Here is a 112,843-nt window from a genome sequence, read left to right as displayed (position 1 = left end):
ACCTGCCCTCCTTGAAGCCCCAAGTCTGAGCTGATGGCCATGCTTTCTATATCCATCGAGAAAACAAAGCAACCATAAGAGAGCTTCTACACTCTGGAGAACAAAGCCAACAAACTCAGCAGGTCAGGTGATGGTAGAGCTGTGAAGAGAATGTTCTGGATGCTTACATCAGGAGTGAGAGACGCTGTCAGTCTGGGTGTAGTTCAGAGGGCGGGTAGAAGACACGTATCTGAGGAGGTGGCCTGAGGAAAGTGGGGTCTGCAGGCAAAGGGTAACAGTGCAAAGGCCCTGTGGGGTCGGGGTCTCCGCAGCCTCTGGGCACTGGTCCTCCCAGGGCCCTCCCCGCCTCAGCCCCTCAGAGTCTCTAGCTACAGCCAAAAAAGCTGCAGAGCCCCATCCTATGTCATCCAGAGTGCGAGTAGCTTTCCAACGCCCTGACTCCCAGCCCTTCTCCAGAGTCCTAGCTGCCATTCCTTTCTGGCTCTGGAGCTGGGCAGACAAGCAATTGGCCCTTGCTTGGGGCAAGTTGTGTTTAGGAATACCTGTCTGCTCACTGGTCCTGGTCCCCGCTGTGTGGTTTCTGTGCACCGAGTCCTTTGCATCCTTGAACTGACAGCTGTGAGCATCTGACCCCAGAGGCCACGAAGCAATCTCAATATTGTGACAGGAAGACCTCGTGTGAGATGCATTTGGCTGGTTCTTTACAAAACATGCTTGGCACACATGCAGATGGCGCCCCAGGGGTCCAGACCGGGTGCACAGGGCTTCTTTCTCTGGAATTCAGCTGCCGACTCCATCAGCAGCCTTTTTGCCCAGCAGGGAGCTAACTAATGTGTGTGCAGCCATGTGAGCTCAGATGAGACCCCAGGCCGCAGGACTACCAGCCACGGTGATCTCTTGGCCAGGCGACGGCAGGTTTGCAGCAGCAGGTTCTCGGCTCCCCCTCGCCTCAGGCAGACATAGGCTGGGGCGTCTGAAAGGCTGTCGCTGGCCTGGGCCCGGCCTCTCAAGTTTTTCCTTCATCTTGGCCAATCCATTCACCAGGGGTTCTCTGAGTGTGAACGCTCCCGCTCGGCAAAGGGGACGAGAGGCCCACACCTCAGCACCGGTGTTTTCAGCCCTGTGGGGCCCATTCTTCCACACAAGTCACCCCACAGCCAGCACCAAGGGCAGGAACTCCCTCCCCACCCTACAGCTGAGGTGGGTCCGGGCACAGCACAGGTATAAACCTGACTGTGGAAGGCGGTTGGTGCAGAGGCAGAGGGGCCTGAGGACGCTGGCCATGGGTGGACTGAGAGCCTGTGTCCACCAGCAGAGGACTGTAGGTCTGTCTGTGGACACCCTCACTGAGGCACACTGCTTGGCTCTCTTGCAGCCCATTGAAGCCAGTAGGTTCTCTGTCTGTGGAAGTACCTGGTGCGCTTTTCCTTTAAGTAGGAGGCTCTTGGAGGTTTCTTTAGTGAATTGGAGCCTGGAAATAGAACTTGGGCGTTTACCTGGGTCAAGTTCCAGCTTTGTGTCAGTCTCCCACTCCCAACTGTGCCTCAATTGCTCTTGGCCTTGTTGCCCTGAAGACAGCCCTCCCCTACGTTTCACTGGTGTCCGGGACAACTGCTGTGCTCTGTGGCTAGCAGAGGGGTCTCTGTGCCCATCAGCTCTGCCCACTGTCTTTGGAGCAATGCAAGAAGGAGCAGCAGATAAACTGGTGACTGACCCCCACACGGAAACTTAGGTCCTTGTTTTCCTCCTACTGACCCTGCATGGGCCTCCTTCCTCACTGCCTCCTCTCTCCATGGGTTTTGTGGGGGAAGTGAAATTCGTAGCCTCCAACCCAGCATCCCCACCTCATGTTGTGCCTGGCAGGGGCTGGGACAGGGACAGGGACAGGGAGCCATGGCTGAAGGGCTTTGGCCCCACACACCTCTAGAACGAATTTGCACCCCTGTCTGGTGGGTCCAGAGGGGCTTCCTTAGCTCCCCTGCTTCTGGGTGCCCCTTAGGTGGTGGAGCCTGGGTTCATCTGGCTGGTCCTGTTGAAGATTTATATTCCTTCCCTGAGATGAGCAGAGCTAGTGAACTCTGCCTCCTTCTACCCCAAGGCTGACACTCAGGCATTGGCCAGTGGCTGCTGAGAGGAGAAGAGGGGGTCCAGGCTCTGGGATCCCTGGGCCGGGACCCCAGCAGATCTGGGACCTGGGATCCCGGGCCGGGACCCCATCTCTGCACACGGGCTCCTGTGTAGAGTTTATGAGAAAACCTGCAGGTGGCTGGGGGGCCTCCCAAGAGAGAGGGACAAGGCTAGTCTCCAAACAATGGAAACTGAGGGCCAGGGAGCCTGCTGGTGCTGTCCCTACAGGTCAGCCTCCAGGTAGGAGAGGACAGGTGGAAAGCACATTGCTGGTCATCCGAGGCCATGCCAGAGGACCTCGGCAGCCCTGCCAGCCCTGGAGCAAGGGTCAGCCCTCAGGGAGGGGCCAGGTCCTGGGTCAGAGCCACCAGTGGGCGTCAGCCATGCTGTGCCCTGAGCAGGGCCTGCATGCACCACTTGCCTTGGGTGAACAGCAAGCTATCTGCGTGGGAAGAGAGGAGGCTTTGGGGGTATCCCCTCCCCAGGAGCAAGAAAGGGCAGATGTGAGGACAGTTGTAGGGTAGGAAGGTCAGAGGGTGACTTCGTGGCTCTGCCCTGGCAAGGGCCAGGACAGGCCAGGGCGGGCATTGGGTTAGATGCTGCCCTTTGCCTGTCTGCACATTTCTCCTGGGAGCTTAAAGATCATGACATCATCTTTGTGATGACCCAACATGTTGAAAGAAGCCCATCTGGGATTGATGCTGTGTCCCAGCATCCATCTTGTCACCAGGGCCACTCTACTTTCACAAGAAATTAGGAAAGTACAAAGTAGAGTCCATACAAAGGCCTGATGGTCCTGGACCAGACCTGAGGAAGTAGGTGGGAGGGCCTCCTGCTGTGCAGCTCATCTTGGGAACTTCCCCCACCCCACCCCCACCCCCTCACTGTGGCTTGTGGCAGCCTGGAGGCCTCGGGCACAAGGGTTTATTGGTATTCAATTTATGCATTTGTTTTGGGTTTATATTAGCATATATTTAAGTTATATGATAAAGATAATTTAGGTTGACATTAGTGAAAAAAATTTTTTTTTTTTTTGGAAATTGTCCATACATTACTCATGCAAGAAATACCTAACACAAGACATATGTCCTCAACTTCGCAGTGTGGTGAGAAGTAGGCAGGATATGCTGCAAGTCACTGTGGAAACCAGCCAGGTTTCCAGGGTCTTGGGATGGTGGCCTTGTTTTCAAGCGGACTTCACCTTCCTTGCCCTTATCACAAGGATGTAGTGAGGATCAGGTATATGGAAATGTGTTGGAATCTGCAAGGCGAGAGATACACTCCATCCAGCCGTCTGTCTGTCCCTCTGTCCATCCAGCCGTCTGTTTGTCTATTTATCTGTCCATTTGCCTTTATTGAGCTTTCTTTGGTGTAGTCAGCTCCGTTCACACTCATGAATGCAGATGCTCACAGAGCCCTGAAAGTCACATTATCCCTCTTTTACAGATTAATAAATGGAACTTGGAGAGGTTAAGAGGTTTCCCCAAGGTCGCCAAGCTGCCAGGCAGGCACCCGACTGACCACATGTTGTGACAGGCACTGGCGTGACAGATGGTAATTTCGGGTGTGTTAAGAGAAGGCCCCTTGTGGGTCAGGAAGGAGTGGGGACGGGCAGGCGTGGGCAGGTTTCTTCATTGCCCTGCAGCCCTTGCTTTCTCCCTAATGCACGAACCTCATTTGAGCTGTTCTGCTCCACTGCACACAGCCCAGAGGGCCGTGAGTAATGCGGGAGGAGCTGGGACCTCTGGGGAGAGCAAAAGGTTGGCTTTGGGGGAAGATTGGCCACATCAGCTGGGAGTCCTGTTAAGTGTGGCCTGGGAAAGAGTCCCATTTTTAAAAAACTAAAATGCCATTTCATACACTCACACCAGAGTGAACGCATTCTCTGCTATGTGAGGAGCTCAGCATGGATTCAGAGCAGAATTGCAGTGACGCTGATGAGAATGATGATCATTGGCAATGATCATTGATGATCTGTTTGGGGCCAGACTCTGTATGTAGCATCCTAAGGCCGATATTATTATCGCCAACTTTACAAAAAGGAAATTGGCTACACATTAAAAAATACATAAAAGTAGAGGTTGCTTGAAGCCCTAGCAGGAATAAATGTGTTTGTTTTTAGTGTGCTAGAACATAATTAATATTAAATGAGTTCTAAAATAAATAAGTAAATAGGAAAACACGGCTGTAGCCCTCAACAGTTCACTCTTTTCCAACCAAGTGTAGCAGTGGACCTCCAAAATTCATCAAAGTTCAATCTGAACAGAAGAGACAAAAAGGGGGCAAGCATAACTTCAATATTGTCAGCATTATTTTTTATTAATTTGATGTCTCATTTTGCCCTTTTCATATTTTGGGGAGCTATTTTTGTTGAAATATTCTCCCTTAAAATTCCCTTACAAAGTACTGTATTTGTCAGGGTTCTCCTGAGAAACAGAACCAATAGGGTTTATGTGTGTGCATCTGTATCATCTCTCTCTATTTACATATCCATCTACATCATTTACACCTTTATCCTCGTCATCAGTATCTGTGCATATTGGTGTCCTCTCCTCTCTCCCCATGGGCTGGAGACCAGAACAGGTCAGTTCAGGTCTGCAGGTGGTCTGCTGTCAGAAGCCTCTCTTTCTCAGGGGAGATCAGTCTTCTCTTTATTAAGACCTTCAACTGATTGGATGAGGCTCCTCAGACTAGAGAGGGTTAACTGCTTTACTCAAAGTCTAATGATTTAAGGGTTAATCACATCTAAAATATAACTTCATAGGAAAATCTAGAACAATGTTTGACTAAATAGGCTTAACCAAGTTGGCACAAAATTAACCATCACAAGTACCATTCATTTTTTAAAGAACATATTTAGTTACTTAAATATTCTTTTAAAAAAAGGGTCTTGCATCTAGTCAAACATTTAGAGCTAACTTCTACTCTACAGGAAACACAGATGGCAGAAGGACTAGTGAAATAGCATCTGCAGAAGCCAGGTCTGGATTTAGGAATTCTGGGGGATGCATGACTCAGCCACCTGACATGGCAGTGACAGGACAGATCCTGTCCGCACTCACACTAGGGGGTGGGGGTGGGGTGGGCTGGGAGGGAGCCGTGGCAGGAAGAGGGTTAGGAGACACAGGAACAAAATACAGTGTGTGTGCCACTGTCCTGATCGTAATAAAGCCAATGAATAAAACCGAAAGAACGTTTTCTTTCTTGGACAATATGGGAAGTTTAAATTTGAAATAGGCACAAACTGACATTAAGAAATTATGGTGAGTTTTCATAGGTGTGAAAATGCCATTGTGGTCAGGTAAGAAAATGTCTTTTTTATTTGAGATGCAACTGATGGTTTTGCAGGTGAAACGACATGATGTTTGGGGTTTACTCTGAAATTACTCCAGCAAAAAGAAAGGTGAGGATTGGTGAAACAAGTATGGCAAAATGCTGGTGATTGTCTAAGCCGCTGATGTGTATGAGGCCCATTGCACTATTTTTGTGTATGTTTAGATATTTTCATCAACAAAAGTATAAAATAAGTAAACCTATTAAATATTAAAAACTTGCATGTTTACATATACGTATAAGTAGATATAAATAATTCTATTAACATATTGTACTGACTTTCCATATCAAAAATCTTACAGGGCGCCTGGGTGGCTCAGTCAATTAAGCATCTGACTTCGGCTCAGGTCATGATCTCGTGGTTCCCCAGTTTGAGCCCCACATTGGGCTCTGTGCTGACAGCTCAGAGCCGGGAGCCTGCTTCAGATACTGTGTTTCCCTCTCTCTGTGCCCTTCCCTGCTTGTGCTCTGTCTCTCTCTCAAAAAGAAATACAAGTTTAAAAATGGTTAAAAAAAATCTTTTAGCAGTTTGAATTTGTGTTGGTAAAATTGTATTTGTTGAAATTCTTTTAGGCATCTTTCAAGTGCACCTCATACTCCCTTTGTATACAAGACAAAAGTCACACGCTTCCAAGTTTGTTCCTTAATAAACCCAACTATTCTTTCTACATTCCCATCTCTGCACTAGGACATAAATTTCATTAGGGCAAAATGTTTGTTCACTGATGTATCCTAGCTCTTGTAATACTTATATGTGTTGAATGAATAACTGGTTTTTTTCCAGAAAATACTTGGAATTGTGAATAAACATTTCACAAATTTGAACAGTGTTTCCATTCAATGCAAACTGATGAGCTAATCCAACTTTTCAGGAATTAGTGAATGCATATAGCACCAGTTCTGCATTTTCCTTTCAGAGTTTCTTTTTAAAAATAATTTATACTCTTTATTTTTTTTAAATTACTTATTTATTTTTGAAAAAATTTTTAATGTTAATTTTTGAGAGAGAGAGAGACAAAGTGCAATCAGGGCAGGGGAAGAGAGAGAGGGAGACGCAGAATCAAAACCATGTTCCAGGCTCTGACCCGTCAGCACAGAGCCTGACACTTGACTTGAACCCACGAACTGCCAGATCCTGGCCTGAGCTGAAGCCGGACACTCAACTGACTGAGCCACCCAGGCACCCCAAATGTTTATTTATTTTTGAGAGAGAGAGAGAAAATGTGCAAGGAAGAGGGCAGAAAGAGAGGGAGTCAGAGGATCCAAATCCAGCTCCTCGCTGACAGCAGATGGGCTTGAACCCATGAACCGCGAGACCACGACCTGAGCCGAAGCTGGATGTCCAACCAACTGGACCACCAATAAAATAAAAATTTTATTTTTTTAAAAATAGCCCAATATGAAGCTCTAACTCACAACCCCAAATCAAGAGTCACATGCTCCACCAACAGAGCCAGCCAGGTGACCTTGTAATCTAAACATTTTACAAACCTCATAATATAGTATGATCACATATTGAGATCAATGGTAGATTACATAAGATTCACATTAAATTGTTCCAAAAGCATATTTATGAAACTCAGCAGAAAACATTTAAAAACATCTTACACTTTTCTCAGATGCAACCTGACAGACAACACATCTCAATAAAGGGAAGCCAATTTGGTGACCAGGTGGGTTTCCTCCTGGGTTGTTCTTATAACATATTTCACGCTTCCTGGGTTTCATGTCTTGTCTGGAAACCCAGGAAGTGGGTTATATAGCACTGCCAAGCCCAAAGCAACATCAAACAAAAATAGGCTTAGGAGCAAATAAGAAACGTTTTTTGAAGGGCAAAATTCCTTATTGGTTGCTTCTTAAGGCCATGTAGCCAGCAAAAACAAACAAAACAACGGATCTTAGTGACTTATGACACTGTTAACACTGTTAACTGCTGATTCAGCGTACGCCACCAAATAAACAGATGAGAGACAAAACGGAAGACCTCAAGCTGGCTTCTCTACTTTTCATGCAGGGCTGGATGATTCACAGCCTGGAAAGTGTTGGCCTTAAAAGATAATACAGTCGGTTATTTCACCAGCAAAATGGGTTTACCCGGGAGCAACAGGTGAACCGCAAACCAGGGAAAGGAGGCGGTGGAGAAGCGCATGCAAATCTGGACAACGGCCGGGGAGGCTCTTTTATAGAGAAGGGGGTGGGCGGGACTGCTTTGGAACGAAAGCCCATTGGAGGGCGGTGGCTGCTTCTCATTGGCTGCAGGCGAGGGCGGCTTGCTTTGGCCCCTGAGAGGGGATCTTCCCGCTTCTGCTGAGCTGCGCAGTGGTGAGGCTGTCTTTCCCCTTCAGGGGTTCCTGACTTTGTTTGAAGTGAGGTTTGTTTATTTTAGGAAAAGTAGTAGGGGGAGGGGAGGAGGAAGCCTGTCTACAGTCCCGGTCTCAAGGACCGCCACCCCATCCCGTCCCCCAGCAGCTCATGGGATTCACCGGCAGGGGCAGGCAGGCAGGCAGGAGCTGGGATGGATGGGTGCAGGCTCCGGGTCCGCCTGGTCCTCTGAGCTTTGTGGAGGAAGGTGGGCGGCTGCTGGGGAAACAGCCTGGGGGCTTCTCTGCACAGTGGCCAGGCCTGCCGTGGTCCCAGGGCACGTGGCCTGGTCAGTCAGGTGGCACCAGCTCCCTCCCACCTGTCCTCCTCACCGTGACCTTGTCGGGCCTGAACGTGGGCGGGGCCTGCGACTGCTGCAGAAGTGAGGGGTCGCCTGACCCAGCCGCCAGCGGGCTGACTGGCTCTCCCTCTCCCAGCAACCTCTGCTCCCGCCTCCCGAAACCCCCCTGGGTGGGAGAGAGAGGCTGTGTGTCTCCACTCACCCCCGGTGAGCCCCCAGGTGATGTAGCCCTAGTGACACTGACTCAGCGGCAGAGTGAGCCCACCAAACAGCCAAGACCCAGCTGAGAACCACACAGGGCTGTTTTTAAAGGGACAGACCCATCCAGGCCACCCCAGCCTCTGCTTCCAAGTACACAGCGTGACAGAGCCCTTGGGGAGGCCTGCGAAGAAGGTGCGGCTGGCTCACAGTTCCAGGACGCGGGGCGGGGGTTGGGGGGGGGGTGGGGAATGTCCAGGCACAATACTGCTTCTCACATACTCTTACTGGATTTGGTAGTGTAGAGAAGGTCCAGGAAGAATTTATAGCCCCCCGCCCCAAGTAAGAAAAAACCACTCAAAATGCTCAATGGCACACAGCCCTGTCACTCCTCGGTGACCAAGGACTTTCCCTGGGTTGATCCCTTAACTGCTGCAGTTTATTTATTTGATGAATGTTGAGTTGCTTTGCCCTCGGTGCTGGGGACATAGCTGTGAAGAAGATGGGAACCATGCCTCCTCCTGGAGCCTGCAGTCTGGCAAGGGAGGCACTCAGATGCAGCGCAGCAAAGCTCGGATGAGACCAGCCCAGCCAGTGGGGGGTTGTGGGTGCACAGGCACAGCCCCTGGATGGCCAGGGCTGCTTTTCCACAGGCACCATCTGAACACATGCAGGAATGACAGAGGCCGAGCACTGGGAAGATCCAGGGGATGCTGAGATCAGAGGCATGGTATGAGCAAAGGTCCTGAGGTGGGAATGACTGTGGAATGTAGGGGCAGGGATAAGACCTCCATGGGGAGCAGGGGCATAGTTCCCAGAAGTGGGAGGAATAAGTTTTTGTTGTTTATAAACCATCCAGTCCATGCTATTTTGTTCCAGCAGCAAATGGATGAAGATAGAAATCGGTACAGAGGAGTGAGGGGCTGCTGTAACCAACACCTGAAAGATGAGGAAGTGGCTTTGGAATGGGGTGATGGGCAGAGGCTGCAAGTGTTCTGAGGAGCTAGAAAAAGCCACTGCTGTGCATGGACTTTTAGTGGTGATTCTGTTGAGGGCTCAGAAGGGAAAGAGGAGGGCTGTAGAGAGAGCTTTAATCCAGAGGAATTGCTGAGTAATCCTGACCAGGATGTTGGTGGCAATGTGGGGGGTGAGGGTTATTCTGACGAGGCCTGCAACAGAAACCAGGAGGAGCATGTAATGGGAAGCTTGGGGGAAAGGCCATCCTTGTTACAAAGTGGCAAGAACTAGGTTCAGTTGGGTTCATATCCTAGGGTTTTGTTGAAGGTGGGACTTGCAAGTGATGAAATTGGGTACTTGGCTCTTTCTAAGCAAAGTGTCGAAGGTGTGGGTTGGCTGCTCCTGACTGCTTATAACAAAATGTGAGAAGACAGAAATGACTCAAAGATGAAATTATTAAGCAAAAATGAAGCAGAACTTAAAGATTTGGAAAAGTCTTAGCTTATCCACATTACAAAAAGTGAGAACACTAGAGTGTGGCCAAGTGACTGATGAGGTCAGTAAAGTCATCTGTCTCCGCAGAAGCCAGGAGCTACTCTCTGTGACAGTAGCAGAAACGGTTCAGAGATGGTCAGAGCTGCCATTCCCATCAAAGGAGGGGCCACTGTGCCTGTGGGACCTCGGTGTGTGCTGTCCGGCACCACCTCGCATCACCGGCCCCGCTCCTCTGCCACCCCAGGTGTGGCTCTGTTGGGCCCTGGTGTGGTACAGGCTGTGGTGGCCACCACTCCAAAGATGCGGGCAGCAAACTTGGGTGATGTCTGCGTGGTGCCATCTCCACTGGGTGCAGAGCGAATGGGCTCAGGGAGCTGCCCGGAGCCCTGGGCACAGGACCCCAGCCCCAGAGAGCTGCCGTGGGCCATCCCGTGGAGTCGTAAGGGTGATGTTACCACCCCAGTGTGCTCATGAGCCAGAGCACTGCGATCTGGAAAATTGTTCCAAGAAGGAGAAAGAGTCCCTGAGGGCACTGGAGGCACTGGAAGGTGGGACTGTAGTGTTGGAAGTCTGTTTGACTTGCTTTTGGAGACGAAGGAGCTGATATGTGGCAGATTTCAGAGCAGTTACCAATTCCCACCCCCCCCCCCGCCCCCGCCCCTGTAAGTGTGCCCCTTTGCCATGTGACTTTGCCTCTGTAAAATCTGTTCCTCTCCAGCCATGGATTCTGGGCTGGTCCACATGACTTCTCTGGCCAAGAAGACAGTGGCTTGAAAAGTGCTTTTACACTGGGCCTGCCATCCTCTGCTGCCCACCTCTGTGTGAATAAGCCCAGGCCATTTGCTGGAGACACCAGGCCCAGTGATAGCTAGCATGAACTGTGAGTCAGAAGTGAGGTCCCTATGGCTGCTGTAACTAATTGCCACAAACTTGTTTGTTGAAAACCAGAAATGTATCCTCTTACACTTCTAGAGGTCAGAAGTCCAAAATCAGTCACATTGGACTAACCCATCGTGTCGACAGGGCTATGCATCCTCTGTGGAGGCTCAGCTGGGGTACAGGTGGGGAGGGTGTGGAGTGGGGCTCAGCCTCCTGGCCTTTCCCGGCTTCTAGAGCAACATAACATGGCTCTATTCCTCCTCCATCTTCAACTCCTCCTCTGCTCTGTCTGGAGCCTCTCTCCAGGACCCTCCCTACGAGGACCCTCATTTAGGGCCCACCTGGAAAATGCTTTCCGGGACAGTCCCCATCTGAAGACTCTCAATTTAATCATCCACAAAGATCACTTTTCCATATAGGACAACATTTATAGGGATTAGGACTTGATATTTCGGGGGGTCATTCTTCAGCCTGCCAACCCTGTTGTGGAGTGCCAGCTGACTGTTGATGTGGGAGTGAGGCTGATACTACTAGCCAGAGAATTTCAGCTGACTCAGAGGGATCGCTGACCACAGTCCTGAACTCATAAGTGATCCTTGTTTCAAACCATTAATTTTTGGTGGCACGTGGGTGGCTCAGTTGGCTGAGTGTCTGACTCTTGATTTCAACTCAGGTCATGATCCCAGGGTTGTGAGATCGTGCCCCACGTTGGGCTCCATGCTCTCAGCTCAGCTTAAGATTCTCTGTCTCCCTCTGCTGCTCTCCCTGGCTCTCTCTCTCAAATAAAAAACCCCACAAACCATTAATTTTTGGAGAAGTTTGTTGTGCAACAAGAACTGATGGAGACATGATGATTTTGGTTGACTGAGTACCCCACCCTACCCGTCTGGATTTGGCTTATTTTCTCAACATGCCTTGTGAAAATACTAGTATAGTAATTTCCTTAGTGGTTAGAAGGATCCCTTTCCACATTTGCCTTTGTTGCTCATCACTAAAACCATGAACCAAACTTTGTAAAATAAAATCAGTCTCATACAGGTAAGATAAGAAAGCAGCAAACACCTTCAGACGTTATTTCTATAATTTATGTATTTACATGTGTAGGTATGTACGTACCTTTTTCTAGTCATTATTGTATAAATATGACTGTTTTGAGACACAAGGTATACTATGACAGTAGGTAGCAACTTGGTTTTACAAAAGGTTACTTTCTAGATCTGTTCATACTAATACCATTGAGTGCACTGTCCAATCTGCATACATGCGTGTGAGTGTGTGCAGTCTGTGGTGTGAGTGTGTCTGCTCCTGAGATCCACACTGATCATTCTGTCAGGTGCCCCAGCTCCCACCTTGTACCAGACACACCTGCTGACTCGAACCTGGGCCACTTCACCTTTTGTTCCATTCTGTGTGCTCTCGGGCTATGGTTTTCCCTCCTTCAATGCAAGTTCCACTTACTTTTCGTGTTTTGGGTCTTTGGTTTGTGGAGGTGCTATGGACAACCTATTTAGTGAAAGCATGTCTTTTCTGCCACCTGCAGGGTTTGGGCAGGTGGGCAGCTCCATGCTGGCTCAGGAGGGCTTATGTTGAGCAGAGCATCATTTTAGTTACTAGGTTGCAAAATGCAGCACAGACAAGCCACTTTTTTGTAGTTTGGGAGCCTGGGTCCACCCTTGGGGTGCAGTTGGGGGCACAATAGTGGCAGCTTCTGGATCCCACTGCTCCAGCGGCTGAGCGCCCCCCCCCCCCGCCTCCCCTCCCCCCTTAGCGCTTCATCATTCTGAGGGTCCCACATGTTTCATGGACACTGAACAGTCTGCTCGTCTGTCTTCCTGCTGAGACCCCTGCTGAAGCCTCTGCCTGGGAGTCCTGTGCTCTGGTGAGCAGCAGTGTCTAATGTCCATTCTGACCCCTCACCCTGTAAGATGCTGTGAGTCCCCCAAACATCTTCTGAAGCATAGACATGATATTGCATTGTTGGATGGGATAATTTTTAGGATATGAACAAAATGTAGCTTATGCAAAGTGGGCATAAGTAATTTTTCTGTTGGAATACAGATGGGAGCTGAGGCCACCCTATTCTTTGATATTTACATGGCTTTTACTCGGTGTGTGCGGTGGGCATCTCCGAGGTCGGCAGGGGGTGCTGTGAGAGCACCTGAGAGCAGTGTTTACAATACTTACAGTTGTGCCTCTGGCTACCATGTTTCTAGAAGCCCAAACCTCCACTGAACTCTTAGTGCTTTTCTCTTGGTCCTACCTGGTTCTGCCATGTGTCCTCTCCCACCTCAGGACTGTGTGTCTTTCTTAGACAAAGCCACTTGCATCTTTGTTTCTTTGATTCCCTCCAAGCCTTGGGAGCCATGCTTTTCACACCCAGAGCAGACTACCAAGGTTTGTTCATTTGTTCGTTTTCAACAGATAAGACCGTTTATTGCAGAGACATCAAGCCACCCTTCCAAGGGAGTCACACATCACATTTTCTTCCTTCCTCGTACACACACACAGGGTTTCAGACAACATCCAGACCCCAGTAGTTAAAGTTAACATTTGAGGCTGCACCTGCACAAACGTGCAGTAGTAATATGTATAAAGCTTTTCACTGAGGTAGTACTTGGTAATAGCAAAGGGCTGGAATATCCTTCACCCATACGAGACTGGCTGAATTAATTCTCATATATCCGTAGAATGGAATACCATGTAGCTGTCAAGAAACGAAAGTTTCTATGGACTGATTTGGTTTGATTCCCAGGATATATTGTTAAGTGGAAGTAACAAGGTACAAAAGAGTGTATTAGTATGCTACTTTTTGTATGAGAAAATATAAGCACACACATACATATATTTATTTTTCCAAAAGAAACCCATTAAAAGTAAACCAGAAATCAAGGAAAATGATTATCTCCAGGAGATGGTGGGGACAGGGTGCCCTTGGAGCTATGCCAACATAGCAGCTGGTGCAGCAGTGGGATCTGGTGGCCTGTGGAACATGCAGCGTGGAGAAAAGGTGGCAGCTATATATCCTATTTATGCAAGAATGTACATGTGACCCTAATTAATAAATTTGCATCTTTGAAGACATTATCCTAAGCAGGCAAGCAAATCTGTTACCTGTAAGGATCAGGAAAATTGGAAGAGCTCCTTTAAATTTTGAAGTCTGCCACTGTTTTCTTCTCAACAGCTCCCCGGATCACCTGCTGAGTAACAAGAGTGTCACTTTATGTACAAGCAGAGGGAGGTAGATTGCACAGAATATACAACAACAACAACCATAAAAATGGACAGGGTTATCGGACCTCTTTCAGATTTCATTTTCTTCACTAGACTTCCCCTGAATGCAGCAACAAAATTTGAGTCATGGAGCTTAACGGGGAGCAGCAGGGGTGTGGAGCAATTCTCTGAGGGTTCCTATCGTGTGAAAACTCTTTGCCAAAAGCACATACGCTGCTGGAGCCGGAAGCTGGGCCGAGTGAGCCGGTGAAGGCGGGGACGGGAAGGTGGCCAGAGCTCTGCGGAGCACTACTTTATTATTTTGGCTTGTTTTGATTAAAAAAAAATTTTTTTTTCCATTGCACAATCAAGACATTCCTTGTACAGACCACTTGCAGTGATGTCCGAGAAGAAAGAAAATCCCCACTCTTGCCTCCTAGAGACAGTTGCTTTCCACCCAACCTTTCTCTAGAGGAATGGCCACCTCATTTTGGGACCCGTGGCCTTTCAGACATCTGCGTGCAGGTCTGCACCTTCACAGTGGGCTGGGTCCCCTCCCAACAAACCAGATGCTGTCAGGCTGCCCCCCTCCTTCCTCCTTCCCTGTAGAGAATCTTGAGGTTTCTCCAAGGTCTGCCTGCCCACCAGCTCTCACAGACTAACCCCACACTGACTGATGACCCCAAGGGCCTCAGGCCTCTCTCCTAAGCTCCAGACCAGTGAATCTGATGGTCCCAGGACTCACAACCCAAGTCCCTCCCTTGATCACCCCAGACTTCATGGCTTCAAGACCTAACTCTGCCTCCACCTCACCATGCCTCAGATTCCCCATGTGTAAGGATAATAATGTATGTTCTTCAGAGGGTTATTAGGCAGATACAGTAAAATACCTAGAATATCCGCAATAATTGTCACCTCCATTGCTCCTGAGACAGATGCAAGCCTTCACTCACTGCCTGTCACTGTGAGCTCCCCTGGCCCTCATCCCCATGTCTGGCCAGCAGCACCTCTGGGGTCCCCACTCCATCCTTGCCCACTCTACCTTTCTCAGTGATGCTGGAACCCAAAGAGGAGGTGGCCACAGCACAGCACCCTGTGGTAATGGAAATGTTTTGTACCTTGACTGGATGGGGCTGCAGGGAGGTGCGTAGGGCCAGATCCCGGAGGGCTGCCAAGGCTGGCTCAGAAATGCCACCTCCATCCTGAGGCCTGGGCGAGAAGCCTTGATGGCTCCAGGAAGTAGCTGTGGTTGCTGCTGGGTGGCGGTCAGGTTCAGGATCTGGAGCACTGGGGGTGAGTCCTGAGCTCAGAGGCTGGCCGTATACCCGGTGCTGCTCTCACATGCCGGTGCTTGGCCAAGCCAGCTCCGTCTGCTCTTGCCCGCCCTCTCCTGTGTGGTGCAGGAAGGGTGACCCACTTGCACCTCTAGGCAAATCCTGACTGCTGAGGCCAACTTGGTGCCACATCTGTTCCCAGTGATGGCTCAGGTTGGGCATGTGGCTCTGGCCTGTTGGGGGAGGTCCGGGGGGGAGGCCCACCCTTTTCTGCTGTTGTGAGGTGCACCCGGGTGGCTGTGCTTACCTTGCTAAGGGCACAGGTTGAAGTTTATATGAAAGAGAGAGGCTGAGGGAGCAGCAGGAGACAGAGCCTACAGCCATAAGCCCTCCTCCCCTTGGCCTTGAGCCTGACCCTGATAGCGCAGGAAGCCCTGTCATTTCCTCTTGTACTCTTCCGGGACCTGGCAAGAGCTGGGTTTATGGAATGGTGGGCAGATCTGTCTTCACAGGAGATGCAGCAACCCCCCTGGATGAACAGGATCATGGTCTATGCTCACTTGGGCCCATCAAGGCCAGTGGATGCCCAGCTGCCCATCACAATCCCCCTCCCTGGGTGCAGCTCTCTGGGCTAGGTGACTCATTTTCCTACATCCTGAGCCCAGAGTTGTTGCGGCAGCATCTCAGGGCGTCTCCGAGAGCGGGGTGCACCAGTAGCCTGGCTGTGCTTTTGTTTCAGCAGATCAAGTGGGACTCAGATATTCCCTGCCCGTTTCAAAGCATTGTCTGGGAAATAACGTGGCACGTCAGTGTTTTGTCAGGGGTCAGATGAAGGACACACGTGGTAGCCCACAGGCTTGGGCTGTGTTCCTGCTAGATAGACAAGGCTATGGAGACAAGTGCCAGCCCCACAGGAAAACAAGGGGCCTCTAGTTCCCAGGAAACCACTGGTGGGAGAGGTCGTGGGTTTGGGAGAAGGCATAGCCCCGGGTGGGGACGGGGCAGGTCACAGGCTGATTAGCACAGGTGCCCAGAAGCCTGCATCCTATCCCTGCTCTGAAGACAAGCCAGTGGGATCAGGGGTCCGTGGTGCCCTCTTCCCAGTGTAGGACGGGCTCCAGCCCCACTCCTCATCTCCTGCTGAGGAGACTTTAAAGAGGCAGCCTGGGACAGACCCCTTCCATGGGGGCATGCTGCACCCACTGATCGTGGGGACCATGATTTTCTTTGCTGCGAAGTCTACTTTATCTGATACTAATATGGCCACTCTTATTTTCTTATGTTGATATTTTCATGATGCATTTTTGTATCCTTTTACTTTCAACCTGCCTATATTACTATATTTGAAGTGAGTTTCCTGTAGACAGCATACAGTTGAATCATGTTTTCTAATCCAGTCTACCAGTCTGTCTTTTCATTCATTTATTCGGACCATTTATATTTCGTGTAGTTATTTATGTATTAGTGCTTATGTCTACTATTTTATTTTTGTTTTGTTTCCTCTGTTTTCATGCCTTCATGTGGATTACTTGAACAACTTTTAAAATTCCAGTTTGATTTACCTACAGTGTTCTTCATATAAACTTGACTGTGGGGTACTCAGATATTTAGTTCAACATTATTCTAGGTGTGTCTGTGAGGGTGATTCTGAATGATATTAACATTTGATTTGGTAGACAGAGTAAAGCAGATTGCTCTCCCCAATATGAGTAAGCCTCATCCAATTAATTGAAGACCAGAATAGAAGAAAAAGGCTGAGAAAGGGAAGGGAGAATCTGTTCTCTGCCTGCTTATGAGGCAGGGCATTGGTCCTCTCCTGCCTGCAGACTCAAATTCAGAATCAAGCTACACCATTGGTTCTCTTGGTTCTCAGGCCTTCAGGAAAGAACCATTTGTTCTTCTGGGTCTCTGGTTTTTCTCTCTGTCTCGTATATAGTATTTATATTTATATATCTTCTGTTTATAGGTATCCATATTTTACCAGGCTAGTAAAATGTGGAAAGCATACATTTTTTAAGTGTTTATTTATCTTTGAGAGAGAGAGAGAGAGAGAGAGAGAGAGAGAGAGAGAACAAGTCGGGGAGGGGCAGAGAGAGAGGGAGACACAGAATCCAAAGCAGACTCCAGGCTCCAAGCTGTCAGCACAGAGCCCAATGTGTGGCTCGAACCCATGAACTGCGAGATCATGACCTGAGCTGAAGTTGGACACTAAACTGACTGAGCCACTCAGTCTCCCTGAAAACTTACATTTCTTTATGTTCTTTTATACTCCCTTATTTATAATATAGTTATCTTGAATATTTCCTCCACATTAATTAAGGTAGAAAGCATTTCAGATAGTGTTATACTTTTGCTTCAACTGCCAGACCTAATTTAGATGATTCATGATGAGAATATCTATTTAATTTACCCTTACTCTTTGCCATGTTCTTTCTTCCTTCTGGTGTTACGGTTTCCTTTGTTATTGTGTCCTTTCTCTTTAGAGCATGATTTTCAGCCAGTTAAATTTTTTTTTTCAGTTTAAAATTTTGTTATTATTTTAGAGAGAGAGAGAGTGAGAGCATGAGCAGGGGAGAGGGGTAGAGGGAAAGAGAATTTTTTTTTAATTTGTTTTTTTTAACAAATTTATTGTTAAGTTAGCTAACATACAGTGTATACAATGTGCTCTTGGTCTTGGGGGTAGATACCTGTGATTTATCGCTTGCATACAACACCCAGTGCTCATCCCAAGAAGTGCCCTCCTCAGTGCCTGTCACCATCCTCCCCCCCAAACTGCCCCCATCAACCCTAAGTTTGTTCTGTGTATTTAAGGGTCTCCTATGGTTTGCTTCCTTCTCTGTTTGAAACTATTTTTACCCCTTCCCTTCCCCCATGGTCTTCTGTTAAGTTTCTCAATTCCACTTATGAGTGAAAACATGATATCCGTCTTTGACTGACTTATTTCACTTAGCATGATACCTTCCAGTTCCATCCATGTTGTTGCACATGGCAGGATTTCATTGGAAAGAAAGAGAATCTTAAGCAGGCTCCATGCTCAGCGTGGGGCTTGATCCCATGACCCTGGGATCATGACCTGAGCCAAAATCAAGAATCTGATGCTCAACTGACTGAACCACCCAGGTGCCCCTCAGCCAATTTTATAAAGGGTAGTTCTGTTGGTGTCAAATTCTCTTAATTTCCCTTCATTTGAAAATGTCTTGATTTCTTCTTTATTTCTGAATGATATTTTTTGCTGGACAGGGATTTGGATTGACAATTCTTTTCTTTCAACCATTGGAAAGGCACTGCTACCTTGTTCTTACCTCCATGATTTCTGACAAGAAACCACTGTCATTCATAGTGATCCCTCCCACAGGTAGGTGCCATCTCTCAGCTGATGCTTCGAGACTTCTTCTTTTTTTTTAATTTTCAGAAATTTTGCCATGATGTATCTTGGTGGGGATTTCTTTGAGTTTATCACTTTTGGTTTTTCTCTGCTCTTGAATCTACAGGTTTATGTGTTTTGCCAAATTTGGGCAGTTTTCAGCCATTATTTCTTTGAGTACTTTTTCAGCCCTCCCCTCCTCCTTTGTTGAACTCTGATGGCACACGTGCTAGAGCTTTTATTATAGTTCCCTAAGTCCCTGAGGTTCTGCTCCCCCCCTCCCCCCTTTTTTTCCCCAATCTATTTTCTCTCTGCTGTTTAGATTGGGTAATTTCTCTTGTTCTATCTTCCAGTTCATTGATGCTTGGTTTTTTCACTCCCTTGTTGTTGAGTCCATCCATGGAATTTATTGCAGTAATGTATTATATTTTCTTGTTCTAAAATTTTTTTATTTTTCTTTATTTTTTGTTTCTTTGCTGAGACTTTCTATTTTTTTATTTGTTTCATGTGTTTTGGTAATTGTTCACTGAAGCATTTTTTTTTTTTTTTTTTTGCTGGTTCCTTTAAAATCTTTGCAGGCAATTCATTTCCCCCCCTACAAACTTAAAAAATACTTAGATTCAAGTTAGCTAACATATGGTGTAGTATTGGTTTCAGGAGTAGAATATAGTGATTCATCACTTACATATAACACCCTGTGCTCATCCCAACAAGTGCCTTCCTTAATGTCTTCACCCATCTAGCCCACCCCCTCACCAACCTCCCCTCCAGCAACCCTCAGTTTGTTCTCTATGTTTAAGAGTCTCTTACAGGGGTGCCGCATGGCTCAGTTGGTTAAGCATCCAACTCTTGATTTTGGTGCAGGTCCCATTCTCACGGTTCATGAGTTCAAGTCCTGCATGCAGCTCTGTGCTGGCAGCATGGAGCCTCCTTGGGATTCTCTCTCTCCCTCTCTCTGCCCCTTCACAGATAGCACACTCTCTCAAAATAAATAAACATTTTTTAAAAAGAGTCTCTTACGGTTTGCCTCTTTTTATCTTATTTTATTTTTCCTTCCATTCCCCTATGTTCATCTGTTTTGTTTTAAATTCCTCATAGGAGTGAAATCATATTACATTTGTCTTTCTCTGATTGACTTATTTGCTTAGCATAATATATTCTAGTTCCATCCATGTTGTTGCAGTGGCAAGATTTCATTCTTTTTGATTGCTGAATAATATTTCACTATATATATATATATATATATATATATATATATATATATATGCATGCCACATCCTCTTTATCCATTCAGCAGTTTATGGACATTTGGACAATGTATTCAGCATTTTTGTATCCTTTGGATAAATACCCAGTAGTTCTTTGCAGGTGACTCTAACATGTCTGTCACCTTGTGTTGGCATCTATTGATTATCTTTTTTCATTCATGTTGGGCTCTCCTTGGTTCTTGGTATGACAATTTATTTTCAACTGAAACTTGGATATTTGGGGTATTATGTTATGAGACTCTGGATCTTAATTTAGATCTTCTATTTTAGCTGGCTTCTCCTGACACTGCTCTAGCAGGGGAAGTGGGAACACTGCCTTGTTACAGCCAGGTGGGTGTAGAGGTCTAGGTTCCACACTTGGCCACCATTGACACTGAGGAAGAGGTTCTTGCTGTCAGGGCAAGGATGAGAGTTCTGGCTCCCCTCAAAGCCTCTACTAATACCTCTGGCTGAGTGGGGTTGGAGTGGCTTGTCACTGCTCCCCATCTGGTCTCCACTGACACTGCTGGGTCTTGGGTCTTGTTAGTGCCCACTGGAGCAAAAGTCCTGGCTCCCTACTTGGTATTCTGTGACTGCACCCTGGCGGAGGGTTTGTACTGCCTGGAGACGGTGAAAGTCTTGTTCTTTGCTCATATGATTGACTATGGGTCACAGTATTTTCTGTGGTGTTTGGGTGGAGTACAGAAATCATATCTAAAGGTTTTCTGTTTTGCTAGGTGGTCCGCCTTCTGGTTACTTGATTAGAGAGAGCCAGTTTTTTTTTTTTTTTTTTTAAATTTTTTTTTTCAATGTTTTTTATTTATTTTTGGGACAGAGAGAGACAGAGCATGAAAGGGGGAGGGGCAGAGAGAGAGGGAGACACAGAATCGGAAACAGGCTCCAGGCTCTGAGCCATCAGCCCAGAGCCCGACGCGGGGCTCAAACTCACGGACCGCGAGATCGTGACCTGGCTGAAGTCGGAGGCTTAACCGACTGCGCCACCCAGGCGCCCCTGAGAGAGCCAGTTTTTATTGGACCTCTCTTAGTCGTGCTCATTGGTGTTTTCAGTTGGCTTCTTCAGCTCCAAGTCTGGGATACATTAAACAAACAAACAAACAAACAAACAAAAACAATAAAACCCAACCCAACCAACAACCAAACAAAACAGGTAACTCAGTGCTGTGTTATCCCTTGGGGTCTAATGTTTCTAGTTGTTCTGTCTTATTCTCTCCACTTCAGCCTTTTTAAAAATGTGTGTCTTATACATAATGTTTAGGGCTTTCAGTTGTACTTAGTAAAAGAATAAGGGGAAAAGTCAACGTTTTCCTGGGGGTAGAATTCTTTTTTTAAAATGGAAAAAATATATGCCTTGCCATGAATAGATAAGCAAGACCTCCTAAATAATGTAAAAATAAAATAATGCTGTTCCATCTAGGTACTATTACTGGGAAAGTACCCAGCTGAGCCCTAGTTTCTGCTTACAAGAATAGATGTTTATGGCATTACGGACTTCACAGAACCACACTGGGGGATTATCCTGGATATTAACAAGACCCCCTACATCACATCCTGAGGATCCCACACTTTGGGAAGTGCCATTTTATGTAACTGGTCCCTTTCACAATAGAAGCATAGGGAGAATTTTAAAAAGTATTTTTAATGTTATGGAGCATCATACATACCCACGAATAATAAAAGGACACCCATGAGCCCACCACTGGTGAGAGAAACAGAACATTACCAATATTGGGAACACCGTGCTCGCCCCTCCCAATCACATCCTATTTTTTGCTTTTTGTTTTCACCCCCTGCCCCCACAGTTTTGATATTTAGGCTTTATCATTCTTTAATACATGTGTGTGTATTGTTAATAAAATAGTTTCATTTTAATTATTTTAAACTTTATATAAATGGTATCATACTATGTGTATTCTTCTACAATTTACATGTTTTATCTGACATTATGTCTTGAAATTCACCCATGTTAATGCATGCATTAGTTTCCATTGATGAATGCAGTATCCCATCATATGGCTATTACAGAATTTGCTTGCCTTGTTGGTGTCTCAAGGATTTTGCAGCCACCACAATATCTGTAAATATCTCACAATATATCTGTGCAATCATTTATCTTCTTTTGTGTATCTAGGAAGAGTAGTGTGCACTTGTTCAACTTCACCGATAATTATTTTGCAAATTTGAATTCTTTTCCAAATTTATAACAATGTAAACTCTCACCAGTAGAGTCTAATATATTCCACCCCTTTGGGTTCATCCTCTTTTCAGCTCTCTGTACTTCCTTGACCTGGGCAGTGGAATTACTGGATCATAGGGTAGATCTATTTTTAATTTTTTTGAGGAATCTCCACACTGTTTTCCACAGTGGCTGCACCGGTTTGCATTCCCAGCTGCTGTTGGAAATCATAAACAGAAAACCCAACTCTGTTTACCAACAAGGGTTTCCTTTTCTCCATATCCTGGCCAACATCCTTATTTCTTGTCTTTTTGATTCTAGCCATTCTGACTGGCGTGAGGTGATATCTGGTTGTGGTTTTGATTTGCATTTCCCTGATGACGAGTGACGTTGATCATCTTTTCATGTGTCTGTTAGTCATCTGTATGTCTTCTTTGGAGAAAAGTCTGTCCAGGTCCTCTGCCCATTTCTAAATTGGATTTTTTTTGGTGGTGAATTGTATGGAGTTCTTTATATATTTTGGATATTAACCTCTTATTGGCGATATCATTTGCAACTATCTTCTTCCATTCAGTAGGTTGCCTTTTGTTGATAGTTTTTTCTTCTGTGCAAAAGCTTTTAATTTTGGTGTAGTCCCAATAGTTTGTTTTTATTTGTCTTTCCATTTCAAGTGGCATATTTTATGAATAAAGGTTACTAATTTTTAATGTATTTAAAAAGTATTTACCAATTCTTTCCTTTTTTTTTTGTTTTTGCTTTTGCTCTTTATGTCTTGTTTAAGAAATTCTTTCCTATCCTGAGGTCATAAATATAATCTCTTATAGTTTTTTCTAAAATGCTGAAACTTTTGGGTTGCCTGGGTGGCTCAAGTGGTTACGTGTCCAACTTCAGCTCAGGTCATGATCTCGTGGTTCGTGAGTTCAAGCCCTGCTTCCGGCTCTGTGCTGACAGCTCTGAGCCTGGAGCCTGCTTTGGATTCAGTGTCTCCCTCTTTCTCTGTCCCTCCCCCCATATGTTAGTGCTCTCTTTCTCTCTCTCAAAAGTAAATGCCTAAAAAAATAAATAAAATGCTGAAACTTTTGCTTTTCCTAATGATCTGCTCCATTTAGACTTTATTAATTATCTGCTCCATAAGACTAAGACCCGATTTTATTATCTTTCATATGGATAACCAATCATTTTAGCTCCATTGCTGAATGACCTATCTGTCCACTATAGCTTTTTTTTTTTTTTCCCCCTGCAAAAAGCTTTATTGTTTTATTGCTTCCATTTGGTCTGTGACTTGGTAGAGCATTCCAGGGTGGTTAAAAAAATTGCCTAGTAGTTGCATAGAGAAGCTCAAGCAGAAGCCCTGGCACCAGAGGATTACCAGAGGGGCCCCTCAAAGGCGGTGGGGCTCCAGAGGCTGCTAGTCATGCTTGATGGTGAGGCTTTTGAAGGGATCCTTGCCCAACCCAGCCTGGGGCCAGCCAGCCTGCTAGAAGTGAGTCAGGTGGTCTCCATCCTCTTGATAAGTTTTACCTCCTCATTCAGGAAGTGGCTTTCCAGGAAGTCACAGAGATAGGGGTCTGCGTGGGCAGAATCCAGGGGATGCAGACCCAAAAGGGCCTGGTTCAGGTTCTTCTCCAGAGCCAGGGCAGCTTCCATGGTATCCAGGGTTTTACTCCACTCATCTTGGGACAGCTCATATGTCCTAGAAGAGGATGCAGCTGCCATGCTGGTTTTGCATCTTCCAGAGATGCTCAGTGTCTTTGGGCTTCTCCTCAGCCAACTTGCAGAAGTGGCCCATGCCCTCCAGAGCCATGTCTTCATAGTAGAAATAGAAGCCTAGAGAGAGATAGGTACTGGAGGGCCACAGATGCATGTTGGTGAGGTGGTTGACACCCCACCATGGGGGAATAATTCTGACAAACCTAGGAGCTCATGGTTTATTGGTAATAAGGAGCTAGCTCAAAGTAGGGTGCTGACTGGTCCTGAAGGCAGAGAGTGCTGAGAAGATGGCTCTGAAGGTTGCCACTGGAAAAAAGTTTGGAGGATGAGTGGAGACTGGAAGAAGGGGAGTTCCTGGGTCTGCTCCATCCAAATACTGTTGAAGCAGGAGTCAGATCTGTGAGACTTCCAGGTACACTAGAATAAACCAGTTCTATTCAGAACTGTAGTTCTGATCCCTTCTGGCATAGGAGTTCCTGGATGTGTGGTCTATTTCTGGGCCCCTAATCTGTTCCTCTGCTCTGTGTGACTGCGCACCAATACCATAGTCTCTTCATTGTTGTGCTTTATGAAAGCCTTGACAGGCAATATGGCAACTATAGCCTTTTGTTCTTCTTTATGACTAGATATCTTGATTAATCTTGGTCCTTCATCTGCCTTATACATTTTAAAGATTTTTAAAGTTTATTTTTATTTATTTTGAGAGAGAGCTAAAGAGCAAGCAGGGGAGGGGCAGAGACAGAGAGAGACAGAGAAAGAGAGAATCCCAAGCAGGCTCGGTGGTGTCAATGCAGAGCCCAATGTGGGCCTTGAAGTCACAGACCATGAGATCATGACCTGAGCCGAAGTCAAGAGTCAGATGCTTAACCAACTGAGCCACCCAGGCACCCCTGCCTTATATATTTTTGAATCAATTTTTCAAGTTTTATGAGAAACCTGGCAAGTTTGACTGGAATTGCCCTGAGTCCTTAGGCCAACTATAAATACCAATACTTTGTGATATTGGGTTTTCCAGTCAGAGCTGGGTGAGAGCTGCCCTGGACTTTCGTAGGCCTTCATGCTTAGAGTTGGGTCTGTCTAGACTCCAGCCCCTGTGTTACTGTGTTTCCTGTGGCCACCTGTGGGCCTAGCTCAGCTGCAGGAATCAGAGATCATTAGATGGCAAAGACAGAGAGCCCACCAAGCCTTCAGAAGATTCATGAATTGCCTATGTACCGAAAGCCTCTCCACCCATGGTACAGTCACCTCTCCTCTGCTGAGTAGCAACTCGGGAATGAGAGATGATCCCAGGTCCAGTGCTGTGCTCTGGGCCTCCCAAATCTACCTGGGAAATCCCAGAAACCCCAGGCATCCCCATCCTCCCTGTGTTCTTCTTCCATGATTAGTTCACACAAAGGCACATGATTCATCTTAGGTTAGTAAAAGTTATTGCTGGGAACTTCTGGGGAAATTTTACCTGTTCTTGAAAGAGAGGCACAGAAAGGAAGGACAGACTCCTGTGTGGCACATTGTGGCTGTGGTTTGGGCTCTGGAACTGCCACATGTCCAGAGTGAAGCAAACACACTACACAGGGAAACACCAAGAACCAGAGAGAAACATCGGCAACACTGGAGTATCCCAAAGACTCTCTTCTGCACTGGGCTTCTATCTGGGGAGCAACCCCTGATCTGTTTAAATCAGACAGAATTGGACTTTCTGTTTATGCCTTCAATAGCATCTTCTCTGATAATCCCTGAAGAGAACCCTAAATTCCCTCTAGGAAACTCCCTACCCCACTGTCAACCCATGTGCTTGGCGGGACCCCTCCCCCAGCTCCAAGAGTGGTTTCCATGACCTTGGCTAATGAGGGGGCATATTCCTGATCCGTGAAGGTCCTGGACGGGAACCTAGTGCAGCCCCTCCCTGTCTGAACTTACAAACTCTGCAGCAGTGGAGGCCCCTCTGGTCATTTTTATGCCAGAGTCTCTGGGCCTTCCCTTGAGTTGTAATGGAAGAAGCTCCCTTGGTTCCTTGAGCTGGTTGGAGCCCTGTACCCTAGAGGGTAGTGTGTGCCACACCCCACAAAAGAGTGAACCAGTATAGCCAGCCCCTCTGGCCACTCCTGACTACTTGTTTATTACCATTCATTAAGCACCCACTGTGTGCCTGGTTCTGGGTGACAGTGGTGAACAAGTCCAATGGCGGTTGTACTTGATGATGTTTCGTCCATTCAGCTCCTGAACAATGAGTTCTGTGGTTGAAGCCTCACAAGTCAGTGGAAGTGCTACTGTGAGTCTTGACCGTTCTGAGTCCTTTATGGCAGGAGAAGTAGTGGCCGCCAGTGTTTCTGTTTGCTCTGCTGGGAGACTGAGGTCCATGCACTCTGTGCCTCAAAGGTGCACCACTGTCTGGATCTTCCATCTACAGCGTCCCCATGCCTTCCTCTCAGGCAGGACACGATTCTTTCTGCACATGGGCTCCACAGAGGACCCTCTTCTCCCGTGTCCTAGATACTGGGTGAAGGCCAAACCCTTTTCAGGGGTCTAGGCCAAAGGGCTCACATCCCTTCTCCACGTGTGGCTCTCAGCATGTCATTGTGCTGTAAGAACCATGTGTTTGGGTGGCCCTGATTGTAAATAGGTTGTCTGAGGCTGAGCCTCAGCTCTGAGCTTGGAAATGTCATTGTGAAGGCAAATGTTGGAATGTGTCTAGGGGGTTGGATGCCCATTATGTCTCTTTCCTATGAACATTTTTGTGGATCAAAAGTTACTTTTCTAACAAGGATGAGAATTCTGTGTGTGTCTTGAGTATAAAGTGCATAGAATGAAATGAGGAAAAAAAACCCCACATATCTTTGGGATACAGAGAATAAGGTTTCAGATATGTGTAATTACACATAGAAAACAGTTAACTATTGACCCAGAAATATGAAAATTTAAGATACTTCAATTCAAGGGAAAATGTTAATAGTTAAGGCTCCAAATCACGTTCACAGACAGGGGCGAAGAGCACGATATGGCCTAAGTCAGAATTTGGAGGAAAACGTGCTTCCTTTGAGGCTTGCAATCCCAGGTGCTCTGGTGCTGTGCACTTTGTTTTGATAACACTGCCATGGGAAAATGAGAAACATTTAGAACAGTTAGAACAAAATTATAGAACACGAGGGTTAATCCAAGGACCCTAAAATTGATACTTGATTACAAAAGATGTAAATTTGAGGCTTTAATTAGGAATTATTTTGGTTTCAGATATAAGTCTAACAAATTTGGTCTTTTGATTTTCTAACTTATGGCAGATGGAAAATAAAAAATTGAAAAGGGGTGTGAGCTGAAGGAGCACGAAGACCCCAGAAATGAGAGGTGGCAGAGTGACACGAGACTGGGCAGAATATCCAGAGAAGTGAGGGGAGCTCCTACTGAAGTCCTATGAGGCTACCTGGGGTTCAGGGACACCACATTCCTTCTTAGCCCTAAGGGCATCCCTGTATCACCAGAAAGGCACATCTGCTCCTCTGTGTGAGGCAGAGGGGCCACAACACCGCTGGTGTGACTTCCATCCAAAGCTGCTTTGGGGGGTGTATGCTACAGTTATTTGAAGAATCTGTGTGTGGAGGTCCTGCTTCCCTGGTAGCACCAGACGATGAATAGCACTCCTGTGGTAACCTGCTTTTGGGTATTGGAAATGGTGCCAGGAGGGGAGCACAGCAGAAAAGGGCATCAAATTCAAAATTCTTACAACCAACCCAACTCTGGGTGTCCAAAACTGGGCTAAATTACATGCAGGTGTCCAGGTGGCTCATTGATGGCCCAAGAGACACCAGAGTGGGAGCAGACTACAGCTGGAGGGCCTACCAGGTCATAACCAGGCTACTCCCAGGGGTAAAGCTGCTCCGGCCACCATCACTGGCCTCAGTTGACCAACACTGACAGTGACCTGCTATGTTTGCAGAATCCCTCCATGTGTGCCTGCTCTGCAGCCTCACAGCAATGCTGTGCCTAGGCCCAGGTGGGCTGGGGGATCTTCCAACAATACTGGCTAGCTGGGCTGATGCCTCCTCATATTCAGATCTGCCAGCAGCTCTGCACTTGGAGCACCCCTTCCTGCTACCCCCAAATTCCCATGGTCCTGCTTGCCAACACCTACCTGGAGCTGGAGGTCATGGCTGCCCTGCGTAGACGTAGATGGGCAGGCAGGGTCAGGATGGCAGGGAGGCAGAACAGGGCTGGACTGCACCTGGGATTTCACCACAGCACCTGGGGCTAGGATGACCGGTCTGTCCTTGCTCCGCCTTGTGGGTTCAGCTGGGCTCTTGCATTGGCTGCTGCCTATATCTGGGGAGCTGCTTTTGGAGGACAGGAAGGGGCTCAGCTGCAGGGTTGGGGGAATGGCATCTCTTGAGCAGACACCCAGGTGCTGGACACTTGGAAATCTTTCTCTCACTGGCCCGTATGCCTCCTGGGTCTGCAGCCACTGCTGCTGCTTGGCAGCTGGGCAGGGGCAGTCCATGCTGTAAGAGTCCTGCATAGCCAAGGGTCTGTTCAGGAGCTCCTGGGAAGGACAGGCAGGGCTCCCCGAGAGCTGGCTCACCACCAAGGAGTGGGGTGGGTGCTCTTGACTCCCAAGTGTGTCCTTTGGGGTACCTAGTGCCCCCTGCACAGATGGGGGCAAACCACAGCACAATTCAGGAGGAATGTCACTGGCTGGCCCTGCCCATGGAGGGCATGAGTTGGCCATGGTTGACCTCAGGTGGTGGAAGGGGTCAGGCTGGGCCTGCCTTGCCTCCACTTCCACAGGGACCATTACTGGCTGGCCTTGGATGGGGGAATCCCAAATGCTCTCCGAGGGATGGGTGCCCCAGGAGGTAGGGTCTGAGGAGATGAAGGGCCCTTGACACTGACCACTGTGTGAGGCTGTCCAGAGCATAGGTTCTTTGCAAAAATCAAGAAAACCAGGGTCTGGCTGATCCAGGTGTCCAGGGACAACATTTTCTCCTAAAGGGAGCAAAGATGTGTGGTTTGGCTGAAACACCTGAGCAGGCTGTCTGGGGCTGGAGGCCTCGGGGAGGGGGCTGAAGTCAAATATTGTTGGTTTCTGGCATATCCCAAAATTTAAAGGTGCTGCCTGGGTGTGCTGAGGCTGCCACTGTGGAGGGCTCTGGAATGTAGGGCCAGTGGTGAAAAAATGCTGGGTGTGTGTGTGAAGGCAGCTGGGCACTGTGCCCATGTTCTGAGGTGGAGTTACTTCCCCAGTTAGCTGGCCCGAGCCCAGAGAAGGCTGTGGCTTTAGGGTCTGTGGAACAGTTGTGCTGGCTGGTGGGGGCAATGCCACATTTCCACTGTCATGAAAAAGTACTTCCTTTTCCCTGTGGGAGCCCCCTCCCTGACTGGAGGGCAGTGGATGGAAGTTCTGAGACCCTGCAGGGCCTGAGTCAGCCCTGAGAAGGCTCTCTTCCCACAAACACTGCTTGAGGTCAGTGACCCCCAGGTGCTGGAGAGTGGAGCAGAGATCAGGCTGTTCTTCTGTGTCCTTCTCCAGCAGGGTCTCAATGAGGGACAGGAAGGAGTGGTCTTCCTCCTTCTCTTTCTCTTCCTTGTCCTCATGTCTGCCATTGGACCCCTGCCTCTCCAAGGGTGAGCCTTGGGTGGTTGGGACCATGCAGGACAAATACATGGATTCATCTTGCCGCATCATGGCTCCCAGAAGAGAGCCTGGGTGCACAGGGCCCTGACCAGTGGGGGTGCCCTTCCTTGCCCGGATCCTCTTCCTGGCTGGGAGGGAAGTCAGAGGGCTCAGGGGGCTGCTATCATACAGGATGGCTTCCCCTGTGGTGAAGGTGAACGGCAGTTGCAGGGCCCTCTTGCGCAGGTGATCTTCCCCCTCTGCATTCCTATGGTTAACGAAACAAAAGACCACATCTGAAAATTGATATAAGAATGAAAACGGGGCTCTCCTGGTCAGGGGACAATAGTGGCCAAGTAACTGAGCAAGGGGCAGGACATCATCTGTTCTGGCTTGTCCATACAAGGGAGAAGCCACAATATCGAACTTGCTCCTCTCTTACATTCTTGGTAAGCACTTTCTGTCTTGGATTCTGAAGTAGTCTGAGGAAACTGCTTATTTGTGGGAGTAGTCCAAAAATCCATGTAGAAATTCCCTAAACTTTTAAGTTTACTTTGAAAAGAATAAGTCATTATGCAAATATGACATACACATCTGTTTTTCATTGGGAAAAATAGTTTTCTCTTCCTTCCTCCTCTCCCTTCCAAAAGACTCATGGGATATGGCTGCCATAGGGCTGCCCCAACAGTCATGTAACATCATGCTTAGCAAAGTGAAAAACCTTCAGCTGGGCTGACTCCATTTGATTTGTAGCTCTACAAAGGATAACTGACCTAAAAGGAGTGCCTTTGGCACAAGCTGACCAGGATGCTATGGGCATAGGAAACCCCATCACTGGAGGGGCCTTTAGAGAAGCCGGTATCTCACCTGAAGATCTCTGGTCATAGCTTTTGTCTTTAAGTCTACTTTGCATGAACACAGCCATTCTTGCTTTCTTGTGCTTACTGTTTTTATTACATATGTTTTATTTTACATCTGATTCCTTCCGACTTATTTGTGACACTATTTAAAAACATATCTCTTGTAGAAGACATATAGTTGAGTGCACTTTCTAAAATGCATTTTGATAATCTGTGTGTTTTAATTGGAGTGTTTTATCCATTAACGTTTAATGGAATTATTGACATATCTGGATTGGGGTCTTTTATATTACTATTTACTTTCTTTTTGTCCCTTCTTCCCCTACCCCCATCCACCCCTTTCCTGCCTAGATATATTACTTTTTTAAGAAATCAATTTTCATTTATATAATGGATTTTGGCTCTATCTTTTGCATTATATTTTTAATGGCTTCTAGAATTTATGAAATACGCCTTCAACATTTCACTGTCTACTTACAATTAGTACTGTGTCACTTACATAAAACATGCACCTTTCCATGGTATAGTCCATGTGCTTCTAAAACCAATCTTTTATGCTAGTGATGTCACATATATGGCATCTACATATGTTATAAATCACATATTATATTCTATTTTTGGCTGTAAGCAGTTGTATGTATTCTTTAAAAAGTAAAAAAAATAATGTTTAATATTTATCCACATGTTTACCATTCTCATCCTCTCCACTCCTTTTTTTGAGGTTTAAGGTCTTAGTGGATATTATTTCCCTTCAGCCTGACATATTTCCTTTAGCATTTATTAAACTGTAGGTCTACTGGCAATAAATTGTTAGGTTTTTTTTTGGTGCTGTTGTTTAATAGAAATGTCTTTATTTGCTATTATTTTTGAAGGATATGTTCACTGGTCACAGAATACAGAGTTGACAAATTTTAAAAGGATTTCATAGACATTGTTCTAATGTCTTCTGATCACCATTGTTTCTGGTGAGAAGTCCACAATAATTTGAATCATTGTTTCTTATATGTAATGTCCTTTTTATCTTAAATTGCCTTTAAAGTTTTCTCTTTATCTTTGGTGTTCAACATCTGACAAGACTATGCCTTGGTGTGGTTTTCTTTGTATTTATCCTGATTGGAATTCACTGAGGTTCTTGAATCTGCAGTTACAATTTTCATCAAATTGGGGAAGTTTTTGGTCATTATTTCTTCAAACATATGGACACATGCTTGCACATACACACACACACACACACACACACACACACACACACACACAGATGGATGGACAGATAGACAGATATAGATATATTGCCCACTCTGTTCTTTTTCAGCATTCCATTTACCTACATGTTAGACCTTTTGATACTGTCCCATAGATCCTTCAGGCTGTTTATTTCTTTTTTCAATCTTTTTTCCCCTCTTTGTTCTATTGATTGGATGATTGTATTCATTTAGCTTCAGGTCATAAACTCTCCTGTCATCTCCAATCTGTTGTTAAATCCACCCAGTGAGCTTTCTATTTTAGATACTATCTCAAATTTTCTGTTTCTTATAAAAAAAAAAAATACATGGAAGCCCCAAAGAAAATGAAAACACAACAGTCCAAAACCTTTGGGATGCAGCAAAGGCAGCCCTAAGAGGGAAGTATATTGCAATACAGGTCTACCTCAAGATGCAAGAAAAGTCTCAAATACAAAACCTAACCTTACACCTTAAGGAGCTAGCAAAGGAACAGCAAATAAAGCCTAAAGTCATCAGAAAAAGGAAATTAATAAAGATTGGAGCAGAAATAAACAATATAGAAACAATAACAAGTAGTAGAAAAGATCAATGAAATGAGCTGGATTTTTGAAAGAATTAATAAATTGATAACCTCCTAGCTAGACTTACCAAAAAGAAAAGAGAAAGGACCCAAATGAAGTCATAAATGAGGAGGAGAAATCACAAGGAACACCACAGAAATACAATTATAAGAGAATATTATAGGGACACCTGGGTGGTTCAGGCAGTTAAGCATCTGACTCTTGGTTTTAGCTCAGGTCATGATCTCACGGTTCGTGGGTTCAAGCCTCACACTGGGCTCTGTGCTGACAGTACAGAGCCTGCTTTGGAGTCTCTGTCTCCCTCTCTCTCTGCCCCTACCCTGCATGCTCTCTCTCTCTCTCAAAAATCTTTTAAGAAGAGAATATTATGAAAAATTATATGCCAACAAACTGAGCAATCTGGAAAGAATGGATAAATTCCTAGAAACGTGTGAACTACCAAAACTGAAATAAGAAGAAATAGAAAACTTGAACAGACTCATAACCAGCAAAGAAATTGAATCAGTAATGAAAAAATCTCCCAACAAAAGTCCAGGGCCAGATGGTTTCAGAGGGGAATTCTACCAAACATTTAAAGAAGAATTAATACCTATTCTTCTCACACTGTTCAAGAAAAAGAAAGAAAGAAAGAAAGAAAGAAGAAAGAAAGAAAGAAAGAAAGAGAAGGAAAACTTCCAGACTCATTCTACAAGGCCAGCATTACCTTGATTCCAAAACCAGACAAAGACCCCACTAAAAAAGAGAATTACAGGTCAATATTCCTGATGAACATGGATGCAAAAATTCTCAACAAGATACTAGCAAATTGAATCCAACAGTACATTAAAATAGTCATTCACCATGATCAAGTGGGATTTATTCCTGGGCTGCAGTGTGGTTCAATATTCACAAATCAATCAATGTGATATACCACATTAATAAAAGAAAGGATAAGAACCATATGATCCTCTCAATAGATGTGGCAAAAACATTTGACAAAATAAAGCATCCATTCTTGATAAAAACTCTCAACAAAGTAGGTATAGAAGGAACATACCTCAACATCATAAAGCCATATATGAAAGACTCACAGCTAATATAATCGTCAATGGGGAAAAAATGAGAGCTTTTCCTCACAGAAAAAGGAACAGTCCTTTTTCCTCAGGAACAGGACAGCGATGTCCACTCTCACCATTAATATTTAACATATAGTACTGACGGTCTTGGCCTCAGTAACCAGACAATAAAAATAAATGAAAGGCACCCAAGTCAGCAAGGCAGAAATCAGACTTTCACTATTTTCAGACGACATGATACTCTATGTAGAAAACCCCAAAGACTCCACACAAAAAAATTGCTAGAACTGAAACATGCATCTAGCAAAGTCATAGGATATAAAATCAATGTACAGAAATCTGTTGCATTTCTATACACCAATAATGAAGCATCAGAAAAAGATATCAAGAAATTAATCCTATTTATAACTGTACCAAAACCAATAAGATATCTAGTAATAAAACTAACCAAAGAGGTAAAAGATCTGTACTCTGAAAACTATAGAACACTTATGAAAAAAAATTGAGGACAGAAAGAAATAGGAAGACATTCCATGCTCATGGATTGGAAGAACAAATATTGTTAAAATGTCTATACCACCCAAAGCAATCTACACATTTAATGCAATCCCTATTAAAATACCAACTGGGGCACCTGGGTGGCTCAGTCAGTTAAGCATCCGACTTCGTCTCGGGTCATGATCTCACAGTTTGTGGATTTGAGCCCTGCATAGGGCTCTGTGCTGACAGCTCAGAGCATGGAGCCCGCTTCAGATTCTGTGTCTCCCTCTCTCTCTCTGGCCTCCCCCACTTGCACCTTCTCTCTCTCTCAAAAAATAAACATTAAAATAAAACAAAATAAAATACCAACAGCATTTTTCACAGTGCTAGTACAGACAATTCTAAAATTTGTATGGAACCACAAAAGACTCTGAATAGCCAAAGCAATCCTGGAAAAGAAAAACAAATTTGGAGGCATCATGATTCCAGACTTCAAGCTATATTACAAAGTTTAGCCATCAAGACAGTATGGTACTGGCACAAAAACAGAACACATAGAACAGAAGAGAAAACCCAGAAATGGATCCACAACTATATGGTAATCTTTGATAAAGCTGGAAAGAATATCCAATGGAAAAAAGACAGTCTCTTCAATGAATGGTGTTGGGAATCCTGGACAGCAACATGCAAAAGAATGAAACTGGACCACTTTCTTACACCAGACACAAAAAAGAAATTCAAAATGGATGAAAGATCTAAACGTTAGGATACCATCAAAATCCAAGAGAAGAGCACAGGGAGCAACCCCTTTGACCTCAGCCAGAGCAACTTCTTACTAGATATGGCTCTAGAGGCAAGGGAAACAAAAGCAAAAATAACTATTGGGACTTCATCAAGATAACAAGCTTCTGCACAGTGAAGGAAACAATCAACAAAATGAAAAAGCAGCCTACAGAATGGGAGAAGATATTTGCACATGACATATCTGATAAAGGGTCAGCATCCAAAATCTATAAAGAGCTTATCATACTCAACACCCAAAAAACAAATAATCCAGTGAAGAAATGGGCAGAAGGCATGAATAGACATTTCTCCAAAGAAGACATCCAGATAGCTAACAGACACATGAAAAGATGCTCTACATCACTCATCAGGGAAATAGGAATCAAAACCATGATGAGATACTACCTCACATCTGTCAGAATGGCTAAATTAATTAACACAGGAAACAACAAGTGTTGGTGATGATGCGGAGAAAGGGGAATTCTCTTACACTGGAATGCAAACAGATGCAGCCACTCTGGAAAACAGTATGGAGATTCCTCAGAATGTTAAAAATAGAACTTCCCTATACTCCAGCAATTGCACTGCTAGGTATTTACCCAAAGGCCACAAAAATACTGATTTGAAGGGGCACATGCACCCCAATACGTATGGCAACATTATCAACAATAGCCAAACTATGAAAGGAGCCCAAGTGTGCACTGATTAACGGATGAAGAATACACACACACACACACACACACACACACACACACACGGAATATTACTCTGCCATCAAGAAGAAAGAAATCTTGCCATTGGCAACAACATGGATGGAGGTAGAATGTATTATGTCAAGCAAAATAAGTCCATCAGAGAAAGACAAATACCATATGACTTCACTCATATGTGTAATTTAGAAAACAAAATGGATGAATAAATGCAAAGGGGAAAAAAGAGAAAGAGGGAAACAAACCAAAGGAGATTCTTTACAATAGAGAACAAAGAGGGTTGATGGAGGGAGGTGGGTAGGAGATGGGCTAAATGGGTGATGGGCATCACTTGTTGGGATAAGCACTGGGTGTTATATGTAAGTGATGAATCACTAAATTCTACTCCTGAAAACAACATTACACTATATGTTAACTAATGAGAATTTAAATAAAACTTTGGAGATGAAAAACATTTGTTTCTTATAGTTTCTATTTTTCTGCTCTGAATTCATCATAGCAGTCATCATAGGCATATTTTCTTTCATGTCCATAAGCATAATTATAATAGTTGCTATAAAATTCTTATCTAGTGTTTGGGCCTTCTTAGAGCTGGTCTCCAGTGACTGCCTTTAGTTTTGAAACTTTCTTTCCTGTTTCTTCATATATCTGGTAATTTTGGGTTGCATCCTTGACCAAACAACAAGTAAATTTGGATTTAATCCTGGACATTGTGATGATATACTGTAGATTCTTATTCTGTCACGTTCCCCCAAAGACCATTGACGTTTTTGCTTTGTTGAACTTGACCGAAAATGCAAATTCTGTTTCCCTTGTGATGGGCAACAGCTGGAATCTCTTTGGTTTCTTTAGGCCTCAGGTTGGCTATCCATCCCACACATACATGGTTCAGGGGTGAGCGGATTTGGACTAAGTTTATTCACAGAATTTGAGGGCTCTTTCTCTTCAGCTCTCTCTCTAGAAGAGAGAAGTTAAAAACTAGAAATTATTATTTCATTTTGCAGCTGCTGCGGTCACTGCACTCTCTGTTGTCTAGTTCTCATGTCATCGAGACCATAAATTTTCTATTTGGGTGTTAACCTGCCGAGCCCAAGGGCAGTCTTCCTTCAGACTAAAAGCAGTAAAACCCAGGAAACTCACCCAGTGCCATTCCCTTCTTTCAAGTGTTGATCCTCCAGTGACTGGTTAGTTGTTGTTGTTTTATAATATTTTGTCCAGAAGTTTTAGTTATAGCTGTTACTATAGCTGTTACTTATGGGAGGGCTGATGCAAAAATTACCAGCAGCAGAACTGTTCCATGAAAGTTTCACAAAAAGAGAATCAAATGTGGATAAAGTTTCATTGTAAAAGGTATGAAGGTAAATACCTTTCATTGTAAAAAGGTATAATTTAACTTTCCCTATCCTTCAAATGGTTACTCTGTTGCCCCAACCTCACTTACTTTGTCCTGTTCTGTGGATTTAAAACACTTCTTATTTGAACAATTAATTTTTCATATGTTAACATAGTTTTGTTTCTTGACACCTTGCTTCTTCATTGCTCTATCTGGTGCTAGGACAATCTGTGCTAAAGTCGGTGTTGCAGTAAGACTGGCCAGAGAATAATTTGGTACAACCTTTCTTGAAACCCATTTGATAATAGCATCAAGGGCCTTTGAAATGTTTTAACCCTTTGACCTAAACATTCCACTCCTGAGAATTCTCCTAAGGAAATCAGAATAGCAGCCAGATATTTATATACAAAAGTGTTCATCACAATGCCTTCATAATAATGGAAAAACCCCTCCCTAATTCCAATATTTAATAAAAGGGTATGATGTATCCAAAGAGGAGTATACTGTACTGTCATAAAGATATTTATGGATACTTTTGATATGAGAACTTGCTTTCAACTTATTCTTAGGTGGAAACACCAGAATATAAAACTATATATAGAATATAGTTTCAAGTATAAAACTTAAATATGAGCCAAAACATACCTGAAGGAAATACATCAATATATTGACAACAATGTCTCTTGAGTAGTAGGATAACAGCTGATTCTCATTTTACTTTTGCAATGTTTTTCATTTTCTAAATTTTCAAGAATGGGAATGTATTACTTTTACACTTAATGAAATCAACATTACTCAACAAAAGTACTGGGTTCTGAACATCTGGCTTAGTGACGCCAACGAGTAATAGAGCTGCTAAGAGCCATAGAAAATGCATACTGAAGCTCTCTTATTTTTGCAAGGCAGCAAACTGAGGCACATTTACGAGGTGCTTTATCTGAGACCAGGGTGAAATCAAGCTCAGAATCCAAGTGATTTGATGCAGTTCTATAATTTCCTGTGATCTAAGCATGATCCAGGAAGGCTGTAGGCTCAGAAAGCAGGAACGTTTTGTTATGTGTGGCATATTTTGGCATTACTGGCTTTCTGGTCACTGTTCAAAATATGACACTAATTAGACCTGGGCCAGATAACTTATCTAGGCTCTTTCATCATTCCCTACATTTCCAATTGTGACCATCTATGTTATACAACCCAAATGGGGTCTGGCCATGTAAGTTCACATGCTGAAAGAGAACACTTCGTGGTCTTAACATGTTGGTAACAATTAGACTCCTCTTGTTTGTATGCATATTTCGGCTCACAAAGTATGCTGCAGATAGACGAGAAAGTGGCCATGAAACCCGGGTCTTCTGGACGTGAGTGGCAGATTTGTGTTACCCAGAACGTGTACCCTACTGAAGAGAGCCTACAGAGTGACAGCTTTGATTCTCTTCTTCCCTAAAAACCACGTTACCAATGCAGAAAAGTGGCAAAAAAGTGGGGAAGTCAGGCTGAAGGAATGGCATTTCTGAGGAGAGACACATGGTCAGATTTTTGCAGAGTGCAATGGGGAGCAGTGACTTCCTTTGAATATAGCTGACGAAAGATTCTATGTTCAGAATTTGAACTCTGGGTAAATAGGAACCTGGGAATTCTCTGTAAGCAGTTTTCAGGGCCTTGATAATGAGCAACCATTTTGGTATAGGCCCAAGGAGCCACGAATATGAGAATCGGTGACCCAGGCAAATACGAGAATTTGACATAAAGCCCTGTTTGTGGTTCTTTTAGGGAAAAAAGGTGTGCATGTACATGCTTGCACTAATTGTTCAGCAGAAGCAGGCGAGTCCATTACAAAGCCAAAGGCACACACGGATACTTGCGCTAGTCTCTTTCTCCTAGGCTCCGCCAGCCTCACTGGGAACAAGGCCGACTGAAGCCATGGAACTGAACCCATGTGCTCACAAAGCGCCTCCCCTCCCCCTCGTGGAGTGCTCCGCCTACCCTACTGTTGGCCGAGATTGAGGCCCACGGGAATTGAGCGTCCTGTCTACGGCCAAACAACTATAGATGAGCTGCAGCTTTACTTGGCCCCTGAAAGCTGGGTGGACTTCAGAGGCTGCCAACTCGAGGCTGGAGGAAACCTCGCTCCCAAGGCAGGGTTTCAGACCCTCCCTTCCGGTTCTCATTTGCATCGGGTCCTCTGCACAAGGATCTCGTTGTACCATACGGGCTTTTAGTTACGTCTTGTTGCACGATTACACTTACGTCGGGACCTTGCTTTTACGACAGGGTCCTCACAGGGGGACCTCAAGGACTTCATTTCTGTCGGGTTTCGCACTGCCGCTGGGCCCCAGCGGACGTCGCGCCCTCACTTACGACAGGTCCCTCCCCCCCCCCCCACGCCCACCCCGGCCCCCGTCCCCCGGGGCCGCACTTACGTCAGGGCCCGCTGCCGGGCGACGATGCAGTCGGGCTGGCCGCCACGGAACACCAGGCGGGCGTTGGACTGCACCCACAGCCAGCCGGCCTGCTTGGTGAGCAGCCGGAACACCGTGAGGCCGCTCTCGCCCGTCCTCATCACTGCAGAGAGAGCCTGCGCTCGCATCCGAGCTCGGACGCGCACCTGCCCTCCCTCGGAGCCCTCTGCAGGAGGGGGGGGGGGGGCAGCAGGCGGGGGGAGGATTTGCCCCAGCCCCGCGGGGCGAGGTTGGGCCCTGAGGGCGCCTCCCGAACTCACTCCGCACGTGATTCTCGGCGCAGTGCATCATGTCGGCCGCGTGGATGAACTGGTAGCCCGATCCTTTCCTGCAGAGTTCGCTGTCGGTGTAACCCAGGACCACCTTGCCTCTGTGCAGAGGAGACACCGCACTCCTTTACGTTACGGCCTTGCTGTTCATCCCTCAAACTCCTAACAGTTCTCCGTTGCAGCCTTTTCTGCTTTGTGCCCACCCACCGAAGCGCCCAGGAGCGGTCTTCCCCAGGACACTCCAGGTCCGGCAAGGGTACCCCTCCTGCCACAGGGTTGGAGCAGGACCTTTAAGAGGGCTCCGCACTGACAGGATCGTCTCGGACACTTCTACCACACTTGTAATCCAAAATGCTGTTTAAGCCTGTGCTTACTTGCCTGCGCTGTGGAACAGGGGTCTGTCTGTACCTACAGTTACTCATGTGGGTGAACAAGTGAACTTTGGTTAAGGAGAAGTCCCACAGCTTTCATCAAAGGGCTCTGTGACTCCCCAGCATGCTAAGGACCAGTCTTTGAGTAAGAAATAAAACGTGCATATTATAGTTGTAACAACACATTGAATCACTTGCTTTCTAGAATGTGTTCTAAGGGGCATGTTAATTGATTTCCCCAAGAAAGGTTCAGTGGCCAAATAAAATTTGGGAAAAGTTGGGTCAAACCCAACTAAATTAGACTTTTTATAGTGGGACTTCTTGGGTGTTCACGACGATTAGTTACTAGAAGTCTTTAAGAGGGAGAAAAGTATCACTAAGGATTTGTTCTCTGCATCACACTAACCTAAACCCCATATTCCCACATGGAAGGTTTGCTACACCGCCCCCATAAGCAGCATCTTTTAAACTAACATTACAGGACCTGTTTGGACAGGATTGGCCAATTGTTCTTACCTTGCCTTTGGTTCTAGATTCAGGATTTGGGCTAACTAGTAACTAGGAACTAGTGTCCAAGCACTCTTGGTTCCCTAGGAGTCACGATTTCTGGTCAGAGGGTTGTACCTGGAATCACAGGCTATAGGTGTGAAATCCAATTTGTGTTTTGTTTGGAAAAGAAATGTTTTGTTTTGGAGCTCCAGGATGGTGAGTGGCTGGCGAGGTGTTGCAATGGCAAACAGGGTGAGTTGAGGAGACATGAGGATGCCATCTTCTGATCTGTTGTTCTGCCCAGGGAGGAGTTTAAGATGGCCATGGAAATTCAGCTCCTAGAAAAAGCAGACCCCAAATGTAATGAGAAGACAGAAGAGGATGTGAAGTAGCTAAAACAGTTGATACAACTTTCCCTTTATGGAATTCAGAGGGTCCAGTATCCTCCTTGTAGTTGAACAGGTAGGACTCCTCAGTATAGGTGTGTGCAGGCTTGGAGCCTTCTCATTCTGCTCTGCCCATCTGGCCCTGATCACTTTTCATGGCTTCTCCATCCTCCCTTAGGTCCTTGACCCACACAGCCTTTTTCATAGAGCCACAGAGTTGATTGAGCTGTGAGAGGGTGTATGATTCCAGGAATTGATAGGCACTTTTAGCTGATTTGGGGGATGGTGAAGAAGGTGTATATTAACATCCTGAGTTCACCAGGGATCTCCACTGAGGACTGTACTGTAGGTAACAGGTGTAACTAAATATCAAGTAAACATGTCCCATATCTTAACCAGGCAGAGGAAGGTTCAAAAGACAACCTGGGATTCTGAAATGGCAGTGAGCTGAAGGCCAGATGGCCCTTCCTGGGACGGTGAGGAAGCCTGGCTCACCCCTTGGGCAGTGTTCCATCTGAGCAGAGCCATGCTCTGTTGTAGGAAGTTCCTGAGCCTGTAAGGATAGCGTGATTACCAGAAACCCAGAAGAGTTGTCCAGCAGGCAGCGGAACCGACAGACAAAACTTCTTTCCAGATAGGAGGGGTCCTCCAAGGGCTGATGCTGCAGGCTGTCAGTGGGGGTGCCATTAAGTGAGAGACAGTTCTCTCCAGGCAGAGCTGGGAAGACAGAAAAGTGAGGAAGCTCTATTAGAACACTCTTCACCACAGAGCCAAAATATTTGTAGCTCTGAAAGAAGCTGGTGGGTGGAGAGAATGTGGGATCATAAGCCCTGTGGCCCAGTGAACCTTGGCCTTGCCTGACAGGATGACCTTGATTAGCCACTCAAGCTGGCTTTCCAGTGTCATGAGGATCAAGTTAAAAATGAGATGATGTACATAACATACATATCCAGGAACCCTATTTGCTCTACTGTTGAAATACACCTTGGAACTAACCACTTCTCATCACTTATACCTCTATTGTGCTGGCCAGTCTCTCATCAGCTGGGCAGACCGTCTAGGCCGAGAACAGCACAGACCCTGAACCCAGACCTGTTGTATGAATCTGGGCAAGTTATTTAACAACTCTATTGGCCCAAATTTTCTTATCTCTCTTTAAAGAAAGTTGTTATGAGAACTACATTTATATATGTAAAGCACTTGGAATAGTGCCTGGCACATTGTAACCTTTATACATTGACTGTTACTCTCGTCATTTTTTTCTTTTCTTGTTTTAACTTTTCCATAGCCTTCTAACTGGTGTCCCTGCTTCTCCCCCTGCCCCTATAGTCTGTTCTCCATTCAGTAGCCAGAATAACTTTAAAATACAGGTCAGATCATGTCAACTATCTGTTTAGAACTCTCCAGTGGCTTCCTACCTCAAAGTCTATAGTGGCCTGTACCCCTGCACCCCTTTCCCACTCAGTCACCTGCCAGTTTCCCTTTCACTCTCTGTCTGTGCCCTTCTCAGTGTCCTCCTTGCCATTCCTCATCTATGCCAAGTCCACTTCTGCCTCAGGGACTTTGCACCCATGCTATTTCTTGCACCTGCACTGCCCTCCTCCATTTATCCGTAAAAAAGGATGCCACTTTGACTCGTTTTGGAGTGCTGGTTTAGCTTGCTCTCTTCCCTGTCCTAGGGGTTTGTATCCTTTGCAAAGGATAATAAAGGAAAAAACAAACTTTTGGGTTAAATACAAAAGTACCATTGAAGATTCATTAGAAAGTCAAAGAGGCAAAAACCAAATTTGTTATCTTTTGCTATAATTCTCAACCTGACAAGTATGATTATAGTTGTGCTAATGGTTTTGCCTTTGTCACATGAAAATTGATTTGTCTGGACTTTATTCTTCTGCAGAAGAATAAAGTGTAGCAGTCTAGGGAGGAACAAAGGCAGGTTTATGATCTGATAAATTTTACTACTTTTGTAATCTTTAATAAAACCCCTAGCACATGGTACACCATCAATAAATGTTAGAACATATACACACATGTATAAAGCACACATCAAGTTGAATTTGGATTAGTTGGGTGGTCTTCAGATATCTTTCTTCCATGTTTATAGCACTGCATTAAAATTTTGCTTGTATTTTGAAAAAATTACGCATATAGTTATAAATATATAGGTAGACTTCTATATGGTTTCTGCTACTACAGAGGTATAAGGGTATAAAAAGTATTTAAAAACATGAAATTAGATGCAAAATTCCAGGCTATCCATTGTTAGGGACATAATTCAAACTTGGCAGTGTCAGGCAGTGTACAAAAGTCTGAGCTTCACACTTATGTTCCCTTCTCTTTTGACCCTAGCCAGTCAACACGGACATGGGTGGAGACACAGAAACAGCCCGCACAGAGGTCCAAGCTCAATGCTGAGGACAAAGTTCCTCCCTTCAATGAGCTGATAATCTTATGGGAAAGAAAAAAAGTGAAGTCCTATTTTGTGATAAGTAACTTTACTCTGCTGGATTTATGGCTAGGTAAGACAGAATCTTGTGCCGAATGTCTGAAGTAGGAGCAGGCTTTGAAGAGAGATGGACTAAAATCACAGCAGCCAAAGCTGAGTTGAGTTAAAGCTGTATCTTACGAATTTACACAACCATATATTATAGTCAGCCTTGTAAGTTTATTCTTGCTTAATACTTTTGGTTATCTACCACAAAAAGGATGTCGTTAGTGTGCAAATATTGGCACATGGATTCACTTTTTTTTTCCTAATTGAAGCCTCTGTTTGAGTATTTTATTTTTTTCTAACCATCCGTCACAACAAAGCACAGAAGAGCCTTTCTTTGCATCCTCTGTGGATGCATTAAGTGTACTCTAAATCCTTGGAGAGGGGTCCTGTATTGGATTTACAAAATGGCATTTACTTGTAAAGGACAGTATTGCCTTTTGCCTATGGTTTCCCACCAGTTGGCAGAGTAACACGTTATGGCCATAATGGCCACCTAACTTGTATACTCACTAGATACACAAATATGAGTCTGTGCCAGCCTGATCATTGTTCAGAGGATGCACCTGCCTGGGCAAGTGGATATTTCCTCCAGCATGAGTCTTATCACTCACCAACTGGGTCCATCTGGGCAAGCATCACTCTCTTCATCTGAACATTCATTTGTTCAAGCAGCTAATGTTTACTTTGTCTCAGACACTGTTCCAGGCGCTGGGAATACATCAGTGAACAAGATCATCAAAAATCCCTCCCTGCCTCCTACTGGTAGTAAAATCAACAGGTACTCATGCCTCATGCATAGTTTCCAGTTCCTAGGAGGATCAGATGAGGTCACAGATATGAGATGTAGAGTCCTGTGCCAACGCACACTACCTGATTCGTGATTGCAGTCCTTCCTCCTCTCTTTCCCTCATATTCGTGGGACTTAGTGAGGGCTCGATCAGTGCTTAATGAAATCTACCTCTGAGTGAGAAAGCCTGACTTCCTTATCTAATTTCTTCCTCATGGAAGAAACACATGTATACCGGGTTGAAACACATGTAGAGGATTGATTTTGTATTTGCCCTTTTCCCCCCAAGCCTTCCTGACTTACGGTGGTTGTCCTGCTCTCCCTCTCTGCTGATAGGTGCTGCATCTGGAGGCCAGAGAAATTGGCTCTGGAACATGGCTCTATCCTCCTTGTGGATCAGCTCGAACACACTCTGATAGATGACATCTGACTGCAAAGACCAAGGGGCAGTGTCACACTCCAGGGGATGCTTCTTTCCTTCCTGAGGCCAGGTATGACCTGTTCACCTCCAATGAACCTAAGTCATGTCTAGCACCTCTGATCCTTCCAGGCATCGTGTACTCACCTGTCTTTGTCCCTCCCCATCCTGGGTCTGGTTGGTGCACTGTTTCTGTTTTCCTTCTCTGGTTTTGTACAGCCATCTTATCAGGCTGCTGCTGTCCCCAGACCCCGAAAACATCCATGAGGTGGGCACTCCCATGGTGTTGGAGGCCATGTCTGTATCCTCTCTTGAAAGGGGTGGCAGTGCTTGGGGCCAAGGGAAGAATGACTGTCTAGCAGACAAGGCACAGGTCATTAGCAGGGAGATGTCTGAGGTGGGGACACCCTTTGGAAGCTACTGAATAGCCCTGGAGAGTTGGCTTAAAGTTCTGTGGAAGGAGAATGTTGAGCTCTTCTGGATAACAAAATTAAACTGGATTAGAACAAAAATCTCATTTCCAGGGAGAGCCAAGTTTGTTCTGTCATTTGTTGAAGGAGATGAGTGAATATAAATGCTAATGTATTTATACATTATATAATGTATTCACTCTAAAGAAATGGGCTCAGGGGCACTGCAGGCAGGGGGCTCAGTCGGTTGAGTGTCTGACTCTTGATTTCAGCTCAGGGCATGATCTCATAGTCGTGGGTTGGAGCCCCGTGCTGGGCTGAATGTGAAGCCTGCTTGGGATTCTCTCTCTTTCTGTACCCCTCCGCTGCTTGTTCGCTATCTCAAAATAACTAAGGAAACATAAAAAAAAAAAAAAAAAAAAAAAAAAAAAAAAAAAAAAAAGGAAATGGGTTTGGCAATGTAGTGACTTGAATGTGAACAAAATTTAAGGTATCCTATCCCCATACAGATTTTGCAAATATTTTACACATAAGGAGAATGTTAAATTGTTTTCAAGCCAGTTTGCCTTGAGAAATCTTACTGTATTCCTTGTAAATCAAGCAGGTTTAATTTTAAAAATGTAATAAGTCAGAGCGCCTGGGTGGCTCAGTCGGTTAAGCATCCAGCTTCAGCTCAGGTCATGATCTCATGGTTCATGGGTTTGAGCCCCATGTCGGGCTCTGTGCTGACAGCACTGAGCCTGGAGCCTGCTTCAGATTCTGTGTCTCTGTCTCTCTCTGCCCCTCTCCCACTCATTTTCTCTCTGTCTCTCTCTCTCTCTCTCTGACAAAAATAAACATTAAAAAAGTAAGAAAGGTAATGAGTGTCTCTACTGTTGCTTGTAGTGAATAATTTATTAAGTTATGTTTTATTTGAGTATAGTTTGGGATTATTCTTGATCTTCTGAGAGGAATTAAGTGCAGCTGAAAGTTTTCTGTCAGCAATAAAAAGTTTTTCTGGCCCAAATTCTACCCCAAATAAGTTATTCTTCTTCACTCTTCCCCTGCATCTCTGAACCCACACAAAGCATGATCTTTAGAAACCTGTTGTATATAACCATTTTCTGCAATAAATTCAGGGAAAATGAACTTTTCAGGAGCATATCCATCCCAACACATGGCATGGTGATAAATATTTACAAGCGTCTGGTTTAGCTGATGAAAGGACAGAGACATTGTATGGGCCTCCAGGCTGGAAGGAGGTGAAGGGCCAATGGCATGAAGATTGGAGGGGAAATAACAGAGATGGCAGCATGGGGGCTGAGGCCAAGGGAGGTGGGCTTCCAGGGGACCACCAGGGCAAAACAGAACAGACAGCATGGAGGAATGCAACAGTGCTCTGACAGTGCCCAGCACCCGACACATCCGTGCTCCCTGCTTCTACCTGGTCGAACTCTAAAAGCCATACACAGCACTGGTGTGGGAGAGCTGTGCACAGAGGCAGAGGCCACAGGCAGTGACCCTGACTTCTCTCCTGTTCACCCACATTGCTGTCATTCTGTCTGCAGCTGTTTTCACTGCCCCTGGAGGTTCTGAACTGGAAAGGCATCACAGCAGGGCAGCCCTGCCTCCCCTAACCACACTGGACAGAGAAACCCATTGCATTTCTTGGATATGAAGGGCTTTAGCCAAGTTTATTTTTTTCTTTCTTTTGTAAAGTCTTCTTATAAGGGTCCCTATCTCTGAACCCTCCCTCACATCACATTTGTCCTCAGCAAGGGCAAGGAGGCAGAAAGTTCGATGCTGACAGTGTGGGTGTGGCAAGTGCTCAGGCCTCAGGTCTGTCTTTGACAAATAAAACTCCTTCTCAGATTCTCAGCTGAAAATCAGATACAGCATAATGGTACTGACTGACATTTTTTCTAAAGGAAAGGTGAAAAGACCGTAAAACTTCTCAGCAAGTGTCTTTTCATCACAAGTGAGGCGTAAGTCCAGAGCTGGTGTGGGGTATGCTGCGCACATCCATGAGTGCAAGGTGGGCATGGGAATATGTGAGGAATGGAGATGGAGGGATTTTGAGTCTTCCTATTGCCTCGATTTCAGAAAACCTTCTGTTGCTATGGCATTTTATGAACCCCTTACACAGCATGGTATTCTTGGTGAGCAATGCACTTGCACAAGCATTGCTGTTTTTCAGTCTGCACGGCAGTTGTGTGGAGCATGGAATGTCTTCCCTCAGCATCAGCAATGAAAATGCCCTTCAGGTCTCCAGCTGCAGGGAGTATAACTGAGACACGTCCCAGCTGCTGCCCACGAAAATCCACTGTGGCGGCAACTGTAAGGCAGGCCTGCTCCTGGGAGACGGGACTTCTCTGATGGGCAACTTGGCCATGAGGGCTCCCCTTTGGCCTGTTCAGCTTCCTGAGAGCTGTACAGTCGGCTAACTCTCCTTGCCAGGGTCAGGTCAGAATTTTTAGGACATACAATTTTTACACCCTTGCAGGAACTTCAGAAGATGCGACAAACTAAATGCTGGGATGGCTCTTAGAGGCTGGAAAAAGCCAGTGGTCAGTGAGAGGGTAATACCAGAGTTGTCCTGGCAGATGGCAGAGAAAGGGACAAAAAGGCTGAGGGAAATGGGTGTGGTGGAATGAATGCAATTCATCAGTTCAGAAGACCCACCAGAGATTGCATACCATGGGAGGGCCCAGGGACATACCACACACCAAGGCCTACAGGAGTGCACTACTGGAGGGGCACCATCATAAGAAATTTGGTAGTAAGGTGACTGTTCTTTTCAGGTCAGGGCTGATGGTAGGAGAGGAAGACACTGGGGTGGGCTCATGAATGTCCACTGGGAGGGATGATGGAGCCCTGAAGTAAGAGAGGTCAGATGGCAGCAATTACTGACCAAGCCTGTAGGCTTCAATTACAGTGGTGGCCAGCAAGGTAGAAGAAATAATCAAGGGGGCTTGGACCATAGGGAGTTGTGGAGATGGTTAATAGAGCATGGCATCCCAAGGGGCAAAAGAGATGGGCAGCCAACAACGATGCTGCTTAACATCTACAATTAAAGGCAATGAAGGAGGGTCAGTAGGCTGGGGGCTGTTACCTTGATGAAAAATGACAATCCTTTGCTCAGTTTCTGGACCTGAGACAAATTTCAGATCTGAAATCCACTGGCTGAAGAGGGGGCATGGTCCCTAGGAGGAAGGGCCCTACAATGCCATGGTAAGATATTGACCATACCTTCTATCCAACAGCACCACTCTCCATGACCTCCTTGAGATATGATATTGCATGTGATTTACTATCTTGACTGGAGTCAGTTTGGGGGTAGGTTCAGGTAGTTTCAGGTAGTTTCAGGGGTTTCCCCTTGGCATTTTATATTTTGATATATCTCACTCCATGAGCCAAGGACCCAGTCTGGGGGTTACACCAGCTGTCAACTAGATTGATTCCAATTACATGCTTATGGAATGGGTAAATGACCACTGGGTGGGTCCTGACACTTTGTGGGTTTGCTGTGAGCCAGACTTTAGCTGGCACTTCAGGTATTATCTGGCCCCCATGGACCTTCACCCTGATGTGAGGACCATGACGGCACTGGATACCGGGACTCAGACCCCTCAGTAGTGAAGGTTTGCATCACACCTCTAGCTAAGCCATCAAGATGTGCTGAGGTGATGGCTGAGGGTGAGAAGAATTCAGAATGGAGAGCAGAGGAGTTCCAGGTGCTACCCTGAGACCAGCTGGAGTTTGTCCCACTCACCTCTCTTTTTTGAGGTTCCCCCAGGGAGAGAGGCTCATAGGAACCAAGGAGGATTTGCTCCGCAAACCCTGGTGGAGGAGTAGACTTGTGAAGCACAAGAAGTGAGTGTGATGGCCATGATAATGTGCCTCTTAGGTTTCTGACTGAGGTTATTGTAAGGTTGCCTCTCTTTGATGTACCACTTGTTTGTGCTGGGGCCACAATGCCTACGGATTGCCCCCAGCCAGTGACTGAGCATGATAGGGACACCAAGGCAGGCCTGTTCCTGGGAGAAGAGGAGCTTGCCTGCCGCATGACTTTGGATTGAGGAGGTCCCACTGGCCCTGCACTGCAGTAGAAGACTCTTCCACCCACCCCCGTTCCTTCCTGGTCTCTTGCCCAAGGGACAGACCTGCTTTCCCCAACCCCTGCTCCCTCTTGGGTCCTCCCAGGATTTTCTCCTGAGAAATCTCTTGTTCATCTCATCCTACCTTGGCATCTGCTTCTCAGAGGATATGGGTTACCATGCCCTCCACTGGATGAAAGAAGCCAGTGCTCTAGGAAGGCTCAGTCAAAGACATATGACGTACATGTGTGGGACTGAGATGGAGACCCAGGTCTTCAAAGTTCCATTACAGCCCCATGTAGACAAGCATTACATGGCCCTGCCTCACCCCCTAGATTTGCCAAACTCTTCAACTGAAAAATAAAACCACTCACTTGATGAAATCCCAAGTAGTCCTGGACCGTGGAAGAGACGTATAAAACATAGCCATCCTCTGTAACTGCCATGAGGAAGCCGTTGAGGGCCTGGGGAGAGGCAGAGAAGAGTTAGTTCAGATTTTTCCTCATTTCTGTCTTGTGGAGCTCCCGAGGGCTGGGATCAGGGTTGTTAGGTGTTTCTGTGAGCTTTCTTTTGGTGCCACTCATACCCTTAATGGTCACTTTTAAAGCAGGGCCTGGGATATCTGGTTACAAATATCTGCTCACTCATGCCAGCTCCCAAAAGAAGGCACAGTGTGTGTGTGTGTGTGTGTGTGTGTGTGTGTGTGTGTGAGGCATCAAAGTAGAGCCAAATTCCAGCTTCAGTCTATTGAGAACACTGCAAACTGAATTAAACAAATACACATGCACATGGGCTGTTTTCCCCTCTGCATCTCTGTTGTGGGTCCCACCCTTTGGTTACACAAATCCATTGAAGTCTTCTCATCTGTAGTGGACGAAAAAACTGCTTGTTGTCTATCAGCTGAGGCTGCATGTTGGTCTCACCCCAACAGGTGGCTAAAAAAAGTGCTTATTGATCCTCCAACCCCTTCTGGGAGCCACCCTATTAGAAACTTGCAAAGTATACATTTTTAACCATTTCCTCAGCAGATCCTAAGGAGGCATCCAATCTTAGGACATGGTTTTGGTTGTGACTGAGATGCATTTTAATTTTAAGTTTTCAGTTGGAAACATTTTTCTATACTTATGTCAGGGAAACATATACCTGTAGTTTAAAGCCACTCCCCATCCCCAACATTTCCAGGTACAAATTACAAACAAATGCTCATTAGGAAAACTGTATTTATTCAGCGGTATTTATCGAACACACATGTTCCCAAATCTAAGCCCAAGCCAAATGTGACAAACAGCCATTGACCTCCAGGAGAAAAGAATTTACATGGGAGACAGGCTCAGTGGGGAGCACAGAGAACAAACAACACAATGCAGCCTGCTGTGCATTTCACAGCAAGATGTAGGGGCTTTGGGGGTCTAGAGTTCACAGAGGAAGGTGGGATCTGGGCCCTGGCAAGAAGCCAGAGCTTGGCCTCAAGACTGCAGGTGGTTTAGCTTGAAGGAAAAGAGCATTCCTGGGATGGGGTGTTGGGGGGGCGCGGAAGGACGTATGTGCCAAGTTTAAGGTGCTGAGTGACTTCCATGTACTGACCATAGAAGAGAGTGTAAGAAGGTGAGTATCAAAATCTTTTCAGAAGTTATTTATGGTGGTGTGATTTTTGCCTATCTTTATAATTTTCAAATATGAATAAGCTCATTTTTTTAAAGAATATGAACACATGAGCTTGTGGATGGGAAGAGATGTGCCTGGAAGAGGCACTAACCTTGTGTGGTGGGAATAGACAGGACTTCACAACATTCCATCTCAAAATATCCCATTTTACCTGCTGTCTGGTCCCCATGGTGGGGACTCTGAGAACCCTGCATGCCTTGGGAAGAGGTGATTTAACAAAAAAATGGAGGACTCTTCCTGACATTTTTGTTTCAAAGGCCAAGTTCTCAGGCATCAACAAAGGAAAGACTTAATGGGTTAGTCAAGACAAGAGCCTGGCCAGTGCTGGGTGACAGGACATCAGCACAGCTCCCTGCCCATGAGACTTGAGAGGGCCTCCAATCTATGTGAGTAAAGATTCAAGAGAGAAGTGAAGAGAGCTTATATGCTGGGAGGTCCTGAGAAAGCTCAGGAAGGTGGGCATGAGGGCTGTTCTCCCCCATGGAGGATGGCAGAAACCCCAGATAGATTTGAGGTTTGAGGGGCTTTAGAGAAAATATTTTTTATGTTTCTGCACACTTAGGGGTTCTGAGGAAACCTTACTGAGACCTGGGAACATGGGGTCATCCTGGGTTGTAAAAATGTAGACAATGGTCTTATTGTTACCCTAGAAAAGCTTATTTACATTGCAAATGGTTAGAGTAATAACTCATGAACCTTTCCAAGGGTTTTATCCTTCTTTTCAGGAGGGGAGGGTAACAGCTTGTGTTTAATTTTTTTTTCTATTTTTTAAAAATTTGATTTAATTAGTTTATATCCAAGTTAGTTAGCATATAGTGTAACAGTGATTTCAGGAGTATATTCCTTAATGCCTCTTACCCATTTAGTCCACCCCCCCCTCCCACAACCCCTCCTGCAACCCTGTGTTCATTCTCCATATTTAAGAGTCTCTTATGTTTTGTCCCCCTCCCTGTTTTTATATTATTTTTGCTTCCCTTCCCTTCCCTTATAAAGTCCTCATATGAGTGAAATCATATGATATTTGTCTTTCTCTGACTGACTAATTTCATTTAGCATAATACCCTCCAGTTCCATCCATGTACTTGCAAATGGCAAGATTTCATTCTTTTTGATTGCTGAGTACTACTCCATTGTATATATATATACCACATCTTCTTTATCCATTCATCCATTGATGGACATTTGGGCTCTTTCCATACTTTGGCTATTGTTGATAGTGCTGCTATAAACATTGGGGTGCATGTGTCCCTTCGAAACAGCATACCTGTATCCCTTGGATAAATACCTAGTAGTGCAATTGCTGGGTTGTAGGGTAGTTCTATTTTTAATTTTTTGCATTCCCACAGGCAGTGCAAACATCTTTGCCAACATCTGTTGTTGCTGGAGTTAATGTTAGCCATTCTGACAGGTGTGAGGCGGTATCTCATTGTGGTTTTGATTTTTATTTTCTTGGTGGCGAATGATGTTGATCATTTTTTCGTTGTCGGTTGGCCATCTGGATGTCTTCTTTGGAGAAGTGTCTGTTCATGCCTTTTGCCCATTTCTCCACTGGATTATTTGTTTTTTGGGTGTTGAGTTTGTTAAGTTCTTTATAGATTTTGGACACTAACCGTTTATCTGATATGTTGTTTGCAAATATCTTTTCCCATTCCGTCGGTTGCCTTTTAGTTTTGTTGATTGTTTCCTTCACTGTGCAGAAGCTTTTTATTTTGATGAGGTCCCAATAGTTCATTTTTGCTTTTGTTTGCTTTTGTAAGAAGTTGCTGCGGCCAAGATCAAAGAGGTTTTTGCCTGCTTTCTCCTCGAGGATTGTGATGGCCTCCTGTCTTACATTTAGGTCTTTCATCCATTTTGAGTTTATTTTTGTGTATGGTATAAGAAAGTGGTTCAGGTTCATTTTTCTGCATGTCACAGTCCAGTTTCCCCAGCACCACTTGCTGAAGAGACTGTCTTTATTCCATTGGATATTCTTTCCTGCTTTGTCAAAGATTAGTTGGCCATATGTTTGTGGGTCCGTTTCTGGGCTCTCTATTCTGTTCCATTGATCTGAGTGTCTTTTGTGCCAGTACCATACTGTCTTGATGATTACAACTGTGTAGTATAGGTCGAAGTCCGGGATTGTGATGCCTCCTGCTTTGGTTTTCTTTTTCAAGATTTCTTTGGCTATTTGGGGTCTTTCCTGGTTCCATACACATTCTAGGATTGTTTGTTGTAGCTCTGTGAACAATGCTGGTGTTATTTTGATAGGGATTGCACTGAATATGTAGATTGCTTTGGGTAGTATTGACATTATAACAATATTTGTTCTTCCTATCCAGGAGCATGGAATATTTTTCCTTTTTTTTTGTGTCTTCTTCAATTTCTTTCATAAGTTTTCTATAGTTTTCAGTGTATAGGTTTTTCACCTTTTTGGTTAGATTTATTCCTAGATATTTTATGGTTTTTGGTGCAATTGTAAATGGGATCGATTCCTTGATTTCTCTTTCTGTTGCTTCATTGTTGGTGTATAGGAATGCAACCGATTTGTGTACATTGATTTTATATCCTGCAACTTTGCTGAATTCATGGATCAGTTCTAGCAATTTTTTGGTGGAATCTTTTGGGTTTTCCATGCAGAGTATCATGTCATCTGTGAAGAGTGAAAGTTTTACCTCCTCATGGCTGATTTGGATGCCTTTTATTTCTTTGTGTTGTCTGACTGCAGAGGCTAAGACTTCCAATACTATGTTGAATAACAGTGGTGAGAATGGACATCCTTGTCTTGTTCCTGACCTTAGGGAGAAAGCTCTCAGTTTTTCCCCATTGAGGATGATATTAGCGTTGGGTTATTCATATATGGCTTTTATGACCTCCAGGTATGATCCTTCTATCCCTACTTTCTTGAGGGTTTTTATCAAGAAACGATGCTGTATTTTGTCACATGCTTTCTCTGCATCTGTTGAGAGGATCATGTGGTTCTTGTCCTTTCTTTATTGATGTGATGAATCACACTGATTGTTTTGTAGATATTGAACCAGCCCTGCATCCCAGGTATAAATCCCATTTGGTCATGGTGAATACTTGTTTTAACGTATTGTTGGATCTGGTTGGCTAATATCTTGTTGAGGATTTTTGCATCCATGTTCATCAGGGAAATTGGTCTATAGTTCTCCTTTTTAGTGGGGTCTCTGTCTGGTTTTGGAATCAAGGTAATGTTGGCTTCATAGAAAGAGTTTGGAAGTTTTCCTTCCATTTCTACTTTTTGGAACACCTTCAAGAGAATAGGTGTTAACTCTTCCTTAAATGTTTGGTAGAATTCCCGTTGAAAGCCATCTTGCCCTGGACTCTTGTTTTGGGGAGATTTTTGATTATTAATTCGATTTCCTTACTGGTTATGGGTCTGTTCAAATTTTCTATTTCTTCCTGTTTCTGTTTTGGTAGTGTATATGTTTCTAGGAATTTGTCCATTTCTTCCAGAATGCCCATCTTATTGGCGTATAATTGCTCTAATATTCTCTTATTATTGTTTTTATTTCTGCTGCGTTGGTTGTGATCTCTCCTCTTTAATTCTTGATTCTATTTACTTGGGTCCTTTCCTTTTTCTTTTTGATCAAACTGGCTAGTGGTTTATCAATTTTGTTAATTCTTTCAAAGAACCAGCTTCTGGTTTCATTGATCTGTTCTACTGTATTTTTGGTTTTGATAGCATTAATTTCTGCTCTGATCTTTATTATTTCCTGTCTTCTGCTGGTTTTGGGTGTTATTTGCTGTTCATTTTCCAGCTCTTTAAGGCGTAGGGTTAGGTTGTGTATCTGAGACCTTTCTTCCTTCTTTAGGAAGGTGTGGATTGCTATATAGTTTCCTCTTATGACTGCCTTTGCTGCGTCCCAGAGGTTTTGGGCTGTGGTGTTATCCTTTTCATCGGCTTCCATGTACTTTTTAATTTCCTCTTTAACTTCTTGGTTAGCCCATTCGTTCTTTAGTAGGATGTTCTTCAGTCTCCAAGTATTTGTTACCTTTCCAAATTTTTTCTTGTGGTTGATTTCGAGTTTCATAGTGTTGTGGTCTGAAAATATGCACGGTATGACCTCAATCTTTTGTACTTACTTAGTGCTGATTTGTGTCCCAGTATGTGGTCTATTCTGGAGAATGTTCCATGTGCACTGGAGAAGAATGTATATTCTGCTGCTTTAGGATGAAATGTTCTGAATATATCTGTTAAGTCCATCTGGTCCAGTGTGTCACTCAAAGCCATTGTTTCCTTGTTGATTTTCTAATTAGATGATCTGTCCATTGCTGTTAGTGGGGTGTTGAAGTCCCCTAGTATTATGGTATTATTATCAATGAGTTTATGTTTGTGATTAATTGATTTATATATTTGAGTGCTTCCACATTATAGCATAAATGTTTATAACTGTTAGTTCTTCTTCGTGGATAAGCCCCTAATTATGATATAATGCCCTTTTCATCTCTTGTTACAGTCTTTATTTTAAATCTAGATTGTCTGATATAAGTATGGCTACTCTGGCTTTCTTTTGTTGACAATTAGCGTGATAGATGGTTCTCCATCCCCTTACTTTCAATCTGAAGGTGTCTTTAGGTCTGAAGTGGGTCTCTTGTAAACAGCATATAGATGGATCTTGTTTTCTTATCCATTTGGTTACCATATGTAATGATTTTGATTGGAGGGTTTAGTCCATTGATGTTTAGAGTGAGTACTGAAAGATTTGAATTTATTGCCATTATGTTGTTTGTATGGTTGGAGTCTGGGGTGTTCTCTGGTCCTTTCTAGTGTTTGTTGTTTTCGGTATTTATGTATGTATGTATGTATGTATGTATGTATGTATTTTTTCCTCTTTTCTCCCCTCAGAGAGTCCCCCTTAAAATTTCTTGTAAGTCTCGTTTACTGGTTATAAACTCCTTAAATTTTGTTTGTCTGGGAAACTTTTAATCTCTCCTTCTATTTTGAATGGCAGTCTTGCTGGATAAAGAATTCTTGGCTGCATATTTTTCTGATTCAGCATATTGAATATATCCTGCCACTCCCTTCTGGCCTGCCAAGTTTCTGTGGATAGGTCTGCTGCAAACCTGATCTGTTTTCCCTTGTAGGTTAAGGGAAAAAAAGAACTTTTTTTCCCTTGCTGCTTTCATGATTCTTTCCTTGCCTGAGTATTTTGTGAATTTGACTATGATATGCCTTGTTGATGGTTGGTTTTTGTTGAATCTCATAGGAGTCCCCTGTGCTTCCTGGATTTTGATGTCTGTGTCTTTTCCCAGGTTAGGAAAGTTTTCCACTGTGATTTGCCCACGTAACACTTCTACCCCTTTTTCTCTCTCTTCATCTTCTGGGACCCCTATGATTCTGATGTTCTTCCTTTTAAATGAGTCACTGATTTCTCTAATTCTTAAATCGTGCTCTTTTGCTATAGTCTCCCTCTTTTATTCTGTGTCATTATTCTCCATAAGTTTGTCCTCTATATCGCTGATTCACTGCTCTGCCTCATCTATCCTTGCCGCCATGGTATCCATTCGAGATTGTAGCTCAGTTATAGCATTTTTTATTTCATCCTGACTAGCGTTTACTTCTTTTATCTCCTCAGAGAGGGATTCTAATCCATTTTCGACTCCAGCTAGTGTTCTTATTATGTGATTCTAAATTCTGGTTCAGGGGCACCTGCGTGGCTCAGTTGGTTAAGCATCTGACTTCAGCTCAGGTCATGATCTTGCCATCCGTGAGTTCGGGCCCCACGTCGGGCTCTGTGCTGACAGCTCAGAGCCTGGAGCCTGTTTCAGAATCTGTGTCTCCCTCTCTCTCTGCCCCTCTCCTGCTCATGCTCTGTCTCTCTGTGAAAAATGAATAAACCTTAAAAACAATTTAAATTCTGGTTTAGACATCTTGCTTGTATCTGTGTTAGTTAAGTCCCTGGCTGTCATTTCTTCCTGCTCTTTCTTTTGGGGTGAATTCCTTCATTTCATCATCTTGAAGGAAGAAAAGGAATTAATGAGGTAAAAAAATAAAAAAAATTAAAATAAAAAAATTAACAACAACAACAACAACAACAACAACAACACACACACAAATCAAATAAATGATCCTAGATCCTAGGTGTGTTTTGGTCTGGGTGTTGAAAGGGGCATGATAGATTAGAGAAAAAAGGGGAAGAAAAAAAAAGGAAATTGTCTGAAAATTTGAAAAAATGAATACACTGAAATAGAATAAAATGAAATGATGGAAGTAAAATAGAATTTGAAAAATTTACATAAAATAAAGTTGAAAAACATTAAAAATATTTTATTTTTTATTTATTTTTTTTTAATTTTTATTTTTTTTTTTCAACGTTTTTTATTTATTTTTGCGACAGAGAGAGGCAGAGCATGAACGGGGGAGGGGCAGAGAGAGAGGGAGACACAGAATCTGAAACAGGCTCCAGGCTCCGAGCCATCAGCCCAGAGCCCGACGCGGGGCTCGAACTCACGGACCGCGAGATCGTGACCTGGCTGAAGTCGGACGCTTAACCGACTGCGCCACCCAGGCGCCCCCATTAAAAATATTTTAATAAAAATTGAAAATAAAGACAGATTATTTCTTTCTGTATTCAAAAAAAAGAAAAGAAACGAAAAAGAGAGGAAAAAAAAGAAAATTGAATAGGTGGACCAGCGAACAGACTGAAATACGATTGAAATTACTTGGTTTTCCATAGAAGTCAAACCATGAAGCGCATTGTAGTCTGTAAACTAAGCAGGTGGAGAGACTTGTGTTCCTGAAGAGCAAGGTTGGCCCAGTTAGGCAGGGCTTAGTGTAATGGCTCCATCCTCCATTAGTTTTTGCTGCTTAGCTTAATGGGGTGGATTGTTGTGGTGCTTGTAGGTGGTGTATGCACATGTGCAGGAACGGTGAAAATGGCGTCACTCAGCTACCAGGTCTCTAGTATTGGAACTCTGTTCTCTCCGATCAGCAATTGTGCACCCGTCCTTTGTCTCCGGCTTCTGTCCACTCCCCACGTTTACACTGTCTGTGACCAAGCCCCAGGCAGCACCTCCCTCCTGGATTTTATCTCAGATGTAGCTATGTTTGCTGACCCCTCACTTCTGAGGGACTGTGGCTTTGACCTGTTCTGACCCTCTATGGAGTGTCTCACCAAGCAATGGCCGGGTGCTGGCTGCACCCAGGAACGTTCGCAGGACCAAGCTGCTGCCGATGCGCAGAGACTGCGGCTGGGTGCCAGCCTGCCCCAGAAAAAGTTCACGCGATCATGTATCAGCAGCGTTTCAGGGATTATGGAAAATCACAACACACATCCGGCACCAGGCTTCACCCTTAATGACCTTGTTCCAGCACCAGCAAATGTGGTTGTTCTCCTGGGTCCACTTGGGTCTTTGCCTGTGTGGGGGCCACACAGCCTCTACCAGATGTCCTCCCAACAGGGGAACTGCCTTTCCCCTTGTGGCCTGAAGACCCCTGGACTCCACTCTGCTCCTGGGGGTTCGTCCTTCTCACCAGAGCACCTCCAGTTATTGAGCTGCGGAGTTTCAGACTGCGCCCCCCCCTGTTTATAGAGTCTTAAAGGAGTTTAAACACTCTCCTTTCTCCTTTCTCCTTCATTAGTTCAGTCCCTGCGGCTGTTTACACTTTTCCACTTTCTCTCCAACTGCTTTTGCGGTGGGGGGGTGCTTTTCCCATATTCTCCCCCACTGTTTCCATTCTCTCTCCACAAGCAAAAACAGCCCCCTGCCCTCTGTGGCTTCTCTCTCCCCCAGTTCACCTCTCCACACCATGTACCTTCTGAGTTCTGTGGTTCTAGTTGTGCAGATTGTTGTGTTAATCCTCAAATCAGTTTTCTAGTGTGCAGGATGGTTTAGTGTTGGTCTGGCTGTATTTCATGGAGGCAAGATGCAAAAAAACCTTCCATGCTCTTCCGCCATCTTGGCTCCTCCCAACAGCTTGCGTTTAAATGCCTAAATCAGTATTTTTGCATTCCTTGCCCATAATACAGGCTCAAAAGAGTAGAGTAAACTCCACTTTTATCTCATTGCCTAAGAGCAAGGAATGGGGGCTCAGGAGAACCACATGATTATTGTTTGCTTGTAAGTAAATAATAGTTAATGTGTTCTGCTCCAGAAACCTCATGTATGCATTCAGGATTGTGGAAATAAAGGAACACCAACCAAATGAGAAAAGCAGAGGCTATTTATTCAGAGCTTGCTGCAGCAAGGGAGTCAGCCATGGTCACTTGAGTTTTAGCAGAGACTCAAAGGCAGAGAGAGGAGTAGGAAAGCTTCCTAGTGGAGAAAAGGGATGGCTTTAGATGGGGCTTGTTTGGAGGCTGTTCACATGGGGAAGCTGGAGATGCCTAACTAGAGGCAGGGCCTACTATGTGACTGGTCAGGGGAGCATTTGGCTTTCTTTCATTGGTTGTAAGTTAGAAGGAGGGAGAACAATTAGGGAAGCTGTCAGTTATTCATCAAGTCCTGGCCATTCTGGGCCAATTGTTACAGAAATCATTGTCCTGCTTCCTGAATGCTACTAGAGATAGCAGTCTGATTTTCTATAAGTCTTACTGAAAGTAGGCTTGCTTCTGGGATAAATGTTTATTTTAGACAAGGGTTTGGTTACCTGGGAAGGCTGCTGTAGGTTGTGAGTCAAAGTTCTATTTTTACATATGTCCTGAGCATTGTCTGTTTGTATATTCAGTCTCCTAGGATAAGTGTAATAGGGTTAATGAAAGAGTAAAAGTCTCTCTTCCTGGGTAAGATCTAAGAAGTGATTATTTGGTGAGTCTAGCCAGAGGATTCCTGTGACCTGTCACAGTGTTTTCTCAGTCCAGAGAGGGTAGGAGAACATAAATTATCCTGAACCTTGAGGAGACTAGTGGTCAGGAATAAGGAAGCCAGAAGGGACTGCATGGATGCATGTCCAGAGAACAGGAGGGAACAGGAGCCCTCAGAAGTTGCCGGCATAGACAACTCTGATGAGATACCTTCCACCCCTCAAACTTTAATGCTATGCATGTCCCCATGCACTTAGATCGACTTCAAGAAAGAGAATAGGGAATTCATGAACTGACAGAGGCTTCAAGTATTTAGTTTTAGAAAACCAGAGGGAGCTATGGTTCTTGCACACCTCAGTTTGTGACCTGAGATGGTCATTCACACTCATAATGATGATGATGATGATGATGACGACGACGACAATGGTAATAGCAATGCTGCTGGAGAACATCACATTCTCCTTTCTCCTTATTACAGTGTTACTATATAATCATATCTATCATTGTTTTGGTTACTTTCCATCTACTCTCAAACTCTTTACTCTTCTCACGATTCATGGAGTTCAAGTGGGCAAATTATAAACCTCTTAACAGTCAACTTTCTGCCTCCTCTATGTCTGTGCCCTCACTTTTTCCCACTTTACATTCATGACCATGGATCTTAAAGGACCTCTGATGCTACTTAAAAGTCCTGTTAGGTTCTCTGTTTCATTCACTCTTTCATTCTCTTAGGTGACTATTTCACACCTTTCCTCTCTTCTCAAATCTCCAATACCTCTTTTCCTGTCTCACTCTCTGTCTTGCTTCCTGTTGCACTGAAAATAAAAAGCAATTAGAATAAAATGACAAGATCCCCCCCCCCCCTTCCTGTCTACTTTTATTTGGGTCTATATTCTTTGCATTCCCCCTTGTTACAGTGGGCAAACTCTTCATCTTCCAAGCCAAGCCCAACCTTTCCACGCACTGGTACACTAGATCCTACCCACACTTTCTCAGGCAGTTCTAAATAATACAAAAATATGTCTTAATACTCTGTTATTTCTATGGAATGGGAAAAGGGAAATTCAAACAATTAAGCAGTTCTTATATAGGAGATGTGAGAACAATGCAGATTATAAATGTGGTATTTAAAAATAACTCTAGACATTTTTCAAGTAAATAAAGGGTGACAGTTTAGGAAAAATAAAATAACATACTTCTGTCCTGTCTTACAGGATCAACATATAATACCCAGCAGAGGGCTGCCTTAATTTATGAACTTAAAAAAAACTCTGACTATCCTATTTCTCCTTGGAAGTAGTATTAAGTGGCACCAATCTGCGTACAACCCTTTTGTTTTTAAACTGATGTATAAACACACAGAGAAATGCACACACATTAAGTGTATAGTCTGATGAGTTTTTGGCAAATGCATTCATTTTCCTTACCCAGATATAGAATATTTCCACAATCCCAGAAAGTTCACTCGTGACTCTTTTCTAGTCAGTCTCTACCTCTCTTCATTCCTAATGAGGTGCCCACTATTGTGATATCTATCAACATATATTAGTGTTGCATGTTTTCTAATTTCATATAAATGGGTATAGTATATGTTCTTATGCCTGCTTTTTTCATTCGACATAAGGTTTTTGGAGGCTTATGCATGTTGAATGTATCAGTGATTCCTTCTTATTGTTGAGTAGTATTCCATTACACAAACATTCCATAATTTGTTTTTCCATTCTCCTGGTTTATAAAAATGTGATTATGATGATTTGATTATGATTGATTATAATTTGGGTTCTTTTGTATTTATCTTGCTTCAATTTAATTGTGTCCTTATGGCTCTGTGGGTTGATATTTTTCATCAAAGTTGGAAAAATTTCAACCATTATTTATTCAAATATTTTTTCTACACAATCTTTTCCTGTCTTCATTTCTTTTGTAACTCCAATTGCATGTATACTAGACGGCTTGTTAGTGTTCCAGAAGTTACTGAGACAATTTTAATTTTCTTCTATATTTTTTATGATTCAATGAGGATGCTTGCCATTGACTTGTCTTAAAATTCACTTACCTTTCTTCTGCTGAATATAATCTGTTGTGAGTCCATCAAGTCATTTTCTATTTAGATATGCTATGTTTTCAGTTCTAGAATTTCTATCTGGTTCTTTTTTATAGTTTCTATTTTTTTTTATATTCTTATGTTACTTTTTATGTCCATCTTTCCTTTTAAATCACTGAGCATATTTACAATAGCTATTTCAAAGTGTTCATCTGTGAATTGCAGCTTTGGTGTCATATCTAGATTTGTGTCTTACTTTTTATTCTTAATTATGGGTCATATTTCTGTTTCCTTGTATGTCTAGCAGTTTTTGACTCCATGCTGGAAATTATGATGCTACTTTAAAAAATGTTGATTCCAGACCTTCTGAAAGATGTGAAGTGATATCTCATGTTAGTTTTGATTTGTAGTTCCCTGATTATGAGCCGTGTTGAATGTATCTGTTGGCCATCTGCTTGTCTTCTTTGGAAAAATGTCTATTCATGTCTTCTGTCCATTTCTTAACTGGATTAGTCATTTTTTGGGTCTTGACTTTGATAAATCTTTATATATTTTGGATACTTGCTAACTCTTTATCAGATAGGTCATTTGCAGTGATCTCATAACATTCCATAGGTTGCCTTTCAGTTTTGTTGGTTGTTTTCTTCACTGTGCAGAAGCTTTTATATTGATGAACTCCCAATAGTTTATGTTTTCTTTTGTTTGCCTTGCTTCAGGATACATATCTAGAAAAAAGTTGCCAAAGATGTCAAAGAAGTTACTGCCTGTGCTTTCTTCTAGGATTTTTATGGTTTCAGGTCTCAGGTCTCACATTTAGGTCTTTCATCCATTTTGAATTTATTTTTGTGTATGGCGTAAGAAAGTGGTCCTGTTTCATTCTTTTGCATGTTGCTATCCTGTTTTCCCAACATCATTTGTTGAAGAGCCTACCTCTTTTCCCATTGGATATTCTTTCCTGAATTGTCAAAGATTAATTGACTGTATAGTTGTGGGCTCATTTCTGGGTTTCTGTTCTGTTCTATTGATCTATGTGTCTATTTTTGTGCCAGTAACATAACTGTTTCATACTATAACTTGAAGTCTAGAATTATACCTCCAGCTTTGCTTTACTTTTTCAAGACTGCTTTGGCTATTCAAGGTCTTTTGTGGTTCCATACAAGTTTTTGGATTGCTTGTTCTAGCTTTGTGAAACATGCTGTTGGTATTTTGATAGGAATTGCATTAAATGTGTAGATTGCTTTGGGTAGTATAGACATTTTAGTGACAATTGTTCTTCCAATCCATGAGCATGGAGTGTCTTTCCATATCTTTGTGTCTTCTTCAATTTTTTCATAAGTGTTTATAGTTTTCAGAGTACAGGTCCTTTACACCTTGGTTAGGTTTATTTGTAGGTATCTTATTAGTTGGGGGTGGAATTGTAAATGGGATTGTTTTCTTAATTTCTTTCTGCTCTTTCATTATTGGTGTATAGAATTGCAACGGATTTCTTCACATTGATTTTGTATCCTATGACTTTACTGAATTTGTGTATCAGTTCTAGCAATTTTTTGTGGAATCTTTTGGGTTTTCTATATAGAATATCATGACATCTGCAAGAAGTGAAAGTTTGACTTCTTCCTTGCTGATTTGGATGCCTATTGTTTATTTTTATTGTCTGATTGCTGAGGCTAGGACCTCCAGTACTATGTTAAATAACAGTGGTGAGAGTGGATATCCCTATCTTGTTCCTGACTATAGAGGAAAATCTCTCAGTTTTTTCCTATTGAGGATGATATTAGCTGTGGGTTTTTCATACATGGCCTTTATGATGTTGAGGTATGTTCCATTTATTCCTACTTTGTTGAGGGATTTTATCATGAATGGATGTTGTATTTTATCAAATGCCTTTTCTGCATCTATTGAGAGGATCATATGATTCTTATCCTTTCTTTTATTAATGTGGTATATCACATTGATTGATTTGTGAATATTGAACCATACTTCAGCCCAGGAATAAATCCCACTTGATTATGGTGAATAATTGTTTTAATGTACTGCTGGATTCAATTTGCTAGTATCTTGTTGAGAATTTTTGCATCCATGTTCATCAGGAATATTGGCTTATAGTTCTCTTTTTTAGTGTAGTCTTTGTCTGGTTTTGGGATCAGGTAATACTGGCCTCAGAATGAGTTTGGAAGTTTTCCTTCCATTTCTTTTTTCTTTTTTTTTTAGCATTTTGAGAAGAATAGGTATTAACTCTTCTTTAAATGTGTGGTAGAATTCTCCAGTGAAACCATCTGGCCCTGGACTTTTGTTGGAAGATTTTTGATTACTGATTCAATTTCTATGCTGGTTATCAGTCTGTTCAAGTTTTTGATTTCTTCTTGTTTCAGTTTTGGTAGCTTACATGTTTCTAGGAATTTATCCATTTCTTCCAGATTGCCCAGTTTGTTGGCATATAATTTTTCATAATATTCTCTTATAATTATTTGTATTTATGGTGGGAATTTTGTATTTTTCCTCCCACGTTTGTGATTTTTAATCCTTTCTCTCTTCTTTTTGATCAGTCTAGCTAGGGTTTATCAATTTTATTTAATTTATCAAAGAACCAGCTGTTGGTTTCATTTATCTGTTCTACTATTTTTTTTTTGTTTCTATATCATTTATTTCTGATCTAATCTTTACTATTTCCTCTGTTTTTCTGATTTTAGGCTTCATTTGTTGTTATTTTTCTAGCTCCTTCAGGTGTAAGGTTAGGTTGTTTATTTGAGATTTTTCTTGCTTCCTGAGATAAGCATGCATTGCTATATACTTCCTTCTTATGACTACCTTTGCTGCACTGTAAAGGTTTTGGACCATTTTGTTTTCATTTTCATTTGTTTCCATGTATTTTTTAAAAAATTTCTTCTTTAATGTCTGGTTGACCCATTCATTCTTTAATAGGATGATCTTTAGCCTCCATGTATTTGTGGTCTTTCTAAATTTTTTCTTGTGGTTGAACTCAAGTTTCATAGTGTTGTGGTCAGAAAATATGCATGGTATGATCTCAATCTTTTTGTACTTGTTGAGGCCTGATTTGTAGCTTAGTATGTGATCTATTCTGGAGAATGTCTCATGTGCACTTGAAAAGAATATGTATTCTACTGCTTTAGGTTGAAATATTCTGAATATATCTGTTAAGTCCATCTGGTCCAGTATGTCATTCAAAGCCATTGAATCCTTGATGATTTTCTGTTTAGATGATCTGTCCATTGCTGTAAATGGGGTGTTAAACTCTCCTACTATTATTGTATTATTATAAACTAGTTCTTTATATTTGTTATTAATTGCTGTATATATTTGGGTTCCTTCAAGTTGCGGGCATAAATATTTAGAATTGTTAGATCTTCTTGGATAGTTAGTTCCCCTGTATTATGATATAGTCGCCTTCTTCACTCTTGTTACAGTCTTTGGTTTAAAATCCAGTTTGCCTGATAAAAGTATTGTTACTCTGGATTCTTTTGATGTATATTTGTATGATAAATGTTTCTCCATCCGCTCACTTTCAATCTGTCGGTGTCTTTAGGTCTAAAATGCGTCTCTTGTAAGCAGTATATAGATGGATCTTGATTTTTTTATCCATCTGATACCCTATATCTTTTATTGGAGCATGTAGTCCATTTACATTCAGAGTGATTATTGAAAGGTATGGATTGAGTGCCATTGTGTTACCAGTAGAGTTGGTGTTTCTCTGATGCCCTCTGTTCCTTTCTAAGCTGTCAGCACACAGCCCTATGTGGGGCTCGAACACAAAAAACATGAGATCATGACCTGAGCCAAAGTTGGATGTTCAACCGACTGAGCCACCAAAGCACCCCTGATTTTAGTCTTTCTTTCCCACTCCAAGAGTCCTCTATGATATTTCTTGCACGGCTGGTTTAGTGGTCACAAACTCCTTTAGTTTTTGTTTGTGAAACTCTTTATCTCTCCTTCTATTCTGAATGGTAGCTTTGCTGAATAGAGTATTTTTGGCTGCATATTTTTCCCCTTCTGCACATTGAATATATCATGCCACCCCTCCTTGCCTGCCAAATTTCTGTGGAGAGATCTGTTGCGAACCTTATTGGTCTTCCCTTGTAAGTTATGGACTTCTTTTGTCTTGCTGCTCTTGGGATTTTTGATTTCTATATTTTGCAAATTTAACTACATTATGTCTTGGTGTTGGCCTGCTTTTGTTGATTTTGATAGGAGTTCTCTGTATCTCCTGGATTTGGATGTCAGTTTCTTCTCCCAGATTAGGGAAGTTTTTAGCTGTCATTTTCTTGAATAAACCTTCTGCTCCCTTTTCCCTCTCTTCTTCTGGGACTCCTATGAAATGAATATTATCATGTTTGATGGAGTCACTGAGTTCCCTAAGTCTACTTTCATTTGAAGATTTTTCTTTACCTCATGTTCAGCTTTATTATTTTCCATAATTCTATCTCCTATATCACTTATTCATTCCTCTGCTTGCTTCTTTCATCTTTGTAGTCATTACATCCAGTGGTTTTGGATCTTGGTTATATCTTTCACTGCAGCCTGATTGGTTTTTAGCTCTTTTATCTCTGCAGTAAGGGTCTCCATAATGTTCTCTATGCTTTTCTCAAGCCTAGCTAGTGTTCTTATGATTTTTGCTTTAAATTCTGGATCAGGCATATTACTTATATCTGTTTTGATTAAATCCCTGGCTGTGACCATTTTTTGTTTCTTTTGGAATGAATTCCTCCATCTTGACATTTTGTCTAGGTCTCTGTCTTCTTCTTTGTGTTAGGAAAGTCTGTTATGTTTCCTGCTTCTGAGAGTAATGGCTTTATGAAGAAGAGGTCATATAGTTTCCGGGACGTGGTGTTTCAGGAAGTGTCTCTGGTGTGTGCTGGGTGCACTCTGGGTGCTGCTGTGTTTTGGCTGCTGTATTCCTCCCGTCAGTCATCTGCAGTTTCTTCTTGCCTACAGTGGACAGTGTTTGTACCTTAACCAGAGTGCCGTGAATCTTTACTAGGTGTGCTCTAGTCTGCTTGTTAAAAGAGACCTGATGCTATTTCCACTAGAACTGAAGTTCGCATAACTCTCTGGTTGGTAGACATGGTGTATGTGAAGGTTCGTGCTGGTCTTCTAAGGGATGGGCCTACTGCACTGGTCGCTAGGCACACTTGCCAGAGAAAAGCAGTACCAGCAGAGGTAAGGGCAGGTGGTACTTGGTGTAAGCAGGCTAGGCAGCAAGTGTTGGTGCTGTGCTGTTTACTGAAGTTGGTTTATGCTGATGTATGGGGGAAGGAAATGGTGCCAGCCCATTCCTCTGTCTCTGGAGAGGGGAGTTTGTTCTCACTGCTGTCAGAGAAGCACTTTCAGATGAGCGAATAAATTCCCCTCAGGCGATCACAGGCATTTTTCAGATCACTGTATTCACACACTCTCTCAGTCACTTTCCTGCCTGGAGCAGTGCAGCATACCTTAGGCTCTATCCCAGCCAGGTCAGCTAACTTTTAAACTTCCAAGCTTCAGGGACCTAGTGTGGCTGGGACCTGTGCTGCTCCTTTGGGGGCTGAGCTTGCTGCGCTGAGACTGATGCAGGTTTGACCCAGAAAGGAAGTCGTGCCACAGTGCAGGGGTGTGGAGTTTGAAGCAAGCAGCCTAAACAGCCAGCCTCCTGGTTAGTTGGCCTTAGCAGGTGTCTCTGAGCCTATGCTGAGAGGTGGGGAGGGAAATGGCAACCACAGGTTCTTTTGTCCCCAGAGAGGCAATGGCACTTCTCACAGATGCACTCCGAAAAGAATGAAGAGTCTCTTCCTATGCCACTTAGGTGATCCTCAGATTGGGCAGGCTGCCCCAGGGTTGCTTGCCTGCCTTCTCTCAGGAGTAGGGCAGCGGCCTCAGATCTCTATCCCAGCAAAGCCTGGGGACCTCTGAAACTCCAGTCTTTTGAGCCCTGCTGGTTGCAAAGACACAAAATGTATCCCCACTCATTTCCCCTCGCCAATGGCTTTGGGGAAGTGTTCTTGTGCTTATCCACGTGTGCTCCACTCTCTCTAGCTTTTCTCTGTGACCAGGGATCCTTTCCCTCTGCAGCAACCACTGTCTGTTTCTCCCCCAAACCACATCTCCACACTTCCTACCTTCCTCAGAGTTGCCTCTTCTGTCCCTCTAGTTGTGCAGTTTGTTCTATCAATTCTAGGTTGATTTCTAGAGTATTCAGAATGACAGTTAGCATTCAAGGGAGGAGGCAAGCCTAGGGTCCTCCTACTACACCATCATCTTAGCGCCCCCCCCCCCCCCAATTTATTTTATATTGATCTCTTCTGCAAACTTTCTGAACTTGTTTTTAGTTTTATTAGCTTTGTACTGGATTCCCTAGGTTTTTCTCACACAACATGATGTCATCTGCAAATTGAGGTAGCTTTACTTTTTCTTTTTCTGTAGGGATGACTTTAATTTCCTTTTCTTGCCTAATTTCCCTAGAACCTCCAGTACAATGTTGAGTAGAAATGGGAGAAAAAACATAACTTGTTTTTTCCCTGATCTTCGACAACATCTTTAATCTGCAACTTTATTTATTTTTTAATGTTTGTTTATTTTTGAGAGAGAAAGAGCACAAGCAGGGGTAGGGGCAGGGGAGGGGCAGAGAGAGGAGCACAGGGGATCCAAAGCAGGCTCTGCACTGACAGCAGCTAGCCTGATGTGGGGCTTGATCTCATGAATCATGAGTTCATGACTGGAGCCGAAGTTGGTTGTTAAACCGATTGAGCCACCCAGGTACCTTTTAGTCTGCAACTTTAAGTGTGATGTTTACCTTGGCTTTTTTGTAGTTGTCCTATATCAGGTAGAGAAAGCACTGTTTTAATGAAAGAGTATCAGATTTTTGTTACATGAAAGAGTATCAGATTTTTCGTAATGCCTTTTCTCCATCAGCTGAGGTTATCATGTGGTGTTTGTCCTGTATTCTATTAATATGGTGTATTTTATTACTAGATTTGCACATGTTAAACCAACTTTGCAGTTCTTGGGCAAATCTCACTTGATTCGGGAGTATAATCTTTTTTTGTATGTTGGTTAGATTCACTTTACTAGTATTATGTTGAGGATTTTTGCATCCATATTCCCAAAACATATTGCCCTGTGGTTTTCTTTTCTTGTAAAGTCTTCTTTCTTGTAAAGAAATGCTCCTTCTATTTTTGCTTTTTTTTTTAAAAGAGGTTGTGAAAGAATAGTGTTAATTTTTCTTTAAATCTTTAGTAAAAATCACCATGATGCCACCTGAACCTGAGATGCTCTGTATGGAATATTTTAGATTTACTAATATGATCTCTTTACATGTTATAGTTTTATTCAGGTTTTCTGTTTTGTTTAGTTTGTGACTCGCTAAGAACTTGTCCATTTCATATAAGTTTTCTAGCTTGTTGGAATACAGTTGCTCTAGTATTTCCTTATAATCCTTTGTATTTCTATACAATCTGTAATGAGGTCTCCTTTTATATTCCTAATTTCAGTAATTTGAATTTTGTCCTTCCACCCCAACCCTTGATCTAAGTAAAGGTTTGTTAATTTTGTTTATCTTTTCAAATAACTGTTCCATGGGATTTCTGTATTGTTTTTCTATCCTCTATTTATTTCCATTCCAGTCTTTATTACTTCCTTCCACTGCATGCTTTCGTTGTAGTTTGCTCTTCTTTTTACAATTTCTGAAGGTGGAAAGTGAGATTATTCATTTGAGATCTTCATTTTTTTGATATAGGCATTTATAGCTATAAATGTTCCTCAAAGAACTGCCTTAAGAGCATTTGATTAAGTTTTGTTGTATTACTTTTGTTTTCATTCATCTGAAAGTATTTTCTAATTTCTCTTGTGATTTCTTCTTTGACTCATTGGTTGTTTAGGAAAGTGTGTACTTTGTAAATATTTTTAAATAGTCCTTTTGTTATTGATTTCTAATTTAAGTCCAATATAGTAGGAGAACTTTTTCCCCTAGTGCTTTCAACTGCTAGAAATTAAAAAGATGTATCGATTATATAAAATTTTATTTTATTATATATGTATTTTTTCCTTATAATGTGCCTTTCATTCCTGTCAATTATTCATTCCATAGCTGAAAACCTATATTTCTCTCTCCCCTTTACCCATTTTGCCCAACTGCCCAACCCCCTCCACTCTGGTAACCCTCAATTTGTTGTATGTATGTATAGGTCTGATTCTGCTTTTTGTTTGTTTATTCATTTGTTTCTGTTTCCTTTTCCTTTTCTTAAATGTTTATTTATTTTGAGAGAAAGAGAGAGCGAGAGAGCAAGGGAGGGGCAGAGAGAGAGAGGGAGAGAAAGAATCCCAAGCAGGCTCTGTGCTGTCAGTGCAGAGTGCAATGTGGAGCTCAATCCCATGAACCATGAGATCATGGCCTAAGCCGAAATTGAGAGTCGGACAGTTAACCGACTGAGCCACCCAGACACCCCTGTGCTTTTTAAGATTACACTTTTAAGTGGAATCATATGGTATTTGTCTTTCTTAGTCTGACTTGTTTCACATAACATTACACATTCTAGGTCCATCCATGTTGATTCAGATGGCACAATCTCATCATCCTTTTTTATGGCTGTGTAATATTCCATTGTATATATACACCACAATTTCCTTATCCATTTGTCTATTGATAGACCCTTAGGTTGCTTCCATATCTTGGCTGTTGTAAATACTGCTGCAATAAACATAGGGATGAATATATCTTTTCGAGTTAGTGTTTTTGTTTTCTTTGGGAAAATATCCTATGGTGGAATTATTGGATGATATGGTATTTCTATTTTTAATTTTTTGAGGAAACTTCATATTGTTTTCTGCAGTGGCTAGACCAATATACCTTCCCACCAACAGTGCAGGAGGGGTACTTTTTTTCTCCACATCTTTGTCAACACTTGTTGTTTCTTTCTTTCTTTTTTTAAAAATTTTATCCATTCTGGTTTTTTAAAAATTTTATCCATTCTGGCAGGTGATATCTCATTGTAGTTTTGGTTTGCATTCCCCTGATGGTTAGTGATATTTAGCATCTTTTCTTGTGTCTGTTGGCCATTTGTATGTCTTCTTTGGAAAAAGGTCTATTCAGATCCTCTGCCCATTTTTTAAATTGGATTGTTTGCTTTTTGGAGTTGTGTATGTTCTTTAGATATCAGAGACATCATTTGCAAATATCTTTTCCCATTCAGTAAGTTGTCTTTTTGTTGATGGCTCCCTTTAATGTGCCAAAGCTTTTTATTTTGTATAGTCCAAATAATTTATTTTTGTTTTTGCTTCCTTTGCCTTAGGAGACATTTCTTGAAAAATTTTACCATGGGGATGCTTGAGTGGCTCAGTCAGTTGCGTGTCTGACTCTTGATTTTTGCTCTAGTCATGATCCTAGGTTTGTGGTATTAGGCCCCATTTTGGGCTCTGTGCTGAGCCTGGAGCCTGCTTAAGATTCTCTCTCTCCCCCTCTGCCCCTGTCCCTTACTCACTCTAAAATTAAAAAAAAAAAAAAAAAGACAAGAAAAATACTATAATGGCCAATATCTGAGAAATTACTTCCTGTATTCTCTTCAAGGATTTTTATGGTTTATGGTCTCACATTTAGGCCTTTAATTAGTTTTCAGTTTATTATTGTGTATGGTGTTAGAAGTGGTCCAATTTAATTCTTCTACAGGTAGCTGTCCAGTTTTCCCAGAACTGTTTATTGAAAAGATTGTCTTTCCCCCATTGTATATTCTTGCCTCCTTTTTCATAGATTAATTGACCATATAATTGTGGGTTTTTTCCTGGGGTCTGAATTCTGTTCCATTGATCTATGTATCTATTTTTGTTCCAAATTAGAGAACATATTTTGTATGATTTTAACTCTTTTAAATTTATTGAGGCATGTTTAATGGTGGAATATGGTCTAATCTGGAAAATATTCCATGTTTGAGTAGAATGTGTATTGTCCTGTTGTTTGGTTGAGTGTTCTATACTGTTTGTTACATCTAGTTGGTTTATAGTATGGCTTAAGTGTTCAACATCCTTGTTAGTCTTCTATCTAGTTGTTTGTGTTTATTATTGCAAGTTGGGTATTAAAGTCAGTAACTACTATTTTTGAATTATTTATCCCTTTGATTATACCAGTTTTTACTTTATGTATTTTGGGGCTCAATTGTTAGGTGCATATATATTAATAGTTGTTATATCTTTGGAATAGATTGGCCCTTTAATTATTATATAATATCTATTTACCAGAGCAACTGGGTGGCTCAGTTGGTTGAGCATCTAATTGACTCTTGACTTCGGCTCAGGTCATAATCCCAGGGTTGTGGGATTGAGCCACACATTAGACTCTATGCTAAGCATGTAGCCTGATTAAGATTCTCTCTCTCGGGGCGCCTGGGTGGCGCAGTCGGTTAAGCGTCCGACTTCAGCCAGGTCACGATCTCGCGGTCCGTGAGTTCGAGCCCCGCGTCAGGCTCTGGGCTGATGGTTCGGAGCCTGGAGCCTGTTTCCGATTCTGTGTCTCCCTCTCTCTCTGCCCCTCCCCTGTTCATGCTCTGTCTCTCTCTGTCCCAAAAATAAATAAAAAACGTTGAAAAAAAAATTAAAAAAAAAAAAAAAGATTCTCTCTCTCAGGGCGCCTAGTTCAGCTCAGGTCATGGTCTCACAGCTTGTGGGTTTGTGCCCCACATCAGGCTCTGCACTGACAGAGCCTGGAGCCTGCTTCAGATTCTGTGTCTCCCTCTCTCTCTGCCACTTCCCTGCTCATGCTCTGTCTCTGTCTTTCAAAAATAAATAAACATTAAGAAAAACCCTAAAAAAAGATTCTCTCTCTCTGACCCTCTCTTCTGCACTCTCTAAAAAATAAAAGTAAATAAGTAAATAAATAAATAAATAAATAAATAAATAAATATTTATTTCCAATAATTTTTCTTGTGTTAAAGTCTATTTTGTCTCATATTAATGTAGTCACACCAGGTCTCTTATGGTTGTTGTTTGTATATGGTTGTTTGTTGTATGTTGTATATGTTGTATGTTGTATATGTATATGTATATGTATATGTATATGTATATGTATATGTATAATTTTTCTTGTGTTAAAGTCTATTTTGTCTCATATTAATGTAGTCACACCAGGTCTCTTATGGTTGTTGTTTGTATATGATTGTTTGTTGTATGTTGTATATGTTGTATGTTGTATATGTTGTTTGTATATGGTTGTTTACATCTCTGAATCTAAAGTGTATCTCTTGAAGACATATGGGAGGGATTATAAGAAATACAGCCAGATAGTCATTGACTTTTTATTGGATTGTTTAATCATTTACATTTAAGATTATTATTGATATCATGGGATTTACATTTGCTGTTTTGCTTTTTGTTTTCTGTGTCTCATATTTCTTTTGTTCCTCTTTTACCATAAGTTTTTATTTTAGTATAGCATTTCATTTATTTAATGTAATATTTTTGTATTTTTTGAGTTTGTGAAAAAATGGTTGCTCTGTGGCTTGCATATACATAACAAATTATCAGAATATACTTCATTTTATGCTAACTTAATTCCAATGAGATATAGAAATTTACTCCTATATATCTCTATTACCTTCTTCCCTTTTTGCTATATTTTAATGTATATTATAACTTTATAGGATACAAATCTGTAATACAATGTTATTTTATTACTTTAACATTTAATGCATTTTATTTTTTAATGTTTATTTATTTTTGAGAGACAGGGAAAGAGAGAGAGAGAGACAGGCAGAGAGAGAGAGAGACAGACAGAGACAGAGACAGAGACAGAGCTGGGGAAGGGCAGAGAGGGAGACACAGAATCCAAGCTGGCTCCAGGCTCTGAGCTGTCAGCACTGTGCTCGACATGGGGCTCAAACCCATGAACACGGAGATCATGACCTGAGCTGAAGTCGGACACTTAACCAATTGAGCCACTCAGGCGCCCTAATTTAATGCATTTTAAATCAGCTGAAAGAAGAAAGGAGAGCACATATATGTTTAAGGAGAATTACTTTATTAAACTTCTTGTTACCATTTCTGGTTCTTTTCAATTTTTGTGTATTTGAGTTCACATCTGATGTCATTTCCTTACTTCAGCACAAGTTTTCTCCCATTTTCTCTCACTTGCCTTCTGTATTGTTGTTATTGTAAACTATGTTGCATTTCTGTGTATTATAGGCTCAACACAATTTATATACTTGTTTGTTTCCCCAGGAAACTGCTTTTTAAAATAACTATATAGAAGAAAGAAGAAACATTATTTTGCCTTTTATAATTGCTGATAATTGCCTTATCAGTGCTGTTGTTTCTCACGTGGATCAATTGCTGTTGGATATCACTTACCTTCAGGCTGAAAAAGATCCTTCAGTATTTATCAAAAGGTGAGTCTGCTAATAGCAAATTCCTTGAGTTTTGGTTCATCTGGGAATATTTAGTTCACCTTCATTTTGAAATATAGTTTTGCTGATATAGGATTCTTGGTGGAAATGTGTGGGTTTTTTTTCTTTTTCTCTTTCAGCACTTTATGTCACTGCACTGTCTTCTGGCCTTCATGGTTTCTGATCACAAGTCAGTTGTTAATCTCGTGGGGGGTTCTCTTATACATGATGAATCATTTTTCTCTTGGTGTTTGATTTTCTCTTGTCTTCATTTCAATATTTTGACTATGATGTGTCCAGGTGTGTATCTCTTTGAATTTATTCTACTTAGATATTTTTGAGCTTCTTTGGTGTGTACAGTAATGTTTCTCATCAAATTTGTGAAGTGTTAAGTCATCATTTTGTTGAGTATTCAATCTGCTCCTTTTCCTCTCTTCTTTCTGTCTGGTACCCCCAGTATATGTATATTGGTGTGCATTTAATGGTATCCCATATGTCTTAGAGTCTCTGTTCATATTGTGTGTGTGTGTGTGTGTGTGTGTGTGTGTGTGTGCGTGTGCATGTGTGTGCTGCAGACTGCATAATCTCTATCTATCTTCAAATCCTGCCATGATTCTTCTACCAGCTCAAGTATACTATTGGTCCCTCTAGTGAATTTTTCATTTCAGTTATTATATTTTTCAACTCTAGAATTTCCATGTAGTTCCTTTTATATCTCACTTCATGGATATTTTCTATTTGATGAGACTTTGTCATCTTCCTTTAATCTTAAAAATTATTTCCTTTCATTCTTTGAGCATATTTATAAAAACCACTTAGAAGTTTTATCTGGTATATTCAACATTTGGGTCACTCAAGGGCAGTTTCTATTCCCTCTTTTAGTTCTCTACATGAGTCACACTTTCCTGTTTCTTTACATGTCTCATGATTTATTGTTGAGAACTACATCTTTAGGTAATATACTAACTGGATAATGATCTCCACCTCTCTTGTTTGCTTGTTTATTTAATGATCTGGATGGATTAGTTCAGTGAAGTCTAATTCCCTCACCCCCGGCAGCCTCTAATCTCATTCCCCATAAGGCATAGCCTTGGGTATGTACATAGTCTTCCTGATCAGCAGATAGTGACAACGGTGTTTACCTTTGCGGTTTATTATCTCCTTCCCTGATCTCACCACTAAACTTCAAGCTGTTAGCCTTCACTAATTGTTAATGGGTTGCTCTATTGTTCTAGACGATGGTCCAGTTGCAGTTGGACATTACAAGGGCAAGGTTTTGGTAGATTTTGAGACTTTTCTGACCCTGTGGCTCTTCCAAATTGTGTCTTTCCATGATTTTCTCTGTTAAATTTTAGCTGGTCTACTATTTCACCCTCTTAATTGTGCGTTTTTAGAAAAATGGAATGATTTAAATTTGATTTGATCTTGAATGCCAAACATCTGAACGTGCTCCCACAAAATGAAGTCAAATATTTCTGTGAATATAAAAGGAAACCTGTTTTTAAATCATGGAGCTGGGGGATCAGAGGGGGAGCTCTCATGTCTTACAACTCATCATCAATTGCAGAGCACAACAGGAAGAGATATATCTTGCAAGTTGATACTACTTTAGCTATTTTGCTACCAGCAGGAGGAAGAAGGATTTCCTCCTCCCCCCCGAACCAGCCTAGCCAGTAAGAGATGTTCAAATCTCAGCCTAAGACTGTCACACCCCAGCCAATGAGAAATCACTATACTTCCAGCTCCCAGTTTATTCTAATGGACTTTCTGTTTACAACATCCCCTTCCAATTTCTCCTTCTCCTCTGTAAAAGAGTCTCTTCTCTTTTGTTGTATGGACTTGCCTATCGTTTTTCAATAGATTTGTTTGTCCCAAATTGCAATTCCCTATGGCTCCCAAGTAAACCTATGTTTTCTGGTAAAACAGCTGACAGTTTATTTTCAAGGTAAATGTTACTTGGTGTCAGAAGTGGGATCCAGAAAAGATCCTCCCCTCCCCGCCTCAACAATTCCTGGGGTGATGAGCAAAAGCCACTGGTATCCACAGAGCTACTTGAGCTCACTGCTTTCTTGGTGAACCTTGGAGTTTGAGGCTGTTTTCTTCTGGGTTTTGAGTTCTGCTCTCTTTCTGTTTTGATTTCTCCATGCTTTATTAAGGATCTGTGTTAAGGCCTTGCCCTCTGAGAGTACTCATTTGGACTTTGGTCCCACTCTTTTTTAGAACTTAACTTTTCCTGTTGAAACTGTGCCTGTTGGAAATATGCTGACTTTGGTCCGATACCTTTGAAACCAGGCTGTTTCTACTGGAACTGTGCTGTTTAGGAATTTTCTTTGGCTTTAGGAAAAAGACTCTAATAAAACAGATCACAATCATCAAAATGCTTTGAGGGTGCCCCCCCATTCTGGGTCCTCTGTCGATTTTATGTTTTAAAATCATGGCCCCCCTCATGTGCATTTCTAACTAAATATACCAACTTAACTGAAAGTAATGTAGAACTTCAATGGCCAATATGGAAGAACATTTGATCTTCCCAATTTTTTTCTTATAATTACATTAGAAACCCTTGTCTGCAAACAAAACAAAACAAAACAAAACAAAGTAAACAAACTGAATGGGATAACTACTTTAATTGGTGCCTTGAGGGTACCAATTTTCAGGATTCTAAGTTTGCATCTTTGAAAAATACTGTTTCTAAATTAACTGAGGCAAAGGCGGCAGAGGGGGGTATAATTCAAGAATTTGACAGTATTAATCAAATAGCCAATGAGGTGAATTAAATGACCCTTTGAAATCTATTTGCTCCATCTCTTGTGGTTTAGCTGAGTCTGGAGACACTGATCATTTGTTCCTATTGAATCAGCTACCATCGTTCTTATGGACAAAATCTTCATCTGCTACTGGCAGAATCTACAGTGCACCTCCCATCAAGATTCAAAGAGATCCCTCAAAACCTCTCCCCAGAATTAATCAATAGCCTATAAAGAAAGAAGTCCTATAAGGCATTATGACCATAATAGAAGATTACAAGGCTCAGGGCTTCATTATATGCTGCACTAGTCCCTGTAACACTCCTAATTTACCTGTGATAAAACCCAATGGCCAGGGATGGAGGTTTGTCCAGGACCTCTGAGCAATAAATAACACTGTAATCCTTCATTACCCTGTTCTTCCTAACCCCTGTGTGTTACCAATATCCATTCCTGATGATAGCAAATTTTTTTCACTGCAATTGATCTATGCAGTGCATTTCTTAGTATTCCAGTTGATTAAGGATAGCTAACATCTATTTGCTTTCACTTAGAAAGAATGGAAATACCTGGACAGTAATGCCCCAGGGCTTCACAGAGTGTCCTTCTTACTTTTCACAAAACTTAAAAGCTGACCTGCATGCTATAGTTTTCTTCAGGGTTTACTTTGCTACAATGTGTAGATGATTTGCTTCTTAAACTTCTTCACAGGAAGACAGTATTCACCTGTTAAACTTTTTGGCCTTAAAGAGATATAAAGTCTCCAAAAATTTTTTCAGTTTTCTCAAATTCAGGTTTGATACTTTTGGCATCTGATCTGGGAATAAGGACTACATGTTTTCACAGTGTGTTCCCAGGAGTGAAAGACCTTAAGCATCACATCCTGCAACCTGGAAATTTTGTCTTTTGGAAACGACACTTCCAGAAAGGCTCTTATCTCACTGAAAAGGCCCTTATCAGGAACTGCAAACCAATGCTTGTGCCGCCAAACTCCAGGGAACAGACTCTTTGATTCACATGACTCATCTGAAGACAGCACCAAACCCCGACTGCACCTACACACCCCCTAGTGTCCTGAAAGTAAAGATTTCCTGGATCTGAAGCACACAGTCTTTGGAAAGACAGCTTTCTGAGTCTTACAACCCCTGAGGCAGGCAGGGAAATGCAGCATCATCCTTGTGGGTAGAGTTGGCTGCTACTTGACTAGCAGGTGGCCATTAAGGACTGACATCCAGGGTTTCTGACTCTTCTCATGTGTGACTCCCACCCACATGGCACAATAGTTATAGAATTATCCAAAAAATGGGAAAAAGAGATATAGAATACTCTATTCAACCAGAAACTGTTCATGGCAATTAAAGATAAATCCAATAAGAGTTGAAACAAAATTTTTCTGGAAAACTCTGAGGCCTGGTTCTGTTATAATTATAACCACTGACAGGGAATAGAGTTGGAAAATATCATACAGTACCTGAAGAAGCAAGTCCCCTTCAGAAAACAGTTCTACATTGACCTGTGGAGAGGTATGCTCACTTCTTCCTGGATTCATGGGTGGGTCACCTGAGCAGTCTGCAATGCTGTCCTTTAGGATGGCTGAGGAAGACAAAGGTGGCATTGAAAACAAATATGTAATAATCTTGTTGGTATAGCTTGTGTTTGAGGAAACCGTCTTAACAGGAAACAAACTGAGGGTTGATGGAGGGAGGGTGGGGGGATGGGCTAAATGGGTGATGGGTATTAAGGAGGGCATTTCTTCTGATGAGCACTGGGTGTTATAGGTCAGTGATACATCACTAAATTATACTCTGGAAACCAATATTACACTATATGTTAACAAACTAGAATCTAAATAAAAATTTGGAAGAAATAAAAAAAAAATACATGACAGCTCTGAAATAAAGAGGGGGGAAAAAAGGAAAGCATCTTACAGCCTCAGAAGTGCCCATTAAGTGATCTGGTCATGATTCCTGGGAAGAAACCCAAGGGCTACTGGAGCTGCTCATGCTTGTTCAAGCCAACATCTAAGAGCAGCTGTGAAAAGTCGAGGCTGCTTGAAATCAGAGGAAAGTCATTTGTACAGAGCGGTCTGCAAGTTGTTTTAAAAACAAGCTCATCACAGGGTTCATCAGAGAACCCTGTGGAAACCAGGGCACTCCTGCCTCTGTCTCTGGCCCGGGACCACTGGAGTGGCCTGCATGCTAGAGACGTAGCTGGTTGTCTGGGGAAGATTAAGGTGTGGGAAGGGGGCTGGTGCTGGGGAACGAATTCAACCCAAGAGCAGCCCCACATAGAGATAGCCTAGAAATAAGACATTCTTCTGTGAAGAATGAGGCATTTGGGCCAGGCCCAGGCTGGTGGGGATCTAGAATGCCCTCACACCTCCAGTTCTGCACCACTCTACAGAGGCATTCCATGTCTTCTCAGGCTCCTGCACCTCCCTGCAAGCTGAGTGCTAATGTGCTCCTCCATCGGCAGAACAGTCCCAGCCAGGCTCTCCCCCAAGTTCCCACAGGAGTGTGAACAGTGGGTTCTCGTTCAGCCAGTTGTCTCTTTGGGACATGTGACTATGTGCTTCCCCCGCGCCACCCCCCCCGCCCCCGCCCCCATCTCCAGGTCTCCAGCAAAGTCTCTTTATCTTCTTACTCTACAGTGGGCCCCAGCTGGTCTAAGACCCAAGTGATGGGCCATCCAGTTCTCTCTAGCTTGAGTTTGTGATTTCAAATTACCTCATTTTCATGGCAACAGAGACTCTGCCTAGTGCAGTGAGAGCAGGTTCAGACCTGGCTCTCTCTCTCTGCTGTGCCACCTTAAAAATCCTTGAGTTCTCTGAGCCTCACTTTTCTATCAGTACTGGCAGATAGATGATGACAGTGCCTCACAGACTCAGATGAGATACCTGGACAAAAAGCATGGCTCATAGAGGATGCTCAATAGATGACAATCCTTTTTTATGAATTACATAATATGAAAATTATATAATGCTGAGTCACAAAGAAAGGGAGAACCGGGCATCTGGATTTGAAGAGCATATAGCAGATGAATGTGGGTTAACTGCTTAGTTATGAAACTTTTGACACATGGCACCTGTCCTGTTGAATGCGGAAGTAGGCAGGGATAGGGAAAACCCTAGCCTCGGTCTTAGGCCATGGCAGGAGGAAGCTGGGACCTTGATATGGCAGCTCCGTGGGTTCTATGGCTTGGGGAGGCTAGGATCCTGTGGACAGTAGTGGGTCCTCAACAAAGCCGTTGTGTGTGTGGATCCTGTGGGTCCAGCCTTCCTGCCTGTTTGAGGGTCCAAAAGGAATGGGGACTGTTTTCCTTAGGCTGGCTTTGAGGTAGCTGTGCCTCTCACCCAGGCTGTCCCTACTCCTGCCTACATGAGAAACAGCCTTGTAAGTCATTCATCCATTCAGAGGAGAGACCCAGAGGAGGAGTGTACAAAAGTGGTGGCAGAGACAGGACTGAGATCCACAGCTCCGAACAGACCAGGTTTTAGACTGGCTGAGGATCAAGGTGTTTCCATGTGAAAGCAGTTCACAACACACAACTAGTAAAGACAGCAGCTCTCCAGAGCATCCCAGGGGCACATATGTGCCTCTTTCCTTTGGGCCATCCTTGGGGGAAACCAGACCCAGGTCAGAGGGTCTAAGGTCTCCACCACTGTCAGTGGCCTGCAGCACAGCCCCTGTGCTCATGGCACAAACCAGAGACATCTGGAGGAGAGAAGGCCCAGGCACAGCTCTAGGCAGGCAGCCTGGAAACAGAGGCAAGGCTATTCAAGGCAAGGCTCTGGGTAATGAGAGGACTTTGAAGGGCCTATGCTTCCCTTCCCTCAAAGGATTTCAGCCCCTGTAGGATTCATAAAGTATAAAATTAACCATTTTAAACTGAGCAGCCCTGTGGCATTGAGCACATTCACAATGTTGTGCAACCTCCACCTCCGTCGAGATCCAAAATACTGTCAACACCCCAAAAGAAAACCCTGTATCTGTTCAGCAGTCATCCTGGCCCTCTGACCCCAGACCCCTGGCCAGCACCTCAAATGTGTTTGACCATTACATGGCTATTCCACATTACTGTTATATGCGATTAAATAGCTGCTGCTCCTCTAAAGTTTTCACTGCATTTTGGGCAGTTTCATAATTCTCAATGTATTTTCAATGTCGACTAGATCCAACTAATTTTTTAATTTCTATTTTGAGCTGCTGTAACAATTTGTTACATGTTATCCAGGCCCAGAGTCTTCCTGTCTATCTTCCTGGACTGCATGTTACCAGTTAAGAAGGGACACACTTTCCTCCTCCAGGAGAAACTGGCGGCCACAAGCTCACCTGTGCTCAGTTGCATCTCTGGATTTACTGAGTAAAAGTTCCACTTGCAGGAATGGGTTAAAACTACCTTTCAGCAATGACACAGTGAATTAGCAGGCAGGACATGGAAGAGTAGACTGTGCCCATTACATGGTAAAGAACTTTAGGAGAATAAGTGCTCCAGAAGATAATAAGAAATATCTCAATTCATATCCTAGTTTCATAAAAATGGTTGTTCTAAACCAAAGTTTTGCAAGGTGGAGGAGCACTTGGCTTATCACAAGAAATGACAAATTAACGGAAGGAAAGAATTCAGGCCATCAGCTAGGGATTTCTGCATATGCCAGTCTCTGAGCCTGGTGCAAAACACAGCCAGGCTGGGACCTGTGTTCATCTCCTTCCATGGACAGCCTGAGAGATGGTGTGGAGCCCAGAATTTACACATCAGGTTGGGCATCCACTTACGCGCTTGCATTCTGGTTCACCTATTGCACCTGTGCTGAGCATGCTGCCTTCTTCCTCTGCCTGAGACCAAACACCATGGTGCAGCCTTTGCCCGGACAGAAGGTTAACTAACTCCAAGTGCTTGTGTGCACAGGCTCCTCTCATAGCTTATTTTGGAAACCACGGCTGCCACTTACCTGCAAAGTAGCTCTTCACCTTTAGGTAGCCCACAATCAGCCTGAGGATGGAGAGCTTGTCAAGCCGGGCCCGCACATCCTCAGGGAAGGGCAGCAAGTTGGTCAGTTTGGTCAGCTCTTGATTCAGGCGGTCCCGGTGCCGTTTAGAAGGGTTGGACTCGGCTCCTTCTGGAGGCTGTGGTTTAGGACTTGGGGGGGAGAGAGAAGCCATTATTCTCTGCCTTTCTCTGCACTGTCGCTTGTATCACCCACAGGGCCCCAATGGTGTGCCAGACACTATCTGGCCCACGTTCCTCGTGTTTGGAGGCAGAAACCTTTGTTCCACAGTTTCAGGTTCTGCCCATGCATAAAACGCCACGGAGGCTCTGCCCTCCTGGCCAGTGGGCCCAGGGGATGGATGAGGCCACTTCATACTGTGCACATGTTAGACCTGGTGGCCCTCAAAGCACCAGGAGCTGGGGACTGGCCATTCCTCCCCACTTTCTGGTAGCCTGACATATTTGCATCCATATGCAATTTTTTAAATTAGGAAATCTATACCACAATTAACACTGAAATGGCTGAAACTCCATTTAGGAAATTATTAAGAATTGAGCCTACACACACACACACACACACACTCACAAACCTACATTAACACACATCTGTGTGTATGTGCTCTCTCCTTTTCTGTATGCACACACAGACCAAGGTACATTGTAATTACATTGCCGAAAACCAGTGATGGAGAGAGCCGGAGAAAAAAGACCCATTTCATACAGATGAATTAAGATACAATGAATGCTCACTTCTCATCAGAAAAAATGCCAGCCAAGACGCAATGGGATGATATCTTTAACGGACTGAAAGAAGGAATTTTTAACCCAGAATTCCATGACTGAGGAAAAGATCCTTTAAAAATGAAGGCAAAGTAAAGACATTTTCAGACAAACAAAAACTCAAAGAATGTTTACAGAAGATTTGAGCTACAATAAATATTAAAATTTGTTTAATGTTTATTTATTTTTGAAGGAGAGAGAGAGAGACAGAGTGTGAGTGGGGGAGGGGCAGAGAGAGAGGGACAGAGAGCTGGCAGCACAGAGCCCGACATGGGGCTCGAACTCATGAACTGTGATATCATGACCTGAACCGAAGTGAGACGCTTAACCGACAGAGCCACCTAGGCGCCCCTGAGCTACAATAAATATTAAAAAAGGTTCTTCAAGCTGAAGAAAAATGATATTAGACAGAAATATGGATCTCCATGAAAGAATAAACAATGCTGTAGATGATAAAAATTTAATGATTTTAATTTACTTAAAACATGATTGACTACTTAAAGAAAAATAATAGTGTTGCACTGTGGTGTTTATGGCATATGTAGAATGTATGAAAACAATAGCACAAAGGATGGAAGGGACGTGGAATTATATTATTCTGAGGTGATTACATTATCCATACAGCAGTATCATATTATTTGAAAATAGATAGTATCAGTTAAGATTTACACTGTAAGCCTCAGGGCAAACACTGAAAATATAAAGCAAAGAGGTACAACTAATAAGTCACAAAAGGAGATATATGAGGTACTAAAAAAGAATTAAATCCAAAGAAAGGAAGGAAAAATAACAAAGAATAGATGGAACAGACTTAAACTCAACCACATTGAGATTACAAAAATGTAAACAAGCAGAGAATATCAGACTGGCTGAAAGAACAAAACCCAATATATGGTGTCTAGAGGAAACACAATTTGAATGTAAAGACACAGATAGGTTAAAGTAAAAGGATTGAAAAAGACATACCATGTGCACATTAGACATAAGAAAGCTGGAGTGCCTGAGTGGTTATATTATCAGACAGAGAAGACTTACCAAAGATAAAGAGAGATGTTTTCATAATTTAAAAAAAGTCATTATATATATATATATATATATATATATATATATATATATATATATTCACAGAGTTTCAAAATATGTGGATCAAGAACTGAGACAGCTGGTAGGAGGAACAGACAAATTCATAAGTAGAATTGGGGACTGCTGCAGTGTTCTCTCACTAAATGATAGGACAGATAGTTAGAAAATTATTAAGGATATACAAGACATGAACCCTCTCCTCTAACTTAGTATGATTGATATTTGTAAAACACTACAACAAACAGCTGCAGAATATAGATTCTTTTTATGCACAAGCAGAAATTCATCAAGGGAGACTATATTCTGGGCCATAAAACAAGTCTCAGTATGTTTAAATAGATTGAAATCATACGGAGTACATTGTCAGACACAATGATATTTAAGAAACAGTAACAAAGATATCTGAAAAATCCTCAAATATTTGCAAATTAACACATTTTAAAATAACTCATGTGCCCAGGGTGCCTGGGTGGCTCAGTCAATTAGCATTCAACTCTTGATCTTGGTTCAAGTCATGATCTCATAGTTTGTGAGTTTCCAGCCGTGCGTCAGTCTCTATGCTGATGGCACAGAGCCTGCTTGGGATTCTGTGTCCTTTTCTCTGCCCCTCCCCTGCTTGTACTCTCTCTCTCTCTCTCTCTCTCTCTCTCAAAACAGATAAATGAACTTAAAAAAAATAAAACAACTCATGGGCCAAAGGAGAAATCACAAAGGAAATAAGAAAAAATCTAATTGGTAATGAAGGACAACATACCAAAATTTGTGGGGTGCAGTTAATGCAATGTGTAGAGGGAAGACTATCGCCTTACTTACATATGAAAAGGAGAAAGTTTTATAGTAAATGATCTGAGTTTCCTTCTTAAAAGCTAGAAACACAAGAGTAAACTAAGCCCAAAGTATGTACAAGGAAGAAAATAATCAAGTAAAAGCAGAACAATGAAACAGAAAATGGAGGAAATAAATGAAAGTGAAAACTGAAAATATCAATGAAATTGATAATCATCTATCAAATCAATTCCCCCCAAAAGAAAATGCTAATTACCAATAGTAAGGAAGGAAGGGAAATAGTTATAGATCCTACAGACATGAACAGGAGGAAATCTTCAAGATCTTGTGATGTGCAAAGATTTCTTAGATGGGTCACAAAAAGCACAAACCAGAACAGAAAAAGATTGGTAAGCTGGACTTCAACAAAATTAAGAAACTAAGTATGGAAAAAAGTATATGTAGTATATGTAGTTGAAAAAAAGTTATTGTATCCAGAATACATAAAGGACTTTCACTAATCCATTAGAAATGGGTAAATAATTTGAATAGATACTTCACTAAAGAAAATATACTAATAGCCAAAAAGCATATGGGATCATAGGCAACATTATAATTCATCAGAAAACTGCAAATTAAAATAAATTACTTGTACATATATATTAAAATGGGTAAAATTAAAAAGATTGACAACATCAAGTGTTGGAGGGGATCTGGAGTAACTGGAACTCTCATTCATTGGAAAATGATTTCAGTTTTTTAAAATGTTAAACATGGCATAGAAATTCCAATCCTAGGTGCTTACTGGGATGAAATGAAAGTATATGTCCACAAAAGACTATTTATAGCACCTTATTCATAATAGCCCGAACTGGGGGGACCAGCCAGCCAAATGAATGAGGAGGGGGCTCAACAGCTCAGTTCACTACCCCCTAAGGTTCCTTGGAACCTGCTCACCAGGTGACCCTGTCTCATGAGGTTTTCCCTCGTCTTCTCCAGCAGGATCCCAGCCTCTTTCAACAAGCCACAGAAAGAGGCCAGGTCCAAGTGAGGCAGCAGGTAAACTGGGAAGCCCCTTCACCACCCAGGCTCTATGCCTCAGCCCTAAGAGGGGGATGATAATAGAAGTCTCTACCTCCTAGGTTGCCTAAGGATCAATTACAAAACATAGATGCCATGGTGTAGAACATTGTGCCAGTTTTTTTTTAAGTTGATTTTTTAAAATTGACATCCAAATTAGTTATAATATAGTGCAACAATGATTTCAGGAGTAGATACCTTAGTGTCTCTTACCCACTTCGCCCATCCCCCCTCCCACACGCCCTCCATTAATCCTCTGTTTGTTCTCTATATTTAGGAGTCTCTTATGTTTTGTCCCCCTCCCTGTTTTCATATTATTTTTGTTTCCCTTCCCTTATGTTCATCTGTTTTGTCTCTTAAATTCCTCATATGAGTGAAGTCATATGATATTTGTCTTTCTCTGACTGACTAATTTCACTTAGCATAATACCCTCCAGTTCCAGCCATGTACTTGCAAATGGCAAGATTTCATTCTTTTTGATTGCCGAGTACTACTCCATTGTACATATATACCACATCTTCTTTATCCATCCATCCATTGATGGATGTTTGGGCTCTTTCCATACTTTGGCTGTTGTTGATAGTGCTGCTATAAACATTGGGGTGCATGTTTCCCTTCAAAACAGCACACCTGTATCCCCTGGATAAATACCTAGTAGGGCAATTGCTAGGTCATAGGGTAATTCTATTTTTAGGTTTTTGAGGAACCTCCATACTGTTTTCCAGAGTGGCTGGAAAGCCCACCAACAGTGCAAAAGAGATGCTCTTTCTCCGCATTCTTGCCAACATCTGTTGTTGCCTGAGTTGTTAATGTTAGCCATACTGACATGTATGAGGTGGTATCTCACTGTGGTTTTGATTTTTATTTCCCTGATGATGAGTGATGTTGTGCATTTTTTCATGTGTCAGTTGGCCATCTGGATGTCTTCTTTGGAGAAGTGTCTATTCATGTCTTTTGCCCATTTCTTCACTGGATGATTTGAGTTTTGGGTGAGTTTGATAAGTTCTTTACAGATTTTGGATAGTAACCCTTCATCTGATATGTCATTTCCAAATATCTTTTCCCATTCTGTAGGTTGCCTTTTAGTTTTGCTGATTGTTTCCTTCGCTGTGCAGAAGTTTTTGTTTTGATGAGGTCCCAATAGTTCATTTTTGCTTTTGTTTCCCTTGCCTCCGGAGACGTGTTGAGTAAGAAGTTGCTGCGGTCAAGATCAAAGAGGTTTTTGCCTGCTTTCTCCTCTAGGATTTTGATGGGTTCCTGTCTTACATTTAGATCTTTCATCCATTTTGAGTTCATTTTTGTGTATGGTGTAAGAAAGTGGTCCACGTTCATTCTTCTGCATGTCGCTGTCCAGTTTTTCCAGCACCACTTGCCGAAGAGACTGTCTTTATTCCATTGGATATTCTTTCCTGCTTTGTTAAAGATTAGTTGGCCATACGTTTGTGGGTTGATTTCCGGGTTCTCTATTCTGTTCCGTTGATCTGAGTATCTGTTTTTGTGTCAGTACCATACTGTCTTGATGATTACAGCTTTGTAGTATAGCTTGAAGTCCGGGATTGTGATGCCTCCTGATTTGGTTTTCTTTTTCAAGATTGCTTTGGCTATTTGGGGTCTTTTCTGGTTCCATACACATTCTAGGATTGTTTGTTGTAGCTCTGTGAACAATGCTGGCATTATTTTGATAGGGATTGCACTGAATATGTAGATTGCTTTGGGTAGTATTGACATTTTAACAATATTTGTTCTTCCTATCCAGGAGCATGGAATATTTTTCCATTTTTTTTGTGTCTTCTTCAATTTCTTTCATAAGCTTCCTATAGTTTTCAGTGTATAGGTTTTTCACCTCTTTGGTTAGATTTAGTCCTAGATATTTTATGGTTTTTGGTGCAATTGTAAATGGGATCGATTCCTTGATTTCTCTTTCTGTTGCTTCATTGTTGGTGTATAGGAATGCAACCGATTTCTGTACATTGAATTTATGTCCTGCAACTTTGCTGAATTCATGAATCGTTCTAGCAGTTTTTTGGTGGAATCTTTAGGGTTTTCCATATAGAGTATTGTGTCATCTGCGATGAGTGAAAGTTTTACCTCCTCCTGGCTGATTTGGATGCCTTTTATTTCTTTGTGTTGTCTGACTGCAGAGGCTAAGACTTCCAATACTATGTTGAATAACAGTGGCAAGAGTGGACATCCCTGTCTTGTTCCTGACCTTAGGAGGAAAGCTCTCAGTTTTTCCCCATTGAGGATGATACTAGTGTTGGGTCATTCATATATGGCTTTTATGATCTCCAGGTATGATCCTTCTATCCCTACTTTCTTGAGGGTTTTTATCAAGAAACGATGCTGTATTTTGTCAAATGCTTTCTCTGCATCTGTTGAGAGGATCGTGTGGTTCTTGTACTCTCTTTTGTTGATGTGATGAATCATGTTAATTGTTTTGTGGATATTGAACCAGCCCTGCATCCCAGGTATAAATCCCACTTGGTCATGGTGAATACTTGTTTTAACGTATTGTTGGATCTGGTTGGCTAATATCTTGTTGAGGATTTTTGCATCCATGTTCATCAGGGAAATTGGTCTATAGTTCTCCTTTTTAGTGGGGTCTCTGTCTGGTTTTGGAATCAAGGTAATGTTGGCTTCATAGAAAGAGTTTGGAAGTTTTCCTTCCATTTCTACTTTTTGGAACACCTTCAAGAGAATAGGTGTTAACTCTTCCTTAAATGTTTGGTAGAATTCCCGTTGAAAGCCATCTTGCCCTGGACTCTTGTTTTGGGGAGATTTTTGATTATTAATTCGATTTCCTTACTGGTTATGGGTCTGTTCAAATTTTCTATTTCTTCCTGTTTCTGTTTTGGTAGTGTATATGTTTCTAGGAATTTGTCCATTTCTTCCAGAATGCCCATCTTATTGGCGTATAATTGCTCTAATATTCTCTTATTATTGTTTTTATTTCTGCTGCGTTGGTTGTGATCTCTCCTCTTTAATTCTTGATTCTATTTACTTGGGTCCTTTCCTTTTTCTTTTTGATCAAACTGGCTAGTGGTTTATCAATTTTGTTAATTCTTTCAAAGAACCAGCTTCTGGTTTCATTGATCTGTTCTACTGTATTTTTGGTTTTGATAGCATTAATTTCTGCTCTGATCTTTATTATTTCCTGTCTTCTGCTGGTTTTGGGTGTTATTTGCTGTTCATTTTCCAGCTCTTTAAGGCGTAGGGTTAGGTTGTGTATCTGAGACCTTTCTTCCTTCTTTAGGAAGGTGTGGATTGCTATATAGTTTCCTCTTATGACTGCCTTTGCTGCATCCCAGAGGTTTTGAAAACTTGTGCCAGTTTTTTGTGGTTTGCTAACGATGTTAGTCTGTGTGTAATCAGACTAACAAAAATTACTACAGTAATCAGACAACAAAAATGAATAAAAGGCATCCAAATTGGCAAGGAGGAAGTCAAACTTTCACTCTTTGAAGATGATATGATACTCTTTGTATAAACCCAAAAGACACCATCAAAACATTGCTAGAACTGATACATGAATTCAACAAAGTTTCAGGACATAAAATCAATGTACATAAATCTGTTTCATTTCTATACACCAATCATGAAGCATTAGAAAAAGAAATCAAGGAACTGATCCAATTTATAATTGTGCCAGAAACCATAAGATACTTAGGAATAAAACTAACCAAAGAGGTAAAAGATCTGTACTCTGAAAACTATAGAACACTTAAGAAAGAAAATATTCTATGCTCATGGATTGGACGAACAAACATTGTTAAAATGTCTATACTATCCAAAGCAATCTACACATTTAAGGCAATCTCTGTTAAAATACCAACAGCATTTTTCACAGTGCTAGAACAAACAGTTCTAAAATTTGTGTGGAACCACAAAAGACCCTGAATAGCCAAAGTAATCCTGATAAAGAAAAGCAAAGCTGGAGGCATCATGATTCCAGACTTCAAGCTATATTACAAAGCTGTAGCCATTAAGACAATATGGTACCAGCACACACACACACAAAAAAGACACATAGATCAGTGGAACAGAATAGAAAACCCAGAAATGGATCTACAACTATATGGCCAACTAATCTTTGACAAAACAGGAAAGAATATCCAATGGAAAAAAGACAGTGTCTTCAACAAATGGTGTTGGGAAAACTGGACAGCAACATACAGAATGGACCACTTTCTTACACCACACACACACAAAAATTTGTGAAATGAATGAAAGACCTAAATGTGAGACAGGAAAACACCAAACTCCTAGAGAAGAAATAGGTGGCAACTCTTTGACCTTGGTTGCAGCAACTTCATGCTAGACATGTCACTGAAGGCAAGGGAAACAACAGCAAAAATGAACTATTGGGACTTCATCAAGATAAAAATATTCTGCACAGCGAAGGAAACAACAAAAATAATAGGCAGCCTAGAGAATGGGAGAAGATATTTGCAAGTGAAATATCTGATAAAGTCTTAGTATCCAAAATCTATAAAGAACTTATCAAACTCAGCACCCAAAAACAAAGAATCCAGTGAAGAAATGGGCAGAAGACATGAACAGACATTTTTCAAAAGAAGACATTCAGATCGCTAACAGATACATGACTCATGATCAGGGAAATACAAATCGAAACCACAATGAGATACTACTTCACACCTGTCAGAATGGCTACAATTAACAACTCAGGAAACAACAGATGTTGGCAAGGATGTGGAGAAAGGGGAACCCTCGTGCACTGCTGGTGGGAATGGAAACTGGTGCAGCCACTCGGGAAAACAGTATGGAGGTTCCTCAAAAAGTTAAAAATAGAACTACCCTCCATCCCATCCCAGCAATTGCACCCAAAGGATAAAAAAACAAACACACAAAAATACTGATTCAAGGGGGCACATGCACCCCAATGTTTTCAGCAGCATTATCAATAATAGCCACACTATAGAAAGAGCACAAGTGTCCATCAACTGATGAATGGATAAAGCAGATGTGGTATATTTACACAATGGAATATTACTCAGCCATCAAAAAGAATGAAATCTTGTCATTTGCAACATTGTGGATAGAGCTAGAGTGTATTATGCTAAGTGAAATAGGTCAGTTAGAGAAAGACAAATACCATATGATTTCACTCATATGTGGAATTTAAGAAGCATAACAGATGAACACAGGGAAGGGAAGAGAGAGAGAGAGAGAGAGAGAGAGAGAGAGAAGGAAACCATAAGAGACTCTTGATGATAGAGAACAAACTGAGGGTTGATGGAGGGAGGTGAGTGGGGATGGGCTAAATGGGTGATAGGTATTTAGGAGGGTACTTGTGATGAACACTGGGTGTTATATGTAAGTGATGAATTGCTAAATTCTACACTGGAAACCAAGCTTACCAAGTTAATTTTAGTTAACTAGAATTTAAATAAAAATGTGAAATTAAAAAAATGTGCAGTATATGTAATACATTTAGGGATGCCTCCCCCCATTTTAACATTTTTTTTTTTTTTTTCAATTAACCAGTGATGGCTGGTTTCACTGCCCTGGACAAATAACTTATGATGAGCTTGTTTCTGAGCTATGCCCCTACTGAGAAGTTTCATGGTGTGTATATTTTTTATTGTGTAAAATGCAAACACCATAAATTTTTACCAATGTAACCATTTTTAAAGTGTACCGTTCAGTGGCATTAAGCACCTTCAGGATGTTGTATCGCCATCACCACTCCCCAGGTCCAGAACTTTTTCAGCACCTTGAGAGAAACCCCTAACCCTTAGCAGTCACTTCCCCTCTCCCACCCCCTTGCCACCTCCGATCTACTTTTGGATTTACCTGTTCTGAGCATTTCCTATCACTGGTATCAAGGGCTATTTGCCCTTTTGTACTTCACTTCTACCACGGCATTTTATGTATTTTAAAACGACATGGAATTAGAATTGATATTTTGAGAGGTTTTGGAAATTTCTCACAGACCCGCCTCCAGGAGCTGGTTCCCTTGCGCCAGTGGGGGTGGGGTGGGGGTGGAAGGAGGGTCTCTGCGTCCCTGGGGATATGCTTTGAGGGCGGGTTGTCGCCAGGCCCTCGCTGCCAGGTGTGGTCCAGCCCCGGGTCCCCGCCCCAGCCGCTCCGGGACGCGCACAGACCCTGGGGTATCTGGTCCAAGGACGCTGCCCAAGGAGTGACCTCTCCACAGGCTTGTCATTTTTTGTCCTCAGGAACGTCTGCCCAGCTCCAGGGGCCACACAGATCTCTCCCGCCAGGAACGTGGAAGGGACCCTGCCGCGTCGGGACCGTGCTCAGGGCCTTGGCATCCCGTCGGTAAATGGGGGTGAAGTGTGGGAGTCACCCATCCACGCAAGGTCTCTCCCTTCCAACCCCCCGCCGTGACTCGGGACCCCTTCCCTTGCCGGCGTGCGCGCCCTGGTCCCGGGATTGTGGACCCGGGAGACCCTTCCCCGGGCGCGCCCTGGTCCGGGAGACCCCGCGCGCCCTTCCCGAAGAGCTCGCTCAGTCAGCGCCCTCCGCCCCCAGACCTGAGCAAGACCCCCAGAGACACTTCTGGGGTGGGACTGGGGGATCTTGACGTCGCATTCCACCCTCCCCAGGCCGGTACTCTCGGCGTCGGATCCCGCGGAGCCCCGGGTGCGGTTGGCATGGGACCCACACCCGCCGCCCGCGCCCCCTGTGCCCTAGTACCTCCTCCGCGCCGGCTTTTTCCTCTTCTTCCCCGCGTACCTGCCCCCGATGGACAGCATGGTGCCCGCCGGCGGCCGCACAAAGGGGCGCCGACCCGGAGCGTCGCCGCCCAGCGCCAGGGAAGAGGCGCCCCCGCCCGGAAGGCTGCCTGCTGGGTGCGTCCCGACCCGTTTCCAGGACTGGAGCGCGCGCCCCGGGGGTCGGGGGCGAGGGTTGTCCGCCTCCCGGTACGAGGGCCCGCGGCGCGCGATTGGCCGGTTTCCCCCTAGGGGCCCTCAGCGCAGACAAACGCGGGCTTCCGCGTCTGCAAGTGCGTATGGCACTCGCCAGTGGCAAGTCCGCGACACCAGCCGCAGGGAGAGCGCTCTCGTCCGGGAATGAGTCCCCGGCACGAGTCGGGAGAGGGCCTCGTCCCCACGCGCTGCGCCTCCGCTCTGCAGGTCTTCCGATCGAGAAAGCAGGACCCCCTCTCGAGAAAGCAGGACCCCCGACGGGCTCCCTCGATGCGCGGTTGGGCGCCAGGGAACGCGCTCCCTGGGAGGGGGTTCCCCAAGGAGAGACGCGTCGCGGGGGCGCGAAAGACTCAGAACTGAACCAGGAGCCCCTTTGAGCCTGTGGTCGCTGCGGACAGAGGAACCCTCCCGGCGGGGCCGCCCCGACGCTCATGCCGCGGCCAGAGGAGCCTGCCCAGGAAGGTTTATTCCAGAACAGCAGTGGCTACCGGCAGACATCCAACCTCTGCATAAGTCTGTGCCCAGGGGCCATTACACTTCATTCTACCGGCTGCGTGTGTGTGTGCGCGCGTGTGTGCGTGTGCGTGTGTGTGTGTGTGTGTGTGAGATCCTTGCGTTGTTTTTGTGGGCCAGGTATTAAGTAAGTAATGGAAATGCCTCCCAGCATTTCCACATGCAGGGGTGACAGGTAACAGGTGACAGGTGAGGTGTGGCTATCGCAGGGGGAGCTTCCTTGCCTTCCTTTAGGTCATTACCGGGACCTCAGGACTTCAAACCACTCACTTCGGCATGGGGATGATGAACAAGAAGTGCTTTTGTTTTCTTTCAGTGTCCATAAAATGGCAACTAATCCAGGACACTAAAAAAAAAAAAAACCCAGTAATTGGGGCGCCTGGGTGGCTCAGTCCGTTAGGCGGCTGACTTCAGCTCAGGTCATGATTTCGCGGTCCGTGAGTTCGAGCCCCGCGTCGGGCTCTGCTGACACCTCAGAGCCTGGAGCCTGTTTCAGATTCTGTATCTCGCTCTCTCTGACCCTCCCCCGTTCATGCTCTCTCTCTCTCTCTCTCTCTCTGTCTCAAAAATAAATAAACATTTAAAAAAAATTAAAAAAAACAGTAATAAAACACATTAGTGACTCTGGATTCTTCAGAAAGCATAATGAGAATCTAAGTATTTTCCTATCAGCATCAGATTCCTACTTTGAATTTTATGAAGTTGATTAGAGTAGTGGAGGCAGAAACACCGAGCCCCAGTCTTGAGAGCACCATGCAGCCAGGCTGTTGCAGACTTCAAAACAGCACTCAAGTTTTCCAAAACCACCTGAGCAAACTCTTAACTGCAGTGGGAGGCATTTGTGGAGGGGCTGGAGGAGATGAAGGTTGGCAGGAAAGGGGTCTCAGTCTCCTCAGGACCAGCCTTGCCCGTGCAGTCCCTCCCAAATAAATAAAGTCCTTCTTCCCTCTCCTCCCAGGTGAGAGTAAAGGCCAGTCCGAACAAAGTCTGGAAAGGTCCAGAGATCTGGCTGCAGGTCCAGAGATCAGCACATGGAACCCTCTTTACTTCTAATGTGCGGGGTGCTGAAAAAGTAGTCTCTAAGTCCTTTACAATCTTTCCTCAGAAAAGACTTTTAAAACTTCTCCTTCCTGATGCAGTGGAATCTTCATTCTTAGAACCACTTGAGTTCAGATGCTGTTGCCTAATTTCCATGTCTGGTGTTTCTTGAAAACAGATGACCAGATAATGTATCAAACCAGGCCCCTTTCTTTAGACTTTATAACAAGGAAAACTTAGTAATAATTAATTAGATAAGAGATGTTGGTAGGTTTCCTAAAAGAACCAGGATGTGTGTTTCATTTTATGATTGAATTATGCTGTGTTCATTACTCAGCAAGGGTACTGGGTCTTGGGGCCTAGGACTCTTGGTGGAGGAGCCAATGTTGTTAGATGTTAGTTAGATATCAGAATAGTGTTATTAGGTAAATAGTGTTGGCTATTTATCAAGACTGCTGGTGAGGCAGTACAAGGCCAACCCATTTGGTTTCAGTCCTGCTGATTTGACAGCAGAAAGCTGTCAAGTGGAAAAGCATCCTGAGATTTAAGAGGTGGACTCTGCCTGGGGCCAGGGCACTAGGGCCACTTTACAATCCAGCAATTGCCTACTTTCTTGAATTGCAAAAGTTGAATTCTTTGTACTAAGAGTTAGAGCGGGGACTGACAATCTGTGGTATTCTGGGAACTGGGATGTGATAGCCTGGGGGATGGGAAGGATCCTGGACCCTCCTAAACCACTCTTGCTGTGCCTGCTCCTGACAAAGGTTCTCACCTGCTTCTGTACCTCCGCATCTGCCATACATCTGGATGTGGTTGTGGTCTGGGGCCTGAGCAGGGTTCTGGACTGGGTTGGGGCTGCCTGGTTACCTCAGTTCTTTGTTCCCACTGCTTGGAGGCAGAGAGGAGGCTGGATCAGAAGCCACTGACTAGAGTCACAGAGACAGGGGCAGTAGTCATGGCAGGACTTAGAGGAAACAAATCAATTGGCATCAAAATAGTGTTTGAGATTGTGGCAGCAAAAAGTGCCCTGGCGCAGTGGCCTCTTACTGTTCCCCAAGGCCACCTCCAGGATGGTTACCTCCACCCTCAGAATGTTGTCCCCGGGCTATAACCCTTCCCAACACCCCTCTCAGGCTGGGCCATAGAGAACAGAAGGGAACAGAAACAAAACTTCCACCCAGGCAGAACCCAGCCAGGCAAGGTGTCCACTGATCTGTCCCTAACTTCCTCCATACCCAAAGGGACATACTGTGTTACTCAGATCACTGATTACTGGATTTACATTCCCTTTTGTGAAAGAAAGTTTTTACTCTGATTATTCTATTTTCCCTCATTGATTAGGTTAGGTATCTGGTTAACTGTTAAGTCTTTGGAACCCAGAGGCTGCAAGATCAGGAAACTCCACATTTGTACCTTCCAGGATGCACAGACAGCGCCTCTAGGTCCTTGGCTTGCTGCAGAATCAACTGCTTGGACCCAGTCCTGAGCCATCTCCCAAGGGGAGAGGAGGAGTGCTTTTATGATTGAAAGAAGGATTGTTGCATTATGTTAAGAGTGGTCATCTTTGGAATTACCAGTTAGGGAAATTACCAGTTACACACACATGCATGCATACTCAGGAGCCAAGGCATGGACTGTAGTTGGATATTTCATGTTTCCTGTTTGCTCTGTTGTATTAATTCTCAGTTGCTGTAGTGACAAATTAGAAATTACTTGGTGGGTTGGAACAACACAGATTCTCTTACAGTTCTGCAAGGGGTCAGCAGTTTCACATAGGTCTTACCAGGATAAACTCAAGGTGTCAGCAGGACTGCATTTCTTTCTGGGGAAAGAACAACTCCAGGGGAAAAGCTGTTTCCTGTTCATTTTGGTTTTTGGCAGGATTCAGCTCCTTGTAGTTATAGGACTGAGGTCCCCATTTTTATGCTGGTTATAAGCTGAGGGCCATTCCTAGCTTCTAGAGGCTACTCACATGCCTTGGTTTATGGCTTCTTCCTCCATATTCAGTGCCAGCAGTGGTGAGTCCAGTCCTTCTCACAGACTCTTTTGCCTTCCTTCTCCATGGATTTATCTCATTAGATTGGGGCCACTTGAATAATCCCAGATAATTTCTCTGTTTAAAGGTCAACTTACTAGGTAACTTTAATTCTATCTGTAACCTTAATTCTCTTTTGCATGTAGAGCAATATATGCTCAGATTGTGGGGATTGGCATGTGGCCATCTTTGGGGTGCCATCATTCCACCTGCCACAGTTACTTGCCCAGGAGAGGGAGGACTTATGGGGTGGTAGAATCTCCATATGATAAGTTTTACCTGATTCTGCTAAATAATTTTCCAAAGTGGTTGTGCTCACTGAACACTATTCTGTTTCATTGATCTCTTTGTTTATTCTTTTTTAAAAATTTCTTTTTAATGTTTATTTTGAGAGAGAGAGAGAGAGAGAGAGAGTATATGAACAGGGGAGGGGCAGAGAGAGAGCCAGAGACACAGAATCTGAAGCAGGCTCCAGGCTCTGAGCTGTCAGCACAGAGCCTGATGTGGGGCTCAGACTCATGCACTGTGAGATCATGACCTGAGCTGAAGTCAGACCGTCAACTGACTGAGCCACCCTTGTGCCCCTGTGTATTCTTATGCCCATATCATCTGTCTGTGTTATTGTAGGTTTTATTAGTCTTAATATCTGGTAATGTAAATCTTCTTTTTTACTCTTTTTTTAGATTGTATTTGCTATTTTAGTTTTGCATTTCCATATACATTTCAGAAATAACTTGTTGACTTCCACAATACCTGCTGGAATTTTGAATGGGATTGCTTAGATTCTATAGATAAGTTGGGGGCAGAATTAACATTTTGTAATAGAGTCTTCCAATCCATGGACAAGTAATATTTTTTTTTGGTCTGGGTCTTCTTTAAGTCTCTCAATAATGTTGTATGTTTTTTTTTTTCTTGCACATATTTCATTAGGCTTTTTCCTAAGTGTTTGATTTTACATTTTAAAATGTTTATTTATTTTTGAGAGAGAAAGATAGAGCCAGCAGGGAAGGGGCAGAGAGAGAGGGAGACAGAAGATCAGAAGCAGGCTCCACGCTAAAAGTAGCGAGCCAGATATGGGGCTCGATCTCATGAACTGTGAGATCATGACCTGAGCTGAAGTTGGACGCTTAACTGACAGCCACACAGGTGCTGCACTTTGATAATTAATCATAATAGTTACTTACAGACTTCTTTGGATTTTTTTAGTGTTCATATCATGTAATCAATAACTAATGACAATTTTATCTATTTCCTTTCTTTTTCTTGTCTTATTGCCTGGGTGGCATCTCCAGCACAACATTCAGTGCAAATGGCTATTTGTATTTTGCTTCCAGTCTCCAGGAGAAAGATTTTATGACTTCACCATGAAGCCTGATGTTTGGCATAACTGTTTTGAAGATACATTAAAAGATTAAATCATTTTCCTTCTATTCATATAGTTTGCCAAAAATTTTTTCTTTTTATTATGAATGGATTTTTAATTTTATACAATGATACTTCTGCCTCCACTGAAATGATCATATGGGTTATTTCTGTTTGTTCTGTTGATATGGTTAATTACTTAAGTTGATGTAAAAAATTTTTTTTAAGTTTATTTATTTTGAGAGAGAGAGAGCAAGCAGGGAAGGGACAGAGAGAGGGGAGAGAAATCCCAAGCAGGCTCTGCACTGTCAGTGCAGAGCCCAATGTGGGGCTGGAACTCATGAACTATGAGATCATGACCTGAACTGAAATCAAGAGTTGGACACTTAACTGACTGTGCCACCCAGCTTCCCCTACTTAAGTTGATTTTTGGATACTAAATCAATCTTGCTTTTCTAGAATAAGTCCATTTTATCACATTGTACTATCCTTTAATATTGTTTTATATTTTGATAGCATTTTCCATTGTTAGGTTTAATTTTATAATATTTTGCTTAGCAATTATACACTACGGTTTAATTTTCCTTTTATTTACTGTCTCTGTCCAGCTTTTGTATCAAGGTTATGATAGCCTCAGATACTGAGTTGGGAGTGTTCCTCTTCTTCCCTTTTTTTGGAAAAATTGATGCAAGTTTTTGGCATTTGACCCTTGGTGCTTGCTACTCAACCTGGAGTTTTTGGCTAAAAGTGACCCAGGCAGGAGGAATGTAGAACCTGCCTGTAGTGGAGCCAAGGAGTAGAGATAGAAGGAGGCATATGAAGGAAACAAAGACAGAACTTGCAGCACTTTAGCTCCTTTGCTCCTCTCAACATGAAAAGGACATAGTGTCTGAGTCTGGAGAAATTTCCTAAACCTGTGCCCACAAGTGGCTGGCTTTCCTCTGATATGAACCATCATCAACTGTCAAACTATAAACTCCCTCATTTGCTCTTTTGTTGTACTTGTCATATTAATAGTTTAAATTAGAATGCTTTAGGAAACAAATAATTGGAGGATCTGAATCCCAAGGAGACTCCCTGAAGAGAGTCTGACTTCCTGCTGTTTCCTCTCAAAGTGCTCACTGTTTCAGGCACTGAGAAGTTGAGCAGAATGAAGCTGATCAGATGCAGATGATAAGCAGTGAGTTCCACCACCTGGGGAGACAGAAACCGGAAATCTAGGCCATGATTCTGTGGAGAAGTGAGCCACTCTGTGTGCTCTGGCCACAACAGTATTAAGGTAGAAACTAGTAATGGGGTGTACTGTTACAGTAAGGTATAATAAGGTGTATAATAAAGGATAGATCGATAGATAGATAGATAGATAATAGTAGCTAGAAAGTACCTAACTATAACATCCAATAACAACGAGCCCAGATCCTAACTTCTAAAAACAGCTTTCATCCAAGAAACCAGAGCTCTCTGGAGAGGTAGATGATTCCAGGGCCATGTTAGGGAAATTACAAGGTAAACCTTGGAACATCTAGTGCAAAAAGCAAGGAGGTGCTCACAGAGTGACTGGACACATGTCATAGAGACACAGGAGCCAGCCTGGGTGGCATCCAATTGTTCAAGTCTGGAATAGTCTGAGCATCAAAATAAACAGTGAGATAACAGACTGTAATGCACTGAGTAAAATAGGAAGCTGTAACAGCATTCAGGTATAATTACATAAGTGATTACATTGACAATTCTCTGAGGAAGGGGATATTTACATAGTTTGAAAGTATCCCCCCAAAAATGCTTAGTAATTTCAGAAGAGAAAGAGTATTATGATGGACACCTCCGGAGACCCCAGCTTCAGTGGGTGATTGTCAGTGGTACAAGGAGAAGCTGCATGCCTCCTGCTAGGACACAGGCACAGCACCACCTAAGGATGTTTGTCATGGAAGGAGAACCTTAACCTATCATGAGGACATGTCAGATGATCCAGATGAGGGGCCTTCCACGTTCCACAAACAACTGGCCTGTGATCCTGGAAAGTCCCCAGGAACTGGTGACAAGACACTGAGTGCAGCAGGGATGTTGAGGGGCCCCTTTCACTTTGCAAGTTTCCTGGGATGTTGGAAGAGACTCGAGTGTAGTCCAAGGATTAGGTGTCAGCTCTATATCCATGGCAACTCCTGATTTTCATGGATGCACCACAGTTGTGTAGGAAAAAAGTTCTTGTTTCTGGGAAATACGTGTCAAAATATTCAGGGGTGATGAGGTGCCAGTTTAGCAGCTTTCTCACAAATGCATGTCTAGATTTTCTCTAAGGTTGTGATTATTTCAAAATTACAACAAAAAAGTGGAATTTATAACTTTCCCACTAAGAAGACTCCAGGCATAACTGGTTTCATTTGGTAAAAGCTATCAAAAACTGAAAGAATAATTGGGGCACGTGGGTAGCTCAGTTGGTTGAGTGTCCAACTCTTGATTTCAGCTCAGGTCCTGATCCCAGGGTCATAGGATTGAGCCCCATGTTGGGCTCAGTGCTGAGCATGGAGCCTGCTTAGGATTTTCTCTTTACCTCTGCCCCCTCCCCCCTGCTCACATTCTCTCTCTCTCTCAAAATAAAATAAAGAAAAATTTAAAAACCTAAGGCAGATTTAAAATCAATGTTACACAAAATGTTTTAGAAAATAAAGGAGGGAGTACTTTTCAGATCATTGTATGAGCCCAGGATAACACTGATACCAAACTAAACAAGGATATCATAAGAACAGAAAATTGCAAATCATAGTATCCCCCCATGAACATAGACAGAAAAATCCTCAACAAAAATACCTGCAAATTGATTCAGTAATACATAAAGGAATAATGTATCATCACTTCCTCATTGTGTGACCTTGGGCATTTTACCTAACTTCTCTGAACCTCGTTTTCCTCACATACCCTTTCTGAGGATGGTGCCTGCAATGTTGGTTATAGTAATTTCCCCATCCTTGTCTCAGTGGTAGGCCTAGGGTTTGGGCCAGTATGAGGACCCCAGCCCACTGTTCACAGCCGTTGAATTAAGGAGCAGGCACGCTACCTAACCTAGACCAATCAGTTTCTCTCTTCTTGGAACTCAGATCTTGAGCAGACACACCCAGGGACCAAAGGCAGTGGTGAGAGGGTGTGATGGTGGCACCCACAACTCTTGAAGTAGCCTGGACTCCATCGTAACCAAGTGTCTATTTCTACCCTCAACACAGTGAGGAATGGCCCTCATTCCCTCACTAAATCCCCATTTGCTTTGGTAGAGTTAGTTTCTCTTGCTCCCAGCACTTGTCACTGCAGTCACAATGCTCTAGACCCTGTCGTTGGAGAGGAGGTGCCCGGACATTGGTGAGAAGGGCGGGACTTAAGGAAGGGCACTGAAGGGTGAGTCCCTGACAGCAGGTCAGATGGTCAGCCCTGAGGGGAGTGACCTCCTCAGGGTGGGCAGTGGAGGGAGCAATATTTATATGAATGTGGCTGAAACTTGCCAATTTTCAATGGCTTTCTGATCACATGGCATCCCTTTCTGTCCCCTAAACCAAGGGGTGATAAAAGATTTTGTAATTAAGAGTCTGACTCTTAATTGCAAAAGTTTTTGATGTTGGACTGCTGACAGTGTTCCAGTCTCATCTCCCTCTTTTCTTCTGTCCCATGTCTGGGCAAGCTGGTGAGACAGCTCAGTGTTCCCTCCTTTGGCAGGTGGAAGATCCAAACCAAGAAAGTCCCTGCCCACAGCAGGAACTCTCACCGTGGCTCATCCCTGGCCACAGTAAAAGGCCAGGCTAGTCTCCTTTCCCTGTGCTTTCAAGCCATTTTCGGTACTGCTTGGGCTTTACACTCACTGAAGGCATCTAGAGGAGGGTTTGGGGATGTGAGTGGGGGTACAGGGAGATGCTCGTTCATCATGCCATGTTGTAGAGATGGGCTGGGGAATCCCACATGGGATGGATAGAGCTGAATGGGTGAGGAGGCTCGGAAGGTTGTGTGGGACCAAGGTTTGGGGCAGAGAAAGGCCATGGCTGGAGGGGGGATTGTATCTGCCTGTAGTCCAATCTCCCAAGCTCTGGATGGGGTAGTTGAGTTGAGGAGCCCCTTCCAAACCTCATCTTCTCTTGGACTCTGTCTTTGTTGGATGCTGTGCCTTAATGCAAAGGAAAGGCTCCTATTGTCTGGGTCCACATGTGGGTAGGGGCAATGGGAGGTTATTCTGTAGGAGGTTGCAGGAAGCTGAGCCATGGGGGTGGCTCTCAAGCTCCTAGGACCTGTTACTCCACAGACACTTATCCAGGAAAATGTCCCAGGTCCTCCATTTTTCATTAAATACATATTGCATGAGTGCTTTTATGCTGGGCAGTGTGCAGGTGCTAGGAGAGGGACAAACTTACATCCTGGGGCCACTCCACACGTGTGGGCTCCCCCAGAAAGTACCAGTGGCTTTGTGACTGCATAGGTTGGAGGGGCAGCACTGAAGGCCCACCAAAGGACCTGGGCCACCCTGGGTAGGCAGGAGCAGGAGTAACTTTCACTGGCTGTGAAGCCCTGGACTGGCAACATTGGCTGCAGATCCTTGGTGTCCCTTGTGCACATGTTCTCTTGAGCATCTCAGGGGAGGTGTCTGGGGAGGGCAGTCCCAAGTGTTGCAGCTGCAGCTTTGTGGCTGCTCTCTGCAGCACATGCCTCTCATATACACACATCTGGTCACAATGGCTGCAGCTGAGTTTGAAGTCCCTGGAGGTTGGGACTCAGAGGGCTGGTCTGCGTTGTAGAGGCACTTTTCCTCTTTTGGGGGCCCTCTGGTGGACCTCACAGATAGGAGTGGCTGACCAGGCTTGCAGGAACCAGAGGTCTGTCCTGGGGCTGTGGCTCTTTGGGGCCAAGAGAGTGGAGAGGATGTGCCATCTTAGGCTGTATAAAGGGGTGCACCAAAGACTTTCCAGTTAAATGTCTAACCAGGATTTTGTGAAGACTATAAGAGTGAGGGGCCCCTCCATGGCTTGGGCTAAGGGTGGAGGAACCAGAGCATTGAGCTCCAGAGGCCAGAATTGACAAGGAGGAGGTCATTGTGACTTTGACAGGGACAGCTCCAGGAACACTGCAGTTTGTTGGTTGTGGACAGAATGAGTGGAGATGCCTCCAGCGATGGGCCCAAATCTATGGATAGCACAGGAGGTAGGGCAGAGGTGGAGGGCCGAGAGGCCAGAGGGTTGGAGTTTGAATGCCAGGGGTCTTGGAGTTCCATGATTGAAACTAAATGATGGAGGGCAGTCATTGGTCAAGGCAAGGTCTAGAGTACCCCAGAGGTATTGGGGGCTGAGAAGGGTTGATCAGCAAGATGGTTGGGGCTGAGCAAATCCAAGCCCCCTAAAGCCAGGGTGTAGGAAGGAGCAGCTTGTGGATACTGAAATTACCAACAATGAGGGAGGGAAAGAGAGACAGACACAGGCAGAGACACACAGAGAGAGCCAGAGAAGGGGAGGAGAAAGACAGAGAGAGACAGACACAGGCAGAGAGAGATAATCAGAGAGACAGAGACAGAGATGGAAAGACAAAGAGAGAGAGAGAGAGAGAGAGAGAGAGTTTGAGAGAAAGACAGAGAGTCTGGAAAACCATGTTCCCTTGGAACTGCTTCTTAGTAGGCTTGGTACATTGACATTTTGCAGTTTAACAAATTTTGAGTTTTGAAAATTCTATGGCTATACGGCTGATACTCTGATAGTCTCACCAGTGCTGTTGATTCCTTAGAACTTGGGGAAAATGGGCACTTGAGCACATTAGAGTAGCAACCCCAACTCTGGAAGCACTGGAGGAGCAACCTGGGAGGAGCCCTCCCAGGTTCTGGGATGATGGTCTTGTCTTGGGGGATCCTGCCTAGAGGATGAAGGGTTTTGTGGTGAGGAGATTTTGCCATTTATTGATGGAGCAGCACTTCATTTTCTTGGCTGTGGTGCCATCTAGCGCTTTGCTACTCAGAGTGTGTTCCACAGACCAGCAGCTTCAGCAACAACAGGGAGCAGTCAGGAATGCAGATTTCTGGGCTCTGCTCCAGAAGCTGACTCAGAATGCTGGGGTGGGGGTAGGGCATCCCTAACCCAGCACTAGGCGGGAAGCATTCTTCTGTCTGGAGACCTTTGTTGAATTCAGAAGAGTGAGCATGAAGTGGAAAACAACAGAGGCTTCCTTCCTCAGGAGAAAAGCAGGGCAAACCCACATTCCATTTGTTAAAATACTCTTTTTTATTTTATGGATTTTAGATTTTATCATACCTGTTCTTTTCTACAGATAATAACTGCTGAATCCCTTACTTCACTGTAAGAATGTATGAGGGGACATTCTGTCTTCAGCTGCACATCAGTATCACCTGGGGGGAACTTTTACTACATACTGACCTCTGGCCCCCATCCCAGAGACCCTGATGTGCAGCTAGGGCTGAGGCTGCGGAGAGACCTTCTGGGCTGGCAGCTGACCAGGAAGGAAAGATGAAGAAGCACCTGCCTGCTGTCCTCACAGGCAGGCAAAGTCTGAGCATTAAGGGAGAGTCCAAGGGCGCCACTGATGCAGCACCTGTCGTGCTCCCAGACAACAGTATTTTTCTTCTTAGTCCAGATGCATGAAGTTTTTAACTATATATAATCCGTTCTGTTTTCTGTAACCACTGAAGTATCATCTGTAACAAAAGAATCTTCTAAGCAATCCAGATTTAAAAAGTATACGTAATTTTCAGAAAGTCATTTTTAATTTGTATAATGCCTTATCTTATAAAGTAGATTGTATTGCTTGAGGTTAGTTGACCTGGATGGTAATATTTCAAATGACAACCTTCGGAATAGATTTTGTGTGATTTCTTTGATTGAATGGAGAGCTCTTTTGAAGAATTTGGAAGTTTTCTGGAGTCTTTGTCTCATGACCTGCCAGAAGCCCAGATCCTCATGCGGCCTCTGGAAGAAATGGGAAGAGGGAAGGTTCTGGCCGCATGCTGAGGCTGGGGAGCAGCACAACAGGAAGTGTGTGGATTGAACCACCACCATGGAAACCAGGACACTGCGGGCAGCAGGTAACCGTGCTGGGAGGAGGCAGCTGGCCTGTGTCAAACAGAGAGGTCCTGAGGCCGACCTTGTCTAGGTCAGAAGGAGCCCAACCATGAGCCTTTCCTGCCCCGACAACTGCACAGACCCCTTTACTACCCAGGACAGAGAAGCAGTAGTGCCTCCCAGTGTCCATGGAAGGTGGGCCATTTCGAGTCATCTTGATGCCCAGAGGAGGTGGCACGCAGCAACAAACAATGTGGATGGAGCAGGTGGTCTGTGCCCACACTCCTGCCCTGCCTCTTGTCCTACACTGAAGCTCATGGAAGGGAGCAAAGCTCAGGGGGAGGTCCACAGAGGCCCAGTCTAGGTTGTGCCCAGGGGCACTCCATGCCCTACTGAAGCCCTACTCCCAATAAATGGTATTTGGAGATGGGGCCATTGGGAGATAATTAGATTTACAGAAGGCCATGAGAGTAAGGCCATTGAGATGGGGTTAGTGCCATCATAAATAGAGACACCTGAGAGGCCCCCTCCTCTCTCCCTCCTTCCCACCTCCATGTGAGGACACAGTGAAAGGGTGGCCATCTATAAGCCAGGAAGAGAGCTCTCCCCAGCACCCCACCATGCCGGCCCTCAGTCTCAGACTTCCATCCTCCAGGACCTTGAGAAAATAAATTTCTGCTGTTTTAAGCCAGGTGCTCTGGTATTCTGTTATGGCAACCTGAGCAGACTGAGACATCTGCAAACAGAGTCATGAGCTGGAGCAGTGCAGGCTGCCAGCCCCCAGCAGCTCGGGAGGAAAGTACCTGAGCATCTGGAGAACAGAGCTGTGTAAAGAAGGCACATAAAGCCTCAGGTAGTTCAAGTTCTAAGTATGTGTAATAACATCTGAAAAAAGATAAAGGAGGACATGGCAACATAAAGCAAACATAAAATTTATAAAGAAGAACCAAGTAGATATAGCAGATACAAAAATACAATTCTGTAAAAAACAAAACAAAACAGAAACAAACCTCAACAGATGGGATAAACAGCAAATAAGAAAATAACAAAATAAGGGCATCTGGATGGCTCAGTTGGTTGAGAGTCTGACTCTTGATTTTAGTTCAGGTCATGATCCAGGGGTCTGGGATCGAGCTCCTCATCGGGCTCTGCACTGGGCATGGAGCTTGCTTGGGATTCTCTCTCTCTCTGTCTCTCTCTCTCTCCTTCTCTGCCTCTCCCTCTTTCTCTCTCCCTTTCCCTCTCCCTCTGTCTGCCCCTCTCCCCTACTTGCTCACTCCCTCTCTAAAAAAAAAAAAAAAGAAAGAAAAGAAAAGACAAAAAAAAAGAACAAAATATCTCGACTATGGTGGCATTTAATGACACCCAAAATAAGGACAAATTTCTATGAGTTTACAGAAAGAAAAAGATTACAAAAGAAAGAATGAATGAATGAACAAATGAAAGAAAGAAAGAGAAAAAGAAAGAAGAGAAAAGAAAAAAATCAAAAGGACCAAATAATTATTACCACTTTGCTGACCCCTGACCCAGGGTCAGGGCATGAATTGTGAAGAAAGAGCTAACACAGCAGGTCTGGTTGCTCAGTCTTTGCACATCTCCAAGGGAGCCTGAAATCATGACTGGCTCAATTCCTGGGAATGTGACCTTGGGAAAGTTCTTCATGCTAACTGTTGATGATTTTGTTTTGTACATCTGGAGCAGTGGGCCATGACACATCAGCTTGTCAGAATTGCTTTGCACAAACATCAAGATTGATGATGTGCACTTGATTTCATTGTTGGGGTCCTGAGTTTCATTTACCATGACTGATTGGAGCCGATGTGCCTATGTGACCAGCCCTCCTCCATAAAATCCCTGGACCCTGAGACTCAGATGGATTTCCCTGGGAAATCCATTTCACATATGTTTCTGTAGTTTATTGTTAGAGACAAAACACATCTTGAGTGTCCCTGAACAGGGAAGAGCTTAGAAGCTTGTGCCTGGTCTCTCTGGGCCCCGCCAGATGCATAAATTCTTCCTGTTGCTTTGCACTCATCCCCTTGCTGTAATAAACCCGAACCCCCCCCCCCCCCCCCCATATAACTTGAAAGTGAGTCTTGTGAATCCTAGTGAAGCAGCAAACTTGATGGTTTATCTTATTAAAGATGGTTTATCTTATTAAACATATCTTAGAATCTCCAAGATATGAATGAAGCTCCCTTCTGCTCTTAGAACCTTGGAGCATGAGAGCTAAACATTCTTTTTCTAAAAGAGTGAACCCTCCAGAATCCAATAGTCACAACTCAGTAAAATCCCCAGTGTGTGTAAGGATCAGCACTACTCACTAACAGAAGTAAATTAGGTACAATTTTGCAGGAATATTTCCACCAACAAAGCAGATATGTGTGAATATTTTATTTTACTTTTTAATTAATTAAAAAATTATTTTTGCTACTTCTAATTTTGTTTTTTATTTTATAGAGAGAAAGAGAGAGAGAGAGAGAGGGAGAGAGAGAGAGAGAGAGAGAGAGAGAGAGAGAGAGAGAGAGAGGTGCACAGGGGAGAGGGGCAGAATAAAAGAGAGAGAATCTAAGCACAGAACTCAGCCCTGGGATGGTGAGCTGTAATTAAATCAAGAGTCTCACACTCAAGTGACTGAGCCACCCAGGCACCCAAAGTATGTATATTTTAAAACTCTCTTTATCGGGGGGGGCGCCTGGGTGGCGCAGTCGGTTAAGCGTCCGACTTCAGCCAGGTCACGATCTCGCGGTCCGTGAGTTTGAGCCCCGCGTCAGGCTCTGGGCTGATGGCTCGGAGCCTGGAGCCTGTTTCCGATTCTGTGTCTCCCTCTCTCTCTGCTCCTCCCCCGTTCATGCTCTGTCTCTCTCTGTCCCAAAAATAAAAATAAAAAACGTTGAAAAAAAAAATAAAACTCTTTTTATCAAAACATAAACAGTAGAGTTTGGGGAATTAATAAGCTTTTATTTGGAAACCTGCCTCTAATCCCACCCTGGGTACCAGGGAAGGTGCTGTTTATAGAACCAGTTGCATATTTAGGGGCACATAAGTGTCAGCAGGGGATTCGAATTAGGCCTCTCATCTAGAGAAAAACCATCTGCTTCCAGAAAAATGTTCAGGAATTTTACCTATGTATACCTTCTCTTTCCAGATGTGGGTGGTTTGCTCTTGATTTATTCACTTGGGGAATCACCTAGTTGGTCCTTCTTACCCTCTCCTGCCATCTTATGAGATACCAGGTCCAGCTGACCATACTGCTTGGGGCCTCCATTCTGTTCACTTAACCACAACCCTACCAATACTGCCTTCATTCAGAGGCTTAGAAATTTCTCCTTGTGCTAGATAGACATTTGTTTCCTGTGGCAGCTCCCCACCTGTGGATTCCCTTCCTTTACCTTGGTCATTTTCCACAGTAGGAGACCAAGTCAGAGGTCAGAAAACTCAGCTCTCCAGACTCCTTGGTGCTAGCTCAGGTATGTGGCCGGGTAGCCCACAGAGGCATCTGCAGGCCTGGGGCTCAGAAGGCACTATGTGAACAGGTGGCAGAGAGCAATGAAACTAGCTGCTCCCTGCAGCTAGTAATTGGTAATTGGTTAGCCAAATAATGATGTATTCTGACTTGCTAAAATCCATATAAGCCCACTGCTGCCTTTGTGCGGGGCCATTCTTTGCACTTTTCTCCTTAAGATCAGGAGATCAGGTTTGGCCCGGCCGTGAATAAAATCTTGCCTCGCTTCTCTTCGGCATCTGGTGTTTTTTTTTTTTTTTTTTTTCAATATCACCCTGTTTCAAGGGTGAGCCTTGAGTCATTGGAGATAATGGTTAAAGTGTTTGGGCTGGGGCGGTGGAAAATCCAAGGAGAACCCAGTTGTCCAGAGGACTCATTAGGGAGAGCACTAGACTTAATAACTAGAGTTTGTGGGTTCCACCCTAGAACTAGAAGACCTTGAGAGCTAGGATTTAGGATCAGGTTGCATTCTGAATACAGATCCCTTATCAGATACGTGGTTTGCAAATATTTTCTCCCAGTCTGTGTGGCTTGTCTTTCGTTTCTTTGAACAAGATTTATCAGAATACAAGTTTTAATTTTATAAAGTCCATGTTATCATTTTTTCTTTTTTGGATTGGTCTTTGTGTGTTTTATTATTATTATTTTTTGATGTTTATTTATTTTGAGAGATTGGTGCTATCTGCACAGAGCCCAATGTGGGACCAATCTCACAGATCACAACTTGAGCGGAAATCAAGAGTTAGACATTTAACCCGCTGAGCCACCCAGGCGCCCCTTGTGTTTACATTTAACTTAATTTAATTCAATTTATTTATTTATGCAAAAAGGTGATTTTATTAAAGCATGCGGACAGAACCTGTGGACAGGGAGAAGTGCCCTGGGACCATGAGGAAAGACTGGTCATATATACTATGGAGTCAGGGGAGATAAAGTCCAGGGGGAGTCTCCAGTGAGATTTTCTTTTCTGTTTTTCTTAGCGTTTATTTATTATTAAGACACAGAGACAGAGCATGAGCATGGGAGGGGCAGAGAGAGGGGGGAGATACAGAATCTGAAGGGGGCTCCAGGCTCTGAGCTGTCAGGGCCTGAGCCTGACCCACCCAGGTGCCCCTCTAGTGAGATTTTCATATGCTAAAGAAGACTCACTGGATATTGGAGGACTAGCTATTGTCAAGCTAATATTGTCTTTCCCCCTAGCAAATCATTAGCATTGAGACAGTAGGGAGTTCCTGGAGAAACTTCCTCAAGTATTTGCCAATGGGCTTCAGGTTATATGGAAATTTACTTTTATCTGCCATTTCCTTCTGCCTTTGTTTCCCACATCATTCCCCCCTGGACAATTTTGACCCTTAAAATCTTTGAGGTTGCTGAGGGTGGAAGGTCTCATCTTCTGTAACTTCTTCCTGCTGAGTAGGGGCATAGAGATGTCCCTACCTATGGGCCAATATTGGTCAATTGGGGAAGGTATTTATACATAGGAGTTACCACTGGCAGAGGCAGCCAATCCAAGGTAGACAACATATATGAACCTCCTTGAGTAGAAAGGATCAGCTATCTTCTAGAAGTTATGGCTGTGAAGGAGTGTTGGCACCAGGCAGGGAGACACTGGAAAAGACAACAAAATAGGGTTCATATTATGAGAAAGAGAAGCCTAAATATATAAAAAAAAAAAAACCTTTGGCAATTTTCCTTCAGTCCATTACTGTCATTTGAAGAGAGATTCGAGGCCTTCCACTGGTTTACAGGAATACGAAAGCATGTCAGCTTGCATACTAGATTCCTGTGAGGAAGGTCCAGGTTTAATTCTTGATATGTGAATCCATTAAGAATGACCTAATTTTACTATAGTGGGAGTACATAATACAACCCAGTAAGGGGACCTTCCATTTTAGAGTTAAAACCTCTGCTGTGTTAGACTTCCAAGCCTTTAAATACATCATGTCTTCAGGGTTTATATGGGGTGGGCTTCTGGTAACTGTCAGATCAGGTTCAGGAAGGCTATGACTTGCATATTCATTTAGAGATGTATCAATTAACCTGGCCTCAAGTGAATAATTAAACAAAACACTATAGTCTATCTATTGATAGGTCTACGGTGAGAAAAGACTTTCCATATGCAGTTATTGGAGGAGTTCATCCCATTTTTAGTTGTTTAAGCAATCATATGCCCATTGGGTCCTGTTACTATCTGCAAAGAATAATAAGCAAGAAGATTGTCCATACCTGTGCTATTGTGACAAGTTTTTTTTTCAAGTTTATCTCAAGTTGTCCAGCTTAGGCAAACAATATTTGTAGACTATCAGAACTAGAATTTTACATCCATGAAGGTGCATTATTGAAACATAGGTTTTTTTTTCCCTAAAAACCCTCATTTCCAGAGGAAGCCAAATCAACACTAATTGATTTGTAAAACAAGTCCAGTTTTCACAAACTTGGCCTAATTAATTACATAGGCTCAGCAAGACTAGTGATTGATCCTATAGATCTTTGAAAGTTTGCTTTGCTGGAACCTTTCATAAGGAACCTCTAGATTGAAATTTTAGTAGCCTGTCTAGGCCAGAAGCCAAGCCAAGTACTTGCCGTCAGACCTGCCTGCAAAACCTGAAGCTTTGGGCAGATTCTTCTTCATGATTTCCCAAAAGTATCTTAAAGTTCCTGCACCTGCCAGGAAGTGACATTCTTTACTCACCTTGTAAGGCTTCTGGGAACTCTGTAAGCAAGGTATCAGGCCAACATTTCCAAGGGGCTTTATTGGCGTCATGCTTCATAGTCATTCTTAGTTCCTTAAAAATGTTACCGTTCTGGCCAGGGTACTAACTTCCAGCCATAAGGCAGGCTTTCTTCTCCCCGTAGAGTAGCCATGGTTGAGGGGATTGCAGCCTGCGTGATTGACATGAAAGTGTTCCAATAAGAGCATTCTTCTCAAAAGGCCCTGAAATGAGGGCAAAGGAAGGAAAGAGTACTCATCAAGTTTGCACCAGCTCAGAGTACAGATGAAAAGACTCATCGCCCCACGTGATGGGAGCCATATAAATGATGAGGTTTTTGGGGGTGATAGTGGGGTTCGCGGGGTCCTGAGCCCATGCCAAGAAAGAATTCTTGAAAACGCCTTTGGTGCACAAAGGTGATTTTATTGAAGCACAGGGACAGGACCTGTGGGCAGGAAGAGCTGCTCTTTCTGTTTGCATTTTGAATTTATCTGCGGGTCCAGTGAATTTTGGTGTAGGTTGTAAAGTTTGTGTGTACATTTAATTTCATATGGTTTCCAATTAATTGTTCCTTAACTATTTTTGGCGAAGTTGGGGGACAGTGAGCTCCGCTTCAGTTTCAATTTCCAAAATGTCATGGATTTAGCGGGCGGCCAGGAGGGGGCGCTGCCTCCACGGACCTGTGAGCCCAGTGTTGTCCCGCACTACCGCCACTGCCTGCAGGGGGCGCCCGAGCCCCGCTCCCTGACGCGGGCGCGCGCACGCGCATTCAGCCCGCCTCTTGCGTGACAGGAGCTCCGCTTCTTCAGGACCCGAGCTGTGGCGGCTTCGGGAGAACGTGGGGCCGCGTCCACGCCGACAAGAACCCGTCTCCTCAGGACCCGCCGCGGGAGGAGCAGGTGAGGAGAAAGCGAGGCCCGGGGAGGAGGCGCTTCCGGAGCGGGGATGCTGAGGGGGTCGGTGTTCAGGGGACCCGGCGGGGCAAGGGCCCGGCGCGGCTTCGTGCGCGGTAACACCGTGTCCCCCGCGGGGCTGTGCGCGCGGCCGTCGGGTCATCCAGCTCCGGGCTCCGGGCCCCGGGCCTGCGGGGCCGCGCGTACGTCTTCCTGCTCCGCGCCGACTCGGTTCCCGCCGCGTCCTTACGCGGTTCGCGGTCCGGGAGCAAGTGCCCCGGCGGTGCTTGCGCTCCCGCCGCTCTGGCCGCGCGGGGTCCGTCCCGTCTCCGCGCGCGGGTCGGGGTGTCCCTCCCGTGTCCGTGACGGCGTCGTGGGGAGTTCGGTGCGATGGCCCCGGATCTGCAGATCGCTCTGGGCAGGACGGACGTGGTCACAGGATCGATTCCTCCACCTCCAGGAGCACAGAGTAGCTTTCCGTCCCTGTGCCGTCTTCCTCCGTTTCTGTCCCCAGTGCCCTGTCCTCAGAGAGCAGGCCTGTCACCTCCTGCTTAGGTTTCCTCCCGGGCCCTTCGTTCCTTCTGAGGCAGTTGTAAATGGGATCGTGTCTTCACTTCTCTTTCCGATGGGTCGTCGGGAGTCTGTAGATGTGCACGTGGTGTTTGTGTGTTGATCTCGTATCCTGCGGGCGTGCTTATTAGTTCTGTTTACCTTAAATATAACACTGCCGGTTTCTACCAGCAAAAATGGGTTTATTTGGGAAGAAGAGAGCATTTTCCCCCCTGTGACCGGCGTATTTCCCTCAGCACGATGAGTGCAAGGTTCAGTCCTTGTCATAGCAGGTGTCAGAATTCCCGCCCTTGAGGAGGCCAAGCCTATTCTGTCGCGTAGAGACCACATCTTGTTTATTTATTCATCTGTCCGCGGTCGCTCGGGTTGCTTCCATGTTTTGGCTGCTGTGAAGAGGCTGCTATGAACACGGGAACAGGAATGTCTGTTCAAGGCTTTGCTTTCAATTTCCCGGCGTGTGTGCAGAGGTGGAGTCTGTGTTAACTTCCCGAGGGACTACATACTGTTCTCTGCGGCCGCGCCATGTTACTTCATTCCTTTATAGGACAGAATGATATTGCCATTCATGGGTCTGCCCCAGTTTGTTTCTCCATTCCTCGCCCCCCCCCCCCCCCGATCATTTGCATAGTTTCTACCATTCGGCTATTGTGAACAGTGCTGCTGTGTATGTTTGTGCACACGCTCTTTTTTTAAACTAGTGTTTTCAATTCATTGGGATATACATCTAGGAGTAGAGTTGTTGAGTCATGTGGTAATTCTATGTTTTTATCTTTTTGAGAAAACGCTAAACTATTTTACACATAGGCTCCACCATTTTACATTTCCACAAGCAAGTTTAAGGGTTCCAGTTTGTCCACATCGTTGCCAACATTTATTATTTGGTAGTTTTCTTGATGATAGCAATTTTAGTGTGTGTAAAAGGGTATCTAACTGTGGTTTAGATCTTTATTTCCATAAAGACTAATGATGTTTAATATCTTTATGCGTCTATTCACCATTTGTATGATCTCCCTGGGGAAAGGTATATCTGAGTCCTATGTCCATTTTAACACTTGTTTTTTGTTGTTGTTGTTGATGAGTTGTACAAGCTCTTTTATATATTCTGTGTAACAGACTCTTACCAGACAAATAATGTGCAAATATTTTCTTCCATTGTGGGCATTGTCTTTTCACTTTTGGGATCGCACCTTTTGATCTACAAAGGTTTTTAATGTTGAGGAAACTAAATTTATCTATTTTTCTTTCCTTGCTTGTGCTTTGGTGTCTGCTGTAAGAGCATTGTTAAACTCAGTGCTCATGAAGATTTATTTCCATTTATTTCTTCTATAGTTTACAGGTTTACCTCTTACATGTAAGCTTTTGATCCACTGTGAATGTATGTGGTGTGAGGGTTAGGGTCCAATTTCATTCGTCTGCGCAGGGATAGCCAGTTGTCTGGCACCCTTGTTGCAAAGACCATTATTTCCCCAATGTCATGTTGTCTGCCCTTGCCAAAATTCAGTTGACCATTGATGAAAGGGTGTATTACTGGGTTTTCAATTAAATACCACTGATCTGTATGTTTATCTTTATGACAGTATCACA

The 112,843-nt window shown here is 43.5% G+C and overlaps 1 protein-coding gene and 1 pseudogene across 2 annotated transcripts; both read right to left on the bottom strand.

Annotated features, from left to right (window-relative positions):
- Positions 1 to 21,384: 21,384 nt before the first annotated feature.
- LOC132684094 (ferritin light chain pseudogene) lies at positions 21,385 to 23,865 on the bottom strand (annotated as a pseudogene).
- On the bottom strand, positions 21,385 to 91,823 carry LOC132684093 (uncharacterized). Of its 2 annotated transcripts, XM_078452635.2 has the most exons (11): positions 91,369 to 91,823; positions 80,944 to 81,131; positions 77,464 to 77,585; positions 48,808 to 48,897; positions 43,833 to 43,959; positions 40,823 to 40,965; positions 39,998 to 40,200; positions 38,994 to 39,103; positions 38,695 to 38,836; positions 27,774 to 29,517; positions 21,385 to 26,736 (listed from the first exon to the last, which is right to left on the bottom strand). In XM_078452635.2, exons 1-11 carry the CDS (start codon positions 91,425 to 91,427, stop codon positions 26,656 to 26,658), a joined length of 3,009 nt encoding a protein of 1,002 aa, XP_078308761.2. In that variant the 5' UTR covers positions 91,428 to 91,823; the 3' UTR covers positions 21,385 to 26,655. The 2 variants fall into 2 exon arrangements, with proteins under 2 accessions (XP_078308761.2, XP_060496681.2); XM_060640698.3 differs by lacking the exon at positions 21,385 to 26,736 and having other exon boundaries at positions 26,785 to 29,517.
- Positions 91,824 to 112,843: the final 21,020 nt, after the last annotated feature.

This window comes from Panthera onca, chromosome C2, assembly GCF_046562875.1.
Source record: "Panthera onca isolate mPanOnc1 chromosome C2, mPanOnc1 haplotype 2, whole genome shotgun sequence".
NCBI lineage: Eukaryota > Metazoa > Chordata > Mammalia > Carnivora > Felidae > Panthera > Panthera onca.
Note: the sequence above shows the minus strand (reverse complement) of the source record. Positions and strands in the feature narration are given on the sequence as shown.

Coding starts and splice junctions, on each gene's coding strand:
- LOC132684093 (XM_060640698.3), bottom strand. CDS start 91,427: ATGCTGTCCATCGGGGGCAGGTACGCGGGGAAGAAGAGGAAAAAGCCG. Junction 81,132..91,368: donor AAAAAGCCGGCGCGGAGGAG/GTACTAGGGCAC, acceptor CTCCCCCCCAAG/TCCTAAACCACAGCCTCCAG. Junction 38,837..38,993: donor CGCCGAGAATCACGTGCGGA/GTGAGTTCGGGA, acceptor CTCTCTCTGCAG/TGATGAGGACGGGCGAGAGC.